Source organism: Amphiura filiformis, chromosome 3 (assembly GCF_039555335.1).
Source record: "Amphiura filiformis chromosome 3, Afil_fr2py, whole genome shotgun sequence".
Taxonomy (NCBI): Eukaryota; Metazoa; Echinodermata; class Ophiuroidea; order Amphilepidida; family Amphiuridae; genus Amphiura; species Amphiura filiformis.
Window position 1 is genome coordinate 76,571,957 of NC_092630.1, and position 132,984 is coordinate 76,704,940.

The 132,984-nt window shown below is 35.8% G+C and overlaps 3 protein-coding genes across 7 annotated transcripts in view; all 3 read left to right on the top strand.

Moving 5' to 3' along the window:
• The first annotated feature begins 24,784 nt into the window (after positions 1-24,784).
• On the top strand, positions 24,785-66,391 carry LOC140149160 (serine protease inhibitor dipetalogastin-like). 2 transcript variants are annotated; one of them, XM_072171352.1, is made up of 10 exons: positions 24,785-24,897; positions 34,201-34,316; positions 36,473-36,673; positions 42,902-43,114; positions 47,749-48,078; positions 54,112-54,360; positions 56,626-56,799; positions 62,299-62,457; positions 64,602-64,797; positions 65,775-66,391. In XM_072171352.1, coding segments are annotated over exons 2-10 (1,614 nt in total). In that variant the 5' UTR covers positions 24,785-24,897; positions 34,201-34,225; the 3' UTR covers positions 65,776-66,391. The 2 variants fall into 2 exon arrangements, with proteins under 2 accessions (XP_072027453.1, XP_072027454.1); XM_072171353.1 differs by lacking the exon at positions 24,785-24,897 and having other exon boundaries at positions 33,808-34,316; positions 64,632-64,797.
• A 24,832-nt stretch (positions 66,392-91,223) lies between these two features.
• Positions 91,224-113,545, top strand: LOC140149161 (serine protease inhibitor dipetalogastin-like). 4 transcript variants are annotated; one of them, XM_072171355.1, is made up of 10 exons: positions 91,224-91,495; positions 94,145-94,252; positions 99,065-99,271; positions 100,591-100,809; positions 102,945-103,049; positions 105,958-106,179; positions 107,469-107,663; positions 110,702-110,851; positions 112,412-112,561; positions 112,867-113,545. In XM_072171355.1, the coding sequence occupies exons 2-10, from the start codon at positions 94,147-94,149 to the stop codon at positions 113,028-113,030; spliced, it is 1,518 nt and encodes a 505-aa protein (XP_072027456.1). In that variant the 5' UTR covers positions 91,224-91,495; positions 94,145-94,146; the 3' UTR covers positions 113,031-113,545. The 4 variants fall into 4 exon arrangements, with proteins under 4 accessions (XP_072027456.1, XP_072027455.1, XP_072027458.1 ...); XM_072171354.1 differs by lacking the exon at positions 91,224-91,495 and adding an exon at positions 92,354-92,714; XM_072171356.1 differs by lacking the exon at positions 91,224-91,495 and adding an exon at positions 93,245-93,264.
• Positions 113,546-130,155: 16,610 nt separating this feature from the next.
• LOC140149162 (uncharacterized) overlaps positions 130,156-132,984 on the top strand; it is a 17,861-nt gene continuing 15,032 nt past the window's right edge. Inside the window, exons 1-3 of the mRNA XM_072171358.1 lie at positions 130,156-130,463; positions 130,849-130,919; positions 131,174-131,367. Of these exons, the coding sequence (XP_072027459.1) occupies positions 131,292-131,367 (76 nt within the window). The 5' untranslated portion in view covers positions 130,156-130,463; positions 130,849-130,919; positions 131,174-131,291. The remainder of the gene's footprint in view (positions 130,464-130,848; positions 130,920-131,173; positions 131,368-132,984) is intronic.

A 132,984-nucleotide genomic window follows, 5' to 3' on the forward strand; every position in this document is an offset into this window, starting at 1 on the left:
CGTCATCCAAATTGATCGCTCCGACAGGAAGCAGACATGAAATTTTATAAATGATATCTACTGACAATCCTGATGAACTTGTTTACGGATGTAAGAGAAGGTGTTTATATTAGGGTTCTATAATTCTATAACCTTAATGACGTTACCTTCATTAACTTTTACGCAGATATGGTTGTAATTATATTAGCTTCAACGATACCAATTGCCAGTCCCCAGTCCCATAGACATGATAGAGATGTGTTAACTCGCCTCAGGAAAACGTTATTTATTCTTCACAGGAGCGACTCAAGTCTTAGTGGCAGTTAAACTGGACCTCGAAGTCAATGATGTCCAGGATTCGCATTCTGTCTACATAAAACTGTGATAGAGTTTCTGGACAAACAAAAGAAAAGGTGTAATGAAAATCATTGAAAATTAATTGATCTATCACATCCTTAAAATGCAATTTGGTGCCACTGCTTCATCACTTTCTTGGAAAACAACTGGACCTCGAAGTCTAAATGTGATAGTGTTTCTGGACACAAACCAAACAAAAAATGTGATTAAAATCATAATTAAAAATTAACTCATCTATCACATCCTTAAAATGTAATTGAGTGCTATTACTTCATCATTTTCTTGGAGGTTTTGAAAGCTCAAATGAGATAAATTACAACTGAATTACTTTTAATGTAACGTTGAGGCTAAACATTTAACTGTTGAAGACCTGTGGTGGTATTTTCAAGGTTATGATAAACGGGAAACGCAATTTGGGAATTACATGTGGTTTGAGGACTCGGATATCGTCTCCTGCTGACACCCTGTAACACATATATATAGTAACATATATAGGAACAGAAAAACCAGAAAACATTCAATCTTGCGCTTCCAATAGTTCGGATAGTTGTTAATTAACAAGAATAAAGATTAATATTGGGCAATACTATAAAACAAACATATGAATCAACATTATTTCCTCTAACTTCATCTTTGTTTTCTTATTGCTTCGATTAAAGGGTTGTGCCCGGGGCACAGCCCCATCCTATTTTGTAAAGCGTGAAATGTTGACCAAAATATTATGATGCAACAAAAATTTCATCTCATATTTTCTTACCACACTCCTTTTAGCAATAATCTCATACGTTTATGCGTTACTTTCAGTGATTTAGATTTGCAATCATTATTTTGATAAAGATTAATATAAAGTCCATCTTGTTTGTTATAGACGAATCCAAATTCACGCATTCCTATACCTCAATGGCAGTCATAGCAGGGTCCCCATCGGCTCCATCTCACCTAAAATGTGAAATGATGCGGCCTTGGAGGGCATTTCAAACTGCATTCTATCACCCGTGTTACACGTAGACAAAAGAATGATGGCAGTTTACAACACAAAAGAATCTAACATCGAATTATAAGCGGCTTTAATCCACCCAATTGGGCAGTCACAACACCAGTTTGGTGATGCGGGAACCCAGTAATGGCCGACCAAATCCTGACCATGACTTGGCTCGTTGGATTCGTCTATATGTGCAAAATGAAAAATGAAACAAAATTGGAACAAAAACCATGTGATTTTATAAGTTTCCTTGTTTGTTCACTGATTATTTCTCTTCCTTTTTGTTCTTGACACAGATATCATTTTTTTTTTTTTAAATCGAAACAAAAATCACATGATTTTTCAAGTTTCATTTTCTGCCCAGCAAACACAAAAACGTTTTAAAAACGTTTTAAATAAGTTATATTTTGGCTTTTGGTTTAGATAAAAACGTTTTAATAACATTAAAATGTCGGGTTATATAAAGGTCATGATAACGTTTTAGAAACGTTTTGTATGAAAACACACAACAACAATATTATTAGATGTTTTCAAAAAATGTTATTGTAAACTATTTTTGCAAACATTTTTGCCAAATATTGTGTCAATACTTAAATAACATTATGTTAAAATATTTGAACCCAGCAAACACAGAAATGTTCTTAAAATGTTTTTTTCAAAACCTTTTAATAACATTTAAATGTCGGGTTATATAAAGGTCATGAAAATGTTTTTAAAACGTTATTGAAAATATTTTGGGCAAACATTTTTCGCAAAATATTTTTTCAACCCGAAAAAAACATTCTGTTTAAAATGTTTTGTATCAAGTTTTCAAGAATGTTTTTGGAATGTTATTAAAACGTTTTTATACCCTTTAAAAACGTGGCACTGTGTCTCCTGCCTCCAGGTAAAATGCAATTTTGTCTTGATGAACAGAGTGATTGAAATAACACCTACCTCCGAAGTAAAAAGAAAAAGGTATCTTCTTTAGAAGCCAAATTTTTTAATAAATTAATGGTCAAGTACTAACTGAATGAGGACGATATGGCGAAGGACAAAGTGACAAGTCCCCGTATCATTCTGTGGGGCGGCATGTGGGACGTATTTATGCTAATGCCATTATCATTTATACCATGATAACAGATTACAAATTAATTACCATAATGGTGGTCAAAATGCCACACGCCAATCGGGCTAGTACTAGTTTTAGAATATTACGGGTCCGACATCGAAAGAACACCCCAGCAAACACAAAAACGTTTTAAAAACGTTTTAAATAAGTTATATTTTGGCTTTTGGTTTACGTAAAAACGTTTTAATAACATTAAAATGTCGGGTTATATAAAGGTTATGATAACGTTTTAAAACGTTTTGTATGAAAACACACTACAACAATATTTTTAAATGTTTTCAAAAAATGTTATTGTCAACTATTTTTGCAAACATTTTTGCCAAATATTGTGTCAATACTTAAATAACATTATGTTAAAATATTTGAACCCAGCAAACACAGAAATGTTCTTAAAATGTTTTTTCAAAACCTTTTAATAACATTTAAATGTCGGGTTATATAAAGGTCATGAAAATGTTTTTAAAACGTTATTGAAAATATTTTGGGCAAACATTTTTCGCAAAATATTTTTTCAACCCGAAAAAACATTCTGTTTAAAATGTTTTGTATCAAGTTTTCAAGAATGATTTTGGAATGTTATTAAAACGTTTTTATACCCTTTAAAAACGTGGCACTGTTCTCCCTGCCTCCAGGTAAAATGCAATTTTGTCTTGATGAACAGAGTGATTGAAATAACACCTACCTCCGAAGTAAAAAGAAAAAGGTATCTTCTTTAGAAGCCAAAATTTTTAATAAATTAATGGTCAAGTACTAACTGAATGAGGACGATATGGCGAAGGACAAAGTGACAAGTCCCCGTATCATTCTGTGGGGCGGCATGTGGGACGTATTTATGCTAATGCCATTATCATTTATACCATGATAACAGATAACAAATTAATTACCATAATGGTGGTCAAAATGCCACACGCCAATCGGGCTAGTACTAGTTTTAGAATATTACGGGTCCGACATCGAAAGAACACGCCCAGCAAACACAAAAACGTTTTAAAAACGTTTTAAATAAGTTATATTTTGGCTTTTGGTTTAAGTAAAAACGTTTTAATAACATTAAAATGTCGGGTTATATAAAGGTTATGATAACGTTTTAAAACGTTTTGTATGAAAACACACTACAACAATATTTTTAAATGTTTTCAAAAAATGTTATTGTCAACTATTTTTGCAAACATTTTTGCCAAATATTGTGTCAATACTTAAATAACATTATGTTAAAATATTTGAACCCAGCAAACACAGAAATGTTCTTAAAATGTTTTTTTCAAAACCTTTTAATAACATTTAAATGTCGGGTTATATAAAGGTCATGAAAACGCTTTTAAAACGTTATTGAAAATATTTTGGGCAAACATTTTTCGCAAAATATTTTTCAACCCCAAAATAACATTCTGTTTAGAATGTTTTGTATCAAGTTTTCAAGAATGTTTTTGGAATGTTATTAAAACGTTTTATACCCTTTATATAACCCGACATTTAAACGTTTTCTGTAAAACATTTTTGTTTGCTGAGCAGTAGATTATCAAAAATGTTTTTAAACTTATGAAAACCTTTTATACTCTTAATATACCCTTTATATAACCCGACATTTAAACGTTTTCTGACAACCTTTTATAACCTTTTGCGAATGATGTCGGAAACGTTTTGTGTTTGCTGGGACGCCATTGGCATGCGGGCGTGTGTAAAAGTCCAGCCCTTGGACATAATACTTATGGCGATTGATACCATCAGTGTTGTAGTCAAGACATCTATGTCCGAGACCGAGACCGAGACCAAGACCTGCCCGTCCGAGATAGAGACCGAGACCAAACCTTCCGAGACCAAGACCACCCCTTCCGAGACCGAGACCTCTAAGTTCCGAGACCAAGACCGAGACCGAGACCTTGGTTTAATCCCGGGGGATACTCAAATTTGGTTTGGGTAGGGGTGTGCAGCTGGGAATTTGAAAGGAGACCCATCAATGTATCAATTTTTCAAGAAAATGGACCCAAATTTAACAAAATGTGTCTTAATTTTTTCAACTTTTCCTCCAAATGTTGTGAAAATTTCAAAAATGTTGGCTATAGTGGAGGCAAAATTGAGCTATTTTCCGCGAAAATTTGAAAAAAAAAGGGCCCATCCAAATACCAAATTTGGTCTAGAAAAAAGGAGGTCATTGATATACCGAAAGGCGGAAATTGCTACCCATGTTTGCAGCACGTCCCCCATATGGCCATTTGTACTGAGTACCCCACCCCAGCTTAATCAGAGTGGCGGCGGAAGTATTAGCATTTTTGATTATGAAATATGATTATGAAATAAAATTTGAAGCTCACATCCGAACATGCTCACATATTGTTAATTCCCTAACCTCATACATGTCAGTATCATAAAAATGATTTCTGCATCTTTATTCTTAACAATTTCTTCAACATTCATTGAAATTTAGGGTAAGGAAAAAGTAATGATCAACAACAGAAAGTCAAATCTTTTTCTTCAGGTCTCGACAGGTCTCGAACTAAAAACGTCCGAGACCGAGACTTTTGAGGTCCGAGACCGAGACTTTTGAGGTCCGAGACCGAGACCTTGACATCCGAGACCCGAGACCTGCAAAACCAGGTCTCGAGATGGTCTTGAGACTTACAACACTGGATACCATACCGAATTGCTATTTGATAAGATAAAGTGAGTTAAGTACAAGAAGAATATAAAAGTCGAAAATAAATATCCCGGTATAAACATACAGTTGTCAGCATAAAGGGTTGAATAAAAGCGTCGTTTGCTCAGTGTTCTACGTCTTCTTCTTTTCATTTTTTTTCTGCCAACTTCTTCTTCCCGTATTAGTATTCCCGTTTCTACGTTTCCGTGTTCTGTTCCCATTATTTTAAAATCTGTCCTTTCTGACAGCCCTTTTCAGCTTTCTTTCTTTCTTCTAAATATTTTGTTACCATTTTTTTTATAGCTTGTGATTTTCCGTTTCGTTGTAATTTATTTATCTAATCCAATTTGTGTTATACATAAATTGGCAACATAAACGATAATTTTCCCGTTTTCTAGTATTGTACAGTTGATTACAAATGTTAGGATTAACATGTGATTAGAATGAAACAAGATTTTTAAACAACTTTTTGCAGTATGTAATATTGTTGAAATAGTATGTTGAATTTTAGAAATATAAAATAGGATTTGAATTAAAAGACATTTAAATAGATGCTTTAACAAGTGTGATGAAACCCATGCAGTGTTGCAATGTCAAATGGTAATGTTTATAACAAAATATAATAAAATATGGGAATTCTCTGTATTTTGGTTCTATATAACTGAAGTGCAAACATGATTTCGGGGTGGTTTTTATTTGAAGAGATATTGTGCAGTAATGTAATTACTGCTATGTGCCTTCAAAGAAAGGCACATCTGAGCATTCATGTTACATAGCCAATAATGTGCTATTAATCCAGCAATATATACAATGATACAACGAGGGAGATTCGACTACACGAAAGTGCACATTATTCCCCAAAATGGAATATACTCTTCCTTCTGTCGAATTGCTGGTCTGGTTTATGAAAAGTCAGAAAGTCAGTGAATGTTGAAAGCAGTACCGTTCAAGATATTATCACCTGTGCAAGATTTTGTACGCAAAGGATATATATTACGCAAGATAAGATTGAATCAGGATATACATACATTAGTTGTCCAGGACATTGAGTGCAACAGGACCTTATAATCAACAACAACAACAAGACTGCCGGATAAGTACACAATGTAAATTGTTGTATAAACATTTATTGATTTTATGCATTTTATATTTATATTCAAGAGCGTTGTCCAATCATAATATGCTTTTCATTGAAGATTATAATTCAAACTTATACAAACAGTGTGTTTTGTTATGCATTCTGAAATAAATTTGGGTAAAGGGTGTTTTTGACCTTGGGACATTAACACAAGTAATATACTCTTATTTACGATTATGATTTTACCGGGACGAAAAAGAAATGTAGAAGTAAATAAATCAGAGTAAAACTATTGTGTGAGCATCATTTTGCATTTGAAAAGTTACTCCAGGTTTTGCAATGATATGGAGTAATAATCCAATAGGCAATATCATAAACTGTTCCAGGAAAATTGGTTTGAAATGCTCAAATGAGATATATATTAAAACTCAATTACCAAACCCAGAACCTTTTTTATTTAATAATCACACAGAGGTAAGGGCCAACATACTTTGTTGCAAACTCTCTGCAGTTGCATCAGCAGATAAGCGAGGTCTGCTTTTCTCTATTGACAAAGGGCAGCCTTCAGTGAACGGCTATTTTCAGAACCACCAAAAACGTTCACACTAGCAGATATGCGAGGTCTGCTTGGTCTATGTTGACAAGGGCAGTCTTCGTTGTAAAGCTCTTTTCAGAGCCATCAGTAGGCAAGGAGCGATCTACATGTCTCATTCTTAGGTAGTTTGTCTTGAAGAAGTCAGGAGACATCGTAGAGACCAACCAACCAACCAAAAGAAATGCAATACACCCGAGACTCTGGACTTCATCTCTACAATAGCCTGTCGTACATCTGATGGCACAACCTACCGAAATCCAATCCTACCACAAACACAGATCCAACTAACATCACGAAAATAGTGTTCCCTCATTACTAAGACAGCTATACAGAGACTAGATATTATTATCTTCTCTACAAAAATAAAAACTATTATCATCACAGAGTTGACAGTCACTATGGAGGCGAATCTAACAAATGCATAGGCTAGGAAGAAGTTTAAATACAAGATCTACTAGGGCTGAATGCGAGAGCAAAGGATCTACGTACTACTTTCCAATAGATGTAGGAAACATGAGCTTCTGAGACACATCATGTCTTCATCATCCCGAAAGGAAAGAAGAAGACTATAATAGCTGAAACAACAGCCAATATCGCATCCTGGGCGAGCTACGCACAGCGTCATCATCCCTATATCTTCGTGTCAAAAATTGCCGTGATAGTACGGCGAATCCTCTCGTTTTTCAAAAGCTACGCATGGCGATTTTGTTCGAGTTAGGCCGAGCGACTCAGGCTAAGCATACCATTTACATGATATGAGATACCACAGAGCCTGCCGCAGAGTTTGTATTCTACGATTTGCGCATGATCAGTACCACATATGGTGTTGCCATTATAGAAAATTCGATTTGTTGTCAGGTAAAACTCAGGTTTTGTTTCCAATACACTAACTCGAAAAGCAATACACTAATTAGCGGGGCCTTGCTGTTTGCTGTGGATATATTTTACTGCATTTTATAAGTAAAGATTTTGAAATCAAAAGTCAAAATTGTGATATATTCAACTGTTTGAGAAATGAATTATATAAAGGAACCCGTGTAAGATCCAGGTGCTGTATCTATAATACAATGTACATTATCGACTTTCTTTATCTGCGTCAATAATAGAATATCGATTTCAATCGAATTGAATACATGTCTCCACCATGTCTTAATCCATGTACTACACCACTGAGCGATCAAGCGATCGATTTCTAGCCAATCAGATTATTAATCGGAGTATTAAGTTTATATCTATAACACTGGGTGTCGACACTGTGCTACGTCATCTGGTTTGTGTAGAAGCTCAAAGACAGATCGAGTTACAAACAACACTGGATGGACAGCAATATCTGCTGAAGGAAGTAGGATAGTTTCTAATAAACCTACGTTATTAAGAATTACTAGCTGCTCAATAAAATGTTCATGTGCCTTATATAATGTCTGGAACCTTACATGTATATAATGCCAATATGATAACCATAAATGAAACCAACAATAAAAGTGTTTACAAAACACAGATAATAATACCACGGTGACCTAGTCAAAGATCACAATGGTCGGAATATGCTAAATAGTATGACGAAACACAGCTTGTCATTTCAATAACTACAGTCTTAGCCACCAGAGTCTGGCCCCAAATCCAGATACCTCAGAGCACACTATATTAATTACATTAGGTGAATTTTTCCTACTAAGTCACATTCACAAAGTGACCAGGGGTGATTATTTTATAGCGGATAAAAATAAGCCCCGAAGATGACAACGCTGGTGTTCTACCAATGAACTATTCCTCTCTGGAAAAGATAGCAAGTTGAAAACTCAACTTGTTGCAATGATGTTGCTCTCAAATAGGGGTATAAAGGCAAGAAATATTTTGGCATACTGAAAGGGGAGTTTAAAGGGGAAATTAAAGTAAGTTACTTTATGTGTTTACATTAAACATTAAATTACCTGCAACAGATAGCAAAAATGATAAGCAAATTAAATAAGCCTGCTGGTAGAAAGAACATAATTTGTAATTCTGATTTTAATATCATATCGCCAGATTTATTTAATTGACAATGACAAACAACATGTCATAATTACCTAATTTATTATTTGTAGGTCATGGTCTCGCTATTAACAGTTAATATGATAGATATTGCTTCTTATGCCATCGATGTCCCTGGAAATCTAATCAATTGTACTGAGCACAATAATGAATATTTGCATAATTTAGTGCCATGTATATTTGCATGTTTATTTATTAAAATCAAAAACACTATGTAAATGTTCAGGATACGATAGAAAGAGCCATCGGCACCTTAAGTGAGATATAAATGCAGGAATTATATTGATATGGCACCGATAGTGCTATAGAATCAAACTTACTCGTGCTGTCTAACCTTAAGATGACGTTTTTACTGACCATCTGCCTTACTGTCAGCTCATGGTCAGCTTTTGGACAATTTAAGATAAGGCGGGTCGGGCCTGAGCTAGCGGTTTTTGCTCGGATATTGAGAAAGATAAAGCCCGCATTTGTAAAGACCAGTGGCTTCCTGGAATAATTTTCTAGAAGATCAACTGCAAAATAAACTCTATCATTGCAAAATAACCGAAACTCGAAAAATATGACCTGAAGGCTCCGACTTGCCTTAATGTTCAAACAGAGGTCCAATTAAAACTTGCCAAGATTATGTAGAGCCTTTACTCATAAGTTTTCCTCATAAGGATTAAAAAGTAGGCATATACTAGTAGTTAAATATATTACCCAACTGAAGATGCATCATTCTAGAGTTATAAAAGAAAGTTTCAAGGTCACCTTTTGGACTCCACAGGGCACATCGTCATCATCCCTATATCTTCGTGTCAAAAATTGCCGTGATAGTACAGCGAATCCTCTCGTTTTTCAAAAGCTACGCATGGCGATTTTGTTCGAGATAGGCCGAGCGACTCAGGCTAAGCATACCATGACTATCATATGAGATACACCACAGAGTTTCTATATTCTACACATTATTACGATTTGTGCATGGTCTAGTACCCCATATGATGTTTCTATTACAAGCAAATCGATTTGTTTTCAGGTAAAACCAGGGTTTTGTTTCCAATACACTAACTCGAAAAGCAATACACTAATTAGCGGGGCCTTGCAGCTTGCTGTCGATATCTTTTACTGCATTTTATAAGTAAATATTTTGAAATCCAAAGTAAAAATTGTGATATATTTAATTTTGAGAATTACAATTATACTTTATAGGTATAAAGGAACACGTTTAGCCCATTCAGTTAAGTTCCAGGTGCAAGTCCTATAACACAATGCATATGTAAACTTTCTTTATCTGGGTCAATAATAGAATATTGATTTCAACGGAGTATTGAGCTGTATGGAAAAAATATTTATAATACAGGGTGTTGACACTGTGCAGGGGTCAACACCTGAAAATGTTCATGTTAAAATTTCTAACATAATCATTATAGGATCAACTTTTTCAACATGCAATAATCATTCAAATAAACAAAAGGTTATACAACCTCTATGATCTTTTATAATAAACGTCATAATATATCCTATGGAACACATTGCAGTTTTCCAGTTCAGTGATTTAGCGAACGTAGTCAAATGACCATTCACAATCAGCTACACCTAACACATTATGCAAAATTAGAAAGAGTGCACATAATCACTAAAGTACCGGAAACCTCGGGATCGGGAATCAGCTATAGACGAATCCAACTAGCCAAGTCATGGTCAGAATTCATTCGGCCATTACTGGGTCCCCGCGGCACCGAACTTGAGTTGTGACTGCCCAATTGGGTGGATTAAAGCCACTTAAAAATCGATGTTATAATGTATTGTGTTGTAAACTTTCATCATTCTATTGTCTACGTATAACATGGGTGATGGAATGCAGTTTAAAATCCCCGCCAAGGCCGCATCATTTTACATTTTAGGTGGAATGGACTCGAAAGGGATCCAGCTATAGCTGCCATTGAGGTGTAGGAATGCGTGAAATTGGATTCGTCTATAGAGGATTTAATGGGCATTGACCCTTTTCACGCATTACCAAGTAACAAAACAAGGGATTTTGGCTCCTGTTGAATCCCATTAGTGAAACCTTCGAAGTTCGACCTACAACGGGTGTTTTCTAAAGCATTGTGAGCAGAGAAGCAATAGGTATTTTCTAATAACATTCGAGAAACACCCAATATCGTGAATCAATTATACAGGATTCAATGGGCATTGACCTTTTTCTCGCATGTTACCAGGTAACAAAACGGGGTTTTGACTCATGTTGAACCCCAATAATGACTTTCGACCTTAATAATTGTAAAGTTCCTATAACGGCACGTCACAGATACGTAAAACTGTTTTGTTTTAAGCATGAGCAGAGGACTAATAAGTCTTAATATAACATTCCAGCTATTTTGAGTTGCCCAATGCTAATAGAGGGCAGGTACAATTATCTTTCAAACTGGTTGTCGTCAGAAGCAGAATCCATTAAACACCAAATTTTGATCATGTGTAAAATAAAACTATGTAGGCTTCCAATCATATTTAATCCATCAATATTCTATATGAAGAACGTTAGATATAAATTAAGACTAAAAAATTAGAACGATATCTGTGGACGACCTTGAATTATTTGAATAAATAATTACCTGAAGAGTAAACGAAGACTAATGCTAGGCAAATGTCACATAAGCTTCTCGATTTTCTTATGTGCCTTATATTATTATCTACTCATGATCACGAAAATGATTAAGTTTGGTCAAATATTAAATCACATACGGTATTTAATATGCAAATGTGAAGCTTACCATAAACTTGAATCTTGTCATGACATTGAACTAGGGCCTTACAAGTTATATTATACTGACGCAAGCAGTGATAAAATTAACCCACCCGGTCATCTTGTTAATTATGAAATTGTCCCTTTAAAGTTAAAACCATTACATTCCTATTTTTAGCATTTCCGGTCTTGAATGCCAATCGTTTAATCACATGACATCAAAAAGCAACATTTGTCTGCTTTTTGTGGTGATTAACTATATACGAATTTCTAAAAATATCCCACTTACTTTTTTGTACACAAAGTCGCTAAATCGTCCCTATTTCCTCTATAGGCTGGCTAGTTAAAAATAGCAAACGCTTCAAACTGAAAATGGCGTAGGTGGGTACTAGCTGGAATGTATCTAAGAACAATTTTGGTAAGTATACTTTATTGAAACATTTTATTTTTATAGTTTTACCATAGTGTACCACTTGTTATAATTTATTTTAGAGCGATGACGATGTTATTTTGAATAAGGCTAATTTCACGGTCTAGAAATTATCTGAGAATAGATTTAAAAAAATGTTGATAGCGAAATATACAAATGTATGTTGTCATCATGACTGTGTGCTATTGACGTGGTTTGCTAAAGTTAATCTCAACCTATTCAACGTAAATGTTTTAATACATTGTATTATTTTACACAAGATAATAGTAATAATATGTAGAACTGATATGAAGGAAATGTTGTACAACCTGCAGGTGATTTATCAGATTACTCCTATCCTTTACGCGATCATGTCAGCTTATCTGTGATCGTATTAAAAAAGATCATTAGTTAATAATGGGTGCTTCACCTGCGCAAACCCACACAAACATAGCCTTTGAGAGACAGAAATAGATTAATGACATGAACTTGACTCACACTGTTAGGGTGTCTAGGAAAAGACAGGCCCCTTTCTACATGATACCTGACATGTCTTATATGGAAGTATAACTTTGTAGTTATCCCACGTGTAACAGTCAAAGCAGAAATTAAGCCTTCTTAATTTTTCTTTTCTTTTCTCTTTTCAAGCATCTAACATTGTTGAATCTTATCAATGTACAATGATGTAGGGAAATGTTGCCTTCCTCTTCATAAACGACTTTTTATCTAAGTTTATGTGAAGGATAAATAATGTTTTTAAGATTTTGCCTCGACCAATGTCACTTGTCCCACGACATGTTCTAGAGATACTGATACCTTCATAGCTGCTACAAGCCGTAATCAAATAAGTCCATAGAAGAAGGTACAAAAACACACCAATCCACGCCATACATAAATTCGCCTAGCCACATTTCCCTAAAATGAAATTTTCAAAAAGGAAACACTATTCTGCGCCAAAAATTTACACTTATTGGTCGAAGCAGCAAAAACAAAATCGATTTTCATTGTCTAAATCAATATATTATTGTTAATGAGTTATGTACGTTTTAAAAAAGTGGTGTTGTTTCAGACTTTACAACATAACTCAAGAACCACAGGACCTACAAAAGCATATCTGTGATATTTGAATTCTTCTACACACTCGTTATGAAATGATCAATGCAATTTTCGCCAAAGCTCACTACCATTCGCAAGATGCTGTGAACTACCAAATCGCAAATTCGCAAATCGTCTGCCTTTCATATTGTATTATGTCTTGGAAAAGACAGGCCGCTTTCTACATGATACCTGACATGTCTTATATGGAAGTCAGACTTTGTATTTATCCCACGTGTAACAGTCAAAGCAGAAATTATGCCTTCTTAATTTTTCTTTTCTTTCATCTAACATTGCTGAATCTTATCAATATAGGAAAATGTTACCTTCTTCTTCATACACACCTGTTCATATTAAATGACCATTCTACCTAAGTTTATGTGAAGTATAGATAATGTTTTTAAGATTTTGCCTCGACTAATGTCATTTGTCCCACGAGATGTTCTAGAGATACTGATAAATTCATAGCTGCTACAAGCCTAATCAAATAAGTCCATAGAAGAAGGCACAAAAACACACCAATCAACGCCATACATAAATTTGCCTAGCCACATTTCCCTCAAATGACATTTTCAAAATGGAAACTAGTTGGTAGAAAAGGGACTCGAACCCATACCGCTATATAACTATTCTGCGCCAAAATTTTACACTTATTGGTCGAAGCAGCAAAAAACAAAATCGATTTTCATTGTCTAAATCAATATATTATTGAAAAATAACACTTCCATGTTTTGAAAAGTTCATTCTACAAATCATATGCTTTGAAAACTTGCTTGATTTATTGTTGTTAATGAGTTATGTACGTTTTACAAAAGTGTTTTTGTTTCAGACCTCTTTACAACATAACTCAAGAACCACAGGACCTACAAAAGCATATTTGTGGTATTTTAATTCTTCAACACACTCGCTATGACATGATCAATGCAATTTTTGTCAAAGCTCACCACCATTCGCAAGATGCTGTGAACTACCGAATCGCAACTGTTTAGAAGAGTTGCTAACCTTAATCGTCTGCCTTTCATATCACGGAAACTTGTCCATTTTGGGGCCACAATGATGAATATTAAATATTAGCCTGCTCTGATAGCAAGTTAAGGAAACGCAATCTCAAAAAGAGTTCAACATTACCTCCCTTTGGGTTAACAAAGTAAATAGAAGTGTTAGACCAAGAAGAGTTCATCGTTGATAATCTTGTAAGTTCCAATAAGGAATAGGCTTATTACTCAAGACCATATGAAATAATTGTACCTGGTATACTCATTTCGACTTATGGCGAGCCTTCTTTTTGCTGCAAGAAACAAATTTGAAAATATAGGGTGTAAAAAACTATGATCACCATTATAAGTAAAGGGTATTAAGAAGTATTAATGAGCAAGGAGTATTAAAATAAGGTGCTAAGTGTTTCCTGTTTCCGTATTCAAAATGGTTTCATTTGACGTCAACGACACATTATCTAATACATTAACTATTCTATTAACATGATGACCCTACCGAGGAGATTATGTTTCATATATAACTCGTAGAATAGAACTAATTATTTGATGCTAATATGACACTTTTTTTTAGATATTCATTAATATTATGGAACAAACAAATGAGACCAATTATTATATCTGTAATAACGCATTTTGAAACATGAAATGCAAATAACGTTCTGACACATGTATGTATTCGGCAAAAGTGGCAGACATTAATTTCACTAATTGCTAGAGGATAAAAGCAGTGTAACATGTAGACAAGATTTAAATGTTTTATAGGTCTGTCACACTACGACGGACTGGATCAACGTACATCACCGAATACAAAAATATTTTATTCGGTGGAAAAATCACCAGTCCGGCAGAAGATTCGGTGGGATTTTGGGTCCGATTCCCGTTCGTCTCTCTATGCGTTGTGGCCGCTAATAATCCTGCAGGCGTCTTATATCCGATCGTTCAACGTCCGACAAATGACCGGATTTGGGGTCCGATTCCCGTTCGTTTCTCTATGCGTTGTGGCCGCTAATAATCCTGCAGGCGTCTTATATTCGATCGTTCAACGTCCGACAAATGACCGGATTTGGGGTCAACGTCCTACAAATGTCCGGATTTGGGGTCCGATTCCCGTTCGTCTCTCTATGCGTTGTGGCCGCTAATAATCCTGCAGGCGTTTTATATTCAATCGTTCAACGTCCGACAAATGACCGGCGAATCCGTGGCATGTGGCACCAACAGGGACGTCCACCCTATCAGAAAAGTGGGGGAGGAGAGGGTGTTTGAGAGGGTTTTGACCCTTAGAGGCAGTGACGTAGCAAGCACTTTTTCAGAGGGTGAACAAAGTGGGGAAAGACAACTTTTAAGGGGGAAAACTTTGACGAAAATGGTCAAATATTGGCTAATAAGTACAAAAGGGCTACAAATCTAATATATCAGGGCAACCAGCGTCCAGGGGCAATAGACGTGAGAAACCTTTGGACAATGAAGGCCCAATTGAAGCCATTTGTCATTTTTTGGATCAATTTTAGCACTATTATTGGGTACTATTTTAGTTTGAAACAGCCGCAAATTGGTGAAACGAAAGCCTAATTGAAGCCATTGAAAAGTTTTCACCATTATGATTATTGTATAATATAAACAATTATTTTAAAAATAACACGTGGATGTCCATAGCAGAAGCAAAAAGGAAGACTTGTCCATTTTTGAAAACGAAGGTCCAATTGAAGCCATTTGCATGGGGACTGTAGGGCCTGTTTACATTATTAGGCCTAGGCCTATTGTGTAGAAATTTAGTTTTAAAAATGGAAAATTTGGAAAATTGTTTTTGGTGCATCATTTTTACACTATTATTGCCTTAAACAAAAAACAAAGAAGGCCCGAACTGAATTTGCAAAATTTAAAATGTTACACTGATCCACTGACATCACTTAGATAAGACTTCAGACTCGTAATTTCAGGTAATACATGCATGGATTGATATATTAAAGTCAGTTATAGACCTAAGTCCGTCTTAATACTGATTTTTGTGACAAAATGTCACGGGCCCTACATTTTGACGGGCCGGCAGTATTTTTTCACAGGCTTTTGGACCAAGGAACCACATTTAAGCACTGCCTATAATAATCACAGGCCTATACTTAGGCTTACTATATACTATCCTGGGCCTACTCAATAACGTACAATTTAACCTTTTCCATGTTTTCTCTTCTTTTTTCTTTCTTGTCAATCACTAAAACTGGTAGGAATTTGATATTGCGTCCTCTACCCTTCAGAAAGTGCCCCTCCCTCAATACTACTTACATGCATGGTCCTACTAAATTACGTGCAATTTAACTTTTCTCTTCTCTTCTCTCTTCAATTTTTCTCACTTTCTTTTCTTTTTCTCTCCTTTCCCCTTTTTCTTCTTGTCAGTCACTAAAGTACTGGGGCAATATGATACTGCGTCACACACCCTTCAGAAAGTCCCCCCCCCATGATCGATGCACATGTTCGCCATAGGCCTACATCCGGCACAAGCGCCTGCGAAACCTTGCAAACACCTGCGGTATATAAACGAAAGAATAACGAACAAACCCAGGGTATTATACAGAACAGTACGAACACACATCGGACAACTTCCGAACATGTGTATTCGGCACACTCCGTTTCAAGTTTTGTGCATGCACAAAACTTGAAACGTATTGTCGACGGACTAAACAAACATCACCTAACACGAAACGCATTTGGCGGATAATAGCAGGACATATGAAGAACATAAAACGAACATTGACGAACACTAACGGATTTGCTAAAATACCATCCGTTTTTATACGGAAGACCGATCCGGTGTAGTGTGACACTAACACGGTCTGGGTCAACGTACATCACCGAATGCAAAAATATGCTATCCGGTGGTGAAGGCCTCACAGGAACGTATTTGCAACGAACACGGGCCGAGTGCAACGAACAAAGAACAAACATGAACGAAAGGAGAACGAACAAACTCCGGCAATATGCAGCACCATACGTACACACATCGGATAAATACCGAACATGTGTATTCGGTACACTCCGTTTCAAGTTTTGTGCATGCACAAAACTTACCGACGGACTTAACGAACATCACCTAACACGAAACGCATTTGGCGGATGATAGCAGGACATAAAAAGAACATAAAACGATCATTGACGAACAACAACGGATTTACTAAAATACCATCCGTTTCTTGTACGGAAGACCTATTCGGTGTAGTGTGACAGAAGCATTAGTATGCGTATTATACGATATTTAATTGTGTAATGTATATTCATGACAAATAATATGAAGTAATGAGTGGTTTATTATTTGTATAGAGGCCTTGTATGTGACGTATCATCCCGTAAATATGGCGGACTACTCAAATGCATTCAACAAAAGCATGATTGCAATCTACCGTGACAGTTCGTCTCACACATATAACCCTGCACTACGATCAAATAGGTTGATGACAACATTTGATTGAATGGACTGCACTCCGCCATAACTACGGTGAAGGATACCGGCTCAAATCCTTTGTTTGGAGCCAATCGATAATTTCATGCAGGGCCTCTATTGAAAGTTGTGCTAAACACCTTCCTCGTAATGAGTGATTTTATCTCAATATTTCGTCAGCCTCAATGCAGTCGCTTTTTTAAAATGACGTTTGAGAAACGAGTATAGGGTATCTTTAAAAATTGTCGAAGGACAGCTATTCCACAAATGTCAGTGATAATGTGTAAAATTAATATTTTACATTTTTACAAAAGGTTCAAGCAAGCAGCCATTTTGGCCATAGCTATTGATGTCATAATGAACTCATCTCTACCGGCAAATACCTTAGTCATCTAGTGTCATGAATGTGTACTTATAGGGTATTATAATGTTCTATTATTTGGGGTACTGTCATTTAACGAGTTGAGGCCTGAGGTATATAGTACGACTAGTCGAGGAAAATATATGAATGAGGTGTAAAATACATGTATACTGTTTAACTTCCAGAACTTTGCTCTTCTATAAATAGTTCTCTTTGCGTCATTTACCGAATACGAATCTTTCATATTCATCAATTAATTCTTCAAATGCTCTTGAAAGTTATATGATGACATATTTATTAAAACGTAGAAGGGTTTTATTAAAATGAAGAAACTTTTAAGAATTACTAAATATTTGTAAAATCTTTTTATTTGATTGAACTGAGTGGTTGATTAATACAAAACCAGCTTTAGAATGTTTATGCAAATCCATTGCCAATACATGCTTAGAATAAAAAGGTCTCAGGTTCGACATACAGAATAGAGAGAAGGGTTCTAGAAATAAAGAGAGAGAGAGAGAGAGAAAAATAGTATAATTTCAGAATCCTTAAAAAAGGAAGTGATATTGAACGAGAAACTGGTATTTGGCATTAAAAAATGCCTGTTTTACCTACAAAATACAACCAAAACGTAATGTGTTAAATGAACTTTTTCTAATTGACGTCATTGATCAAATTGAAAAATATTTAGGAGGTCATTAAAGTGTCATCGAATAAGTCCAATCGAAATTTGCAGTGATGAAAATTGCGAGCTTTAATCACTGATTAAGTTAATTAATAACTTCTCTGTTTTTGACATTTCCTTCGCAACATTATTCCATTAATCAATATGTTCATAATATGCAAACATGTTTTCAATGAGTCAATACAAGACCAAACAAGCCGTTTCTTAGTGCCACGACAGAAGAATTCATTAATATTGATGAACATATATTTTTTATAGCATCAAAGCTAAATGAATCTGATAAATTTTCGATATTTGTGAAGTGTATCAAGCAGACTCAACTTATGTCGCGTAAACTACGCCAGTCGTACAGCTCAACTTACCGTACTTTGCCTAACCAGACAGTCCATGCCAAAATTTTTACTACACCTTTACATTTCATCGAATCTCTTTTTGATGTCTGTCATTTTGAACATCACACTTGAAAGATGTATGCTATGTAGAAACTTTATTTTGCAATTTCATAATTTGCATATTATTAGCATATTTGCAAGAAAAACATGAAAATCAATAAATACCTATATTTTTCACAATTTCAATATTTTATTAGAAATTAAGCATGTAGGCCGTTTGTTATGACTTGATGAATGAAGCTGTTAAAACAGATTTTGATATTTTTGCTTATTTTTCCTTTTTTGCCCCAAAATGCGTAAAAATCAACATTTTTTTGATGACCTATATTTTCTTTGAATATTTATCAAATTTCTTAATTTAGGTATAATACAGTGCAGAAAAAGATGTCAAAAAAATCTGTTAAAACAGATTTCAATAAATTGTTCCATTTTCCATTTTGGGTTAAATACTCAATTTTCATGCGCGGGATATTTGAAACATAAAATGAAAACATGTCCATTGCACTTTTTCCTCGAGATGTACTATAATATCAAGGTTACGGATATATTATAATCCCTTCTTATCTTCACTGATCCATCAGATACCTATTGTTATGAATGATCAATGAAAAGGTTCAGAACTGGGCTACCAATGGCCTGTCAAGTATCTGATCCTGTGCCATATACTGGGGTACCCAAAAGGATGGCTTTGTTACATTTTGATGTGCAGTTTGGATTTCAAAACACTGTCTCTTGAGTATTCCTTCACTTAGAAGATTCAATTAGGTCTTAAATTGAGGCTAATTTATTCTATATTACTCATGTTTTTATCCAGTTTTAAAATATTTTTCAATTATTTTCTTATGACGTTTGGCATGAAATGTGCCAAGGGTGGCTGAGGATTACGGGGAGGAGGATTAGGGCGAGGGATTCATATTGTAAATTTGATTTAAAACCCCTTTAAAAATTTGAATCTAGTAAAAAAATGTCTAAATGAACTCCCAGACATCTAAACCAAGTAAATAAATACAGAACTTCATTTAAAAGGCCAACACTTGCTCAGAATGATTGTAAATGTGGAAAAAAGAGGTGGGGTTACATCCTCCCTACTTTGTGATTGTTTTTGCCCGCACTCTCTCATTTTTTAACCGATTTCCATAAAAAAGGTGTCAAAATGCTCAGAAGGATGAACCACTTCAAATGAGATGTGTAGGTAAAATGTTTGAACCATTTCATTTTTTTTTACTATGTAACACAAAGGTACCCCAGGTTGCGACACAGGACCATCTATAGTTATTTTCATGACTGTGTCAACTCAAAAATCATGCAAGGTCGAATGTAGGAAAAGTATGATCAGTTGAGCTGTACAGTTGTGCGTTACTCACGACCATTAGGGTAGTTCTACTGGAGACGTAAAATTAGTTACGTCCCCTTTTACCGCACCGGATAATATAATAGGATCACCCAATTGGGCAGTCACAACACCAGTTTGGTGCGGAGGGGACCCAGTAATGGCCGAATATATTCTGACCATCACTTCATCCGTTGGATTCATTTATAGACGAATCCCACGAGCCAAGTGATGGTCAGAATTTAGTCGACCATGACTGGGTACCCGGCGCACCAATCTGGTGTTGTGACTGCCCAATTGGGTGGATTAAAGGCCCATTCAGTGATTTGTTCATCCGGACGATCGTAAAAATCATCAAAATTCAGATTTTGGTACCTTTGTCATTGTCATAGATGTGCTAACGTAGCCTGTGAGTGGTTCAGCCAAAAGCCATGTATTTAAGACAAAATAAGACATTTCTAAATTAGCTACATGTATTTGAATGGGGCTTCAACTTCGTCAGTACTGCTGCTTTCGTCGTTTTTTGGCATATATTTGTCATTTCAAAAATACCAAATGACAATTTGAATGACTTATCCGTCACTTCTAAGCAATTTATAAACAATTTTATTTTTTTAACACTTGCACTGGGATCACTGAATGGGTCTGTAAAGCCTCTTAAAAATCGATGTTATTTTGAATTGTGTTGTAAACTTTCATCATTCTATTGTCTACGTGTAACACGGGTGATGATCAGAGGATGATTTAAGGAAGCCCCATCATGCACTGCAAACGTGTTATCACCAGAGTTTCAACTGCCACTTTACTTTTCAAATCCCATTGAATTCTGTGCAAAAGACGTTGTTTAAGAATTGTGCGTGTGTCATTATTAGTTGGTCGATTTCAGATCTAAAGTGATGTATGCATGAAGGATAATTCACACCTTCTGTAGGTAACATAAAATGTGAAATCGACCAGCATTGTGAATGCGTTTTTATTGTAAATATATCAGTCCAAATTCAAATTTAACCATGGCCGTCAATGCAATGTGAGAGCAGTCGTGTCATGTTCACTCACACAGCTGTGCTAACCGCAAGTCAACACAGTGGCGTGGTGGGAAGTGCTTAAATCATCCTCTGGGTGATGATGCAGTTTTGCATTTTAAATTCCCGCCAAGGACGCATTATTTCAGATTTCAAGTGGGATATACACTACGGGGACCCATCTATGGCTGCCATTGAGGTGTAGGAATCGTGCAATGAGATTCGTCTATAGATGAGTTGACTACTGACGTCATTGCCTGGCAGTATGCGCGCGCATCATCACAATTTCCATTGTTTTTTGCCTGGCAGTATGCACGGGCATCATATTTGTTCAGGGCCCGTGGTTTTAAAGCTCCCGCCACATCACAATAAGGCTATTGAACAGGATAGTAGTTGTGTACAGTTTGCTCAAGCATATCGATATACCAGTCCCTTACCTTTGTTAGCCATTGCTATTCGCTGTCGAAGTGAAGTAATAATCGGATTAACTACCATAGCAATGACTACAATTTTGAAATAGATTGCCTTGCACTACAAGCAGTTTGCACTCATCACCTGTGTATGTCTGCAATCATAGATTGAATACAACACCATTCTTTTCAAAGATACTAATCTTACAGGTGCGAGTGATCAGCATTTCTTTGACAACTATGGTTCAATGCATAGGTACTGCGTAAGCGTTGTAGTGCAGGGCGATCTATTCAAAAATTATATTTATCTATTGCTATGTGAATTAATCCCATTATTACGACACTTCGACTGCGAATAGTGATTAATCTACATCACTACTTCTATGGCGAATAGAAGTACACAAAGTACCAACAATTAGTCGCATTAGTGGTCATTTATTGTACACATCATTATCATAATTAAAATGTATTGTGCGTCCCATCAATTGGACATGTGCCCCAACAGTCCAGAGTGTTAACGGTGACCTCGAAACTTAAAAAAGCTGTTCGGATGCAATAGGTGATTTTAATCTTTTGTCCAGACATCATAATAGGTACTACTCTAAAAGTAGAAAGCATGTTGTTTTAGTGTAAACTACTTTACAGTCTAGTCAATCTAAACAAATTAGTGGTGTTCACTAATTTGAACAGAATATTTTTCGCTGTTATGATGTTCAGAGATGTTCCCCGAATATCATACCAAAGTATGCTAAAATATACTTGGTGGAAATGTAGTTTTTGCTGGGGTCAAATCTCAAAATTGCTTCAATCTGTTTACAAACCAATATACCAGCATCCCACAGATGGGGGGGAGAAAGGGGTGGCAAGACTTTTCACAGGTGGGAGTGTAGCTGCCCCCTTTGCCCCCTCCCCTAGCTACGCCACTGTGTCTATAGTCTGTCTCATCCAAAGTCGATTTCGCTATGGCAGATTCGAAACAGTGCGCTAACGCGGTTACGTCGTTTGGACAAATCAACTTCCTACGCGTGTATACGCGATTCGAATCTGCAACAGCAAATCCAGTGGCGTTACTCTCAACTTGACGCTGAGACAAGACAGATAATATACTTATTCTTTTAAATATTATGTTCTATATTGTCTACATTAGTGGATTAGAGTACCAGATTGCAAACCCTTCTTTAATGCCAAAATACGTTTATAATTGATTTGTATTGTTAAAATAACCTCGTTATTTGCTTGTTGTATCTCATCACTCCCTCATACTGTTGATGATTGTGGATAAAGACTCGTACTTGTACTTCCATGGTCCATCTAACTTTGCAGCAAACATTTACATTTGGTCTCAAGAGCAATCACCTCCACTCTGTGATAATTTGTTCTTTGAACTCTAAGTGAAGAGTCCGTATAATGATAATAAACATGTCAGAAAAGTTGTCTACATGTCTGTCTCTTTGTCTGTTTTCAATCTGTTAAATGTTTAGAGAACCTTTGGATTTAATATTTAAAAACCTACTTATCATCACAGATGATTTCGACCCAAGCAACCTACGCATTGATAGTTCATTAGGAGTTTCGCAATATATTCCAAAGAAGTTTTAGTCCTATCTCCGACGGAAGTTTGATTTTGGAATACGGGATTGTTCAGATATCATAAGTACTTTTATTCCATGCTTTTATTACATTTACACACGCTTGTCAGTATTTTACCCACATCGCTCTGTCTTTATACCACTGTTTACCATTTTAAACAATACTGCATTTTTAGTTGCCCACTCACTACCCTCGGGTAATGTCGATTGGGTTCCCTAAATTTACCACACTTCAAATGGGGTTTATATATTTGCGGGACTGAGGTTAACTAAAGGTAAAGATGTACATTCTACCGCATTATTATTTCATCTGTGGTTTCTGTGCAAATTTTGTGGGTATTTTATTGTCTGTATATTTTAGCATGTTTAGATAAAGAACAAATCATAAAAGAGAAATAGACTAATTTGTTCGATTAAAGTAATACCCCTCCGGTATTTGCCCGGGTATTTGACACCTGAATTTATTGTGTCATTTTAATCCTCCAGCGTATACTATATAACAAGAATAAGGTTTCAGCATGCAATTTGTAATAGTTTCTTCTGTAAGCATTCAGCAAACTTATAATGCTACTTCAAGTTCAACATATCCCTCCCTCACACTCACTATAATCTCTTTCTCTCTCACAGTCCCTCAGTCTCTGTCTCTTTATGTCTCTGGGTGATACAAACAACAATGGAGTAACAAACTAGATTTACCGGAAGTAAATGGGGGTGTAACTGAACCACCTTACCCAAAACACTCTTATTGCTATTTATAGCATGTATAGAGAACAAAGTGTTACTGTTGTATAAACAATGGACTTAATATACACACTTTGTTTGGTCATATTTTGAGGTTTTGTTCCAAACTTCCATATTTAATACCATGACTATGTGGTTATTGTTGTTACTCCTTTTTAGTAACCATGACGATGAAGTGAACATATCACAGGTATACTTTTCGTTAAGTAAGGACGTAGGAAGTTAAGCCGATTGTGTAAAACAAATATATAGTCTATTGAGCTGTTTCAACTGTAGAAAATAATTGCACGCATAAGTGTGTAATATTCACTATTTGGGTGATGGAGTAAGCAATTGTTAAAGGGGCACTCGGAGATAAGAGCGGTATTGTGAATAGGATGAATGATTTATTTGGGCTGATTCATCAAGAGGATTGAATTATTTTGATCAAATTGACATTTTGTCAGGCATTTTGCACAGAATATCTCTTTGAGGCCCTTTAAAATGTCGTTGATGTCAGACAAATAGCAAAAACTCTACAAATTATAATTTTATATCTTTTATTAGCTGATGAACATAATAATATAGATATTATTTGTCATATGTTTATTTCTTCATTCATAATAATCTTGATGACTCCCATGTCAAATCGCTAGATATCAATAACAATGATGTAGGCGTTAATACTACTATAGATGGTTTCAATTACTACCCTGTGACCGCATCTAAAATACAATGATCATAACATTCCATACCCACATATAGGATCAAAAAGTTTGAGAATGAGATAAATTGGTGAATAAATGCTTTATGATTATTTGGCAAATACAGTTTCATTGTTGATAGTTACGGAGGAGGTGTTGTCCCCAAAGTAACCTTAACTTTGCATGGGATTTAGCTCACAATATATATATATTATAATTGAAAATTGTGCTGTTAGTGTAGACAGTTCTTGTGAAAGCAGCTGAAAAGGTAAGCTTGTAAATGTATTTAACTTAAGATTTAATGATGTAACATGCACCTTTAAACAATGTTGTAAGACAGTAAGAGAAATTATGTTGTAAATAATGTCTTCATTAGAGAGCATTGGTCACGTGTCAGTGATGCACATGTCAACACACTAAAATTCAATTACACCTATTTGTATTAGCATGATTAGCAAAGACATTTCGCATTACCCAATTTGGCGCAGTTTTAATCATGAATGAAGTGGGTTCCGATTGGCTAATTGAATGTCGTCATCCTTACATCAGCACCTCGTTCGCCGGTCAATCTGCGTACTAGTGCGTAGCATCGCGTGACGCAGGCATGATTTGTGAATTTACACAGGCGTAAGTTGGGACTTTATTGTCGCGAGCACTAACATAAACCGAATAATTCACTAAAGTTAATTTTTTATTACTTCCGTGGTCCGGGTACGCGCTGGTGAATTGCGATCGCGTAGAAGTGACAAGGTCGCCTACTACGCGCCGCGCCGAAGACCAATGGGTCAACCGGCTTGTTGTCAAGTGCGTTGATCAGCCAATCAGCGTGATTGTTTATTTCTTCTGTGTGCACGCTCGTCTACGCTAGACGCACAGCTCGGACCACGGAAGTTTAAAAAAATTAACTTTATTAAGAGCTGATCATAGTATAGGGAATGTTCTAAATTTTATATAGTTAATAGTTGCTAGGCCTGTCCTGTACATGCTGTATGTAGGTCTCTGTATAGACTTACCATTATATACATATTTGTACGTCCACGCATGCACGGCTTTAACTACAGAGCTACTGAAGATGCCCAAGTTACTGCTTGTTATCTCAAAAAAGACCAATTAAGATTGGGAGCAAATTAAGCTTCGGAAAGTGCGATTGACCATCAGCTGCAATAACTAATTGCGACGATCAATTGTTTTAAGCTGTTATACGGTGATTTTACGGTCCACCTGACAGCTTGTGTCAATTTATCTTCCTCTTTTGCTTTGTTTGTGCCACATTTTCTCCTAACTTGCTTAATTGAATATATGTAACTATTGAACTAACTATAGTTAATTGAAGCAAGCCTTTTTAAAAGCTATGCTCAAATCGCGTCTGTCCGGAGCAAATACTTAGTATATTATAGGCAAAATTCTGTGAATTGGTCATAACACTTACAAAGGAAACAGCAAGCCTGTGAAATGGCACACTTTCAACTTTCTAATGTAGAACAAGAAGTAGGAGTTCCGTAGTGCTACGTTAATAGCAAATTGGTAGCGAATTGGATTTAGGATAGGATCTGTGCCAGGTTTTGTTATTTCCGGGCAGAATACCTGGGAATGCATTTATCGAATTTAATGCTTGATTTAATTATCATTATTGTTGTTTTTAAATTCATGTTACATTGGAGACAGAGCTTATACCATATAGAAATCCTTTGCATATCCTATTCATAATAATTGTCAATTTAAATCATCCAATAAACAGGTTATAATTTATATATATTACAAAATCTTCTCTTTTGATTTGAGTGTACCTTTAACATGCTGCTTAAAATAAGTACGTGACGACTCCACTGCCAAAACATTGTGTTGTTGATTTGCATTAAAGTTCATTCACCTTAATATAAAAAGGCTACATTGTAAATTTGAACCAGATTATGTAAGTTACATACATACCGTATACACAATTTAATGTGTTTCAAAACTCAAAATCTGTGGACAGATATTGAACAGTTAAAATAATGAAAGGGTGTTAATGTCCACTATGGTTTTTTTTCTCTACGAAGGAATTGTTTGTTTTATATTTTCTGTATTGCTTTTTTGTGCGAAATTTATCTGCAAAACAAGTTTAATGTATTGTTGTTTTTGGTATATTATTTTCAAGTAGTCGATGTGTATATCCTTGAACGTTTGTGTTCCATTCATTAAATTGAATATCGCATAATATTAATTATATATTATTCTGTAATTGAAGAATGTTCACTCTGATCAAACTTCCTAAGTGTAAGTGAAGCGCAACTAATTATTTACCAACCTACACAGTACTTTGAAATATAGATTAATCTCGACTGTGTAAGTACGTTAGAAATGCGTGGCGTGAAATGCGCTCACCTTTACAGCTACCTTTATACGCTTCATGGGCTAATCAGATCCGGAACAGCTTCAGGTCCTCTTTAAAATGTTTAATGGACTCATTATGAATCGTCACAGATCCGCATTAATCATCTCTGTATTTATTAATCGATACTGATCATGCTGATCGGGATTGAAAGTATAAGTAGCGGTGTAGAAAGCTTCAATGACTCATTCCAGGGAGGTAAGAGCGAAAGGTTAATGTTACATGCTATGGTTACGTCATGATGCTCGTGACTTTGATCTGTGGTTTGATTGGTTGATTCAAAGAGGATATCCATCTCTATATAATCACGTGCTACACAGATGGATACGATAAATAATCATCCGAAGCTCACGACAAACACTTCCACCAATAAAATATCATCATGTCTTTTCTTATGAAGACAAAAAGCTACAAAACAGTAGAACTGACTGATTTTTCTGCATTACGCGAATTATTTTGACAAATATAATATATAAATTTATCATTTCATTCATTAATTTGTTATTACAATTGGAATGTTTACCAATCACGAAAATAATTTATTGTGCTGTAGGAAATTTGAAATCATTTTAAGACTTCGTTCATAATTATAAATAAATTTTCAGTATAACCGATTCCAGCAATTAAATTCACGAATTTTTAATTTGTCAAATTAGACCGCCTTTATGACTAATTTACAGTTACAGTGAATATCAATCTGCCAACTATGCTGCAAACATATATTCAGTTCAAGGATATATTGTCTTAGAATATATCTCCTTAAGGGATGTGAAGAGAGCGAACCGTAGTTTGGATTCCAGAGGGAGGGTGTTTGTAAGAGACACAGTCATAAGAAAAGGACTAACTGAGATCGCGCGCAAAATAAACTTACCGCAGTAATTTTTCTAGTCTTTAAAAATATTCCGCATGGGAATAGTATACGAATAAGAGTACTGATGGTAGAACTATTTTTGGTCATGTGATCCACTTTTAACCAATCAATGAACAAGAATATATTAATGAAGTATATAATACCCGGTATAATTGAAGACCGAATTGAAAAGACTAGTTTGCGTATGACGTCCTGTCAACCAGGCCAAAAATGCCGTACTGCGCAGGTCAGTAACCAATCACGTCGCGCCTTTGCCCTGACGTCAGACGCAAACTAGTCTTTTTGATTCGGTCTTCAATTATAGTACCTCGCGGTTGTGAAGCACGCTTTACAGTACGACGGCAACTTCGTGACCTCTTTTGTTCGATAGAAATTTTTTACGGGTTGGTGAACACGGGTTACGTAACTAAATGTTGAAAATTTGGCCGGCAAACATGTTTTAGCGAAATAGCTCCAGAAATGGGAGACACGGGTCGTTTTTTGCTTAAATTGTGTACCATGATCACGGATAAGATACCAAACATTTGTGCAAAGAACAAAAAACGAGTAAAAGTTGAATAATATTGAAAATAAAGAAGCTTGAACATGTCCAAAGTGGCCAGGAAAATGAGAAAAATTGCATGTCACGATCACCAAAATGGTTATATCTACAACTATGAGCAAACGCCGGTCTTATGCTTTTCTGTAATGATAGATATTAACTAACTTGAGCTTGTATGAAATTTTCATCGAAAATGATTGGTGGAACAATCGAGTCGTAGGTTGTAAAGTTACTCTCAAAACGGCCCGTGTCTCAATCGTGCGTGTCCCGTTAGTGACAAGTGTCACTAGCAAAATAGCAGTCATTATATCGAATAATAATCGTCAGAATCGTCCAGTTGACTCCAGTGACATTTCTTTATTCAAGTAAAATACTGCATTGACTTACAAAATATTGAAGTCAATATAAAAAGTAATATCACCTCATTTGACTGAACTTAAAAGCAGTTTTAAAAATATTATTGTTGATCGAGTCCCTGAATGAGAAATAAGGTTGCAAAAGATACGAGTATGTTACAGCAGGTTGTGATGGTCTAGTGGTTGACGCCGTGGTTTGAAGTGCGAGAGGTTGAAGGTTCGAATCCTACAGCATTTCGATTTTTTTTTCTTTCTTGTTCTGTTAGGCCTATGGTGTAGGCCCGTCAGTATTATGATCAATTGAAAATATTACTATGCAACACGTTTGCAATGTTTTTCTTTATGCGTAGGCCTACATATTAAAAAATAAGATAGCGTCAGCCATAATTTACGAATTTCAAACCTGATATTTTGGCATAATATTATTTGTAATTTTTATACCGTTCTTACACCATACCCAGACATACACATAATTGGAATCAGCGTTTCGTTGTCTAGAGTAACTTTAATTATCTTCAATAGAACACCACAAGCGGTCCAGATTAAAAAAATGCTTTCTTTCATTTTACCTCATTATTTCTGCTTCAAATGATCAGAAACCCTTCCTGAAAGTTGTTTACTAATATCATAAATATTTTCAAAAAAAAAAAACCCACTATGGTAGGGTTCGAACTTCCAACCTCAGGCACTTCAGGCACGGACTTAGCCACTAGACCATCACAACCTGCTAACTTATTCTCGTACCTTTTGCAATGTTATTTCTAATTCAGTGTCTCGTTCAACAATAATCTTTTATAAACTGTTTGTAAGTTCAGTCAAATGGCTTGAAATTACGTTTTATATTGACTTCGATATTTTGTATGACAGGGCAGTATTTTGTATGAATAAATAAATATCACTGTAGTCAACTGGACGATCCTGACAATTATTAATCGATTATATGGACAAGGCCGGCTGTTAATTTTCCTGCTGACACTGGTCACTTATGGTCACGCACGATTGCGAGGTGAAGCCGTTTTGAAAGCAACTTTCCAACCTACGACTCGATTGTTCCACCAATCATTTTCGCTGAAAATTTAATACAAGCTCAAGTTAGCTAATGTCTATCATTACAGAAAAGCATACGACCGGCGTTGGCGCATAGTTGCAGATATAACCATTTTGGTGATCGTGACATGCATTTTTTCTCATTTTTTAGGCTACTTCGCGCACAATAAACATTCATTTTCTCCACAATAATTGGACTTTTACACGTTACTGTTTGCCTCATACTCATGTTTCATATCTTATATATGGGCTCAATATGGAAATGAAGGGAGAAACCACTCATGTATTCCATTTTTTTGATGTTTTCTGAAAAACTGTATTTGCCATCTGATTTGCAACATTACGTTACGTAACAGCAAAGGTCACGCCGGTAAAAATTACCGGAAGTGAGCTAAGTTGCTGTCGTACTGTTTACGGAACAAATCAATAACTACAACTAATGTAGCAATCAATCAATCATCATTCTTAGTCAGTGGGAGTGGTCTAGTTCGTAGACACATTTCTGATTGGACAATCGCATGATTTCGGGTGCCGTTTATCAGGCCGTAGACGACCCCACGTCATCATGCGTCTCGATAATGTGTAACACGCGTGTAGAGGTGCGCGTATGTATCGCGCTGGATGCGTAGACTAGTGCGGAATACGCAAACGCGCTAGCAATACGCACAACAGAATACGTGAAGTTGTAAACAAGTTTCGTTCATTTTATAATGAGGGGAGTTTTTATGACGGTAACTTAGTTTTTGCTTAAAAAATTTGTTTACAGTTATTAAAATAATATTTAGCTGACTAAGAATGAGAATAAACGATAGGAATTTTTATTTTGCCTATCCTCTACCTATGATAGACGACAGGCAGGTCCAATATTTTTATCGTAGTGGATAACGGCTGCGCCGGCATCCACTACTCAAAATATTGGACCTGCCTGTCGTCTATCATACGGTAGAGGATAGGCAAAATAAAAATTCCTATCGTTTATTCTCTAACTCAACTACAAAGAAAATTGATACGGGAACTAAATAATAATAAATAAACCAAAGTAAAAAGGTACGACATGAACATGAAAATGCGTGGCACACAATGAGTGACGGTCGATAAACAAGCAGCAAAAAAATGTACATGTCGGACCAGTGAAACACAGAAATTAAATTTTATTTATTTTACTTTAATTATTTATTTAATTTCTGTGTTTCACTGGTCCGACATGTACATTTTTTTTTTGCTTGTTTATCGACCGTCACTCATTGTGTGCCACGCATTTTCATGTTCATGTCGTACCTTTTTACTTTGGTTTATTTATTATTATTTAGTTCCTGTATCAATTTTCTTTGTAGTTGAGTGCCTGATGAAGACATAGTCGAAAGCTAGCAATTATCAATATCAATAAAGTTACTGCTACGTCCGTCATATCACATTTCTCCCGTGCAATAAATAAATAAATAAATAAATAAATAAATAAATAAATAAATAAATAAATAAATAAATAAATAAATAAATAAATAAATAAATAAATACATACATAAATACATAAATACATACATAAATACATAAATAAATACATTTAAAATAGACTTGGTGATTTATTAAAGCATTATTTACAATATTGTTTCATGCAAGTCAGCCGAAGCCGACCTACACTCGTCAGAATATGCTTATCACTGGAAACTGATTTCTATTTCTAGCGTGGAATGCTCACGCCGCGAAGTGGCGACGGCGAGCGCGAAGCGAGATCACCGAGCGTAAAACGCGCGGAGCTAGTGCTAGATCTTTAGACAGTTTAATTGGCATACATAAATAAATAAATAAATAAATAAATAAATAAATAAATAAATAAATAAATAAATAAATAAATAAATAAATAAATAATACAACAAGAAATATAAATCAGTTTCTATACGCTGGAACAATAAAGCAGCATAAGAAAAAAAATGACATAATAATAAGGTTTTGAACCAGTGACGATCAGAGTATCAAAAACGAATCAATTACACCGCCTTAGACCACTCGGACACCCAACCAATACATCCTACTCGTGGTCAAAGAAATATATTCATCTCTGGCGTTACGTAATATTAGCACATGCCTGTGGGTAAAGTTCCTACGTAATGGAAAAGCACGGAAGATGCATAAAGGGTCTATACCTGAAGCCATACTTACCAAATAAAATAATATAGAGTTCATATTATGCATCCAATCACTGTACAATCAACGTATAAAAAGAAGTATAGTATTAGGCACAGCCGTAATCATTAATACGGGAAGTATAAAGCGTTGTCGCCACTCGACTCGTGTACTTTTTTTGATATATTAATACAGCACCGAAGACTACAGCTTTTCCGAAAGCAGCCTTGAACCCTGAATTCAGAGGTAAATTTTGGGTTGTTACATGGAATTCAAAGTAATTATATCACCGAGAGGAATACGATACTTATTAAGAGCCAATCTACATTTTGTTATTTGCAATAGCCGACGATCAGATAGAAATTCTGAAAGGAGCATGACAAGATATCAGCGTTAATTCCACGGCAAGCTTAAAATGCATTGAAAACGCCAAAATGCAGTCAAAAAATTTATAATGTTACTAAATCACTAAAACGAATTGTAATGTTGGTATAATGTTACTAAATCACTAAAACGAATTGTAATGTTGGTATACAGAAAAGAGTTGTATTAACAATAACAAAGTATATGCCCAAAGATTTTGTCATTTTCTTGAAATATCACAAAAGTATCAAATTTTAGAAAAAACGCACCAAAACTTAAAACAAACACGAACCTTCCAAAATAAATGCACATTCGCACTCGGTGGTCCGGTCACTACCTGGCGCTGTGATTTGGAATTCCTCGTCGCTTCCTCTCTCCAGTTACTTGTACGTTTCCCCTACGGCGGAGCACGATGATGGTAAAAACTATCACACGGAGAGGCTGATGGTAAAAATGATAAATGGCAATCAACCAATGAACTGTCTAGAATTTATGTATGAGTGATATAATATTTGCTAACATCTGGTTAGATTTCATCTGTACGCAATATCATTATCATCCAAAGATTCTCTTATATCAAGGTGTTTTTTTATTATTATCTCTTAGCTATCAGCCGCTTATGTAAAAAGCTGCAAGGTATTTCGCACAAAGCAGATTCACAAGATGACATTACCCATTCCAATTGTGAGTGCACCCCGGGGGAGTGCGCCCACCCCACCACCATAATTAGCGCCAATCCCGCTTGAAATGTGTGTGTGTGTGTGGGGGGGGGGGGAGTGGTCGGCCTGAATTGTCAAAAACTGGCTGAAAACAACAAAAAATGGATTGACACCATGCCCATAAGGCGACGAAAAAAAGAAATCCTGTTCGACGGAGTCGGTCAGTCGGCTTTTTTTTTAATTACCCAAAAAAATCACCAAAATCTGTAAATAATTTGCAATTTGAGAAAATACAAAAAAAATTGTTCCTGAAATTTCCGACATTTGGGTCGGCAATCATTTGTACAGAAATTTCTTTTTCCCAATTTGTTCAAAATCTGGGTCGGTCGGGCCCGTAGAACAGGGTTTTCTTTTTTCGTCGCCTAACCGCCACAAAATGTAATGAATACACTACAGTTTCTGATGAATTCTTTTACTGACGCTTTACTTGGTGCAACAAATTTCGAGACACGGTGAAAAAGTGAATATTCATGCAAATATAACCATGAAAGAACATTATTTGCAACATTCTTGTTAAAAACACTAATGAAGCAATTAGTCATGAATAACATTCATTCACAATGACGTAGATGAGGTTTTCTATTCTTATATTTCCCCTCACTGGAGGAGTTGGAGAACAACATCATGCTTTTAAGAGAAAGAAATTTAGCTTCCGTGCTGATGATTAACAACGAGCATGCGTGAGTGGTTCAGGTTCGCCAACCGAACTCCAACGCGCATGAGCAATTTCTTATTTGAGTAAAACTAACTTTCTGATATGTGCATTCAGCATTATTAAGTGTTCATTATTCTTATCATATAAATATATGTGTATTTGAATACCAGCTTTATTGTGGTGGATTATCTTCAGGAGATGCAATTTTACGTCGGCCAGATATTGTCTTCATACAGACTGGTTTCAAGATAGTGTCTCTCAATTATTGCAACTTTGATTTGACGCTACTTCTCGACTAGTCACCACATAATGTACAAGTGTGACGCACGACGTATGATAAAAAAGTGATTCAACTTCTTAACTTGGCCGGCCGGCTTGTCATGTCATACACTCTGTATGTACGCCTATAGACTCATTCACCTGATCTGTCAAGAGTATACAGCAATCCACCAAAGTAGCTCATTGGAACATATATATTTATACTTTGCTCGGCAAACAAATATTTGATTTTGTAAACTTTTTGATAGAAAGTGAGATTTGGCGGCAATCACCATGAAGCTCAGCAACTTTACAGCAGTACTAGTATACATTGCAGCACTTTATTTTCACATTGGACTGACTGATGAGAGTGAAAGTGGTGAAGGTAAGGACAATATGAACAGTATATAAATCATATAAAATACCTAGATAGATGAATATTGTATGTGCTTTTGTAAAAACCTAGCTGTTATTTTCACCTACATTTGTAGTAACGTGAACTTTTTCTTACTGTTTGCTACTGTTCCACTTTATATAGCTAATTAACTGTTTATGTGTAATGCACATGTTACCATGCACATAGTACACATTGCACCTTTAACATGTCTAAAGCCATAAAATATGCGATCTTTTTCAACAACAAAAATTCGTCATTTGTTTTCTATCCTGATTTTTTACACATTTGTAATATTAACACGTGTTCCAACTTACACCTAATTAGAAACAGTCAAATTCAGTTTCAAAGAGCAATTTTAAATTATTGTCGGAATACGATAATAAGTATTCCATAGAGCTACTGTTTAATAAACAGTCAAGATTTTTCTTACTGTTTACTGTTCCACTTTATATAGCTAATTAACTGTTCATGTGTAATGCACATGTTACCATGCACACAGTACACATTGCACCTTTAACATGTCTAAAGCCATAATAATATGCGATCTTTTTCAACAACACGGAATACAATAATAAACATTCCATAGAGCTACTGGTTAAAGCAGAGTCAAGATAAAAATAGGGTTTTTTATCTCATTAAAAATACTTAAGGCATAGTATTTTATCATTTATTGGCTTTGTAATTCTTTTCGAATTTTTGCTGAAATAAGCTCGTACACCATACTCTACATCTTATTTAATTTTTGTGAAAGAATAAGAAAATAAAAATTTGACAGATATCGTATATTATGGCTTTAATATTCTCTGTTGATGTTGTTGCTCGTAGTCGTTGCTTATAATGAAGTAGGCTAGTGTACTAACTTCCAAAGGCTCTCCTAGTGTACTAACAATAGCATCTTTGAGCTTCTTGACATATTTCAGGAAATTGAAACTTCCTCATGGATATCATAGATTTCGCGGATGTGAGAGCTTTTATGAATTTGTTACTGATCAGAAGGTTAGATATCTTTAAACCTGTTATGTTTTACACGATTTACATTTAGGAAATCAGACGAACTTGCAAATAAAATAAGGATATTAGTTTGTGAGAGCAGACAAACATATCTTTAAAAGGAAAATCAGCAAATTTTGCAAATCTTAAGAGGAGACGATTTGAACATTTTTCGATCTCGTCTATCCATCAAAATTTGTAACAAATCCATGAATATTTATCAATTTGTCTCACTATCTTCAACTTGCATCGTGTTTTTGCCTTCTTGACCATGTTGATATGATCGTTTCTTTCTTCGTTACTGAGTCACCATCATCACCAAAGTGTAACATCTCGACCTCATCATACAACGATGATGGATAATTTCGCGTTAGTTCTTTTTACAGCTATAGGCTATAGCAGTCACCTGTAACCAAGTATAGATCTTGACTAACATATTTATATACCTAACACATAAACTAACACACTGACTAATGTGTAATATTATATAACGTTCCAGTTGATGTGTATGTCTTTTGCTGTGCTGTGTTGTTATTTATTGGTCGTGAATGACTTATTTTCAAGTTCTGCATTGATTCCTCTTGTGATCGCAATCTCCCAAGTTACCCATTTAAACTAAGTACAATATTTTGAAGCTGCCATAGATACGTGATTCATACGATATGAAATTCATATAAGCTGGAAGAAATATATTAACTGCAATCCTGACCAAATATAGATAGAAACCTTCAGGCGTCTGCTAAATTTTTAGTGTCTGCATTTGAAGCTTTGAATTTATGTACTTGTACGTCAATAATATAGAATGGCTGATGATATTTTAATTTTTTATTTTATTTGAAATATTACTTTCTATTTTGCATCAATATTGAAAGTTAAATTGTCATTTGCTCGAAGCAATAATTAGTATTTTTAAAACCATTTTATAGTCACCAATTTAAAACAACAAAGTTTGGCAAAAACGAGATGTAAATAGTATGAAGGATATGCCTGACATACAGCCTCTAAGCTATGTTTAGCTCATATAATGTACCAGCTGATTCAAAGTTTCAGAATATTTTGGCAAATTTCCTAACTGTTAAGAGCCCCATGATGCAATACCAGAAGTATTTCTAGGTTTATTAGCAATAGTAATATAATGTTTTTATACACTGAAGGTGGCAGACAACGAGCATCGTACTGTAGAAAAATCAGACGAAACTGCGGAAATTTACCAGCTGGTAGAGTTTGTGGAAGTGATGGAAAAACGTATAAAGATATTTGCAAATTGCAAAGAGCTAACTGTAAATCGCCATCGAAGACGATAACGAAAGTAGCTGACGGCCCATGCAAGAAACGACCGACGAAACCAGCGACTGGTAAGGAAGACTATACTGCAACGTAGACTAGAGGACCTTCTACTTTTTTCCTTCTCACCTACTAACCTTCGATTTTTGCTCTGTACTAACACTAATTATCCTTCATTTTATGCATAAATGACAGGCTTTGAACTTCTCCAAGTTCACATCAAGGACTTTGCGAGTGACTCGATTAACTTTATCACTTGATTTAACAACAAACCAAAAACACTATTTGCAAGTTTGAATCAAATTATGATTTTTGGCCGCTGTCGTGCATATAACGGGCGACATCATAATTTTAAGCCGAACAATGAGGCGAAGCCGAGTTGTTTTACACAATAAATGTCAATAATGATGTCGCGTGTTATATGAGACGATAGATGCACCACAGCGGCTAAAAATATTACCTTTACTCTCATTCTTAAACACTTCAATTCAAATAAATATATTAATCATAAGTATACTAGATTATAATCAAATTAAATCCTACATTTTAAAAGGAATTACCCACGGCTTACAATCGATCAGTCCCGTTGTTGCTATGCATCTCCGATTGGTTCAAATAGCGCGTACGAGTATCGCGTCGACACGCACGCGCTAAAGTATGTGATATCGTGTCATATCAAACAACTAAGAACTAATAAGATTGCAGGAACGTTCTTAAATAAAACGCTATATGCCTAATTATGCACTTCTTACTCTGGTGCAACCAAAAGGCTTGCAGGCGGTCTAATTTCAATTATTACAAAGTACAAATTCGAGAAATTGTTTTACTATTTGTTTAATTGATATACTTTTACCTGATATACTTTTAACCATGCAATGATAAAAAAAAATGAACAAAATGGTATGTCGCGTCTCAACAAAACGTCAAGAGCCCTTTTTGAACGGAGGGCACTACCATGACTGACTACATTTCGTAGTGACATTGTGTTTTCTTCGAATAGCTTTCCGTTGTTTGCTTTACATGACTTTGTAGTAGTTGGAAGTCAGGAACTTCTATATCCCCTTACTTCTGGTCCTCATTTCCTAAGTCATAATGTTTTAACGAACCTCATAACCATCAACTTACTTGAACTTTGAAGATAAATGTTTAGTTGATGATGATGTAATGTAGTGTTGAGTAAACCTTAGTGGTTTTGTGGCATGAAGTGATGCGATAAGATTATGATACCTATATAATTGCGCATTATTTATGGTATGATTTAAAAAAATAAATAAATACAGAATTGTGACGCATATAGGTGTATTGTATTTTTTAAAATATTAATATGCTGGACAAATGAGAAAAATAACTGATTAAGGGTATTGTTGTGGAAAGATTGAGGTTTCGGTCAAGAATTTATTTATTATTTCAAAGGAATTTAATGTTTTAGAAGAAACTCCCACTTTACTAATATTAGTAAACCGAAGTACAATAATCATGATAATAGTACAGACAATGACAGAGGGGAAGGTCAACATTTTAATTGTAAGATACCCAAATCAATAAGTGTGAAACTGGATAGAGGAATTGTTTTGAAATTAAAAATTATATCTTTATTTCATGAAGTTTTCTAATTTAAGGGTATTGTACCAAACAATACAATCAAAAGTGTCAAAATATTTGCTATATCATAATTAGTCCGTACAGTGGTGCGTTATCAGCCCTGGTCTTTATGATGTATAACATACACACATTTTGTATTTTGTACTTAGGAATTTTGCGCTAACAGATTTCGTGTTAACGAATTCCCACTGTATCGATATATGTCACTTCAACTAAAGTAGCAGTGCACGTTTAACTTTGAAATGAATAGTCAAATGCGTAACTTGATAAGCATATTATATAAAAGGTGATCTTGACAACTCAAATGAGATTATCCCTTACTACATACCGGTAGTAAGGTAATAGTCACCATGTTGGCACCCACCCCCTGACCCAAACGGTAACCCCCATCACGCGGCTGTTGCTATAATGCCCCCGTATTCACCAGAATTATAGGCCTACATAGTGCACTTTACGTGTTTTTTGCCATCGACCTGTGAGTCAGGTTGCGATATTCTAAATAATACACAGGAAAGTATAAATTAGGATTTCTATATTTACTTGTCCCAAAGTTATGCGTTCAGATTTTTCTTGGGCTTGTTTTAAGGTAAATGAGCTGTACAAAACGTATCCCCACGAAGACACCACGATCTATACCTACAGGGTATAGGCTTATATACGACTGCAAATTAATTGGTACATTTATTTCTCTTCGTAGCAACGCATGTTGTAATGTAATGCCATGTCGGTTGAAAAGATTACCCATAATGATCATTTTATATGTCAGATAAACATCATTGCACGTGTATGTTTTATTTATACGCATAGAGATGGGTGCCTTGTTTTTCTTGATGGATTATAACATGTATAATGTTCTAATTTGTTATCTTCTATCTGGTCTTCCTTTATGTCTGGGAACTAAACATATATTTCTTTTCTAAACACATATCTTTTTGCACGCATTCCTCTTCTATGGGAAATAATCAGTCGGTAGAGTAGTAGGTAGGACTGCCCAGGATTTGCTCCTAGGTAAGTTACACTACAAATGAGTTCCTCTACATGTCGTCGTGTTCCTCGTCCCCTAACATATGACGGACGAGCAACTTCGTATCGTATGAAATGAAAATGAAAACTAACGCCTGTACCTGCCAATAAATGACGCCCATGGCGCTTTGTTAAAACAACAACAAAACAAAACAAAACAAAACAAAACAAAACAAAACAAAACAAAACAAAACAAAACAAAACAAACAAACAAACAAAAAAGGCGCAGTCATTCATAGTGCACAAGCACAGGCACAACGTCTAGACGTTGATCCACAAGCGTCAGCACACTTTACAAGTTGTCGCTGACCACTACGGCCCCACATCATTTCATAGGCCTATGAACCATTTGACAACACAGGGACTTTGCAGCTTCAAGAGCGCACACCTACAAAAATAGAGCGCACATTCAACAAGACCAACGCAACAAGGATCGACTCCCCTAGTTTCGTACGGGTTACAACGAGACAATTCATGAATTCATGATTTTTCCACGAGAGCGAACTAAACCACAGCCTGGGTTCGAACACGCAAAATAGTCGAACGCCTAATCGATTGAGCTAACTTGACTGCTTAAGGTGGTAACTACACCCCTGATAAATTTGTCACAAAATTTATCGGGGATATAGTACCACCTTAAACAACCAAAAACACAAAACATTAAATATGACGCTTAGCCTACCGTTGTTCATTAAGCATGGATTTATTATGGATGTAAGTTGCAAATTGTCAGATGAAAGAGCTTATCAATTAAAATTACGGACATTAAGATCTACAATAGGTTTCAAGCGGAAACGCTTTTCAGAAACATATCACCATTTTGTCACCAATCACTGAAACCTAAATATGCAATTCCAGGCGATTTGTAAAAAAACTCAATTGACAAAACTCAATTGACATTTAATTTTCTTTATAAGCTAAAATTAAATCTTTTGATACACATTTTACGACCCATTCAATTCCTAATGATATACACTTTAATGGACATTATGCCCAGTATTGTCATCTTATTTTTTGAATGATGAGCTTGTGACATTTAACAATATATTTCTATGAAGTCAATTGACCGATTAAATTGGGATAGAAAGACGATATTAATCGCTATGGCGAAGGACACCCGTCTATATGAAATGACAGTGTTAATTGGCATTAATCCTTTAAATGATGAATGCCGGAATATTTTAAAGATAAATCACTTTAACATTAAAATTATATTGAAGATGTGTCAGGGTCATTTACGTATGTTTAAAACAACAAAAATTCTTGCCCTGTAAAATAACAGGATGTTTCTTTTTCATAACATTTCGCCTAAAGCAAAATTATGAAGTTCAAAAGCGTGATTCAGTAAATGTCCATAGCCAAATTCGATTTTGGATTATAATATCTGTAGGCCTATTGCTTTCCTTTAAAACACAGGTCCAAGGTCTGACAATATATTGAGACCCTGGTTAAGTATGTTCGGGTACTGAGGCTGAATCACTACGTATGACTAATAATCAAAACCCATCAAACATTCACATCATTTTATGGATACTCAAAATAAAATATCATTATCATGTTGAATTTAAACAAAGCTAATGTGCTTGACAAAAAGTGTTATGATAAATACACACCCATACTTAGCATTCCCCACCCCACCTGATATTGTGTATTGCTAAAAAAACACCAAAAATTTCTCAAGAATAATGCTACTGTTTTAGGTTTAACCATGGTTTAACTGGGGACAGTCGTGCCATTCTTTCCAGATTTGTGAGATTCATGTAACCATAGATCGACAGTAACTGTGTGTAAGCGATGAAGAAAGCGTTGTACTGTTAGTATGATTGACGGGCTGTCAAAGCTTGGCACGCTTTACCACGCCTAGCTGTTAAAACTTTGTATTCTACTAGGGTCTGTGCTACAAGCATGACAGGAGATTTTTTTTTGTTTACGTGGATTGCATTTCAGAATGAATAATAAGAAATGTATTTTTATGACTCCTTTCTAACCTCCTCAAGCACATTCATGTACAACGCAAAATCTTTCATCGCAACATCAGTCATGTTCATATCATGTTATAATGGTTTTCAACAAACGTTTTTAGTTGTGTTTGCCTGTTGGCAACCAAAACATTTCAATATTTAAACTGGCAGTTTGAAGAGCTTTGAAAACATGAAAATGCAAATCGTCCTTGATTATTTTGTTTTAAACTGGAAGAATTAGCCATAAGAATTGCATTTGTTAATCACATTCTGACATGAATTCATGCAATCTAAGACTTGCAATTTTTACAGTTTGGACTTTTTAGGGACCATAAAGTTGACATAATCAAGATTTAAAAAATCGAAACACACCGTCATTTATGATATACGAGGTGAGATATCCCAGTTCAGCAATGGTAAAACACGTTAACTGTACTTTATTTTGCTAATCTGAATATGACAAACAGGTTCTTATGGTCAAAACTGTTTCCCACATTTACGTAAGTGTTTTATCATATAATATATCAGTGATGTTGTTAATTATATCCCCCGATATTGGGTACTTGGTCACGCAATTTTGATATGTATGTGATATACTAAAATTGTGGTAATTAACAGAATTTGAGAGTTGCCGTCAGATGTTAAACAATTAGCTTGAGGTTAACAAGCCCTTTTTTACCAATGCCGCAAAGAGCTTGACGAGTGCATTATAAAGGGCGTATTTCCATAGACAGGAATGGCTTTCCACACCCTAGTTCATGTGTAAATATCCGTATCAAGTAGGCAATAACAACATATATCATTTAAGCTTTGTCTATCTATAAAATTCTTAAACATGTCTATGAAAACCTAACTTGCGTCATACAACAGCAGTGTGGTAAACCAATCCCTATCAATGATATCATAATTTGCCTATTATTTGCAACAAAATATTCTTACATCAAAGATCCTATATTGATCTTTAGATTATTAACACAATCACCTGTCGAATACCAAATCAAGGTGCATTAATGTCCCGGAAATCAGCGATTAATGACATTACTGATGAGATTAAGATCACTCCTCCCTGTCATAGGAACTATAGGAGTAGATTAACGGAAAAACAGGTTATCATGGTTATCTTGACACCATGTGTCTTTAAGAGCACGATTGTTGTGGTAATTCAGGAAATCAGAAATATGTGTATGAACTTTAATATCAATTATTTTAGTAACTCAAATGATTTACTTTTACTTGTAAATAGGTGAATAAAACCCACAACAATTGACGAAGATTTGGGAAGATTTTCAACAGGGGTGGCTGACAAACATTTTTGGGGGTGCCCGAGTCAGAAAATTTTGCAAAAAAATCGTCAAGAACACATATTTTCCTGGTTTCTGATGACCTTTTTTCACTTCACCTGGAATTATTGGGGGGGGACTGAATGGCATTCGAGTCCATGTACTAAAATTAGTTCCCCAGCCCCAGTTCATAAGCCTATGAAGTATTGTATTCATTTTACAGCCACCAAAATTTGCCTGTATCCTCATTCATCCTTCAAGTTCTTTTGGGTACTTATTTTTCTTCCTCTTATTAAAGAAATATTCACAGCATTTACATATCTTGGAAGTAAAAGTATTTCTCTTGATAAAGTACAAACAGTTCAACATGAACAATGGTTTATATTTTCCGTAAAAAGTCATCATTAATCATTATTTTGATTTATTCCTTCAGGTGGAACCAGTGGAATGAGTCAGCAATGCCAAAGAGTAATCAGAAGATGCCCCAAACAATTCAAGCAAGGAGAGTGCTGTGGTACAGATGACATCACCTATCCCAATGAATGTGAACTGCATAGATATAGATGTCGACAGGGCATGAATTTAAGGCAATTAAGAGTTGCCCATCCAGGACCATGCGAAGTTCAGGCACCACCACAAGTACCGAGTGAGTACCATTCGTTTAGAAATAAGTTTCATCCTTTTCTATTTAATTTCGAATAATCTTTATTCTAAGACTTTTAAAACAAAAAGAGAACAAGTTGAAATATGAAGTTGAAATATTCGAGGAAGCGTCAACATGGTCAAATAGATCGGCATCATTGACTTGGAATATAAGAGCAAAAATCTTTATGTTTTCAGCACATCATAATATTGGGATTAACCCAGGAATAGATCTTTATCAAAGTGTTGGGCGTAGCTACCTTTACTCTGGAGTGGTTTTAAATTATGCACAAGAGCTTACATCAATATTGCAATGGTCCCTCATTTGTTGAAAATTACTAACATGATTATGTATGTGTCAGTTAGAGAGAACTAAGAATTTCCATTTACTTTAGCATAAGTATAATTTGTTATTATTTTGTACTCCAGGTCCCGAACGTGCGCATGATTTAGATTTAACTAACTTAATAGGTCAGTTTCATGTTCGTATTCATTATTACAATCATTATTGATGCTGGTTTTATTGTTGTGATTGTATGTGTTCGTTAAATGTGGTCATGTGGTCATTTGGTAGCAGTAGACATGGTTGATGAAGCGTCTAGATTTCGCTGTCGAAGTGACGTAATAATCGGATTAATTACCATAGCAATACAACTTTTGAATAGATCGCCCTGCACTACAAGCAGGTTGCACTCATCACCTGTACATGTCTGCAATCATAGATTGAATACAATACCGCTCTTTTCAAAGATACTAATCTTACAGGTACGAGTAATCAGCATTTCTTTGACATCTATGGTTCAATACATAGGTACCACGTGAATGTTGTAGTGCATGGCGATCTATTCAAAAATTGTGTTAATCTATTGCTATGGTAGTTAATCCGGTTATTACGTCACTTCGGCAGCGAATTGGTGTGTAAGTAATTATACATTACCTTTACAAACATGTATGCACACCCACATACAGGGTGTATCATAATAAAGTATACATTGGAATATGCAACTAGATTGAAAAGTATGAGGTTTTTGGTCAACGTACTTCAGTTGATAGCTGAATCAACATTGTGTCCTCCCACAACTATAAAATTACTGGCGTGTGACCATTAATAAGAACTCACTGGCTATTTTTGTGAGTCGTGTAAAAAAGCAGTTGTATTATTAAAATAACATGAACATCCCAGTTTCACCACTTTCTTACAGTAATTGAATTGCTTTAAAGCACCAAGTGGCATGGCAATTGGCCACTAAGATCTTCTGATCTCACACCTCTGGATTTCTTCTTGTGGGGTTATCTGAAATCAAAGGTTTCACAAGTCCTCCTGCAGACCTTGATGAACTCCAGAGACACATAATTGCACAACGGTTGATATCCCCAGGCAGGACAGACCTCTCATGAGACGTGGTGTGAATGCCATGTTGAGGAGAGCTGATATATCTGCATAGAGGAATGGTGGTCATGCCCTGGTGGCCATTTAAATGCTGTAAAATATCTTCTGCCAAACATTGAACATTAACATTTGTGAGCCCTTTATACATATTAAAAAACGTTACGATAAAAACTAAAAAGTTCTTGTAGTTGCTGGATTGAAGTCATGGTAGTAATTATTGTTTTTGTCGTTTTCTGTAAAAATTTCCATACACACGTCTCATTAAACAATCTTAATGCAATTTTATAAATGTGCCTGTCAGATAGATGGACATTTCCGCCAGAAAAATCCAACCACAAACTTACCTTACAAACCTCAAACTTACAATATCTTATGTTTCAAATAAGAAGCCTCATTCTTTTCGTTTGGTTGTTAATGTCCACTATTGTATAAGAAGGAAATAAGAGGTTTTAAAAGGAATCTGATGTAAAACCATACGTCTCTCAAATACCATGAATACGGATTTATTCGACGACATAAAAGCACTTGAATCACTACAACAATAGTCTAACCATAGTAACTAGATGTAATGCCTTAGGCTTCATTTAATTCAAATTAAGTCGACCTTCTAGAATCTGTGGTCGAACTTCGGGTTTGGTTAGACACATCGTCAATTGGTCAAAACGTATGTGTGTTTTGTGGATAGTTTGTTTGTGTAGTGGAATCTGAGGTTGTCATTGCATGCCTGTGATTAGACATATTGTTATGTGTTTCGCATAGATGAGTTGACTTCTGACGACACGTCGTTGCCTATGGCAGTATACGCGCGAACAGTATGCAGTTCGCTCAAGCATATCGATATACCAGTACGTGCATTGCCTTTGTTGATAAACATTGAGGTCAACTCATCTATAGAAAAGACATGTGACTTTATATGCTTATATCCTATCAAAACCCATGTCTTCGTTTTTTTACATCACTATGGAGTAATTTTCGTCTCTTATGAAATTATCATATAAAGAAATAGTGCTATATTATTATCTAATGTTGTTTTGAAAGCTTTCATGTCATTATTACTATTTTAGCAGCAAAATACAGTAATTATTTAAGCAAAAACAATAATAACACCCAACCTTACACACTTATTGGTTTTGTTTATCGTAGAATTTGAAGCGAATGATTCAGATAGAACGTGAAAGTTAGTTTGATGTTAATGTTATACAATGTCTAACAACATACACAAAGCAGCTTTAATGTCACAGGAGTATCCTTGACAATATACTCTTATCATGCTCATTAATTAAAATTTCCTGGACAAATTGACAAGAAGAGTTGTATTCAAATCATTTAGTTTTTTTTAGGAAATAAAGTTACAGGGGTACCACCCACCCTTCAACAAAAATATGATCTTTATTGACGTACATGAATGCTTTAAAATCAAGATTCTATGTAGGTGACAATGAGGGGTTTATCACCTTATTCATTTACTGGCAAATTCATACTGCATGCACTGTAACATTGTGTTTCTTTGCAATAACGGTGTCTTTCACTAGACACTATGTTCAGCTATGTTTTATCATCTACACCTGTGAATATGGTGAGCCAGTTTTCAAACTTCTGTCGATTATGTCATGTCCAAGGTCAGAGAAAATACGAATGTCTCCGTGCAATGCAGTTCCAGTACGAGACTTGTCAATTGAGTACAGTTGAAGATACTTGGTTGATTTTGTGTCTGTGAGACATGACTTAATGTTGGACACACGTGGCGGACAATTTTAGTGAGCACGTGTATTACAGATTGTGTCTTCAAAAACGATTCAGGTCAGGACGGAAAAGTAAGTCGAAAGATGAAGGGGAAAGAGAAGAAGAGGTGAAGAAAAAGTAGACACGGAGATTACTGACATGACAAACAGGATATATTGAAATTACAAATTTTTCAACTAATTCTGTCTAGCATGAAACCATACTTCTTATGACACAAAACCATTTAAATCTCGACAACAACACATATTCTAACCATAGTAAATAGATGTAATGCTTTAGGCTTCATTTCAATCCAAATTAAGTCGAACTTCAGTTTTGGTGAGACACAACGTCAGTTGGTCAAAACGTATGTGTGTTTTGTGGATAGTCTGTTTGTGTAGTGGAATCTGAGGTTGCCATTGCATGCTTGTGATTAGACATATTGGTGGGGGTGTTTCCATTAGATAAAGACATGTGACTTTGTGCTCATGTAGTTATTCAATCAAAATATCACATGTCTTAACGACGAGACAGTCACGCCAATATACTCAAATAAAACACAGAATGGCATAAACTTGAGTAATTTTTTTTTTCTTTTTTCTTTGATTAACATTATCATATTTACCAGCAAATAGTAATTATCCAAGCAAATACATAAAAGCCCACTGCAGCCGCTCAATGATTTTGTTTCTCATTTTGTAGATTTACATGGCAATAGTTCAGATATGACAAGAAAGTCTGTCGACTACTAGCCAATGGATGTGTCTTATATATGAGCATATAAAGAAAATTAATTGCCATTACAGTATCCTTGAGAATATTATACTATCATTAATGAAAATATCCTGTACAAATTAACAAGAACGGTGGTTGAATTAAAATCCTTTTAATCTAGAAAATACAGGTACAGGGTACTGGCCCCATTTAAAGAAAAGAATAAAAGATAACCCCTGACATGACATATATAAATGCTTTTTAAACTGAGGTATGTACATGTATCTTTTTATTTTGGCCACTTTTACAACCTTGGCCACTCTTTTCGAATACGTCACGTGCACAGGTAGAGAAGATCATGTCACATGCAAGACACTTCCAGTATCTAAAACGTGTCAATGGATTCACGTTGAAAGACCCTGGTTGTATTTTAAGGTTGTAAGACATAACTTGTTGGAGGACACAGAGACAGTCTCTTATTATATATTGAGCAAGTGCTTTACAGGAAGACATAAGTCATATTTCTATTTTCATTACGTTTTCTATTGACGTAGATATTTTAAACTATTTTGCTCTAATGCTAATGCACTGAAGAATTCAAATATTGCACTCTCAGTTCCACATATTGTTTTGTGGGGTGCAAATTTGAAAAAGTATGACAAAGGATAAATACCTGAAAAAATTTGTTGGCTTTGATACATATGCAATACTTCATTATGTTTATTATCATTTGATAAGAAAACACAATAATATGCTTAGATTTTTAAATCATGACAATAATAATATTAAAATATTCGTTTCATCTTTAATAGCCATTTCTAATTCTCCACCTGAGACAACAACGCCTGATCCGTGTCATCGCCATTGTGGTACCAGTGCAAGATCAAGCTTCGTTTGCGGCTCAGATGGTGTAAGCTATCTCTCAGCCTGTCATCTAGAAAAGATAGCTTGCAGTACTGGCAAAAATGTCGTTGTAGTTCATGCAGGACTATGTAGAGTAACAGCTAAACCAGAAGAACCACCAATTAAACCTCATGCACCTGCTGGACCAAAACAAGAAAAGACTACAATTATTCCAACTTCTGCTCCACCTGCAAACGTACCAACAACGACTAGACCACCAACAAATCCTCAAGTAACAGGTGAGAGAAAACTGTATGTTAACCTAAAAATGCATGGGACTCGTTTTTTTGTTTTTGTTATGAGTCCCAGCACAGAATCACTCGTGATAACCCATATGAATACCGGTGCGAGAAAAACGACGGGACAGGTAAGCGTGCGTCAGAGTGTTCATGACAATGCCTGGAAGAAGCAAAAAACTATAACCCTGTCAAAGCAATCTGTTCAACATTTAAAGGGATATCATATTTATTGCAAATTCCGGTCAGGGGCCCAAAGTTAACGTGGTCCACCTTAAAAAAACATCACTAGTGTGATTTACTGGGACTTGGTAATGTTGTAATATAATAGTACTGATATAAATGTGATGTTTTATAAATTTTGAAAGTGGACCACATTGACTTCGGGGCCCGTGAAAATAGCATCAGTAACTACAATTGACAAGGAATGTGAATTTAGGGGGCTTAACTTGCCAGTTTACTAAACATTATTTTTGGCATATTTAATGATCCCGTGACACAACGTGCAATTACAGGCATGTTTCTTTCTTTGTAAGGAAGGTACAGATACAGGCTCCTAAAGATCCAAATTTAGATCCCCCTACTCCAACTTTAAATGGCTGCCACAGAAAATCCGTAAGAGCTACAGACCTCAAACTTGCAGGTTTTTAATATTAAAATAAGGTACAACATATGAGTAAAATATAAAGCAAATCTGAGGGGGTCAGGTGGGAGCCATCCTTGATATGGTATGGATTGACCCATTAAGATACAGGTAGATATCACCCCATATCACCAAGCCAAGCAACTTAACTGTCTACATACAACCTCAGTCTATCATTTTGACCATCGGTCAAATGCTTCACAGAGATATTTGGCAAGGATGTATATATGTGCCTAGATATAGATTACAGAGTGTTTTCTTCTCAGTTCGATCATGTCTTATTTGACGAAGGCCATACAATGGATCATTTTAAGTTTTTCGTTTTGCATAACAACACTTTCCGTTTATGTTTTTTAATTTTCAATTGTCACTCAGTCCCAATATCCATTATCTTTCAACTTTCAATCCTTATTTTTAAGCTCTAGGATACAATAATGCTAAACATAGTCAAAAGGAAAGTGTTGCTTAAAATAGACACATTTCACTGTCACATTCGGTGGCTACCATAACTAAAAGGAACATTTCTCTTGTAACCGCGGGATTAAGAAACAAAACTAGGTTTGATTTTTTTTGCAGTGAAGCTGAGCTGATACTGTATTTGCAATCGTTACAGCGCATCACCCCTGCTTCAGGCGTACAAGGTTAATTATACCCCAAATGCTTAATGTTTTCATTTTACACCGCCTATAGCCTAAAGCTTTTAAGATCTAATATGACCTGGTGAAATATTTACTTATCATGTAACCACACCCTGCATATCATTATTTTCTGTAACGCCATGCGAAATTGCACTAGATCTATACTGTCAAACTTATATCGGTTATAAAATTAAATCAATTCAAACTGATATTCAGAATTAGGTCAGTCTGCATCGAGTTAATATAACAAGCCTTTCTGAGATAGCCCAGGAGATAGCCCCAAGTTGTTCTTCCACCGGTGCTCGAGGCATGCTCCTTGACGTCACTATGCACTTTTTAGATTGTCACATAGATTAATTAATCAGCTAGCTCGTTGCTGATGTCTTATTAAATTGTTTTAGGGAAACTAGCTCGTGAATAACACAGAAAGTCAGACATGATGCAGATTGATATAACAAAGTTAAGCGTCCGAACGGTCACAAGAAATCAGAATGCGTTTACACCTTCATAATGTATAGTGGTAATTATTAGTTAAAGATCTTTTAACGTAATACATTATTTGCTCTCTGTGTAATTATTGTAATTCCCGGTAATTATGACTTCAATCATAATTTAAATTAATTATGTAAATATGATGATAAGCAAAATTGAGTTCTATATAAAATGATGAAAATTGGGTCAGATTTACTGATCAGTATTTGAGTAAATTACGTTTTCCATGAAAGATTGTGGGCCGAGTGCAAGACCATTCTAGGTACACATTGCATGGTTTTGCAGGAGCAGCATGTTTCTGTTTTTACGAAGCCGTTTATTTACCAAAGAAGATTTTATGGTTTTATTGGAATATTAAGAAAGTGATTTCTATTATTGTAATTACGGCAAAAATAAAGTTCGAGTTACGAGTTATATTTATATATCGTAAGTGCATTTAAGATTTGATTTTAAATATCGAGTGCAAGACCATCGTAAGTGGCACTTGACCAACACCAAGAGGTAACTGATGGTCTTCCACTCAACGACAGCAGATGAGTGTATAGTGCAAGACCATAGCAAGTGGCACTTACACTCGACAACAATGAAAACAAATCTAACATCTAAGTGAAAGACCATCTTAAGTGCCTTTTACGAGTGACTGCACTCAACAAAAATTAAACAAAATGTAACCTTCACTAACGATTTTATTTTATTGATTTAAAGATATTTATTCAATATGAGCACATGATTTCAGCTTTAATTAGAAGTTTTCAAAATATATTTGCAAAATTCATCAACTTTCAAATATCACCAAACTTGCGACGGATTTGCACTCGAAATATTTAATTTTGTCCGATATGAATGCTATTGCCCCTGTATGACCACTGGTATGTAATTGGCATATAAGTATGTTATGTACTCATATATTTATGGGAAAAGGGATTTCTGTGAGTAGGCTTTCGATCAGGATCTTGTTTATGCGCCCTTGAACTCTTCATTTCATTTCAACTCATCAACGATCAATCGACCCCTTAAGATGGTGAAGGTGATTGTAACATTGTCAATCATCAAACTGGCTCGAAATTCAATGTTTATAACTCAAATTTCAATCATGGAAGGTATAAATGTAACTTTACCAAATACATACAAAAATTAAAAGCAAATGAGCAATAGACGGTTTCCTTTTTGTCCAAATACTCATCATGCAGTGCTGGCGTGATTTCCTCTTGGTTCGCTTGAACTAAAGAGGAGTCATTGAATGTGCATCCTTAAGGTATTACAATGATATAATATCTCATAATCATGATAACATTGCAGTTCAGGGAGACAGCACAGCCTCTGCCCAATTAAAAATACCAGGTACGGAACAGTTGTAACATGGATCATCTGTCCGTTTGTTGATGAATATAATTATTCCAGCTCTGTTAAATAGATAAATGCTTTAAGTTACAGGGATACGTAAAACTCTGTTACCAATTCTGTTATGAATTTACTAATTGCAGTTCATGTTACGTAAGACATGACTCTGTTCAAGGTTCTCAAGCAATCCGAGTCCGTAAAAGAGACTTGTCAATCATATTGAGAATTTAACAGAAGGAATTAAGCCTACATTCCACAGGAGATCAAAAAACAGAAACGTGATCTTATGCAATATATACGAAACACTTAAAAAGGCCCGTTGTATGGCCGAAAAAATGCTCCTAAATCTAGGCACATACATCCTTACTTAATATCTCTGTGAAGCATTGTGATCGATGGTCAAATTGATGGAGTGAGGTTGCGATAGTCGAGTTGTTTGGCCCAAGTATCCAACTGTGTTTGTATGTATTGAACGGGCTCATACGGCTCGTATTGGTTTTGACTTTGTACAATGCAGTAAAACTAAACATGGACAGAATTCATGAAATTTGATCAGCATGATCAGACAGTTATAAAAAGTACCGGGGTAAATACTTGTAGACGGGCGATTGCATTAAAAATAATTTTGGCATTTCCTGACCATGCTGACAGCCGAAGACTGTGACATAATAGCCGTTGCGCGTTGTTATCAAAATTCTGGATCATTTTCATTCTTGAAAGTGTGAAAGTGTGAAACTTGTAGGCTTCAAAAGGATGAAAGAGCCGCTTTAAACATCCCATGGGAGTAGATTGCGTCAACGCGATGTAGTTATGGGATGCGACATCGATTTATCTAAACATCAATGATACACACAACCTGCATAAGGTACATGCAAGCTGGTGACGTATCTTTAACCCGGGATCTTTAACACGGGCAAATTGATCAATTCAAACAACAACTTCTTTATCTTCGTCTCGATTTTTACCGTTTTGATGCACATAGTACATTGAAACGAAGTAAAGCAGGTTTAAAAAAGACAAAAAACAAAATCCCCAGGTATATGTAAAATTGTACAAGCATCGAAGTAATCTAAAGAACCACAAAGTGACAGGATAATTATGATATAAAAATGAATCACAATTACTGTTACGATTTTGAATGACGTCAAAGTGACTGAGAAATGAACTTATCATCCAGGTCTATCAGCTTCTATCATTGTTTCAAGTAATTTTCCACTTAGCATGCTTAGAGGAAGTTTTGACCAGTCTTTGGTTTGTCCAGGGTCCGTGTCTTAAGTACTAAATTCCTTTGTCCCAATCTATGTGTTGCATTTGTTTCCGTCAAAAAGATGGATGGAGATTATTGTTTCAGTCAATAAACAGGTTCCACAGTATAGTTTAATTTACTTTTTCAACTCATAATTTCGATACAAATCATATAGGCTATCAGAATATCGAAGTTGGATGAGTATAGAGCATTATGCAACTTTTAACCAACAAACTGCTCAAACCTTGACCTGATTATAGTAATTTTTAATTATCGTATCTAATTACTTTGTTTGGGTTTGCAATTATGGTAAATGAAGCTAAAGGTTATCATACAAGGTGTACTACGAAGACAGCCCTGAAGACGGGTAATGAATCAGAGGTTCGTGTTTCACGTGTTGCACGTTGCCCATTTAGATGAGCAACTTTGTCATGATTGTTATGTGTATGATTATGGCAAATAAATCCAGGGTTAAGATCGTAGTTTTACCAAGAATTCAGATAGCTGTTATCCTGGGCATATTGGATTTCCCGGATAGCTTTGACTTTAAGTTGACAGACACCGTTTATTAATCATGTATTTTTATGACCATGAAATAATTTTATGATTCGCATCGAATATTAAAATTGCAATGTAACAGCTAGGGAAGGTGGAAATGCAATATTCATCAATTCGTCACCATAATCATGATAATTATATTTCGAGACACCTTTCGGAAGGTATTGTTTTGTGTCTGTTGATAATTATTATATGGACTAAGCAACTTGAAAAATTAAGGAGTGCGTACGGTTTACCAAAATGTCACGTTGGGCTTCATGTTGAGACAAGAAAGTTGTGTTACATTTGGAAGAGTAACATCTCGTCTTTCGGGCTTTGTAATTTGAGAGACAAAATTGAAGGTTCAATAAAAAACATTGGGAATAAAAATTAATTTGAACACAGTTGGATTGTCCCATGTTGAGCAAAAAAATACAAGTGAAACATTTTCAAGTTTCCACCGTTTTCATTGGTACCCAATTTTGACGGCAGAAAAGTGGGGATGACAGTAAAAATGGGACTATTATAACCCAATATCGAGGGCTTGGCGTTTGATTCTTTCGGAAAAGCTCCTTGATGTGCTCTTTAAACATAGGGCATAGGCAAATAATGCCCTACACCAACACGACCTTGCATTTCCTTCCATAATTTGCGACTTCGTGATAAAACAATATGAGAGAAAATAGAAACATTGCCAACAACAGCTGAAGTTATTTCACTAACAGTTCTAGAGGTCATAACTCTTTCGTATAGTCTTGCTCTAGACGCTCTCTTACACTACGGCCAACCGATCTCCCGGCCGTCGGTGCGGTGCAAACCGATAATCCGCTACCCTGGGCCGCTACCATGTTCTACCACTTGTTGTACCATAGGTACCAGAGAAGATAAGCAACTTCTCTTATTCTATACCGCTCAAATTGCGGTGATTTCAACTATGATACTATACGAACCACTGTCAGTTTACGAACCTACGCCCGCGTGCAAGAGTATTACGCAACCAACAATGTGATTTGTTCCGTTTCAACGTATCCAGTATCTGGTTTGAACCTTGGCCAAATTGGTAGGTCTAATGTATATATATTTCAGATAGAATTTGCGTTAATCATTTTATTTTTTGTTGTTTATTTATTTTGCTATAGAGAAACCTAAGTGCTTGATAGACGGTATAAGTACTCGAGTCCAATGCGATGATGGAGGAGCACTACCAGAGGGACCACAATGCCCTACAAACTGTGACGTCACCATCGATACGAAACCGGTTTGCGGATCTGATGGAAAGACATATAAGACAAAATGTCATCTACATATGGAAGCATGTATTGCTGATTTACCGAGCCTAACGGTGGAATATGTTGGTGAATGCGTGGAGTCAGCAGGGCAGGGAACAGGTATGACAACATACCAGTGCCTAAAACACTTGATTAAAATACACTGTACACTGGACTACACCAGGCACAAAAAGAAACTCGTCAGTTATATTCATTCTTGCTGTTCAATAACTTGACAAGTTTGGATTATTCTGAAATATACATTTTGTTAATTGGACTTTGGTTTCTCATTTGACACCCTGTTCGTGAAAAACGAACAAGAATTGACCAAGATATGCGCCTCCAAAGCCTCAAACCCCAAAATCAAAAGTTGCATTTTCAACGATTTTCAATGGGAACGCATCGTTGTATTGCACACAAGCACCACGGGCCAATCAATAAAGCACACAGTGTAACAGGCACAATTGAATCGTTAAATCGTTTTCATTTTGGGGTTTGAGAGTTTGGAGGCGCAATAGGGGCTCCATGCAGACATTATTACATTGTCATTAAGAAAAAGCCGAGGCCTCGGTCCTCTTAAGGGATAGGGTGTGAACGTTTGGACAGTATTTTTTGTGGGACATTAGAGCACATCAGACATATCGAATTGCATTCTGAATACGAAGAATGGCCTTCTGATATCAAATAATTTTGATTTTTTGAAATTCGCAATGTAATACACATTTTATTGCAAATCATTAAACTTTATAAATCTGATGATTTATACTTAAGTGTATGTAGTTGGGATGAAAAGCCGACGATCAATTGAAAATTTTGACCTTTCGATTGAAGATATGGATTTTTTTCCCAAAACACAAAACACAAAAAATTAGGTCTTTTTGGGAACAAAATCCATATCTTCAATATGAAAGATCAAAATTTTCAAATGATCGTCGGCTTTTCCTCCCAACTACATACACTTAAAGAATATATCATTAGATTTATAAAATTTACTTCGAGGACTGTTATATATCAAAAATATATCAAAAATATCAAATTTTAATAATTTGTCATAAAATTTGTATTATATCGTGAATTTCAGAAAATAAAAATTATTTGATATCAGAAAGACATTCTTCGTATTCAGAATGCAATTCGATATGTCTGATGTGTTCTCATGTCCCACAAAAAATACTGTCGAAACGCTTAAAACGCTCATTCCAGATCCCTTAAGGAGAGAATATTTACAACTGGCCTACTTTCCCGAGATTAAACTTTTTGCACCTTATTGGTCATAGGTTAAAAACTTCAACAATGTACATCTGTGATTATTTGTTGAAAAATGCGCTCATGCAAAATCAGTCGGAACTCGGAAATATTGATTTTGAGACAATTGAATACATGCATACAAAAGCCACCCAAGTCCATGGAAAGTGATTTTGAGAGAAAAACCTGTGTATCATTTTAATTCCTTCAGTTAGATTTACCTAGTCAATATTGTAAGTTTTACGTGCAAATGAGTGGATTTACCTGTATTATGTATGACGATTAGCATTTCAGGGACTTCGTGGGGTTCATTTTAAATTTTGGACTTGGGTGGTTTTTTGAATCATATACAACGACAACAATGTTATAATGAGATTACCACTAGTAAGATAATACAAAATAAAGCACACAGGTATGTATAATGTTGATAAGCATTCTGCCATGTAATATAACCACACACTTTCCTTTATTAAACCCATTTTTTTTTCAAAAGTCACTCTCTAGCAATGAATGTGTTACAAGTGGACTTTTATACATACTGGATTTCAATCAATGTGTTACAAGACTCAAATCATGGAATTGGGTGATTCTTTCATACATGCTATTTTCACATGCTCAATAGACACAGAGGATGAATTTGAGTTGTTCTTTCATACATATGACAGGCCTATGTATAGCAACAATTTCCCATGCTTAACTCAATTTGGCCAAAGTATGGACTTAGGTGGCTTTTGTATTCATATATTCAATTGAACTATTTCCTTTTGTTTCCTCTGGTTTTGGAAACTCTTTAATTGCTCATATCTTTGGAACTGGTTGTTCAATTTTAATGAGGTTTTCTGCAAAATCTAGCTTTGTAAATGTTTTTACTATTTTATAAAAAAAAACTTAGTTCCGACTGATTTTGCGTGATCGCAATCACAAATATGCAAACCGCTCCATTATTCAAAGAAACCATTAAATCCTCATTCATTTGCACCGAAGTCGTCATTACTGACCTTGAAAGGGGCAATCAAGAAAGGAAAATACATTACTACTACCATGCCTGGTTGTAAAACGGTCAAGTATGTTTGCACAGTTTTTACACCTCTTACGCATACACTTGACTTTTTTTCCTATATTATTTTCTTTCCTTCGCAGATTGTGATTTTTGTCCTGGTACAATGTATTCTCCTGTGTGTGGGACAGATGGAATATCTTACTATAATGAATGCGAATTACGAAAGTACGCTTGTTATATCAACGATCCAATGCTTCAAGTTATTCATGAAGGCGTATGTAGAGATGTCCCGCCCCCACCACCTGAAAATCCTGGTAGGTTCTCCAAACTGTAAGAGTAATTTTTAAGTGACTTCTGATTAAAATATTATCATAAAATGCAATATCAAAAAATGTACTAAATGAAAATGTACTATATATCTACTTGTCTTGTCCTGGAAATGCTGAGTTTATTTTGAGCACATTAGAGTTCCCTTAGGTGAATAGAACGTCTTCACTACCCAACGTTAAAACATGGTTCATGAGCGACTAACCTCAAATATGATTGCCAAATACCTGAAGGGCCTGTAAGATGTGTACTTGCCCATGATGACCATGTACGCTCTATTTTGGAACCTTTCCAAGGCAATCAATTATCGACAGTACGAACAGTGTGCAAGTTCATCAAGAGACAGATTGGATGCATAACAGGAATCTGTGAACGCGATCTTGGTTCAAGAATATGGATGGCAGATACCTTCTTAAGACGCCTAAGATAATACGCCCAACCTTACACGTCGACGTCTAAGATGCAATCTTCTTAAACGTCTAAGTGCATGTGTATGTTTGTGATTTTAATGAGGCCAAAAACGAAACGGGCAGAAAGATGGACAAGATCTTTTCCATTTGCAGGGTGAATTCTATCATGACTTCATATGAATGTAGTCAATACCAAATTCCCCATTACTTCAGACTTCGAAAACACGCCACATATGGAAAGCATGTTGTTATAAAAATCGTGTGCGATTAGAAAATGTCAACAACTAATATTGATGGTGTGCCACAAGGCACCATATTGGCTCACTTGGATTAGTGGAAGTTGTAAATGATATAGCCATTGACACCCTTTGTTATCTTAAAGTATGCGTGAACTGCCTATTCACGATCAACTTCGATTGGAAAGGTTTATCCGCATTTAAAGCAACCATTTTCATTTTAAAGCAACCATTTTCATTATGTTATACGGCCGGTATTATGAGTCACTTGAGTTGGTCAAAAACAGCGTTGCAGACATTAGCATTACTCAGAGTTGAAATGCCTTTGATATCAACGGACAATCTTTGATTTCTAACGGCACCTTCCTCAAGGGTAGTCCTATCTAAAATTCAGCAACCTAACTATCTTTATTAAATGCCCAGAATTGCACTTTTTCCAGCTTTATTTAAATTGAAATCAACATTGTCCCATACATCTTTTAAATAATTGTAATATTTGCCGATCTAAACAATTTACAGTGTAAATGTATGACATGTTATTAGGAGAAATATATAAAACATTTCACCGTCAACGTCTTCTTCTGTAACATCTCAAATTTCATTCAAACATGCTATTACGTCACTGCGTTATTTGTCCTTTCCTACTATAGCCTGTCATACCTTCCTCGAGTCAGTAATTTTGATATTATGTTTTATTGTATCTCTAAATAATGCTAAATGTAATGGAGATAAGTATATGAAAGTATACATTTTCAGAAAGGGAATGATGCAAAGAATCCAAAATTAACAGTTTAGAGAAAATCTCAAAATTTAATTTTACTCTACTGACTTGAGATATACGGACTATATGATCACTTAACAGGGTCCTATTGGATATAGAAGATATGAATTATGTAATGGAATGAAACTATATGACTATGATCAAAATGGTCGCTGAACACCTCACAGGCGCCTCCAACATGACCTGAGCTGGCAAACATAAGGATCATCATATGTCAAAACACCTTGGTTAAGTTTGATTGACATTGGAAGGTGCATAGGGTTGTTTTACAAGACTCTGTCAAATGTGAATAAAAGTATCATCTGGTATCATCTAGATTAAATCTTAAAAGAATTAATCATAAAGCAACCATGGTTACAAACGCGTCATTGCTAAAATGACCTGGAAGAGAATGAGTCGAAAACTAGGTGAAACTCCTGTGGGTTTGCTTATCGCGTTCATCCTTATTACACATAATATCATGTAAATTGAGTATGACTATATTATAGAGTGCAATTCCAGCGCATTCATCAGGTCAAGTATAAAATAATACGTGATAAAAATGTCAAATCATTGAGTCTGATGATTTACTCATGAAGTTACAATATCACATTCGTGTTATGATAGGGCTGTCCAGCTCAGGAACCCTCTTAATTAAACCATATAAACCAGCTTGAAGTGGAAATACTCCATTTTCATGCTTGTCGTGCTTGTAGGGAACGGAGTAAACGCCAGTGGTTTTGAGAAACTGCATGATCTGGAAGGAAAGTATGGCAATAGAAGTTGGGAGCAGGAATATTCCTATCCTGCTGAGGGGAAAGGTCCCATAAATTGGATAGCCTTTTGATAGCATTTAACTGCCAGATGCCATGCATGATACACATCACACTAGTTAGTGACTACATGCAACATAATCTCGGGAAGTATGTATGATCACTTCTATATTCTATTATATAGGTAAAGCGAAGCATCATTCCAAACTGTGTTTCAGAACCTTCAGAATGCTTATCCTGCATGGAATCACATGTGGTAGCTATCTAAACATGCGCGCTCTATCACGACTATCCAAATTTACCGTAAATTTCTGAAAGTTAGTACCTGTGAGTATGTGTTAAAAGACGTGGGTTCACTCCATTTCTAAGCTTTGAATTTTCAGATTCAAAGACAGCAATGTTACTAAATATCTAACCAAAATAATAGAATGATCACGATTTATTCGAATCGCAGATGATCTATTTTACTTAGAGCTTATGGTCCCGATTATACCATAAAACCAAAAACTAAAGAGATACAGACCACTCACCTACAGGCTAAGTCCCAGTGCTATGTATGCTGATCATTATCGCATATTCATGAGGGCCAATCGTCCTTGTGTAACAAATACACCCCTGTTGCTTGCCTTCACGTGTAGAGCGTTGTGTGTCTGCGCGTTTCATCTCTCACACTTCATGGAACGATTGACCCTCATTAACGTGTGATGCCGGGACTTACCATGTTACTGATTGGTCTGTGTCTCTCACAGAATTAGAGAAAGAGAACCAGGACTCGACCACCATCTTGATACAGGCAAAAATTGGGATATTCGGTTTCCCTCGGAATGCGTTCGAGGCAAACGTTGTCATGCAAGCGCGACATGGATGGAGACGCACTTGATGCAACTGCACACGATACCAAGACATTTCAGATGAGACGCAAAATTCTTTTCTGTAAGGACCCGAATACCCGCCAATTTTCTCCCCATAGCTGACGCACACCCACATCTTTGGATAACGGGGTAGAAAATGATGAATATCTCCCGTAATTTAATTAATCTGAAGAAGCCAGATTTGGTTCCTTGCACTTGAATATGTGTATTGAACGGATATGATAGTCGTTAGCTTGCGTCTTGACAAAGAAGCTTGCGTCTTGAACTCAAAAACTTATAAAATTCTGATTTTATATGTGCCGAACTATAGCACATCGTATAGGCTAGCTCCTCTCACTCGTGCAAGCAGTCTAAAAGCATATGACCATTGACCTCAGACATGGCGTATACAAACTCACTCACACACAGAGAGGTCAATTACCAGGCTATTTGTCAGTAGCCTTAGTCGGATGTCGTTCGGCTCATTATGCGTCTCAAAGGTCGGAACAAAACGGCCATGCGTGGCTGTGGACTCAACCTACCATGGCGATATCTGCCATGAAGATATCGGGGCGATGACACTGTGTGACGGCGCTATTGTACATGGCGGCATATGGAGTCCGGTTTCTCCTTCTCTAAATCTGTGGTATCTCTTTAGTTTAGTGTAAAACTCATAAAATAGATGGCGCTATGCAGTATACCGACTTATGAACAGTACAACTTCTATGTTCATGGTTAATTGAGGTCACCTAAACTATTAGTTAGTTGAAAGGAAAGCTGAGAGAAGCTGTCGGATATCCTGATCCATAACATTGAAAGAACAACCGTCACTTGCTGCTTGTGCCTTGACTGTCAATTTTGACAGCTCTTAATATCTGACATGCAACCACTATAAACATTATTTCAGGCTGTATCATTGTTCACCGATTGTTTCCAATTTTCGTGAATTTGTTTTGCTGGCAATATATTTTAATAAGAATTTTTGACTTATGAGAATAGCAAATAAGCCTGGGCAAATAAGCCTCCTTTGGTTCACCAAGTTCGCACCTGCGTTAACTAAAGTTTGTTTGGTGAAAAGTATTCGGTTTTTGTTACTGCGCGGGTAGACAAAAGTCCCAATTTACGTTTCCGTCATTCACATAAGCTCGCCCCAGTCACGTATTACGCAAAACTAGCGTTAATAAGTGCTGCTATGCGCCCAAGTGCGATGGGACAACGTACAAGTGCGTGCAAGCCAGTATATCAATATACGATGTTATGAGCCTCATTGTTTCGTCAAACTTTACCGAACTTGAGGTGAACCACAGTATAATCTAAATCTGTTAAGAAATTGAATATTTTTTAAGATAACAGTTCGCTTTTCACAATTAGCACAAAAATGGCATGGGGCGTATCCCAACTACTCCCAACTCCAGAAAAATACAGAACTAAATATTTAGGATTAAAAAAAATATCATGTTTTGCAAAATGAAACATAGCTGATCCTAAAATAAAAAATTATTGGCAATAACAGTCAAATTGTAATATTTGTCCAAATTTTGAAAATAATGTACAGAAATTACCGTTTTACAGCTTGTCCACTCTGAAGTACAAAGTGATAACGCGCGCGTATACAGCGCGCTAACAGTGCGTAGTGCTGCGTCTCTGCTGCAAGTATGCGTGCCTTCAAAGTCGGTACATTGTGTGCGTCCGCGTCGGTACTTTGTACTTCAGAGTGGACAAACAAACAAAGTATAGTGTGAATTTCGCAATATTACCTTACTTCAAAAGTCAACATGATCAACATCTCCGAAATGCAACGTCAAATTCCAACAATACTATTGGAATATAATTTACATTCCAAATTAAATATATTTTATATTATCTTGAAATTATTCGATCATTGTGCTGCAGTGACGATTGCTCCACTCATTAATTCATGTCAACAACGTTTTTCATAAATTTTCCACTAAAATATCAATAATCAATATTTAGGCTCAAAGACATGCCGGCAAACTTACAAAAGTACAGTCACAACACATATATACTGTTATTGTTTTAAGCTTCCGATCTAGCTGGCGAAGTTTAAAGGTAAACTATCGTGTCCAAACAAAATGTTGGTTTATGAAAAATTGAAGTAAACACATTATCTTCTATACAAGACTTAATAGATGGCGCTAGAGTTGTTTTGATTCAGATCTGAATGTATACACAGTAAATGACGCTGCAACCTTTCGAATCGCACCAAATTCATTTAAACCTTAACAGCCAGTCTCTTTCAACTTTACATGTTTAGTTATACGCAAACTCCTCCCCTCCTCCGTTGCCATCTATGCCATGGAGGTGTAAATTTCTACTTCTTCCACCCCCTTACAAAAACAGTTCACAATAACAAAAATTGGGAGATTATCAGTACATCGCATTGTGTTATGTCACACGCTAACCTCAAATTTGGTATACTTTTATTTATTTTTCAGATTGTCCTAATAGATGTCCACTATTGATAGATCCTGTGTGTGGTACTAATGGCAAAACTTACAAATCTCTCTGTCTTCTAAAAAGTGCTGCCTGCGAATTACACGACCCAACACTAACAGTAGCATATATAGGAGAGTGCCTTGTCCCCACAACACCAGGTTAGTATTCATACGTCAACACGATTAATGTAAAGTTTTGATTATAGTAGGGGACTTGAAGACGGAACGTACTCTTTTACAACGAACTTTAGCTATGGTGCGAATGTTGCTCCGTAACTAAAGGTACTAGTGTTATTCTCGTGGTATCAATGCCCATCTTACTACGGCTTTGTGATTATGGTGATCACCTTGATGAGCCTGTTTATACGCCAAGTTCTTGAATATTTGATGCCAAAACGTTTTTGTGAAATCAATAGTATTCAAAAGCACATAAAAGAAAAGTTTAAAAAGCGTACATTTTTGATGTTCTCTTTCAAAATAAGCAACACAATCAGTAAACGTAGTTCACTAATACAAGGTCACGATTATTATTCGACTTCAACTTGGCTATGCTTCCAAAAATTTAACCTCTGTTGAGTAATTATTTACAATTGCGTAATTGAGTACTTTTGAAGATGGATATCTTGAGGATTACATTGGTGTGTACGTTTCATTCTTCCAGCCCTCTAATGATCATTGCATGGTATGGCATCAATGACAACAATTCTTTGTTCCTATAATTTACTATATCTATTTTCTCATGCAATTTGTAAGAATGTTCGTTTGTGTTTACTACACGAAATAATCAATTGAAGAAAGAAGATCAGAAACAATATTTTATTTAGAATCACATTTCACAACTTTCAAATGAATCGAGTAAATCAATTCTTGTGGACACAGTTGTTTGATGGCATGTAAAACTGAGTCATTTTAAAGAAAAGATGAACAATGATGGCGCTATTTACCTTAAATCTTGTTTGCATCTTTACCAGGGGTAGACACTTGAATAATGGTATTAGAACATCAGATAAAAGATGTACAGGTGGCAAGGAAATGTTCAAAAAAATTTATTTCATGAAATGTAAGGAATAAGGCATATTATTTGGCTAATTTAAATTAAAAATATATGTAAATACCGCCCTCAATTTGCACCGAAATGTACAGTTTATATAATAAAAATTACCACAAAAAAGCATAAAAAGATAAATAGTTTAATATAGAAACGAAAATCTATATTACAAATAGCTGTTGGTATTGTCCAGGCCTAGAATTGAATATTATATAATGTTTTTGTTAGAAAACTTAATAAATATTCACATCCGTGTGAACATGCCAACAACGATTTCAGATACACTTTGCTCCATTTACAACTTTTAACACGACCTTTTACACTGTTATCACTATGAGAATAGATTATCAACGAATTGCAACTTTGTCTATGTTGATGAATCTAGTAATTTGATTTACGTTGTTGAAAAAAATCTTAGTGTATAGGTGTAGTTCTTGAGGCCGATTTCGCATGGTTTTGGTCTTGGAGTCAGTTTCGGTCTCGAACCTGCTGGTCTTAGACCGAACCTGCTGGTCTTATATGGTCTCGTTCTTAGCCCTCCAGATCCAAAATTCCCGGACTAAGACCAGCTCCAGATCAGCAATATTGCATCTTTCTTATCATATTGGCAGCTCAACATTTCACCGTTTTATTCTGTTCAGTAAGGATTAAGGAATTAATGAAAAGATGAACATATATCCACTTGCAAATTCATCGATTCATGATTACATTATTTATTTAGCTCAATTAAATTGATTTTAAATTATTTATGACCTATAACTTCTAGCATGGTTACGGTCTTGGTTTAGCATAGCCTGGTCTTGTTCTTGGTCATGGTCTTGGATAGTTTAATTTCGACTTCAATTATGAATGATTTGAAGCTAGAATATGATAAACCGATTTTCAATTAATGGGGGTTTTAGCTTTCGTCAATCGAACTTATTTTGGGTGAAAAAGATAATATTGCATTATTCTGCACGCTAGAATATTTGCCTGCAGCTTGCAGCCTGGCATGTGATACGCCATTTTCTAATCTTCCCATCATGCGCTTTTCCATGCATGCAAAAACAAAAAAAAACAAAAACAAAACAGTGCCGAATTGCGATATTATTTTGCAGTCATTGCAAGCGACGAACTCACTTTTAGCATGTTTGCATGTATTATATAGTAATTCCTCCTGAAAAAAGTGCACTATGGGAAGATAGGATATGGTTTTTATTTCGCAGAAGGCAGATAAGAAAATGTGACATTATCTTTTGCTATATTTTTGCTCTAGATCGTGAAGTTTTATTTCTCACTTCTCCAGATCCTTGCATACTTGATTGTCCTACACGTTATGATCCAGTATGTGGCTCAGATTGGACGACGTATCTTAATGAATGTTTCTTCAGTATAGCATCATGTAGAGACGTCAATCTTCAGATAATACACCCAGGTACTTGCAGAATGACAATCAGAAGCCAGCTTCATTGGTAAGTAACTTACTTCGTATTAGCAACACATATAAGGAGTGGAGTAAAACGAGTTTGGGACTCTGGACGGGTCAATTATACTCAGTGCACACATGTACTAAATTTCCAAATTGAACTGTCATGAGTAGGAATGCTTTTCATTACTCAATCACTATCTTGAACTATCATTGCAGCTTGCCTTTCATATACTCGTAAAGTTATTATTGCGTACCGATCTATACTGGTGCTGGCAATTACCGTCAACCGTCCAAACAAATTCCGTCACCCATCATTACAATAACAATTTTCTGATTAGGCTACCGTCAAACCGTTTAAACTCTGATATCAAATGATTTGCTTACAATATTTTTTTCAGTATCTGCAACATCAATCATCATATTTTATCTGAAAATATTATGCCATCTTATTGATGAGATTCATCAGAAATACAATAATCAGATTTCAAAGTTTTCATAGTATAATTCCAAGAAAAAACTCGCGTTTTCCATACAGTTTCTGCAATCCAGTCTGTTGCCTTTCTCAATGGTGTATGCCAATCGATCCTTTGTTGGATGGAATGACGCCATCTGGATCAATAGTTCATAAACGTGACTCAGTTGGAAAGCCCCTTCGTCACCGTTAATTACTACGGCTCTCTTCCGATCCAATACCAATACCATCCAACAAAGGATCGAGTGGCAAACACCATTGAGAAAGGCAACATACTGGATTGCTGAAACTTAGAATTATACTATGAAAACCTTTTACGGAAACATAGATTCCATTACATGTTTCATTTTGGTTGTCTTTGTCATCAAAAAAAGCAGTTTTATTCCAATGCCTAGTTCTAACATGAGGCCTCCTTGTGGCAATTCACATGATAATACCGATAATACAATAAAGTAAAACCGGTTGTTGAATCGAACTAGAGATCTGTCCATCAACATGATTGCCATTTCAATTAATATTTACCTTTATATTTTGTATCCTATTTTCAGAATACAACGAGATCGGGAGTCATGATCTTCATGAGTTCACAGTGGAGCCATTGACGAAGTTGTATACTAACTGCCCATGTGTGGAATGTGTTGGTTGTGCAGTGTGAGATTCTGTATGTGGTGTTTTGGACACTTTCATAGAGACAAAGATGCTACCCTTTATATAGCCTATGCTAGGCTTACTGGGCTTCGACTTGCGCATATTATTAACCTAACTGTTTTGAAGACCAAACCAAATAGTAAACAAAATAAATGTAATACGAAATGAAAGAAACATTTGAGCGAATGCAAATTTCATCGGGAATAGAGATGAGGTCATTCCAAATTGAATTCCTTCCGGCTACTTAAAAACATACAAAATGAAAAGAAGGGTGTGCTATTGATGGTCATCAAGACAAAGCATTAGCATGATTAGACGCAACCATAGACCATTAGATGGTCTATGATACAACCAGTATGGATTGGACCAATCAAAGCACGACGTTGCCCTACTTGTCCAAAGTAATAAAGTTGTCATCTATTCTCTCTGAATCTGTCGACATTGTCATTTGTATGGACGAACTGAATTCAAATACTTTACAGGGTTGTCGCGAGATGTACTGAATCATCATGATATTACGACCCCGGGGGGGGGGTACTCAAGTTTGGTTTTGGTAGGGACGTGCCGCTGAGATTTTGGAAGTAGACCCATAAATATACCAATTTTTCAAGAAATTTGGACCCATTGATATACCAAAAGTCAAAATTTTCGGCCGAATTTACCCAAAATTGTCTTAGTTTTTACAAATTTTCCCAAAATGTTGGGAAAATTTTGAATATTTTGGCTAGATTAAGGAGAAATTGGGCTGTTTTCCGAAAAAAAATTGAGAAAATTTTGAAAAAGGACCCATTCATATACCAAAATAGGCTTTGAAAAAGGGGTCATTGATATACCAGAAGGCTGAAAATGCTACCCATGTTTGCGGCACGTCCCCGTATGGTCATTTGTACTGAGTACCCCCGGGATTACGACTACCCGTATATTTTAAACAGAAGAGGATGGCGTGTAAACATGATGTAGAGTTGCTTATTCAAGCACATAGGCTGATAGGCATCCCGTGTCTGAATAAGCGCAAGCCAGCAACAGCTAAATATGATCCCTGTCGCGTGTTACTATTTACTTACATGTACCCTGCTACGTCTTCAACATTGGCCAGTTTCAAACTTCTTGATTTAAACTGTAATGTTTAGAACTCTTTTACTCCAAAATAGTTTGACTATTAACAAATTCTGATACACAATAATTGTCACTTAATACACAATCACTTTTAAACCAAAGAGTCCATGTATTCAGAACTGGGAAGGCTTTAAACTGGACAACCTACCATGCCATTATGGTATAGGAGGTATAAACAAATGCCCCTGGAAAAAGATAATATATTGATTATTGATAGTATAACCCTCAATAATGTAAGAATACTATTACGAATACTGTTGACTTTAGTATGTCACATTTAGATGTTAAACGTTGTTTGATTGTTCAAGATAATGTTTGTGTTATTATTACAATATTAATTATGTATACTTGCGTATTGTTTGCATAAAAAGTGACCCTTGTGTCATAATGAGACCAATATACTTTTTGGTTGATTTGTAAGATTAAGTTTGGCTTAAAATTGTTTAAAATATCGTATGTCTATGTGGCAACTTACATAGATATCGATGTAGTTATTATTGTTGCATGTATTGTAACAACAATGTTGCTACAAAGACAGGCGAGTGCCTTTTCTGAAATGCTCTTTAACAAGTAATTGTGTTATTTCGTGGAGAGATAAAGCATCACAAATATTATCATTCGCTTTCCTTACTAGTAACATAGATCATTGACTATGACTTACGAGTACAATGCTGTACTAATTGTCTTCACAACTGCATCTTCCACCAAGTACACTTGATTCCAGAAAAATACAGTATTAAGTTATTTTTCGGAACCAACAACAATATCCTGTTTTGCCAAGTAAATAGACTTTGCCCACAAAATAATTATGATATTAATCATAACAAACACATTCAGTTACACTCCACATTATCATATTATTTTTATCACAAGTTAAGTATTAAAAGTAGTAAAAAGGTTTATAAAATAAGTCGCAATAAAAGTACAGTGCAAATATCACTTGTGGAGCTAGCAAACAAAGATCGGGTGTGGATCTATCAATTATTGTACACAAAGTAATTATATAAATCGGGGTTCATGTATAGACGAACTAGCCAAGTGATGGTCAGAAATTCATTCGGCCATTACTGTGGTTCCCTCTGCACCAAACTGGTGTTGTGATTACCCAATTGGGTGGATTAAAAGCGCTTAAAATCGATGTTATATTGTATTGTTTTGTAAACTTTTATCATTCTTTTGTCTACGTGTAACACGGGTGATGGAATGCAGTTTAAATTTCTCAGCAAAGCCGCATCATTTCACATTTCAGGTGGGATGTACTCGACGGGCACAGTGCTCGACGTAAAATTGGATTCGTCTATACATTAACAAGTGGACTACGGAGAAGTCTACCAAGTAAAACATAGCTCAATTGCAATCTTTTATTTGGAACTAATTGGCATCTATTTTAATACTTTTAATCATTTTAATATTTGGCAAAACGTTTTGAAATAATCATGATAATGGTCAAAAACATGCATTTTAATGGTGATTGTTATATGATGTGACAATCAAGCCTTAAGACTTTATACGAAGTATAATATCACTTTTCTATTTATTTTATAACCAATTATTAAAAATAACATGCATTTGTAGGCCTGCGTTTTAAGAGCACAATCTAACCTATGCCCAAGATTCTTAATGCTTTAGCTTGTGGCAAGTCGTTGAATTTTGTGACTGCTATAATGGCCTATACCAGAAAATAAATGCACACCCCTATAGAGGAGTTCGGATTTCCAAAAATCACGACTAGACAAAAAGTCCTGAAATCCGAACTCATCTATAGGGGGTGTGCATTTATAAAAATATCCAGTAGAAAAGTAGCTCAAAATCAGAAATCCACAATTTGAGAGCTCATTTTGGACATTTCCGTTACTTTTCCTTCATTTAATTGGATTTCCAGGCTTTTTCAAGTGAAATTGGCATCTAAAATTCCTGAAAGCAGAAAGTGGTCTTGGAAATCCCAACATTACTATGATTGAAAAGTTATTCCTCTATAGGGGGTGTGCACTTATTTTCTGGAATAGCCTAATATGTAACATAACAAGCAAGATTCCATGTTTTGCCCCCTTTTCCAAAAATATCCCCAAAAATAAAAACGTGACTTTTATTGTCAGTTACAGCTAACATGACTAAGTAAAAACATTGGGCTACGTTTCATTTAGCAAACAGGATAATATTATATAAATCAACATAATTCCCTCTGTATTTATCTGGGATCAGGAGTAGGCATAATTATTCTCTAAGTGATCTAGAGCTCAATAAACAGCTTCATAAAACGGTTCGACAAAGAATGATTTGAGCAACAACGTTAAAAAGTTACTTTGTGTACGATCATATCAGCCAAAGTATGTGTTGTTTGCAGCTTAAATGCAGACAGTGATTTTTTTGTATAAAATGCTAAGATAGTAATATATTATATTAATCAGCATTTCATATTCATCATAGTGATATTTTTGTATAAAATTGTAAATGGTGTATAATATTATAGACAGTAATTTAAAATATACAAGTTCATTATATTTGAATTGTTTGTAGAAAATATGTAATGTCAAATTCTTATCGTTTTATTTTAGCAAACAATAGCCGTTTTGGACGGAAATAGCAACCGGTTTAACATGAAACTGTCTATCACCACATTATACGATTAAGCGCTGGTGAAAATTGCTGATCAGCAATCTCATCCCTCAGATGTTAACCATAACTTCCGTTCTGGTTTTGCCTGAGAGGAAGGAAAGAATGAGGAAAGAATGAGGAAAGAATATGAAGAGAATAGTTGTTTTCACCAGTGCGGTTTTGAACCACCGACCCTTTGGGTTGGGTGAGGAGGACAAGACCGGGCATAGCAAGCCATGAGTGTTAACGCTGTTCGGTCAGCGATTTCATGTGTATATGTACGTTAGTATGATTGCGCAATGATCACGTGGGGTGTTTGGGCTTGCTTTGTGCTCTATGGTTTTGTATGGTCTCGTAACGTTAGTGTTAATTGATGATCATTAATTTGAGTACTTGTTTACCTGACAATTTGAGTTGACTTACAAACCACACTGCATTATTTGTTTTACATTTAAGTTTTAGATACGTGCAAAACCATCGATCGAACAATCCATCAAGGTAGTTCACTGATACGATAATAATTTGCCAAAACTAAGACAAAAGGCAATCAACATCAGGGTTATTCTTGGGGTGTCAAGATAAAGATGTAATATTAAGTACCTTAAAGTCACATTTTTGTCAATCTTTTAGTTTAGAGGGATCTATGTTACATTATTTGTGACAGCCAGGAAAATGACCCATAGGAGAAACAAACAATAATAAAGATGTGTGTATAAATAAACTTTCCCTCCCTTTTATTTAATTAACCTAAATGACAACAAACTGGTATCATTTTATTTCAACCATTGCAAAACACACCATTGTATATGAGTCATGTTTCTTCAAATTCACAACATGGTTTTCAATGTTGCCTTGGTAGCATACCTGACATCTCAAGAATGGCACAAGTGCATTTATTTCCTTGTAATTTCAATAATGGGCATGGTTTTACTAAATTTTCATATTATTTTGAAACTTGAATGACAAAATATTAAAGCAGAAAATGTTCAAAGCTGTATAATAATTTTAAGATATAGGCTATGTCGTGGGTGTAGATACGTGTGAAAAAGGTTTAGAATTTATGTGATGTAATAAATGTTTGAAGCTGTCAATATCATAAGTTTGTCTCGACTTTCGTTTCCTATTGGCGTCCTATAACTTCGAGGGCTCATGTCACTTTGTATTGTTTTACCCCCACAACATCAATACTGGGATGATTGCCGGAGCATCGGACTATAAGGGACCGATCAACATTTTGTGCTAGGGGACAGGGATTTTCTTTCCTTTTTCAGGAAAAAAAGGAGGAACATGAAACTTCATACTTAAAGGCGGGTAGAAGCGTAACATGACCTAACGGTGTTTACATTCAAACATTGAGACAAATAAAGCTGACACAGAAGAGGAAATTCCTCTTCTGTGTCAGCTTTAAGGCTTGGCCATTTCCACCCCATGTGCATGATGTGTCTCGGGAGGGTTCACAAGTTCCTCTTCAAAACAGTTTAACAAAAACCGAAAAGGTATTGTTACTAATATTAACAATAGATAAAACATATTGGTAGAATATTTGTTTTACACACCTGGTCTAATTTACAATATCAGACGTCGTTGGCTCAATGGCTCATTATGTAAGAGCACTTTGGTACATTAAGGGTAGACAAGGTACTGTTGGTCGAAGCAGCTACAAATATCGATTTTATTATGTAAATCAATATATTATTGAAAAATAACAATTTGATGTTTTGCAAAAGTTCATTCTACAAACCATATACTTTTAAACCTTTCTTGATTTATCGTTGTTAATGAGTTATGTACGTTTATATAAGTGTTGCAGGTGTTTCAGCCCTCCTACAACATAACTCAAGAACCACAGTACCTACAAAAGTAAATCTGTGATATTTGAATTCTGCTACACACTCGCTATGAAATGAGATTTTTGCCAAAGCTGAGTACCATTCGCAAGATGCTGTGAACTACCAAAGCGCAACACTTTAAAATAGTGTCAAACCTTTAAGGGCTGGGGTATGAACGTTTGGACAGTATTTATTTTGGGACATTAGAGCACATCATGGATTTTTTTTCCCAAAACACCAAAAAAAAATTAGGTCGTTTTGGGGAAAAATCTATATCTTCAATATGAAAGGTCAAAAGTTTCAATTGATCGTCGGCTTTTCATCCCACCTACATACACTTTAAGTATAAATCATCAGATTTATAAAGTTTACTTCAAGTACTGTTAAATATCAAAAATACCAATTTTTAATGATTTGCCATAAAATGTGTGTTAAATTGCGAATTTCAAAAAATCAAAATTATTTGATATCAGAATGGCATTCTTCGTATTCAGAATGCAATTCGATATGTCTGATGTGCTCTAATGTCCCAAAATAAATACTGTCCAAACGTTCATACCCCAGCCCTTAAAACATCACACACAAATTATGCAGAATGTAATCAATGTAATCTACAGGTTAGAATACAAAACTGCATGTTTTCTTACATAATGAGCCACTGTGACTGAACGCAACTATGTGTGACATTGTAAATTGGACCAGGTGTGTGAAAATAACTGTTAGAATAATTGTTAAATTTCAATAACAGCTTCTTATTTAATTTTAAAAATTTCAGGAAGGAACTTAGAACTCTTTAGTTAAGAGAGGTGGTCAGGGCTGGTCTTTCTCTCGTCGTATTTTGACCTGTATGTCCAAAATTTCGATTGGACCTATAGTTTAAACCAGACCCTCTCATGGCAGTATATATGGTCAATTCCAGCCAAAGCGGGCCAAAATTCTCTCTGGGGGCCATTTTGAAAATGTTTTCCTTTTCAATTCTAGACTTATCAAATGAGACGATCATGTCTAGTGAATCATCAGGTGGAAGTGCCATCGGATTGAAAAATAACTTTTCTTGCTAGACCAAATAAAGTGTTAAATGCGCATATGCATGTTACCCACGAATTCAAGCATTTTTCACCTGTTGTACGCCATAAAATTTCACTTTTTTTAATATCTTTCAATATTTTATGTGTGACTCATATACACTAGAAATCGGTGAAGACTTTGAACGTAAAATAGAATTTTATTACATATATCTACAAAGAAATATTTTGGTTATTACAAATTTTAAGAAAGAACCAGGTGTACAGTTAAGATTGTGTCAATTCTTCGAACTCTTCCCAAAGTGGCTGTCATTTAACATTACTGTATTATTTCGAAAGATTAGTATAAATGCTTCATATAAATATAAAGTTAGATTTTGTATCTCGTCGCAGGATGAGGATCTCGGATGGATTCGTGGGTAACAGCGTCTGGAAAATAGCAATTCCTATTAATTTTTTTTTAATAAAAATAAAAAATACTTTTCCGTATGTCAATAATTCAGGCTGCAATGGCACTAAAATGAATTTTAATCAAAATACAGACTACATGGAATATTTAGAATGGATCATTATGGCATTTTGGGTATAACAATTTTGAGAATAATGAAGTTGCCAAATTCAAATAGACAGAGCAAACAGTTTTATATTATTATTTTAGTAAAATCATTCCATATTTTCATGCAGCAATATTCTATTAACTCGTGTTTGACAGATCCTATGAACTAAAACACTATCAATACATTGTTAACTATAATTTAAGTAGGGATTCGTGGGTAACCAAAATGTTCGTGGGTAACACATATTTGAAGGTATGGATTGGTAAGCGACAAAATAGAAAATATTACAGAAGGTTGGAAACCACCATGCGGTTATTCCTTCATTGTGTTTCAATGATTCCCGTTTCTCTAACCAATTGCATTTAACCAAAAATGGTTATTTAGGATAATCAATCAAAACGTCATGATGCAGCTTCAGTATACCTTCAAGAGGACGCTATTAAACAGGACTGTTTTGGAACCTATTTCGCATGTTTTCAAAATGTTAAGATGCATAAGAAACATATAATTTACAAGTAAATCCTTGGATTCGTGGGTAACGCCGAATTCGTGGGTAAAGCTATAAGTACTATAGTACCGTTTGGGGTTTGCGTTTCTTAGGTGTATAAACTGTAAGTACTGTCAAAATTATAGCATACCCATGGCTTGAATATGTGCTGATTTAAACTTAAAATAAACAATCTCCTTATTTTTCAAGGTTAGCATCTATTCGGGATTCGTGGGTAACAAAAGTTTAAACCGTCGTAGATTCTTTTTTAAAGCGGTGAACGTATTTTTACGATTTACAATTTTAAGCGCTTGTCAGTGTCCAAAGTCATTAAATGTTAATTTAAGTTATGGCAATTATATTTGATGGACTCGTGGGTAACAGTTGATACGTGGGTAACGTCAAATTTGATTTTATGGAATTTTATGGGTAAAACGTATTTGCATAAAATAATCACTTGGACCTCAGAATTATAGAACAAAACTTCGTTTCATGATATAGTCATTTATGGCATATTCACTTAACATTTTTCAGAACGATCATTTTATTTTTGATACGCGGGTAACAAAATTATTAGCCAAATTGACTTAATGGCCTCTAGAGTCCACACACTTTGGTGGAATTCAATCGTTTTACATATGATGAGAGATCATGCAAACGTCTTTCTAACGGTAATAATTTCATTTTGATTGAAGGACATTCAATGACATATATGGTGCTTTATCTTTGAATTCGTGGGTAACGCCAATTCATTTAAGCTATCATAACTTGTCCCCTGGTATGACTTGCTAGTAAAGGCCTATATGCACAAAGAGAGCACATTGGACGTGACATGATATGCTCCATCAATAACGTGATTTCCTTTATTAATGACATTTTAAAGTGGAAAGTTAACATAGAGAGAATTTTGTCCCGCTTTCGCTGGAATTGACCATATATGTATACTACCACCGTCACACTCTTGGTCTGGAATCATCGTATCCCGTTTTGATTTCGGACAGCTAGGTCTTGGTCTTAGTCCTGGTCCTCGAAAGTCTCAGCGGTTTCGACGTGAATTCCGGATGATCTGAATGAAAACCAGGAAAGTCAATGTCTCGATATAACCGGTTTAAAACGTTTTGTGTTTGCTGTTGTTACGAGTCGTACTGACTCAAGGCCAAAATCACCTTTTTTACCTAAATTCACACGAATGCACAACACAAATACACTGTTTGATTAAGCCAACAAAATCTAAGTCTTTAATTGAAAGTAGTATATGGTTGGTACATTATATGACAACAAATGCACATATAAAATAATCACACAATCACAATTATTAATTTCACCGTAGTACTTAGCCTAGCCAGCATTCTTCTTCTTGACGATAACAGAGTTCTTGCAATGTTCTGGACGGCTGCTGTAAATATCCTTAATCACTTGTCCTGCGAAAATCAGCGAAGTTCTTTGTGCACTTGCATTGATAAATATCCTTGCGAATAAAATCCTCACACAAAAATGGCGTTGCTTTCTCCAAACTCTTATCTCCTTGCGCCGTTCTCCATACGCCTAAATCCTTGCGCTGCTTTCTCCAAAATTAACTACTTGCGCTGCTTTCTCCAAAATTTCCACCTTTCACACAATATCTTCAGGAAGCAGGACTAAGATGCAGTTGTCCCCACTTATTTTGACAGTTGTGTTGGATCAAAAACCATTCATCATATTTAGATAATCTATGCATAAACCAGACTTCAGCAAGTCGACAGAAGAATATATAGTACGCTCTTTGACGTATTGTTGAAGGAATTGGACTGTAAGCTTATTAGCTAGCTAGCCCAGATCAACACTGTAAACTGTGAAGAATTATGTTTACATTTTCTTATATACCAACCAGTGGAAAAACCCCCATTCTATTATGGGCCATTTACTACCTTCACACTATGCTCAATCTGGGGAATTCCCAAGTACAAGTCTTAATTATAACATTAACCTTTCACATAACATCACTTCCTGAGGGGAATCCCGTGACATCTTTACTTTACAATCTCAGGGGAATTCCCATATGATCCAAAATTGGAAATGATTCAATTTGTTTTTGATCAAGTTGATGCAAGAAAGGGGAATCCCTAAAATGTCTCATGAAATAGATTGTAATTGTAAACAAATTTAAATCATCAAATTAAATTACTCAGAGCACATCACACTGTGTCGCAGAAACTAAAAATTTATTTTTGCAGTATAGCATCATGTAGAGACGTCAATCTGCAGATAATACATCCAGATACTTGCAGAATGACAATAAGAAGCCAGGTTCGCTAGTGAGTAACAGATCGCACATAGTCGTATACCTGGCTCAGCTGGCTGAGGGTTCCGATTTTTTGTATTATCATCCTCATCGTCTACACGAAAGTAAAACATGTTGAACTTAAAAATGCAGTATTTTAAGTCTGCCAGACATGCACATGTCAAATAAAGTAAGATTTACCTAGAATTTGTCTTTGGTGGAAATTATGTGTTTAGTGTGAGTGTTTTACATACAAACAAGTAATTCACATAATACTTTTGGTACGTGATAAAAAAATCACAAAGAAGAAAAAAAAAAGAAAAGAAAATAGTAGCTGTCAAATCATTTATCATGGTTTACCTAATAACATTGTGTCGCCATCTCTTTACAGACACACAATCTACACTTTACATGTTTCATTTCTGTCGTCTTCGTCACTCAAAAAAAGTCACAGTTCTAGGGCAATGTCGGGGTTATGCCGCCCTCTATTTATATTATATGATTAAGTCTGATTCAACCATAATCAAAATTTTTGCACATTTCATAGATTTCTTATTCATATTGTAGATATTTAACATTATTTTTATATCCAATTTTCAGACTCACGAACTGCTTTCAAGAGCTCACAGTGGAGCCATTGACAAGGGTATATACTAAACTGCCCATGTGTGGAAAGCGTTGGTTGTGCAATTTCAGATTCTGTATGTGGTGTTTTGGATACTTTCAGTGGGACAAAGATTCTACTCTTTATATAGCCTATGCTAGGCTTACTTGGCTTAAGGGGTCGAGCTGTATTGTCTCAAATATCTCCAAAATGGGAGAAAACTGCCATGTTTGCTGTGAAATTTTGCCTAGCAATATCTATCTCAGGTGCAAAATTTATGGTGCACATTTAAGATTGAAGTCTTTAGATTAATATTTTAGCAATCTTAATATTATTAGTTGATAGGAAATTCTTCAAATATGCCTGTACATATAACGACGCATAACAGCCCACGCAGTTTTTTATAGGTGAACTCTTTTCGAGCAGTCCGTACGGACGATGACCCTATCTTTTTGCTGAGGTATTTACAGGACCTTGAAATAAGAATTATGATAGATATTTGCGACTTCGGAATGCAACGAAGGCATGTTCGAAGCTCGTCAATACACAAAATACTACCTGATTTTACACTCTCGTCGACCACTGTCTGGCGCATGTTATTTTGTTACTTTAAATTCAACAAAATTCCAATTTTTTAGGCAAAAGACTTCTAGAGATACCATCCTGCATGTCCATGTTCGATTTATGGTAATACAATTAACCAATTTTTAAATATCAATTTGTTTAGATTCACGGAAGCCATATTTTGTGCATTTTCGACAGTAACGAGTTAACGCCAATTTTGGTACAAATTTGTCAGTTTTGCCAAAGTTATTTATCCGGTTAACTAACGAATACCAAGGTTCATAGGCGAGCTAATAGCGCTATGTTATTTAATTACTTTTACTTACGATTTTATCATGATTCCGTTTGAGAACAAATATAATTCCTTATGGGTCTCCAACTTTGTCTTCAAGCTTCTTCACACGACAAGCCATGTGTTGCCAGGCAAGTCAAAAGCAAATTGGGACAAATCGGCACTAAATATGGCCCGTAACTACATCAATATATCACCCAAATGTCCATGTTATTTAGGGTACAATGTTAATGTAAATAAATTGTAATATACAATTTTAAAACAATGTTTAAAATGTTGTAACGTGCGTATGCGCGATTCTTTCTCCCGTTTGAGTTTTAATGTATATACCTGTAATGTATTGACAATCAATTCATAAGAAGCCCAAAGTTAATACCAACACTGCAGCGCTGGAAACACGGTCAATTCTGTGAAAGGATTTCTCATGAAATCGTTCTGCTTGATTTATCAGGTCTATTAATGTGACAAAGGAACAGGTCTCTAGTTTGATTCCACAACCATTCAAACCGAGCTCGTGTTTTATTGTATCATCGTGTATTAAAATCAGGAAGGCTATGTCGTAAATGGACCGGAACAATATAACAATTATACTGTCACCTGTGTTGAAGGACGGTTCTAAGATACAGGATGTTCCAGAATGATATGTGACCCGGTAGCACAAACGAGCCGTAAATTCCCTAAATTGTATTCCGAGTTATGGTGTAAAATGTGTACGAAGGTCGTATTCATCGGTCACTAAAGCTGGCGGCGACATCTGTCTTATTTTGATAGTCACAACACCAATCAATAATCCTATTATTGAAGTGGATAATAAGCTTCTAACTTATTATTCAAGTGGTGGGTTATTTGTATAGGTATGCATAACCAACAATTAACAATGAGACAACCTTCTTTATAGGTCTGTCACACTACGACGGACTGGATCAACGTACATCACCGAATACAAAAATATTTTATTCGGTGGAAAAATCACCAGTCCGGCAGAAGATTCGGTGGGATTTTGGGTCCGATTCCCGTTCGTCGCTCTATGCGTTGTGGCCGCTAATAATCCTGCAGGCGTCTTATATCCGATCGTTCAACGTCCGACAAATGACCGGATTTGGGGTCCGATTCCCGTTCGTTTCTCTATGCGTTGTGGCCGCTAATAATCCTGCAGGCGTCTTATTTTCGATCGTTCAACGTCCGACAAATGACCGGATTTGGGGTCAACGTCCGACAAATGTCCGGATTTGGGGTCCGATTCCCGTTCGTCTCTCTATGCGTTGTGGCCGCTAATAATCCTGCAGGCGTTTTATATTCAATCGTTCAACGTCCGACAAATGACCGGCGAATCCGTCGCATGTGGCACCAACAGGGACGTCCACCCTATCAGAAAAGTGGGGGAGGAGAGGGTGTTTGAGAGGGGTTTTGACCCCTTAGTGACGTAGCAAGCACTTTTTCAGAGGGTGAACAAAGTGGGGAAAGACAACTCAAGGGGGTAAATTTTGACGAAAATGGTCAAATATTGGCTAATAAGTACAAAAGGGCTACAAATCTGATATATCAGGGCAACCAGTGTCCGGGGGCAATAGAGGTGAGAAACCTTTGGACAATGAAGGTCCAATTGAAGCCATTTGTCATTTCAACACTATTATTGGGTACTATTTTTTAGTTTGAAACAGCCGCAAATTGGTGAAACGAAAGCCTAATTGAAGCCATTAAAAGTTTTCACCATTATTGTATAATATAAACAATTGTTTTAAAAATAACACGTGGATGTCCATAGCAGAAGCAAAAAGGAAGACTTGTCCATTTTTGAAAATAAAGGTCCAATTGAAGCCATTTGCACGGGGACTGTAGGGCCTATTTACATTATTAGGCCTAGGCCTATTGTGTATAAATTTAGTTTTGAAAATGGAAAATTTGGAAAATTGTTTTTAGTGCATCATTTTTACACTATTATTGCCTTAAACAAAAAAACAAAGAAGGCCCGATTTGAATTTGCAAAATTTAAAATGTTACACTGATCCACTGACACTTAGATATAAGACTTCAGACTCGTAATTTCAGGTAAAGCATGCGTGGATTGATATGTTAAAGTCAGGAATAGACCTATAAGTCCGTCTTAAATACTGACTTTGGTGACAAAATATCACGGGCCCTGCATATGGACTGGCCGGCAGTAATTTTCACAGGCTTTTGGGCCAAGGAACCACATTTAAGCACTGTCTATAATAATCACAGGCCTATACTTAGGCTTACTAGTACTACTATCCTGGGCCTACTCAATAACGTATACAATTTAACCTTTTCCATGTTTTCTCTTCTTTTTTCTTTCTTGTCAATCACTAAAACTGGTAGGAATTTGATATTGCGTCCTCTACCCTTCAGAACTTACATGCATAGGCCTACTACTAAATTACGTGCAATTTAACTTTTTCTCTTCTCTTCTCTCTTCAATTTTTCTCACTTTCTTTTCTTTTTTTCTCCTTTCCCCTTTTTTCTACTTGTCAGTCACTAAAGTACTGGGAGAAATATGATATTGCGTCACACACCCTTCAGAAAGTCCCCCCCCATGATCGATGCACATGTTCGCCATAGGCCTACATCCGGCACAAGCGCCTGCGAAACCTTGCAAACACCCGCGGTATATAAACGAAAGAATAACGAACAAACCCAGGGTATATATACAGAACAGTACGAACACACATCGGACAACTTCCGAACATGTGTTGTGCATGCACAAAACTTGAAACGTATTGTCGACGGACTAAACAAACATCACCTAACACGAAACGCATTTGGCGGATAATAACAGGACATATGAAGAACATAAAACGAACATTGACGAACACTAACGAATTTGCTAAAATACCATCCGTTTCTTATACGGAAGACCGATCCGGTGTAGTGTGACACTAAGACGGTTTGGGTCAACGTACATCACCGAATGCAACAATATGCTATCCAGTGGTGAAGGCCTCACAGGAACGTATTTGCAACGAACACGGGCCGAGTGCAACGAACAAAGAACGAACATGAACGAAAGGAGAGCGAACAAACTCCGGCAAGATGCAGCACCATACGAACACACATCGGATAAATACCGAACATGTGTATTCGGTACACTCCGTTTCAAGTTTTGTGCATGCACAAACTTGCCGACGACTTAACGAACATCACCTAACACGAAACGCATTTGGCGGATGATAGCAGGACATAAAAAGAACATAAAACGATAATTGACGAACAACAACGGATTTACTAAAATGCCATCCGTTTCTTGTACGGAAGACCTATTCGGTGTAGTGTGACAGTAACATAAACCTCGTTGACTTGGGGATGATTTGAAATGACCGCCAATTATGACTGTTTGATATTTATTGCCAGCAATGTGGAAAAAGAGACACACATAGAAACGAAAAAGCTATAATTTTGTTGAAGGAGCAAAGTTTAACTAACCATAACTCCGCTTCTGGATATCGTTTGAAGTCAAATGATATACCATTTTTAAGTTTATGATGTTTATTTTTCAAACACGAAATAAAACAAAATTGACCGGGGGAGGAATTTACGGCTCATTCGCCGTGGACGGTCACATATACCGTAAATGGACCGGAACAATATAACAATTATACTGTCACCTGTGATATTGATATTCTTAAAACTGGATGTTTTGCACCGTTGCACGTGTAAAAATTGCATGTGTGTAACTTACAGCGCAAAGGCTTCATAAGGGACCGTTCATAAATACTTTGGTGGGGGGGACTGGGCAAAGTGTGGGGGGGACACAAAAAGTTTTGAGTTGCACAAAGGGGGGACCAAAAAGTTTTGGTTACTAAAGGAGGGGGGTCAAAAAGTTTTAAACAAGAAAATACCAAAAGAGCAAGAGCATACAAAATTTTTCCGCGCTACGCGCGCATATGTAGGCTACCATCAATAAAGCCCTTGTTTACCTTGATTATGGCCAAAAATAGTGTAAAATACATTTTTTGGCGCGCTACGCGCGCTCATGTTACCGGTAACCCATTAAAGCCTTTTTGGAATCTCAAAGACTTCACATGTATTCTACATTCGCTTTAAGAAAAGGGTATATGTGACCGTACAGCACGAATGAGCCGTAAATGTCCTCAATTGTATTCTGAGTTACAGTGTAAAATGGGCATGAAGGTCATATTCATAGGTATTTCAATTTGGTGCTACGTGTATCTCATTAAATGAGATAACGTAGAATACAATTGAGGACATTTACGGCTCATTCGTGCTGTACGGTCACATATATGTATGTCATTGTATGTATCCCACTGATAATACCGGGTTTTTATATTTTGCCCCCTGACCAAGAAAGCTGGCTACGCCCCTGATTAACATGTCTTAAGTATTCAAAATCTTGAGTATGTGCCCAGATGTTGCTCTCAATTTCCAGTAGCATAGCGACGGGGGGCAGGTGGGGGCATGTGCCCTGGGCGCCACTCTTAGGGGGCGCCGAATTGGCCAATTCAGCTTCGATTCTGCGCCCCTCTAAGCGATGAAAGTCAAAATTTTCACACGCTTCGCGCACATTTCAGGACAAAGTCAATTGAAAGATCAATTTAAGACCGATATTCAACTTCATTATAACCAAAATTAATCAGTGATACTGATAGGCCCTATTTGTATTCGCGCACAATAATTATTTCAAGAATCGGGAGTGACACCCATCCTTAGCCCGGAGTGTCACAAGCCCTAGCTACGCCACTGTCAATTTCCCGTTTTTTGTGTTACTTTTATTTATTCAATTATTGGTTATAAGAATGAAACATATGTATTTTCAAAAAATTAGAATGCATTTATTGAAATTAAACTTCATACAAGTCACAGCATGTGAAAAACACCTTCAACTTTCATGTTTTTAGGAAACAGGCCTATTATAAATAAATTTATGAACAAACATGTAGGCCTATAATTGCCGGGTATAATTGTGACTGAGTTGCACAAATGGAGTAGCCCCCCTCCCCAGAGTGTTTTTTAACCTCTTGGAAAGGGGGGGGGGGGGTCAAAAAAGTTTTGTATGTCTAAAGAGGGGGGGTGGTCAAAAAAGTTTTAGGTTCTCTGTAGGGGGGTCAAAAGTTTTGACCCCAAAAATTTCCCTTGCCCCGCCCCCCACCAAAGTATTTATGAACGGTCCCTAAGCACAAGACATTGCTGCTTTATCACTATCGCATAGGCCTACTTTGCAATTATGTGTAGACATCATACAGTTGTCATAGGAGATACACCAAATTTGGCACAGATGTAGAGCTTGAAACACTGAATAATTCTTGATATTGGATTAAGTGACCTTTTCATGTGTTTTCAATATTACGAGGGCTCAGAGCAAGAACTAGCTATGTCCACAATTACATGTTGCTCATTTCGGCAACAAATGGATGGTTAATTCTGCACTCCATAATAAATGCAAGTGACACCCTGTAGCTTAAGATGACAGCGAGACAGGTTTCAAGATCGATTTCACGACCAGCCATACCTATTACCTGTTTTATTGTTACCTTATGGAGGCCAGACTTTTATTTGAATGATAATGGCTCTGTCACGCCGTATTGAATACCCTCTGTACGGAATGTTACATCACAATTCAGTATACTTATTCAAGGTTGGTACGCGTGTCTGTCATCGACTTGACAACAGGCATACCCGGTACAAACATTTTGTAAATCGTGGAAAGTCGTATTTATGCAAAATGATCAAAAATGATACTTTTAGGTGTTATTCTGTTAGTTTCTGTTTGGCAAATCATAAATGCGTACGTGTTTTGGTCAAAATGGCAATAATCTTACTTTTACCCCTACCCACCTGATATAGCTTTACACAACCCTTAATGCGCATAATTATTAACCCAATTGTGTTGCGAACTCATATTGAGCGAACAAAGACATGTTAATATATGACATCGGAAATAGAGCTGAGGCTGCTAACAACCATAAAACGTTTTCAAAACATTCTTAACAGGTGATATTTTGGATTTGTGATTTTAGTAAAAAGCGTTTCAATAGCATTAAATGTCGGTTATATAAAGGTCATGAAAACCTTTTTTAAAAAACGTTTTGTTTGAAAACACACTACAAAATATTTTTAAAATGTTTTCAAAATGTTATTGTAAAATATTTTTGCCAAAACACTTAAATTAAATAATACATGTATTATGTTAGAATATTTTCAGCAAGTTTTTGAATGTTATTAAAATGTTTTATATTATTTATATACCCTTTATATAACCCGACATTTAAACGTTGTCTGGCAACCTTTTCTAACCTTTTGCGAATGATGTCGAAAATGTTTTGTGTTTCCTGGGGCTATGGCTGCTATGTTAACATGAATTCCTTCTGACAACTTAATAAAAAGATACAAAATAAATAAACGGAGAAGTAGGTGGTCATCAAGCCAGACTATTCGACGCAACCAGGATGGAGTGGACTGATGAAAGGACGACACTGCCCATACTTTTCCAAAGTGATTGAGATGTTATCTATTCTCTCTGAAACTGTCGACATTATATTTGTACGGAAGAACTGAATTCAAATATTGAGGGTGTCGTCGGTTGTCCGGAATAATCAGGAAAAGGGAAAAGTATGACATAAGTAAAGGAGGGATGGCATAAAACATGATCCGATGTTGTCTGAACAAGATGAATATAAATCCTGTCACGTGTTTAAATTTACCTACTCACTCCGCTACGTTTTCGACGTTTTCTAATTTCAAACTTGTTGATTTAAATTACATTTTGCCTATGAACAAATTCTTTACACAATGTAACTTACTACAAATTCAATTTAAAACCAAAAAAGTCAATGTAGGTTCTTCAGAACTGGGAAGCTTTTCAAATGGACAATCTACCATGCCATATTATGGTATTGAAGGTAAAACAAATGCCCATGGAAAACTCATTATCATTCGCCTTCTCAGTATTTTTACATACTTATTGATTGCGACATTCGAGTAAATTGCTGCGTTAATAATTTTGAAATAACTAAATGAATTTCTTCCATCAGTTAAGTATTATTTTGCTCTAAGTGACGCAATTAGAGTACTCAAACTTTAAACTTTATTTTCCCCGTTTCTTCTTTTTAATGTACCAGTGTTCAAATTGTTGTAACTTTGTAACCAAAGACCGTATTGACATGTGGTAATCACTAATGTGGAGCTGTAAATACGCTAATGTAAGAAACTCAAAATTGACGATATAAAGATACTTGTACAAATATTCACTGTTATTAATTATTTATTACAAATGTTATGTAGTAACGTAACCTAAATGCTAACAAACCTGTATCAAGCCTACAACACACTTTTGTAGGATGAGTCATGTTTCGTCAAGTTTACGACAGGGTTCAATGTTTATTTTGTGACATCTGACAAGCTGATAAATTAGCAGGTTGACTCGACTTCTGTTTCCTATTGGCGCAGCGTTATGTCATATAACTTTGCGGGTTCATGTCACTTTAAATTGTTTTCCCGTCATAACATCAATAGTAGGTTGATTAGTCTTTGATTACTGGAGCATCGGACTAAAGGACCGGTCAACACTTAGTGCCAAGGGTAACCCTTCTGTCCTTTTTCAGGAAATTTAGGGGGAATGTGGAATTTGATATTTAAAAAGGGGACACATTTTTGTTTGTGGTGCAAACTAGTTAAGGTGATGCAACAATGTGTTTGATCTTTGATGCAACCTTTGTCATCCGTTTTTTTTTCATCCGCTGGTGTAGATATTTATCGGTCCCGAGTTCAAACCTTTGGTAGTTAGAGGAACCAGTCATTCAAATCCACCTAGATATGCTGTTATCAATGTCTCCCGAGACTCTAATAGTCATAACGGAGGACTATACAAGAACCAACTTAAACTATGTCAATTGACAAATCTTAATTTTCCTGATATTATAATATTTCAATTATGATATATTCCCAATGTGCATATGGTCAATTCCAGCCAAAGCGGGACAAAATTCTCTCTGGGGGCCATTTTGAAAATGTTTTCCTTTTCAATTCTAGACTTATCAAATGAGACGATCATATCTAGTGAATCATCAGGTGGAAGTGCCATCGGATTGAAAAATAACTTTTCTTGCTAGACCAAATAAAGTGTTAAATGCGCATATGCATGTTACCCACGAATTCAAGCCTTTTTCACCTGTTGTACGCCATAAGATTTCATTTTCTTTAATATCTTTCAATATTTTATGTGTGACTCATATACACTAGAAATCGGTGAAGACTTTGAACGTAAAATAGAATTTGATTACATATATCTACAAAGAAATATTTTGGTTATTACAAATTTAAAGAAAGAACCAGGTGTACAGTTAAGATTGTGTCAATTCTTCGAACTCTTTCCAAAGTGGCTGTCATTTAACATTACTGTATTATTTCGAAAGATTAGAATAAATGCTTCATATAAATATAAAGTTAGATTTTGTATCTCGTCGCAGGATGAGGATCTCGGATGGATTCGTGGGTAACAGCGTCTGAAAATAGCATTTCCTAGTATTTTTTTTAAATAAAAATAAAAAATACGTTTCCGCATGTCAATAATTCAGGCTGCAATGGCACTAAAATGAATTTTAATCAAAATACAAACTACATGGAATATTTAGAATGGATCATTATGGCATTTTGGGTATAAAAATTTTGAGAATAATGAAGTTGCCAAATTCAAATAGACAGAGCAAACAGTTTTATATTATTATTTTAGTAAAATCTTTCCATATTTTCATGCAGCAATATTCTATTAACTCGTGTTTGACAGTTCCTATGAACTAAAACACTATCAATACATTGTTAACTATAATTTAAGTAGGGATTCGTGGGTAACCAAAATGTTCGTGGGTAACACATATTTGAAGGTATGTATTGGTAGGCGGCAAAATAAAAAATATTACAGAAGGTTGGAAACCATCATGCGGTTAGTCCTCCATTGTGTTTCAATGATCCCCGTTTCTCTAACCAATTGCATTTACCCAAAAAATGGTAATTTAGGATAATCAATCAAAACCTCATGATACAGCTTCAGTATACCTTCAAGAGGACGCTATTAAACAGGACTGTTTTGGAACCTATTTCGCATGTTTTCAAAATGTTAAGATGCATAAGAAACATATAATTTACGAGTAAATCCTTGGATTCGTGGGTAACGCCGAATTCGTGGGTAAAGCTATAAGTACTATAGTACCGTTTGGGGTTTGCGTTTCTTAGGTGCATAAACTGTAAGTACTGTAAAAATTATAGCATACCCATGGCTTGAATATGTGCTGATTTAAACTTAAAATAAACAATAACCTTGTTTTTCAAGGTTAGCATCTATTCGGGATTCGTGGGTAACAAAAGTTTAAATCGTCGTAGATTCTTTTTTAAAGCGGTGAACGTGTTTTTACGATTTACAATTTTAAGCGCTTGTCAAACTAAATTCAGTGTCCAAAGTCATTAAATGTTAATATAAGTTATGGCAATTATATTTGCTGGACTCGTGGGTAACAGTTGATACGTGGGTAACGTCAAATTTGATTTTATGGAATTTTATGGGTAAAACGTATTTGCATAAAATAATCACTTGGACCTCAGAATTATAGAACGAAACTTCGTTTCATGATATAGTCATTTATGGCATATTCACTTAACATTTTTCAGAACGATCATTTTATTTTTGATACGCGGATAACAAAATTATTAGCCAAATTGACTTAATGGCCTCTAGAGTCCACAAACTTTGATGGAATTCAATCGTTTTACATATGATGAGAGATCACGCAAACGTCTTTCTAACGGTAATAATTTCATTTTGATTGAAGGACATTCAATGACATATATGGTGCTTTATCTTTGAATTCGTGGGTAACGCCAATTCATTTAAGCCATCATAACTTGTCCCCTGGTATGACTTGCTAGTAAAGGCCTATATGCACAAAGAGAGCACATTGGACCATGATGCAGTCATGGTCCATGGCAAAGGCGATTCGACCTTTGTGGCATTAAACCCAGTTAACAGGAAATTAATCCAGTAAATCGATTCAGTAAAGCAAATAAGCTCATGCATTCGATCACTAACGGCAACAAGCTTCGGTCGATTACCTCAGCTGCAGCGTGTGTAAACTCTAATTTGCATAGAGGCTGTACGTGAAATTATTGATTGGCTCCAAACAAAGGATTTGAACCGGTGCACGTAATCATGGCGCAGTGCAGTCCATTCAATCAAATGTTGTCATCAACCTATTTGATCGCAGTGCATTGTTATGTGTGTGAGACGAACTGTCGCGGTTGATTGCAATCAAACAAACAATGTCTTATGTATTACTTTGTTCCGTGATGAAAATCGTGATGTTTTATTCAATCACTCTTGAAAAATGTATTTCCTTTGTAGGCCTATTACTTTGTTTTGTGATGAAAATCGTGATGTTTTATTTCATCACGCTCTAAACAATAATTATAGTTACATGCATTTCAAGAAAAAAATCTTATTAAAACGGTAGGCCCTATGTTGTTTAGAAAAATGTAGAAAGTGATGATGATGATGATGTCGATGATGATGATGATGATGATGATGATGATGATGATGATGATGATGTCTCCAAAAGTATCCCGGTTTGTTTTTCTTGCCCTAAATCGTGCGTATCTATTAATAAGGCACTTCAATAATCAATAATCAGTCACGTGACGGCCTCCACTAACTAGCTACTAACTTGGGTTTATGGGCGCTGATATTTCATGTTCACTGTCACTTATTTATCAGAAAAGTGCGACCATTTGTCAATCACCTACAGTACCCAATTTCGGCATACTATATCAGAAACTCATCATGATGATTGCCAGAGAATAGTTAAAATGTAGCTTGTACCGTTTTTTGTGGCATCCTTCAGAAGTGAGCGGTCCGATACCAATATTTTCGGTCAAATCTCCATTCAATTAACACGGGGAGTTGGCTAGCTATGCCTTGCCCTCACTCATATTTTACAAAAGTGCGACTATTTCTGAACATCTAACCTAGCTGTAATTTTAGGTCATGTTAGAGAAATATATTTGCTAGAAGTTTGGAGAATACCTAACATATTGACTGGTTATTTTTCACACAGTGATGTTAACTAGCCAAGTGCCCATTCTTCCAACGTAGATCATTTGTAGGGGTCACGCGTCAATGGTGAGAGCACTGTGTATTGTGTATAGGAAAACGGACAGTAACTGCAGTATGCGTGACATGATATGCTCCATCAATAACGTGATTTCCTTTATTAATGACATTTTAAAGTGGAAAGTTAACATAGAGAGAATTTTGTCCCGCTTTCGCTGGAATTGACCATATATGTCTAGATTTACGTACATTGTTAACCGATTAAGCATCAGTTATGATCTTCTGTACTTGTGTACTTGCGCAATATTTGTTTGTGTGTAATGTATACCACGACTGCTTACATTACAACCAGTTTTAACCACCGTTTATCATTGGGAGCTTGCTTGTAGCCTAAGGGTAAGGGCGTCTGTTTAGAGATACGAAGGTCGTGGGTTCGAATCCCATGCCGACACATTTCCTTGCTTTTTAAAAGTTGGGTTGTGCCGGTCGCGATTTGTGTTATTTGTTGTCTTGTTTGATTGTAACAGGGTTGGTAAACTGTTCTTTCTTTCTTCTGCATCTTTACTGTTTATCATTTTGTAAAAAAATAAGGTGTCAAATTTCCTTGATGAATTTGACAGTTTCATGGACTCCATCAACTTGGTGCGGTGCCAGGAAACGCTATTATAACTTATGACTTTAATATTCATAATGATCTTCCTTGTAAATCTGATGTCATATCCTCAATCTGATTATAACACGGCATAGTGAAATACTTAGTCCATGTCAATAGTTTTGAAGTTGACAGCAATTGAATAAAGATCAATGTTGCATGATCAACTGCACCATAAGTTTACCATTAACTACTCGTATAACTAGGACTGTACGAAACTATGATACCAATGTGAACACATTGCATGCCGACTATCAGAAATCCTGCTTAGACGTTCTTAACTCGCATGCTCCGTCATCGACATAGACCCTCAGAATAAAATATCAACCTGGGTTGTATATAACGACTCGGTAAATGAAGCCATCAGTGAATGTCGTCGCTCGAAAGAAATGAGTAGACTTATAAATGTTTCTTGCATCAAATATATAACGACTCGGTAAATGAAGCCATCAGTGAATGTCGTCGCTCGAAAGAAAATGAGTAGACTTATAAATGTTTCTTGCATCAAATATATAACGACTCGGTAAATGAAGCCATCAGTGAATGTCGTCGCTCGAAAGAAAATGAGTAGACTTATAAATGTTTCTTGCATCAAATATATGTACCAAAATTGTTGGGGAACTTCTCAATAAAGATGCTTCCCCATTTAGGACATTGGATGTCCGTCTAACTGGTCAATGAATTTGGTACCATTTTTACATATATTTATATAGGTATGATATACTAAGTATCTAAGCCTGCATACATGTGTGTGCTTCTTTGAATCACTTTGATAATGTCGCTGAAAATGAATTATTGCACGAGATCAATAAGTGTCCTAATATGTCTCTCAGTTCAGGTATTTTTTTCACAAGATCTCCGTAGAGCTGTTATATCAGAGTGACACATTTAGTGCATCACAAGATGGTGGAATTGAAGAGCCCTATGGGTTTTATGGTACGGCGCGCGCTCTCGTGGTTCCGCTCTTATCTAGATGGTCGGACTGAATCTGAAAAGGACTGGGCCGTTGCAAACAAACTGCAGTTCAATGATGCAAAAACAGAAGTGTTGTACTTAACTTACCTCGCAATGAATGCTCACACCAGCAGTGTTTTTTGTTTGTTTGTTTGTTTGTTTTATTTCTTCTTTAACCTGGGACACTCAATCAGTTGAAAATACAATTAATCATCTGTTCTTCCTTGAGGCCCAGGGTTCTTTGCAAAGGCTGGGCTTGCATCTATAAAATTGGATAGATCCAGCGGTTTCTTGATAGATTCTCGACTGAAAATCCTGTGCATGTGCATAACATCGCACCTAGACGTAACAGCTTACTCTTTGGGTTACCAGTGTCACAAATTCAGCGCCTTCAAAGCGCTGCAGCGAGACTCTTGAACTGCTCCAAACGTCGTCATCATATCACGCCAGTTATCTTTGAGCTTCTGGAGCTTCGTTGACTGTCGGTATGTCAGAGCATCCAGAATAAGTTGTTGTTTTTGATCTTCAAGTGCATGTATGATCTTGCTCATGACACAACTGATTAATCTGTATGAGCCCGGCCTCTCTCTTTGATCCTCAGCACAGAATCTGCTTAGGTTGTGTGGGTTTTTCTAAAGTTGCTGATTTCTTTACGGTGTCAACGTTTTTAGTGGAATTTGATTTCAGCCGGCCTCAATTTCCCCACCACCATGTCCCAATCATGCCCCCTCCCTCACACAATGACTCAAGAGCGATTTCAAGCTTCATAGGTTCGTGGTCTTGTGCATGTGGATTGATATAATATAAGTATAACGCTTCATTATTTTGCACGGCTGTTTCTGTTATTAACTTTTGTCCCTCTGGAATCAAGCGCATGAAAATCCATGTAATAACCTGAATGTAACACAGCAAACACAAAAATGTTTTAAAAACGTAATATTTTGGGTTTTGGATTAGGTAAAAACGTTTTATAGATGTCGGGTTGTATAAAGGTCCCGAAATGTTTTAAAATGTTATTGTAAACTATTTTTGCAAACATTTTTTGCCAAATATTTTGTCAACACTAAAATAACATTATGTTAAAATGTCTGAAGAGTATAGTTATCAAAAAATGTGTTTTAATGTTATGAAAACGTTTTATACCCTTTATATTCCCTTTATATAACCCGACATTTAAACGTTTTCTGACAACCTTTTATAACCTTTACGAATGATGCCGAAAACGTTTTGTGTTTGCTTGGGAAGGTACTCTTATGATTAACATGAACATGTCCAAATCATCTAACAAAGTAAGGTTTGCAGTGGTACACATAATAATTTCCACTTGCACCGGAAGTTAATGCTAAAGATAAGGGTCTCATGTTCGGTAGTGGTACTGCATGAATAAAGTCGACGAAATGTTGTAACATCACATACCTACTTTGCCTTAAAAATAGAATTGATAACCTGTGTGAACTTCGAAGAAAATATATAGAGTATGGAACTGTTACTCAGTGATCAACATCGGGACGGATTTGCATTGCATCCTCAAGATGTCATTTACGATGTTGCGCAGTGAAATGTTTAGCACACCATTTTCTCAAGGTCATTCTGGTTTGAGTGCCTTTTCGTAATGGTAAGTCCTAGAAAATTTATTGTGGATGATGATACCAGTTTCTGATGGAATTAAGGAGCAAAATGAGGAATATGCAATATTCAATAATTATGTTCTTCACTTCCATGACTACGGGACATCTATTTTGAGATTAAGTTATGGAATGTGTTTGCTATTTCCTCAAACTCGGACCGATGTGAGCAAACACGACACTCTGACCTGTACTCTGTAAGGATATCAGGGTCAGACGCAATTTTTCCCGTGATGTGCTTTCTCCAGGAGGACAAGCGAAAGGACTTTCGAAGATGGGGATGGTCCCACCTCGATCCTGCAAACATAATAAAGGGTACTCTACCACCAATAAGTACGATTAACAACATAGCCTAGTACCAGTTTTCTTTGCATTTATCATAGTCGCTGAAACTGATTTTCTTCTTGACAAATCTATTTTTAAGGCAAAGTATTTGCAATATGTATGCGATGTCACACAATTTCGTCGACAAGCGGTGCCCCTATCGGACAGGTGACTCGCATCTGTATCACATGACATTAGTATTCCAGTCCTATAATTATTATTTTAATACGTTCGCTGGGATTTGCTGATAAATTAGAGTACTACCAGATGGCATAATTAGTCACTTTCGACTATCTGCTATGCTACGGCAAACATATGTTTACTTGAACATCCTGGCGCAAATCCACGTGATTAGATTGTCCCTTTACTTCAGCCCCGTCCCGTCTATAAACTTGTATGCTATATTGCTATATTTAGTTCGTAACGCATCCCCGGTTAAAATGACCCCAGGATTTTATACCGATGCAGTAAGGACTGAGTAGATTTGTTTTTTCTGTTTCGTCTTCGTTTGGGCCGGGCGTTTGGGTAGAGAAGTGTAACTCATTACAGTAAAATGAAACGGTGTAGGAAATTTTAACGAAGAAATATACGCAATATAATTGGCAGGGATTGCCGAAATTGGATGAGTTTTGTGTTACGAACATGGAGTCATTGGCGTTTGTACATTGTGTTCCTCGCTATTACAAGGCTACAGAATAAAGTGTACTCAGTATGTCTGTTCTTCGACTGGCTTCAGGAACTAAATGCACAAATCACCGTTTCCTTTATTGAGTTATCGTCTGAATTTCCAGCGTTTAAACTTAGTAACACCGAACACGTATTGACGTGGATTACATGTAAGAATTCTCTGTATTTCACGACATTACGACATACCAAAGATAAAAGGTACGTATATCGTTTTATTCGTTTTAAGCGTGATATGATTGTTAACTATTATTGGAACAATGCCAGGTAATTTATTTACACTAATGTAGGACCGAGTCCAATATGTTATATAAGGCTACACGTTTAGCATGTTCAGTAGGGGCAAACGTCGATATAGTCGGCCGGGATTTATGATGTTTTGGTTTACGGTTGTGACTTTTGATCGTTACCGGTTCGATAGTAATCAGAAAACCCGATAGTAGGGCTGCGCGTACTGTAATATGAATTTTAAAAGTTAAAAAGGTTTTTGACAAAGTCTTACTTCTTTATATCTCAGATAGGCCTATACGAGTACCTTCGCAGTTTCAAGTCAAAAACATCATGAAATAATAATGTTAAAAATAAATATCACTAAGGTCAAAGCCGAAGTATTTACCAATCTTCTTTTCCTAAGACATCTACCAAAATCTAAATATATCGATCTAAATTGCATAGTATTAAAATATGAAGTGAAAGAGGACCGGTTTCTCCGGGGAGAAAAATGTCCACTAACACACTGCCAAAGCAACAGGTGAGAGGTAATAATCATTGAGAATTTACACAATGCTATGATAAAACACCTTGCTATCTATCAGTACAATTATCATGATTATTTTGCCTTTCACATATAGATTATTATTATTATTATTATTATTATTATTATTATTATTATTATTATTAGTATTAGTATTAGTGTTAGTGTTATTATTATTATTATTATTATTATTATTATTATTATTATTATTATTATTATTATTATTATTATTATTATTATTATTATTATTATTATTATTATTATTATTATTATTATTATTATTATTATTATTATTATTATCATCATCATCTTTATCATCATCATCATTATTATTATCATTATTATTATCATTATTATTATCATTATTATTTAATTTAATGGATGCCTTTCATCTAAACATGTTAAAATCATGAGCAAAAAATTGAAGGCATGAAAATAGGACACTATTGTAAATCAAAACAAACAACGTCCGTTGCTTTGGTAATATATGGATATTAATTGACCTTGATTCATGTCAATCTGCTAGATTCTCGTCACCAGTTCCGGGATTGGGTTCTCTCCACCCGATTTTGACTCACTTACGCTTCAGTTTCAGGACAATTGAATTGATTTGCCAAAGAGAGATGTTCATATCATTATCGGTGAACGTTTGTTATCAACAGTATACCTAACCTAATTTATTTGAATGTCATAACGTGTCGGTGAACTTTTGTCATTAAATTGGGTCACGTTTTCAATCTTTTACAGGTACGCATATTTTGTCCATTTTGTCCATTCATCTACACTCACTTTCTTGAAAATGTAGATTTTATGGTTTCCTGCAAAGTGCAAACACTTTCTATTACTGACTGTGTCAAATTCTACGTTTCTTTTGCAGTAATGCTTGTTCACACCATTATGTGGAGTAGACTCTTTCAACTACTTCTTCTGTTCACTGCACCACTCGTCAACAGTTTCCCTGGCGGGTCAACGTCGTCGTCGGAAGGTGAGTCAGATATGAGTCTTGAATCGTAGCCTTTGGATTTACTTAGAAATTCGCATGAGTCTGTCAACTTAGTTTTGTAACTCAGCCATAAAACACTTTTGACATGACTCTCATATCTGCCCCTTTTGGACAGGTGGTACCTCCCATCGATCAAAGTTTTGGGCCGCCATATTGTGACATGACTAGCCTATAGCACGACCATGATTATAGTTTAAACAGATTCTTTAAAGCTGTCAAATGTATATGTGACGTGTCATGTCAAAAGGAGACACTTTTGGGCAGGATCATAAATGGAGAAATAGCCAAAAATCTTCCGGTGGGTGATTTTTTCACAATTTGGGTTTGTTGCGAATTTGTGATGTTATTAATGCTAAGAATATTGTCTGATAGTTTCAGACCGGAATATAACTGGCATCTTGTAGTTTTTGAGACACTTTTCAAGTTAATTCCTACTCTCAACATTGTCAATAATATTTTTAAAGGCCGATATCTCAATTTCCAATTTTATAATACCATAACTTTTGAACTCAATATCTTCGATTAGGAATGTCCGATTTCATTGGGGAAAACGGTGTTGTAGAGCAAAATATCTCTATATTTAATATATGTAAAAACTCAATTTTCATAACCTGCCCAAAAGTGTCTCCTTTTGACATGACACGTCACATATATTTAATCGCACCATCCTTGTGGGTACGATTTCATTCTGTGATTCACCACACTCCCCTGACTGCAATGCCCGACGACTGAATCAATGAACACATTTATGTTTAATGACCTTGATCGCATTGTCCAATGACTGAATCAATGACCATTTATGATGATTTAAATATCCGTAAACAAATATCCATTTGTTGTAATCCTGGGGACTTCGGAATTGTGTATAACCAGGAAAATATATAACAAGCAGAACTTTAGTCACAACTTCTTTTGTTATGCATAGTCGCGCTAAAAGTCGATCGATACATGTTGAAATCAGCACAATTCAGAGATACACCTATTTGTTATGAAATTAATTTGCTCGGTAAATATGAAGCAATATTTTTTTTTCCTTCAGAAATGTCAGTTAACATTTCAAAAATAAATCTGGTGTTAAAATTAGACATGAAATTGTGTCTTTTAATGTCTTTTAAGATATTTTTTATTTTTAAAGGCCTTCAGTTTGCCCGTGAGCTCTTTTCGGAATTCATTGTTTAGCATTTCAAACTAATATAGTTTGCTAAAGAAAGATATTTCCCACCTCTGTAAGGCACATCGAGTGGGTTTGTCAGAATATCCGTTTTGATTTCACCTTTTTTCACTTGCGACTGCCAAAATGTCCAACTCAGTACTTCATTTCCAATAAAACCAGCAGAATTAATCAATATTTCTAATGTGGCTTGCAAAATCATCCATCCATGGGTATATTCGCGAGTTGATTCTGGTAGTCGGAATTGAAAGATGGTGCAATTAAAACCGAAATACTGACAAAACTATGATAGCTCACGGTGATGTGCGTTAGAAAATTGGGGAAAATCCTTCATTAGCGAACTTTATTACTTTGAAAAGCTAAAAGGGTTGATCGTAGCCTTTGGATTTACTTAGAAATTCGCATGAGTCTGTCAACTTAGTTTTGTAACTCAGCCATAAAACACTTTTGACATGACTCTCATATCTGCCCCTTTTGGACAGGTGGTACCTCCCATCGATCAAAGTTTTGGGCCGCCATATTGTGACATGACTAGCCTATAGCACGACCATGATTATAGTTTAAACAGATTCTTTAAAGCTGTCAAATGTATATGTGACGTGTCATGTCAAAAGGAGACACTTTTGGGCAGGATCATAAATGGAGAAATAGCCAAAAATCTTCCGGTGGGTGATTTTTTCACAATTTGGGTTTGTTGCGAATTTGTGATGTTATTAATGCTAAGAATATTGTCTGATAGTTTCAGACCGGAATATAACTGGCATCTTGTAGTTTTTGAGACACTTTTCAAGTTAATTCCTACTCTCAACATTGTCAATAATATTTTTAAAGGCCGATATCTCAATTTCCAACTCAGTACTTCATTTCCAATAAAACCAGCAGAATTAATCAATATTTCTAATGTGGCTTGCAAAATCATCCATCCATGGGTATATTCGCGAGTTGATTCTGGTAGTCGGAATTGAAAGATGGTGCAATTAAAACCGAAATACTGACAAAACTATGATAGCTCACGGTGATGTGCGTTAGAAAATTGGGGAAAATCCTTCATTAGCGAACTTTATTACTTTGAAAAGCTAAAAGGGTTGATCAAAAAAAAGGTCGCGTGCCAAGTTGAAGCCTATCAAAATTGAAAATCTTACACTAAATGACTGAATTTCACGCCTAAGATTTGGAAAAATTATAGTATCAATCATTATAGTTTTTCATGACATTTACTGAAAAAACGAAACTTATTGCTTTTTATTTGGCCGAGAAAATTAATTTTACATTGAAAAGGTGCAATCATTAAATGATTGAGTGAGCCTTGCACAACAATATAAATCTATTGGCTTCAGTTCTGCCTGATCATGGTCAGTATTATGTTTTAACGCAGAATCACATTCGTTCAGAGAGTAGACTATGATTGAAGGGCAGAATTAGGGGATGAGATACTTTCGTCCACACCCGAATTTGGGATTGCAGTCGCAATGCCACTCGTTTTTTTTAATTTAGTTTTTGCACACTAAAAGCAGACATTTTGGATTAATTGGTGCAGAAATATGCATATTAAGACCACGCACCAGATACAGTGAAAGTCTCACCGTTTTAAAATGGACGTTTTGTGCAATTTTTTAAAAACTTAAACGTCCATTTCTCAGAGTTCAATTTTGACAATTCTGCAAAATTTTTGTGACAAGATAACTCGAAACTATGCAAGCAACAGGTTAACTTTTTGCACATATCAAAGTCCCTAAGGGAGGTTTTCTCATTTCATGATTGTTTTAAACAAAAATATGCACCATTTTTACTGAATAAAGCGACAAAACTGTTTATTTGAGTTGTTTTTGTTTTCAATATTTCGAAAAATGAGGTGAATTTCTTTATTCAAAGCTTACTGACAAAATTCTTATCAAAATTGATTTTTTTATGTTGTCACAAAATATTTGGGGGTAAAAGTACATTTTGTGATTTTTTTTCCAAAAACTGAACATTTTTGTTTAAATCTGACCTTACCATAGCATTCCTCGACTCATTTCCTTTCCAAAATGTATAGTTTTATATACTCCGCGGCTTTAGACATGATAGTCGGAAAAGGTCCATCTTCTCTGCCATCACTTTGTCCTTAAAGGTTTTTGTGTATGTTATACTGCTACACCAAGTTTTTTTTCCTTCCCCGGGATGGAGTGGAGGAGTAAAATTGGAAAATTTGTCTAAAAATTATACTCCCGCCCACGCCCCATGGCAGAATTACAGTATTGCAGTAGATTTCATCAGATTTACCACATTCGCCTTGCTATAAACATTGAATTGCGTTATATGTTGACCTAATGAGAAAACGTGTTGTTAGAGGGAAGTGTTAGCTTTTATTCGATATAAAAAAATTCTGATGGATGAAGGGAACGCTTGAGTTTTTGACAAAACCAATCACAGATTTCTATTTTCAACTAGATCTCACACATCTCTTATGATGCTATGCACTCAACCGTGTAGTAAAACACAGTCCGTGTAGAGTCTAAACTCGCTGTGCTTGGAAATTTCTGTGTGCTCGGGTGTACCGAGGTGGAAATTGTACGTAATTACATTTATAAGAGAATCGTTTTTGTTGTTAAACCTTTTCATATGCTGCGCGGTCCAAAAGCAGGGGTCTTTACCCGGTCATTTGTGCTGAGTGCCCCCCACCCCGGGGTTTTAGTACCTCGATGGCGGAACTTAATTAATACAGCCTGCTGTTACTTGATCCTATTATATTGGCAATTTTTCCGGTTTGGGAATTAATCACCTTATATCATTTGTTGCATATTGGCGTTTAAAGCCTATTAAAAACTAGCTGACATAACGATTGCCTACTACAATTCTGTTTGAACTTTTCTGCTTCCGATTCAATGATATGATAATAAAAGATTGGTTTCAAATTGGCTAGATCAATTCTTTTGCTTCCGATGATATTCGAGAAATTGAGAGGTCAAACAATAATTCAAAACACTGGATTTTAAATACTGTATGCACAAAGAGCTTGAAATCTGGCATCAAACTTAAAATTAATATACATATAATGAAAAATGCCATTTCATCCCTGTCTACAAATGGTCTGTGAACTTTACATGTTGAATTTGTTGAACCGTCAAGCAGTCTGTAGGCATTTCCGCTTTTAACTCACTGTATGGGCTTATGTATTTCTTTAATTCCTGAGATATCTAAAATTAGCGAATAAAATGCATAATCTTCTCTAGCCTAAGGCATACAGCCGAATTAAGAGGGATTAATACATGAAAACGCTACACTGAAAAGTAGCATGAAAACACGACCTTCAATAAGCATCGTCGATGTCAATATTTTTAACAATCGATACATTGGCCACCGAATATCGATAAATATCGATTGATCGAGTTTCCAAGGAATAGATTAGGAGATATTTTTGTTTTCCTGTTGTTGTTGATGTTGTTCTTGTCGTCGTCATCATCGTTGTTCTTAATTGTTGTTGTTAGTGGTGGGGTGGCTGTGATTGAATTTGATAATGCGGCTAGAAAAAAGGTACACGGAAACTAAGAAATATAATAAAACTTACCACCGCTTTGACCTGATATTGTTTTTAAAGTAAGTTAAATTGTTTAATGTAGCTCAAAATATTATTATTTTAATAGAAAGCGACGAAGAACACCACGATTGTGGCCCAATGTACAGGCGCTGTCTTAGATCCCTTCCTACGAAGCAACCTGTCTGTGGTTCTGATGGTAATACCTATGAAACCATATGTAAATTGTATTACACCAACTGCTGGATCTATGATATTAATATTCGTCTTAACAAAGCTTACGATGGACCTTGTATGACAACACCAGTAACACAGGGTAAGACAGTTATTAAAATGCAATATAATCATTATTTTGGGCACCATCAAAAACTTTTAACAGCTTTCGGACGCTACGATTTCGGGCTGTACTTTTTTCCGTAATCACATTGTATTTAAAAAGTTGCTTATGATTCAGTATTACATTGCATTTCATCATTTGTAGTGTAGTGATTTCGTTTCACAGATGCTATGTACATGTATATACATAAGTTGAACATATTTTATAAGGATACAAAATGACGTGTATCCGCATAACCATAGGTATCGAGCTAATGAATATTCTATAAATAACATTACAATTATACGATATGTTAGCTATTTCAGCAATACAGAAGGCAGAATGAGCTTTGTAGTTAAAACTAAGTTGACCAGATGAATGAAGAGACCATAGGAATGAGAACGTTAAATGTTAAAGTTCATTGCAACAAAATAATGATACCAATCTCGCATCTTAAAATAGTTTATACATTAATAAGACAGAAAGGTGTTAAGGATACGGAAACGAAACGTCGGCCTACAGTACCAAACGTATCCTCACAAAACATGGTTTTTCTGAAAGCATCGCGGCATAAAGAAACTTTACAAGAACATTGGGTGAAGGCAACACGCCAAACTATGATACATCCATGACGTCAACATATATACACTGTGATTATGTGAAAGCTTTAGTTAAGTTAAATGCTCGAGATTTGCGTAAGGCGTGCTGTATCAGCTGTAAAATCACCATGATCATGATTCATGAAAGTTCAATTTGACAAATATAACGCTATCATATTATTATGGCCAAGCATGTGGCACAAAACAATTTTATGTTTACGTACACTCATCTTATCTGTTGCAAACATTCGAATGCATTTTGTTTTTTTATGGTCACTGTTTATTGTCTTTGATGCTTCGTCTAAGCCGGAAAATCTCTTCATTTGAACTCGTCTTTTTGTTCCTTCATCAACAAACTATCGCTTTCTTATCATGCTTATTTACCGCCTTCTCTTTATGCAATGCTCTTGATAAACACTAGCGGCCATGGCGACTGACTTTGTTGCTGATATTTTATTTGTCAATGTTGTGTCTTAATGTTTGCTTGCAAAACTATGTGGTCTATTGCATGTTGAAGTGTAGCCTGTTCTGGGTAGTCTTTATGTAGTTTTATGTGTGTTACTAGTACGTTTGCTAGCCTGTGATTTGTTTGCATGTCGGCTGCTTGTTCTTCTGTCTCACAACTTGCTCGCATCTTTGTTGCTTGGTTACAATATTTTCTCAAAACATTCCACCAAAATGACTCAACATCCATTGGAACCGACCAATATACACATGCAGGTCCTCCGGAAATTCCACCAGGCGCAGGCCCGACGACTGATCCGTATTTTGAACCAAACCAACCGCGATGCAATTTTATCTGTCCGGATTCACGGAGTAATGTTTTGGTGTGTGGCTCCGATGGAGTCACGTATTTGTCAGAGTGTTATTTGAAATGGCTGAATTGCAGAAAGAATACAACTGTCTCTATGGCCTATCCGGGTCCCTGCTTAGATTTTGGTACGTCCCTTCATCATTTTTGTTCAAATAATCGAATCATGTCACTAATACGATCTCCTAGAGTGTTGCTTTACGATCTCCTAAAGTGTTGCTTTACGATCTCCTAACATGCCTACGGTATTGCTTCATGATCGCCTGAGGTATTGTTTCTGATTTGCTTTGGACGTGGTACATACAGACAAAATATGTATAAGTTTAAAACAAACATGAAAACTTATCAATTTATCTGTTTGTTTTACTTCTTAATTATGTCAATTATCATGCTTATAATAGGTATGCTATCCAGAGATGTTCTTCCTTTTCTAATGTATACAAATGCCAAAGGAAAGTTTCAGATAGGAGCATTGCATTTATGAGCCACACAATTGATGTACTCGCATGTTGTGATTGTAACCATATGCAGAAGGCACCATTTCTAATTATAAACATAAACAATAATCAAAACTCATCCTATAGAGAGTAAACCCATTTCCAATGACAGATTGTACTACTTCCAGAAAAATATAGCACTATTTTTTTTTTATAAAAAAATATCTTGTTTGCCAAATGAGACTAGCAATAAAATCACATTTTTGAAAATTGTGGAATTTGAAGAAAAATGGGCCAAAAACAAGCAATTTTGCATGTTTTCGTACAATTATAGTCACAAGACTTGGCACAAGTGTAAACATTCAAAATCTTGAGTACAGACGAATCCAACGAGCCAAGTGATGGTCAGAATTCCGTCGGCCATTGCTGGGTCCCGTCTGCACCAAACTGGTGTTGTTACTGCCCAATTGGGTGGATTAAATGCGCTTAAAAATCGATGTTGAATTGTATTGTGTTGTAAACTTTCATCATCTTTTGTCTACGTGTAACACGGGTGATGGAATGCAGTTTAATTTAGATTCGTTTATAGGCTAAGAGCTATCTCATAATTTGATATTTTATATTATCTTCGATAATTGGTTTATGAAGATGATTAGAAAATGTGTTTTCTACAAATTAAATGCATAACCTAAGCTGAAATTAGTCTTAGTGCAGTACAGGTCTTTCGGCTTACGCCAGTTAGAACTATACTTAAAGATTATGATTTAGCTATGTTTCATTTGTAAACCGGATAATATTTTTCAATCCATAAAATATATTGCTAGTATTTTTCTGGAGTAGGGAGTACGTTAACTTTATATAAAGCAGCGTAGATCATGATACATTTATATGTATTGTCATATCTCAATCTGGTAATCAGAATACAATTGTTTTAAGATGCATGTGTCATATAATGCATAATGTCTGTGTTAATGCAACATTTCGTCGGGTGCATCACATACTGGTCTATCTTGAATTTTTTACTTTTTTGAGAAAATTGGTATATAGTTCTTTTTTACGGAGCTCTTCAAATACAACAAATTACAGACCTCAATTTTTCCTAGATAATTAGTTATAAAATGTTTAATTTAAACTATCTATGATTTTTTCAAAATACGTATTTTCACATACTGATCTATCTCGAAAAAAAAACACGCATTTATAGAAAATCGCAATTGAAAATCTTCGTATTAAGTTTACCTTTCTATAATTTAATTAGACTACGGATTTTCATGAAAGTGGTTTTAAATTAAAGCATACACTTAGCAGATTTATTTAAGTGGAATCTGTCATTATATTTACGTATGTAATATTGCTTAAAACTACACTTAAGTTGTAGTTCTGTATGTGAAATCGTTAATTTCCCGATATCGTATTGAAAGTGCATTACATACTGGTCTATCTCGAGATAGACCAGTATGTGATGCGTCTAAAGTCACATCATTGGTCGCGAAATCGAGATAGCCCCCAAGATAGACCAGTATGAAACGAATTTTAAATACGATATCGGGAAATTAACTATTTCACATACAGAACTACAACTTTAGTGTAGTTTTAAGCAATACTGCATACATAAATATAATTCAAAATTCCACTTAAATAAATTTTTTAAGTATATGCTTTAATTTAAAACCACTTTCATTAAAATCCATAGTATAATTAAATTATAGAAAGGTTAACTTAATACGAAGATTTTCAATTGCGATTTTCTCGAAATGCGTGTTTTTCGAGATAGACCAGTATGTGATGCGTCCGACGATTTATTTGCCATTATACCATGTATACAGGAACACTTCCACCGCCGACTGTTGAACCAACAATACGGCCTCCGGTGGTAGATGGAGGAAGGGGTGGAATAGGGCCCGGTGGATCGGTTGGAGGCGGGGCTGGAGGTAACTACGACATAATTAGCTGGTTCTTTTTATATTTTCTATTATCATAATTATTGGATGACTTTTCGAGATAGTAAACAATGAAAACACGTCATACAGTATAACCATGAGTAAAATAGAAAGCATGACAACATAATGTTTTAAGGTTTCAAAGGAAAGCGTTTTAAGCCCATGCGGACTTGCAGAACCTCATATCCTATTCACTCCTCCCTATATGCCATAATTAGCTTCGGCTGGCCTAATTTTCCTAGTCCAACTTGCTGGATAGCAACTCGTGGGGGTTTCTAGATGGACTAGAGTTTGTCCTATGAACAAAGGAACAATATACACAGCTAGGAATACATTATCTCAAGTGGCGACACCCCAAAGCACCTGTTTGGTCACACGCAACAAAAGGATCGTAATTATTGAGTTGAAACGAATTGGCTAGTCTCCTTCACAACCAGTTTCTGTCTGTCCTAACACTAGTCGTTCCTAATATGCAGTTTGCTATACTACGGATTGGATTGCAATGAGAAAGTCTAATAAGGCCCTAAAGTTTATTTCAGACATTAAGGGGGTACTACACCCATGTGGTAAGTTTGTGACTATTTTTGCATTTTTCTCAAAAAATAATAACACACTAGTAACAAAAGTTATGTATATTATTGGGGCAAGGAATCCAATTACTACACTGAAATTTCAATGACTCAAGACAAGCGGTTCAGTATTATATGATAGGAAATAAGGTACATTCTAGCGGTACCTCTTTTCTTATCATAAATAACGTACCGCTTGTCTTGGGTCACTGAAATTCCAGTGTAGTAATTGGATTCCTTGCCCCTATAATATACATAACTTTTGTTACTACCGTGTTATTATTTTTTGAGAAAAATGCAAAAATATACACAAATTTATCGAGGGGTGTAGTACCCCCTTAACAGTCTAGATTCCCATAATAATTTTTAGTGGGGACCTATGTAATTTTTATATAGATATTCAACACTCTTTTCAGTCCTCATTTTCACTAAATTCAAAAAACATTTCGGCGTATGTAAAATTAAAATAAATACTCCTTCTAAACCAGATCTATTGTAACACGATTGGGTATCACGAATCGTTATATATATATAGGGTCCACAACTGAAAAGTTTCCCCTAAATACCTTTTAAAATAAATCGAAAAATATTTGACAAAATGCAAACGAGTAATAATGTATGGGTAGCCTTATTTGTTTTACAGATATGAATCACATTATAGCGTCACACGTCATTGCGTTTAGACACAATGGTTCATTATCATGATTATGTAAAAAAAGAGACCGTTTTAAACAGTGCTAAAAGTTGCATCTGAGTCCATAAACTCTCAAATAATACAGTAGTAGGTCTATTCACGTGTTTGTTAAAGAAAACCTGACATACTGCAGTTACTGTCCGTTTTCCTATACACAATACACAGTGCTCTCACCATTGACGCGTGACCCCTACAAATGATGTATGTTGGGAGAATGGACACTTGCCTAGTTAACATCACTGTGTGAAAAATAACCAGCCAATATTTTATTTATTCTCCAAAACTTCTAGCAAATATATTTCTCTAACATGACCTAAAATTACAGCTAGGTTAGATGTTCAGAAATGGTCGGACTTTTGTAAAATATGAGTGAGGGCAAGGCATAGCTAGCCAACTCCCCGTGTTATTTGAACGGAGATTTGACCGAAAATATTGGTATCGGACCGCTCACTTCTGAAGGATGCCACAAAAAACCGGTAAAAGCTACATTTAAATTATTCTAAATAGGTTCTAGAAAATAAAGTTTTGTAACATGTCCTAAATTTTTAGCTAATTTAGGTGTTTGGAGAGGGTCGTACTTTTGTGTTTTAGGAAGGACATGTAAACGACAGATAACACCAAAAATATGAAGAAATTATTTCTAAACCGTGTTAAGTCAAAAATCATTATGTTGCTCATTTTCAAGAATGCTGGTTTACAAAAAGCACGACATTGTCTGATTTCGTGAACAAAGCCACACATAACATTGTTTCCTTTCGTTTCCTTTATAATCGGTTACCCAACTGAAGCTATGAATACCAGCTCTATTGCGATATCGCACATGAAAACAGTCACTTGTGCACAACCAGAAAAGATCCGATTTAATCAGTTGAGCTGTTTCAATGAGTGTTATCTTGGTTTAATAGCTTTTAATGGGGTTAAGTCCTGCAAAGGTCGAGATGAATTCTACTGTAGACATGACTGCATCATGACTGCTATGGTGCAACTTTTAAAACGGCCTCTTTTCTTACACAATTAACCATTGTGACTGAACATGCTGAACGCAATGATGTGTGACGCTATAAATTGGTTTACATGGGTAAAACAAATAGGGTCATACATATCTTATTACATTTTTACATTTCATATAATTTTATGTTTCGACTTTTTTTAAAACGTATCAGGAGAACTTATAACAATTGGACCCTATATAAGAGTTAATATTCATATTATTTACATCAAATGCTACAGTTTCTTTACTATTGACTGAAATCCCTCTCACTCGGCTATTTTTAGACCGTAGCTTCCCTAACATTAGCAATAAATTTAGTGTTATTCTATTTTATTCTAAAAACACTTTTGGAAACATTTCAGTATGGCGAATTACGGTATTATATCCTATCATATTAACTGGCTTTTACGACACTGGCTATGCCTACTAAATTCTTAACCGCACAGTGGATGAAATCACCTTTTGAAGCTACATATTAGGTACATGTCAAAGCAATCCAGTGATGGTTCGAAATCGTTACTTTCAATATAATTACACTCAAATCGATCTTTCTGAAGACAAAAAAAAAATAGAACTCGCCCCATACTGCAAAAAGAGTGCGTCTGCAACATTCCTATATTCTATTCCCATTTTATATTTTTGCAGGTAGTCTTCCTCGAGCCGCACCTACACTAGGACCGACAACTGAAGCACCACCGCCACGTTGTTCGCAATATTGCCCACTTGTCTCTGACCCAGTCTGTGGTACTGATGGCAATACCTATATATCGTTGTGTCTTCTTGAGGTACAAGCATGTCTCACTAAAGACTCCGGATTGAAAGTTGCAAAGAGAGGCGTATGTGAGTCAACTGCAGCAAGTACAAGTAGTAGGTATTTACAATTGACACTGCGACTGGGTTACTAAATGTTTTTATTTCTGATTTGCAATCTATACAATGGTCACCTGTGGGAGTGTCGGAGTTCGTCTTGTCTTCCACCCAGTCTAATTCATGTACAGTTTCCCCTGATTCCCCCTGTCTAATTTCGCCATGTATAAATTTAGTTCTTCCCCACCACATTAGATCTTATCCGTTTTATGTATATAGATGGTTGGTTGTCAGGTAAGCACATTGACATGGCAGGCTTGGTTCTGGAGTTTAGATAATATTACAGCGTCTAGGTTAATCATGTTGAACCGATGTTTATTATACAACTTCATATACAGTTACTCTAATAAAACGAATTAATGTCATTGATTTTACTTGATGTAACTACAGCCTGTCTCAAATAAAATTGTGCAAGTGAAAAGCGCCCTCTTTGGCAATTAGAAAATACCGTTGTGATATGATGCTTACATCAACGTCACGGGCGCAGTCGTAGCTCTCAAATGCCGTTTGTTCTGTTCAATTTGCTTGTTCCAATTTCGAGATATGTTTATTTAACAACGAAAGGGTAAAATCACAATTGTGCCACTTTTAATAGGTAAGAGAGCTGTACATGTAAATCAATGATATGTGATGTTAATGCGTCTAATGCACTCCCCCTTTCAGAGCGCATGCATTAGACGCATCAACATCAGCGCGCGTGCATTATTTTGTCTAATATCTCTCCCAACAAATAATACGCGTTCATTAACCTATAACATGTATAAGTGCGTTTGTTTGTCTTTTAACATGTCTTAAGAGACTTAGAGAACAGTATTTACCATGATAAAATCATTGAACATGCACATGTATATAATTTTTACAGCAGAATGTGAAATATTTATTTATCTTTTAATCTCTTTTTAGTGGAAAAAGAGAATCATCATTTCTGCATCATGATAAAACAGTAAAAACAGTAAAAGAAAATTGCATTGTGTAATTGATGCATTCTTTTGATTTCACGAAGGAACTCTTGATACATTTGATGCTATCACTGTTACATGTGAAGCCCTCTTCCCTAGTAAAAGTGGCACAATTGTGATTTTACCCTTTCGTCTTTTACTAAACATATCTCGAGAATAAAACAAGCAAATTGGACAGAACAAACAGCATTTGAGAGCTAAGACTACCCCCTTGACGGTGATGTAAGCATCATGTCTCAACTGTATTTTCTAATTGCCAGAGAGGGCGCTTTTTGCTTGCACAATTTTTTTTGAGACAGGCTGTATGTTGATTTGGTTCTTTTTTTTCAGCAAACACTACAAACCAATCCTGTCCTCGGATAGAAACTTGTCCATTATTATATTTGCCAGTCTGTGGGTCAGATGGGTTGACATACCAATCTGAGTGTCATCTTTTGGTCAAAGCCTGTTCCAGCGTGAACATTGTTGACAGAAATCTCAGAGTAGTCTCTGTCGGAGAATGTCCAGACTTGGGTATTCCAAAAGGTAAATCCAGAGAGCTGCTGATATACGAGGTTTGGTCAGTATGTAATGAAAGTTGACCTTTTGACTGGGGATTTGCCATTTGGTCTAATACCATTTCATCTAACATCCGTTTCGTCTAAACCCATCAGGTCTATATCCACAACGTCCAATAATCATTTGGTCCTATAACCATTTGGTCCGGTAACCATTTGGTCCGATAATCATTTTGCAGTAAAGTCTAAAACCATTCAGTCTAATAACCATTTAGTGTAATACCCATTTGGTCTATAATCAATCAGTCTAACAAGCATTTAGTCTGCGAACCAATTGGTCTACTACCCGATTGGTCTAATAACTGTATGAAAATTGCGAAATTTCATGTAAACAGGACTTAAAATATTACACAATGCTAGGTAAATAGAAATCTAACAATATACAATGATATATGTGATGTTTTATGGATAATCTCAACCTCAAATGAACGGATAAAATTTAAATATAAATTTTCATTCAAACAATTTTTAATTTTGGGGATTAGTCAACAGAACTGGTAAAATAACTTTTGAAAAGCCTTATTTTGTCAAAAATAACACATATTTAAATAACGCGCTAAAACCTCTCCAGCTCGACAAAGTAGATTTTATGAGCTAGACGTTTGTGTTCTACTAATGTTCCAAATGGCAGCACTATCTATACTTTAATTCCCGAGAAAATCAAAAAATTATAACAATACCTCATTTCGGCCTCTTTATTTCCCTATCGCCTCATTTTCACTCAGTGACTATAGACCACTGAACTATGTTAATGCTGTTATGTAATCAAATGTGTGGTATCATTATACAGTTGTTTGAAGGACAAAATACAATGCTTGTGTGATCATAAATAAATGACATGAAAATAATCCATACATGGGGTCACAACTTTTATTACATATTAAAGATCCTAGCTCGTATGATCTCAATTTGTGATGTTTTTTATTATTCCACAAGCGTGAACCAATTAATTGTGGCCTTTATCAAAGGGGCACTTCGTGATCCACATCCCCGTGATCCCCTATTACTTCAAAGAAGTTGAGATTTTTATACCATGAGAAATCTGCACTCCAAAAACTTTGTTTACACATATTTAGAAGCTAAAAGTATAAATGTATGAGATGCCTAAACTCAACATGATCAACATTTTGCTAGGCAAATCCAATGAAAAAGTAACTCACTACTTTAGCTTTCGCCATCGGGTCTGTCGACGGCTTGATAACAAGTGATTTGGTCCACTGCTTTTCCCGCAAAACAGCTTGTTGACATATCCCGGAAGTGATGATGTTTTTCTTTTGAGCAGTGGATCGAATAGAAAATAGAAAAGAATGAACTTCTGAACAGCACAAATTACTGACTATATCGCTCAAGAAAATCATGCCATCGAATGGGGAATTGGGAAGGGGCAAAAATTCTTGACAGAGATTCAAACGCAATCACCAAAAGAATAAGAGAGAAGTAATCCAAATTCGCAAAAAGGGGGCCAAAGCAATCAACCGTGACGAGGGTATCGTCTCTCTCGACCACGTATACAATCCACTGCTCAAAACAAAAATATCATTACTTCCGGGATATGTCAACAAGCTGTTTCGTGGGAAAAGCAGTGGATGGACCAAGTCACTTGTGATCAAGCCGTCAGACCCGATGGCGAAAGCTAAAGTACGGCGAGTTACTTTTACATTGCATTTGCCTATTGCAAATGTTTGAATTATGAATTATCAACATGATCACTATTCAATGGCTAAAACATTGTCCATTACAAAGTTAGTAAAAGCAAGAATGTGTTTGGGGGCTCGGTAAGTCGGGGAAAATGCACCCAGTCGCGGAAAAATTGGGCATTTACCTGTTTCGGCAAGCGAAGCAAGCAGAAAATATTTGCAAAGTCGGGAGCATCGAGAACTGTGCGCTACACCCGGTACCCGCCCCCTCACTTTGAAAATCTGCGGACGACACGATAAGCTTTCTTGCCGATTCAGTCGTTAGTTGTTTGACAAAGGTATCGTCCAATTTGTATTTTGGGGCTGTCAACTTCCCAAAATTACAACACGGTAGTCTGGCTCGCTAGAATTCATGTAATTATGTGTAATCGCCAATTCAATGTCCAAAACAACTGAAATTTTGTCCGAATCAACAGAAGCTTTTCTGGTGGATATCTATTGAACTAGGGCCCAAGCGGATGCTAAAATCACGAAATATCCCTTAACATAATTTTGGCATCTCCTTCGATACATGTCCTATACATGTATACCTTTGATCATTCATGAACGCATATTTACTTTGTAGCGCACTATAATTCTAAGACCTGACAACCACACTAACAAACAAGGCTCAATTCAGTATCGAAGTTACGTAATGTTACTATGTCAACGGGATCACGCGCTTGAGTTATGAACCACGATCGAAACAATCACCACACAAAGTATATGGCACTTGAAGGCATATCAAAATAGCGTGATCCGGTAACCAAGAGAATTACGTAACCACTTCGATGCTGAATTCACCGTAGAAGTAGTGATGTGACAGGATTAGTTTAATTACCATAGCGACCAACAATATACGCTGTCGAAGTGAGGTGATAATCGGATTAACTATTATAGGAATAGGTAAAAACAATTTTTTAATATACCACGCGCTGCATTGGTACGTTCACGCGGTACCTCTGCATTGAACCATATCATGCTGATCACTCGCACCTGTAAGATTAGTATCTTTGTAAAGAGCGGTAGTTAATTCAATTATTCAATCTATTATTGCGCACATACACAGGTGTTTATTAATAATGCAGGGCAATACATTAAAAAAGTGTGGATTCATCAAAGTCAATGTCACTTAATATACATTATTACTGCGCATTGCCGAGATATGGACAACTTTATGAATCCCACCCCACACAGCTCGGATCAGTCCAGCGCACTGCTAAACCATTTTAAACAAATGGCTTTTAGTATTTATACTTCTTGCTTAAACATAATATATCCTTTTATGCTTAAAGATATTGCAGCTATTTTTATTATCTTTCTGTAACAGATTGTGGAGTCTGCCCACAAATTTGGGATCCAGTTTGTGGATTCGACAATGTAACATATTACAGCGAGTGTCATCTTCGTCAGTACACTTGTGAAAATAATTTATATCTCAGGGTGGCATACAGAAGTATATGCAAAGCTGGTCTAATAGGTGAGTAATTATTGTCCTAAAAAATTACCACCAATTACTGGCTAATTGAACAACATCATATTAGATTACCACCAATTACTGAATGGAATAATATCATAAGAGCACATATGTGACCGTCCACGGCGAATGAGCCGTAAATTCCTTCCCCGGTCAATTTTGTTTTATTTCGTGTTTAAAAATAAACATCATAAACTTAAAAATGGTATATCATTTGACTTCAAACGATATCCAGAAGCGGGGTTATGGTTTGTTAAACTTTGCTCCTTCAACAAAAGTATAGCTTTTTACGTTTTTACATGTGTCTCTTTTTCCACATTGTTGGCAATAAAGATCAAACAGGCATAATTGGCGGTCATTTCAAATCATCCCCAAGTCAACGAGGTTTAAGAAAGTTCTCTCATTGTTAATTGTTGGTTATGCATACCTGTACAAAATACAATGCCTGGTAACCCACCACTTGAACAGGATTTAGCAATATAAGCAAACAAAGACCAGGGCTATTAAAAGTTTTATAGCCATCTAAGGTAGAAGCTTATTATCCACTTCAACAATAGGATTCTTGATTAGTTTTTGACTATCGAAATGAGACGGATGTCGGGTCAGCTTAAGTTACCGATGAATATGACTTTCGTACACATTTTACACCGTAACTCAGAATACAATTTAGGGAATTTACGGCTCATTTGTGCTGCCGGGTCACATATGAGACGTGCAATGTAACACAGACAGTTGAATAGCAATACCACCTGGACCTGGTCACATGTATCTGCCAATCATAGCAACATTTCTTCATTTGCAAACTATTATGCATATAGCCATATTGCTAAGGTGAACCCCCTCAATATTTTTCAAATTTCTGTTTTTTACACGATTGTTTTGTACTTTAGTAAACTAACATAGGTATTTTTTATACTTGTGTTACCTACAACGAAAAACGATCATAGTGGGTTTTTTTTTTCGTTTTTCTTGGTTGAAATGAAAACGATAAACGATCATGGTGGGCCTTTCTTGGTTGAAAATGAATAGCAACACACGATTAGCCTGTCATATGGACGGACCTTGAAGGTCCTGTTATGTTCATGTTGTCACAATCGATTTGCCATTCTTTTTGGTTGTAACATTTCAGTTAGTGATTCTGTGTGTTCCACACATCCTATTATGTGACACGATCTGGTCCAAAGGAGGCATTTTTGAAAGTTGAGTTACAATACTTGGTTCTAAAGTTATAAAGTTTTATGATTTTTATTTTCTTATGTATTTTATTGTTTTTTACTCTATATTTTTGCCTTTATCTCAATTTCAAATTTGCCGCCTTTGACCTCCATGGACCAGCTCGTGTCACATATCTTCTCCATTAAACCCTTCTGAATGGAATGGTCAATATAGTGATTTGTGCGACAATACCCATTCCGTGATTGCCACTAGAGTTCGGCAGTGTCATGGGTCCGAAGCATGACGGGTCACTGGTGTTTTCTACTTTGGAACCACATTGTAACCGCAGGTTAATTGGGTCTGAAAACAGTTTAATCCGTTTTAATTTTGATCTTTTGGCACTTACAGAATGTCCAGACTACTGTCCAGTTGGTGTAAATAGTCCCGTATGTGGGACAGACGGCAACACGTACCCATCCTTGTGTTTCCTATCATTCGCAGCGTGTGTAAATAATGACAAAACATTAACACAAAAACACAGAGGCGAATGCTCGTTAGGTAAGCCGACAAGAAATTTCTTTTTACACGTATATATAAAATTAAAGATTCATTGATATATAAACAAATATCATTGTATGTTATCACGATTCCTGATGAAGCTGTTAAGGTTAACTAATTACAGTGGTTGCAGTGCTTGAAGAAAAATAGGAACTGTTTTCTAGCATGGCATTTGAAAAAGGTACTTCAAGACTCTTTGAATAGACAAAGAATATTTAAAAGTTTATATATTGACGTTGTCGCCTTTTCCGTTTTTTGAATATTGTATACCTTGACACGTTTTTATTTTGAATTCCGTCTTTTAGATCCTTGTGAAAGAAGATGTCCATCAGATGTTTATCAGCCAGTTTGTTGCTCGAACGGTGACACATACCAGAATGACTGTTTCTTATGGGTTGCAATGTGTCGGGATAGTACGCTGACACGAGCTGGTCCCGACGATGAGCTGTGCAATCTTGCCATTCCTTAGCTAGACCAATAGCTAATACATTTTACAGAAATAATATCAGTACCTGTGTAAATTAATTAATACATTGAAAGAGAAGCAGAAAAGGGTGTGTTCTATAAGCAAGCACATGTTTAAATCGGCAGACTGGATGGAGCAATACTTGGTACTTAAATGTACCAACTTTATGCGTTGAAATAATTTTTGCAAGCTACTTTACCTGTTCCTTGTTGGCTTGCTCTATGTTAGAATAAGGGAACAAACTGATATTGCCCTAAACAAAGATATTTCTTGTTTAGGGCAATATCAGTTTGCAATATCAATATTGCCCTAAACAAAGATATTTCTTGTTGTGAGAACAGTCATAAATTCATCAATAAAGATATTTCTTGTGCATCAGAAGACTGGATATTAGGAACGGGGTCGTTGAGCATCGGCATGTTTCGGCCTGATTGGTCATAGTGCACTGCATTGGCAGAAATGTGGGTTCGTTTCAAACTCGTGAAGAATCTATAATCCGGATATACTTTTCCATAGAGTCCCTTTCATCTGGCTACTGCAATAAATGCAAATAATACAGTCAATTACCGTGAATCTGGGAGGAGTTGAAACTATGGACCGAGCCCAGACGTAATACTATTTTTATTCGACTGAGACAGCTCTTACTCCAAATTTCAAATGTATATGGGATTGTCCCTGTGCCTTTCCCTAGTAAACCAGACGCCCGGAAAACTCTGGGCATTATGTTTTTGTCTGTACAGAGGACGTTCGAGAGTAAGTGGATGATTGTGGTGATCTTGGGTAATTTAAGCAGGGTAGGATTTACCAGAGGGCCAGATAGACCTAGACCATGAGTCCAAGATTATTGGGACCAAATATTTGAGATGATAAAACAAACAACATTTTTAAAAAGAAAGAAAATAAAAAATGAAAAAAAGTGGGAGTGAAACTCTTTTAGAATGAGAAATATGTTACAGAAATATGGTAGGTGGGATGTAACCCTGGATCTGGAAACACAAAAGCCCTAAATTTGAGCCTAGCCCATGGCCCTAAAAAGGTAAATCCCGCCCTGAATATGCTGAATATAAGTGGGTATGTTGGTCTTCGTGTGAGTGATTGTAACTATGTATCAGCAGCTGATCAGTATACTTTGAAATAGCATTTACTTTAAAGCAATGTTGTAACATTTCCATAAAAAATAGATTTCCACAAAACTTTACTTTTCACTATCATATACTCTTTTTATTTTGAGCCATACAAATAAAGTAAAACGAAAGAAACTTGCTACCGTAAAAACTCGATAGTTAGTATATGTGCTTACTATCGAACGCTTTTAAAACATGCAAACATGAAGAGCTCCATCCACAAAAGTGTAAAGGGTCTTTAGCAAATACATATTATACACACGGTTACATACGAACAGGTAAACCTGTTATATACATTAATGTTTTCAAAAGCGCTCGATAGTAAGCACATACCGTAAAACCTCGTCTACAAGCATAATGAGTGTCTTTGATGAAAGCTAAATTAATACGAAACAGCCGTAAATATGGCAATACAGTAGATTGGTATTACAATAATACTTGTTTGTATATGATTGTATCGGTAATTTATTTGCTCAAACTCTATAATGTTATAATATTGTCGATGGATGGCGCCTAGATTAATTTCGCTTTCATCAAAAGCACTGTATATGCTTGTTGACGCGGTTTTACGGTATGCTAACTATCGAGATTTACGGTATTATTGCAGCGCCTACACGGACGTCAGTCAATTGATCATTGATCATCATGTTCAGATGTTTGTAACGTACGTGTTATGAGCATCCCGTAGATTCAGACGCACATTTTACATGTTTTAGCCATAAGCAAGTTCGACTAGCCTACTAATTCAATCGTATGGTCCGGTTTTAATACAAATGACAAATTTTGTCACAAATACAGCACCTAACACATTGCTTTTTGCTGAGAATGTTAGTGCACTACAATTTACAATCGTATAAAAATCAGAAAATAATTGAGGGCGTCCTCAGCAAATGGTATACCTCCTTTGGCATGTTCGAAGGCGAGGGAGCATTACGATTTCAATGACAAATGTTGCAATATTGCTTTAATCATGTGTTAATGGTAAATGTGTAAGCTAATACGGGTGTTTATAAATTTTAAGATTTTTCCCTCGTTTTGATACGTGGAATGTTTCTATATATATTATAAAGAAATAACGCTAAGCCAACGCAGCACACGCGAAACGTCCAAGCTAGTGTCGCTGACAAGAGGTAGATATATAGACTATAATTATCAGAATAAAGCTCTAATTGTAAATATATTTGTGTTGATATGAAATCAGATTAAACTATTCAAAACCACCATTGACACCGTAGTCACTATTGTGTGATTTTCTTTACTTATAAAATCAGTAATTCATGCCGGGAGCCAAATACCATTATATCTGATTAATAAAGATTGGTATTTTTTACAGGACAGTGAGGATGACATGATTACGAGCAAACAAACAAATACGGCACCATGATGCAAGGTCACGTGAGGTATCAGATGATTTTATATTTTATATACCTGTCGTGCATTTCTTTTGTATGTTTGATAGTAGTTGACCCATCTCCGCCCGGTCTGACAGCGATTGAGGGCATTTTTACTCTTTTCAACAAGTTTGATTCACTAAACTTCCGACATCTTTATGTGATGACCTCAATCACATGGGCCGAGTAAGAGATGATGTGAATTATTCATAACTGATCGGTACCTTGCCTTACTTTGTTAAGAGCAAGCCAACAGATTTCGTCATAGTTTGCGTTGCTAATACAAAAACCGTACCAGGTACTGTAAAATACTACTTGATATATGCACTGCGTGTGGCTAAGTGTAGACGGCCTATTGCTTGGCATGCGAGGGGTCTCTGGTTCGAATCCCACCCAGAGCAAACAGCTTCTTTCTTTGATGAAGTAAAATTAAACTATTGCTCAAAGCGGAAAATTAGCTCACCTGAGAGCTTTCGGAATGTAACACTGTTCCTTGTTCACTCGGTAGATGGACTGGTGAATGATGCTTGTTACTGGTCAGAGACCGTCGAACCGTGACGTGAGTCACGTGACATGCTCTGACGCAGTAAAGAGTTGTAAGCTCCGGAGAGTCTGTGCCGGGCCTGGTCTTTTCTTTGTTTGTTTTCTCTTTTCCTTCCAATCGCCAAAAAGCCCTGAGGCATTTATTCTTACCTCATCGTGACATCATCCAAGCAGCAAAATTCATTTCCAATTGACAAAGCGTTATCCGACGGATCTGCAGTCGACCATTCTGGTTGTTTGACAATGGAGTGATAGCCATTTCACATATTTCTAGTTTCTATGCAGTCAACAACCTGGACAACCGATTCTTTTGTTCTGCTTAGTCGCGCTAAAAGTCGATCGATACATGTTAAAATCAGCACAATTCAGAGATACACCTTTTGCTATGAAATTAATTTTCTCGGTCAAATATAAAGCAATAATTTTTTTTTTTCTTCAGTAATGTCAGTGAAAAACTTGGTGCTTGGATATACATTTTTTTAAATCCTGGTGTTAAAATTAAGCATCAAATTGTGTCTTTTAGTGTGATATTTTTGATTTTTATAGGCCTTGAGTTTGCTCGCGAGCTTTTTACGGAATTCATTTTTTAGCGTCTCAAACTAATATAGTTTGCTAAAGAAAGATATTTCCCACCTCTGTAAAGCACATCGTGTGGGTCTATATATTACAGTTTTGTCAGAATTTACGTTTTTATTTTACCCTTTTTCCCTTCATGCTCCGAAAATGTCAAACTCAGTACTTTTATCTCGAGAGCAACCAACAGAAATAGTCGATATTTCCATTGTTGTCATCCAGCGTCAATTTTCCATTGAAAGAAAAGATTGCCCGACCAGCGATTTGGTAGCCCCAATCCCCAATTGGTTGTCCTAGTAAATGAGGTGAATTTTAAAATTTGCTCCCGTGATAGCCTGCAATTTCAATTTATATGGATTCCATGATTATGAAAACCATTTTGTCTGTCTGTTTGTTTGTTTACCTAGGTTAGTCCGTATTAAGAGACGCACGCTTGAGGTCCATGGGAAAATCTACGGTCCAAACCTAGAAAAATTTTAATCTTCTGTCCCTCCTATCTCCAGGTGAATTTTGTATGCCCCCCCCCATCGCGTGTTGGCATTTTCATTACACCCTTCAGACTTGTGTTCGGGTTTGTTTTTAATTTGACATGTATAGGCCTATAAACTATTTGTCATAATTTAGCGCTATACCTAAATGTATAGCTATAGTCGTGCTATATAAATATTATTATGTACCAGTATGTAATATCATGTATAGGCCTATGGGGTGGGGTGGGTGCAGAGGTGTGTGAGGTGGGTAGTCGGGGTGTATGTAGGGAAACGTTGGGGTGGTACTCAACACACTTTAACCATGACTTTCAATGCAAGGCTCATTTTTGCCACAAATGTTTTTTTCCTTTAGGTTATAGGTTTTTATAAACTTCATGTTTAACCTGGTATTGTTTTGGCTGCTTCATTAGGGCCTATGACTTTCGGTGGGTTTCAAAAGCAGTTTCAAACAAACAAAAGGCACCATACCCAGTCACCTTCATGACAATTGAAACAATACGTCAAGTATTAACATCCAAGTTATTCTGTTTTTAGGCAAGCAATTTTAAATAATTGCTTGAACAGGTTTTTGTTTAAAAACAAAAACCTGTTTAAGTTAAAGGCTTAATGTACGATTTCCTTCAAATTTTAAATTTGTCATTATGTACTCAAAATGCTAAAAATAAAACTAGTAATAATGATCGGGAATGGTTTTTTTTTTTTTTGAGCTGAAATAACGAGGTAACGTGAAAGAGAAACACTGCTTGTTATTTTGGCCGTTTAACACGCAGTTCTATGGGCGGACATAAAGTCATAATTTCTTGAATTATGACTTTATGTCGAACTTTGCTCTGTTTACCTACAAACACAATAAATTTGGCTGATTCCATTTAGGTGCAAGTTGTGAGATGTGTAAACATTACAAATATGCAAAAAATCAGGTTTGAAAAAAAAATAACCAAATTCATATTATAAGATCGTACATTATGACTTTAACAATGATAATGAATGGTTCTTATAAATGCACAATCTCTTCCGATGAGGAACTCAAAGCGCGTAAAGCACGAAATTTACCATCAAACATAAAAACAAGCTTGGTTTTAAGCTGGCGTTTAAATAACGAAAGTCTGGGGGCGTTACGAAGGTTATTTGGAAGTGTGTTCCAAACAGTTTGTTTGATCATAAAACATACAGCGTAATATTTATGTTTTGTAAATGAAAGCTTTGTTTAAAATATTGCCCAATTGCATGTAAGATTGTTGGGCACAGTTGTTTTGAGGAGAAGCAAATTTCAACACATTGGTCCGATGATCACGGTGATGATGAAATCAAATAATTAATCACTCACGTGATGAAAGATCCTCAACGTGCTTAACATGATCAGTAGGAGCGCTAGGCCTGGGAATTTCTTTGCTATATTGAAGTTCTGGCAACACTGTAGCCATGCCGGTCTACATATTAAACCCAGGGATATCGATCCACAATGCTATTATTAGCCTTAGATTTCACGCGTTGATTTTGAAATAATTTCCAGCCGGCAGTAAAAATGGTGAAATCAAAACGGAAATTCTGACAAAACTATGATATATCGCTCACGGTGATGTGCGTTAGAAAGTTGGGAAAAATCCTTCATTAGTGAACTATATTAATTTGAAAAGCTAAAAGGTTGATCCAAAAAAAGGCTCGCGGGCAGAGTTTAAGCCTATCATAATCGAAAATCTTACACTAAATGACTGAATTTCACGCCTAAGTTTAACACTAGGATTTGGAAAAAAATACAGTATCAAGCACTACAGTTTTTTCTGACATTTACTGAAAAAATGATAATGATTGCTTTTCATTTGGCCGAGAAAATAAATTTTACATTGAAAAGGTGTAACTCAAAATTTTGCTCATTTCAACACCAAATTCGATCGTTTGTATTGCCTCATTAAATGACTGAGGGAGCCTTGCATAACAAAAAAAGAATCGGTTGTCCAGGTTGCTAACTGTATGGAACGTCTATTTGAATAGCATCGTACATTAGATATCAGTATTGATTTATATATTCTATATTATTTATTCTATTCAGCAATATCAAGGATTACTATCAAACTTCTCACAGCTAATATTTTATTGTCCAACCGTCAATAAAATAAAAGTAAATTAGATCTCTTCAATAATACTAAAGAAAAATATTATTTTGTATCCAATCCGGCATCTAGGGTCCCGATATTGTCAATCAAATTGACCGTGTATGGGCCGCATAACTTATTTGGCGCGCGATCTGAGCTGGTCTTTTCTGATGGCTGTGTCTCTTGCAGGACACCCCCTCTGGAATCCAAATCAGGTTTCCGCCCTCTATACATCCCTTAACATTACTACATTTACAAAATAGTATACTAGGACCAAGTAACTAACAACTTCTTAAGGGTACACGACGTATTGTTGGTCGAAGCAGCCAAACAAAATCGATTTTCATTATTTAAAACAATATATTATTAAAAATAACACTTTGATGTTTTGCAAAAGGTTCATTCTACAAATCGTATACTTTATCGATTTTGGTATGTCGTGGGTTGGTTTTCAGTGGAGACCAATGGGCCCAATTGGGTGCATTTGGGCAAACGTGTCTAAGTATAGTGAATTAGGGTAAATTTTGTTGCTTTGAGGGTGTTTTTCGGTGAAAAAATGGTGTACTGATGGGTAGCTAAAACAGCAAAATGTGATATAGAGAAAGTCACCATCCGAAAGTCTGCGTAGCACATCCCCGTACAAACCTTTTAGAAGAGCCCCCCCGGCAGTTCACTCTGGCGCTCTTTATTGTATTAGCCGTTTATTCCCATATATGGAAATATACAACAACGTCAAAAAATATAATTACAATAAAGTACAAAAGAAACACACACAAAATAAAATAATTTCTACCGCACAAAAATTCAGCATTTGCGCCCTCAAATGGAAATCAGATAAGTTGAGATATCTCCTTAAGGGACCGTTCAATATGCCGGGGATGGGGAAAATTGAAAGTTCGAAAAGACATTTTGCACCCCCCGTTCGTTTAAGTGTTCCCCTTTGTCTTCCCAATTTTCTCCATTTAAAACTTAGCATTCCCATTTCGTAGTCCAAGTATTTTAGATTCCCATCTCAAAATGTTCAGATTCCCCCTAAAATATCCCATTCTCCCGCGGCGCAATTCTATATTAAAGGCCCGTAGTGTGATTCCAGCGAAAGTGTAAAAAAATTATAATTATTGCTTCAAAGTGCAAGGATAAGTCTTTAACATTGTAATCATGGTAATGAGGTATTTTAAAATGAAATATTGGGAAACGGTATCGAAGCCCCTTTAAATACGTCAGGTAACAGCATGAACAGTGGCTGTGCAATACTTATTAGCCCCCCCCCGGCCCCCCGTAAAATGTCCTCCTCGACCTCCCAAATACTGCTAATTTCAAATGGGTCTAGATATATGACATGTATGATGCGAGCGTATATCGAGCAGGAAATATGTCATATTTGAACGTTTCTGCAATGTTTTCCTAAACATTTTTAGAATGTGTTATTTAAAATGGCCCCGTAAATATGTGCCGAATATCCCCCTTCGATCTGCAAAACAAATCCCCCCCATCTTTGGCTTGCCAAATATTTTATTAAGTAGAGATATTGCCATTTCATGTAAAATGTCTTATCTTGTCTTTAATACACGGTTTTCTGATAACAAGCTATGTTAGCACATTTACAATAATGGCTACTACTGATCCCATTTTGATGGTTTTTACTATTTACCGAAAATGCAACTCAATGAAAATGCCTTTAATTAAAGCAACTGATTTCATGACCTCTGTGTATTGCTCATCCTTGAGTCATCACTATTTTGTTTATTACTATGGTTACAGCGTGAAAGTTACCGCAAGTTGATAAAACTTACGACTGGCCATGCACATTAAAGCTCATTAACCTGTTTATATGTGTAAACTATACAGCAAACTACAGCAGCTGTTAATGTTCAGACGTCTCCTCAATTAAATGGCATACAAACAAAACAGATCTTCATATAAATTAAACATGTTAAAGGCTTATTCAGCGATCCCAGCGAAAGTGTGACAAATTAAAATTGTGTATAATTGCCTAAAAGTGAAGGATAAGTCATTACATTCATGTAAAATTTATTTTGTCTTTAATACACGGCTTTCGGCTTAACAACTAGCAGGCTATGTTAGCAGATCTCTGACACTAACAAAGGTGCCAAAATGTGAATTTTAATGATTTTGACGATCCTCCGGATGAGCAATTCATTGAATCCGTTAGTGTTTTGGGTGTTTATACTGAGATGAAGCGCGTTTAAACATAAAGGGGATTCTCGTGTTTTTTGGTGTGTTTTTTTTGTAATCTGCATTCGCAAGTTTATTAATGTTAGTGACGGTGCGCTCCAGAACTTCGGATATGTTGCATTTAGCGGCTAAATTTTAGCCTACAAATACAAACCGATATTTTACGCAACATTATTGACTTGTTTATTATTATTGACAAGCTGATAATATTTTGAAAATATTCGGATCACCTTCAATTTAAAAATGAACCATCGAAAATTAATATATTAGGTAGATATTAAATGTTTGCATATTCATGATATTCAAAACATCTCCAATAATTTGCGATAAAAACATGAATAAATATTGCAAAAACTCTAAAGATTTCAATTGCCAATTAAGTGTGGTTTAGCTCAAATATTGACCCACAAGGGGGTTTCGAAGGTGGGAGAGTTTATCTCGAGAGATCGTGTGCGAGCTTTTAAAACTATAGCATTTGTGGCGCATTACCCATTTCTTTTTTTAGTCGCCAGAGCAAAAACAAACAAAAAAGTTGCCCAAAATCCCGGGCCAAAATCAGATGAATTTTTTTTTTAAAATCGCGAATTTCGCATTGCCATTTTTATTTATTTACGCTCGTATATATTAATCTTTTGATTTAAAAATCGCTTTATATCGCATAAGGTGGTATTCCTTTTCGCCTATTGACAAAAGTTTAAAATGGTTGCTATTTATAACTGTTGTTGTGAACTTATTACTGGTTGTATTCCTGAACATGTACATGATGTGTTACCCATTATTAGGTCACCCCGGATATGATTAGTGAGCAAACAAGTTCTTCAGTTTTCCAGGGGTTCGCAAAGTACACGGAGGAAGTAATAGGAAATTGATGTACAGGGTGTCTCAATAAAATACGCCCGTTAGAGTGGGGAATTTGATTTAAATATCGGCAGTAAGAATTTTAAAAAACATAAAGTGTCTTCTTTAAAATGGTGCAAAAATCATCAAAATCCGTTCACGCGTCACTTGGATAATTATTTGGATTATACAAATAGACTCATTTTGGACCTTTCCATTAACAATAATGTGCTGCATTGCAGTTTTTCATTGACTTGCCACTGACGTGAAAATATTGTCCTTGTTATTTAACAATTTAATTTCATGTGTCATCTGTCAATCAAACTCGAGCACGGTTTGTTTACAAGTGTCGTGATGTTGGCTTGCTGAACGCGGCGGTATAACCGGTCGCCTTATTGTTAATTTAGCACCTTCAAACATGCAAACCATCTCAAAAGTTAGTTCTTTATAGTATGAAACTTTCTTTCGCGAAGGCACCATGTCAACAGTGCCTAGAAAAGCTGCTTTTGCCTTAAAGTACGTAATTATTCGCCATTTGCTGTTATTCCTTTTCTCCGATCAGCACCAGATAGATCGGTCTTCCTTTTACGCGCTATTAACCTTTGTTAACCAATCAAGGATCGTAATTGACAGTGACATCAGACGCGATAAATTCTTTTATAGATGAAACATATTGAAGTTTTAAAATAAATGTGTTCATCTCCCAAAGAATGTTTTCCACATCTTTCTCTTTGGCATGTTCGGGTAATAACAATAATTGTATTTTTCTTCTAAATTATTGTTCACACTCTTCTCAATTAACAGCAAGGCGGTCCTTTAAATTGAAATTGGTTCCATCAAAACCGTCCAAAATTGGTTCCATCAAAATGATTTGATCCAAGTGATAGTTTTTACAGTTTTGATATTTTGTGATAATAGGCCCTAATATAATGTGTATGTATGTATATATTAATTTAGTTTGTATAAGCACTCAAGAGTGCTATTTCCCTTGTGGATCTATAAAGTATTACCTATCCTAATTATCTCAGCTCAGTGGCGCGTGAACAGATATTGATGGTTCTTACACCATTTTAAGAAGACACTTCTTGGTTTTGAATCTTCAGGAAAGTTCTACCGATATAGTTAAATTCCCCAATTCACAGGGCCTATTTTATTGAGACACCCTGTACATGCTATATTGTGCAAGCATGCATGCCATCATAGGCCTACCCTTCCAAACCGTCAATACTGTACTAATTTTTATTTAACATTGCTGTGCACTCTCAGAATGCATTAATTAAAAGTGCTGTAACTTCTTAATTATTCATTTGTAAAATACAGACTAGACATAACGTATGGAATTTTTTTCTTCACGAAGTGCCAAGACTAATCTGAAAGAGGTATGCATAATCGCACGGGATAAATATTTATTGGGGTGTGTCGGGAGATGGTGTCAAATAATTTTTGATAGAAAATGTGCTTTCAATGAGTTTACATTAAGGGATGGGGTATGAACGTTTGGACAGTATTTATTGTGGGACATTAGAGCACATCAGACATATCGAATTGCATTCTGAATGGTTCTGAATTCTGAAAAGGTCAACGTTTCCAAAGAAGAATAGTCATAGATGTAGACACAAGCTTTCGTGCGGGAAACATAAACACATAGTCGTCAGTCGTGTGGTTTTTATGAGATTTGATACGGCGCTGAAGTCTATGGCTGTCCCAAAATCAGTTCCAGGCCCGGTTTCCAGATGGCAATGTGTGTTTTGTTACAAGGAATGCAAACTCATTTTATCAATGAGTGAACCACATAGAGGAATACGACATCTATCGTGACCCAATCTGCATTCTGTTGCCTGCAAAAGCCGACGATCAGGTAAAAATTCTAAAAGCAGCGTGACTAGATATTTGCGTTAATTTCATGATACGTGTAAAACGCATTGAAAACGCCAAATTGCAGTCATAAAATATATAATATTAGTAAATCACCCAATCGAATGTTAACGTAGGTATGTGGAAAAGAACTGCAATAACAATAACAAACTATATGCCCAAAGAGTTGTCTTTGGCATGTCGCTTTTTTGAAATATCACAAAAAATATCAAATTTTGGAAAAACGCCCCAAAATTTTAAACAAACACGAACCTTCCAAAATAAATATATATTAGCACTCGGCGGCCCAGCCACTACTTGCCGCTGTGATTTGGGGTAACTCATTGCTTCCCCTCTCCACATACCTGTACTTCAAGTTCGCCCATACTCCACGCCTTAAGGTGCTCATAATATAGTGAATTAGCCTAAAATGGCGGATTTAAGGAGTTTTGTGGGGGAGGGAAATTTCTTAACATTGTTCTGATATTATCAAATTGATCGAAGTTTGAGGTGATATGTACTGAACCTAAATACCATAAAGTGTTGATCAGAACTGAAATGGACTTATAATGTACCAGTTTTGAATGTGGGATGAGCTTTTGAAAAAATGACTCTTGCTTGAAGTGTTACGTACTCAGAAAGTTTAAATGGACCCCTCAGGCCAAGTGTTATAAACTTACTGTACACATATGTGATGCGATCAAGCACATTGTCATCATCCCTATATCTTCGTGTCAAAAATTGCCGTGATAGTACAGCGAATCCTCTCGTTTGTCAACAGCTACGCATGGCGACTTTATAGGTATAAAGAAACACGTTTAGCCCATTCAGTTAAGATCCAGGTGCTTGTATAGAATATTCAATCACAAGTCCTATAACACAATGCATAATGTAAACTTTCTTCATCTGTGTCAATAATAGAATATTGATTTCAATAGCTCACCAACGGAGTATGGAGCTGTATGGAAAAAATATTTATAATACAGGGTGTTGACACTGTGTCAACCTAAATCAGTCGGAACTCGAAAATATTGATTTTGAGATATAGCCACACAAAGCAGACAAAGGAAATATTTTCTTTTGTGTCCTTTTGTTTTGGAAACTCTTTAATTGTTCATATCTTTGGAACTGGTTGTTCAATTTCATTGGGGTGTTCTGCAAAATGCAGCTTTGTAAATGTTTTTACTATCCTATAAGAAACTGAAAATTTAATATTTCTGAGTTCCGACTGATTTTGCTTGATCGCATCACATATATATATAAACTGCATGAGTTCATTGGACAACCAGGAATCCGCGCAGTTGTTTTTGTACCGTAAGTTTATAACATTTGAACCCTGTGTGGGACATTCAAGCTTTTGAGTTCGTATCACTTTTAAGAGCCATATTTTAAGCCCCTCTCATTAAAAAAATACCAATTGCTGACGAAGTTTAGGAAATATCACCTCAGACCCCAATAAATTTGATAATAACAGAATAATGTTGCATAAAGCCAAAAATTGTGTCTCCCCCACCCCCCACAAAGCTCAAATCCAGCCTCCTTAAATCCGCCATTTTAGGCAATTGCACTGCAAATGCACTTCATGAGCCCCACAATGTAAACTCATTGAAAGCACATTTTCTATCAAACAATTATTTCTCCCGACACACCCCAAAATTAATATTTAGCCCGTGCGGTTTATGCAGACCCATTCCAGACTAAGTTGGCACTTCGTCAAGAAATATTACATACTTAATGTCAAGTCTGTATATAAAAACTCAAAACTTTGTGAATATATAGAGTTTCATTCATAGATTTTGAAAGTTTATATAACTCATTTTGCCCAAAAATCGTCATGCCTCAGTATGCCAAAACAGCGATGAATTTAAAGGTTTGTCTTTAAAATGTTAACAAAATCATAGGTAAATATGACATTTAGTTGATTTACGCTCACTTCAAGATTTGAACCAGGCGCCTACATAGTTGGGCATCTTATATTAAAGACTACTTATATTAAAGACTACTTAACATAAGTTGTACCCGCATTATGCATTCTTCATGTCCTTGATTGATATGTCCTTGAACAACAGACAACCTCTAGTAATTCAACAATCTGTCTTACCCATCTTTCCCTATCACCCCTAGATCGACAAATCCATTAAGTTCATATTATGGTCAAAAGGTTCATTGATTAGGTAAGGATATTTAATGTTGATTTAACCGTGATTCAATCTTACAATATCCCGATTTAATTATAGATGGAGTTCAATGACTTTCTGACGTCAAGGAACCCGATCTTCACCTAATTCATGATATTGTGTTTCCAAGTAAATCAAGTCAAGTTATCGAACTCATTGCGTTTCACTAGGTCTTCCAAATGTGCCCGATTGGCACCCAAATTTGCCCAATTGGGTGTTTTTAAAGGCACTTTTGTCCAAATGCTACCCAGACTTGCACACCACTCCACGCCATACAGAAATTCTCCCAGTCACATTGCCCCAATATGAAATTTTTAAAAAGTAAAATTTTAATTTTAATTCTTTTAAAGTTCGGCAGAGCCGGGGTTCGAACTCACGGCTCACCGCTTCGGCTAGTATCACGTATACCATACGTCCAGCGCCTTAGACCGCTCGACCACGAAGAACTTCATAGTGTCATCGTGAAAATGTATACATATAATATTAATAAATCGCAACTTCATTACTGCATCATATTTTGGAATTTTATCTGCTTAAAACATTAATGTGTATTATAATAAAGCTACCATTATTTATATTGTTGAATTCTCAAGCGCATAGAGACAATTAATACGAGGGTCCTATGAATAGGCCTACATACACAATACAGAAAATCGATTTTGATATCGGCCATGTGCTCTGCTGTGCATGTGGTTTCCCGCAGTGGCGGAAGTTGTATTACGAAGTGCATCCGAACTCCATTTTGAAGCAAATGATTTTGACAAGGCATTGGATTGTTCCAGTTTGCAACCTAAATCCACATTAGACCCCTAATTTTATTTACAAAATCAAAAGATTAAATTATCATAACAACAAAACGGTAATCTTTTGTCGGGTCTAATGTGAAAATTACATAAAAAAAATACAGTTTTTACAGAATTAATTTTCACTCAATTCCAAAAAAAAATGGCGTATATAAGATTGAAATAAATTATCTACCTTCTATACTAGATCAATTGTGACGCAAGTTGTTATCAAAAATTGTTGTGATAGATGTACAGTTAATATTCATATATTCCATTACCTATCTGATGGTACAGTTTTTACACAGAAAATATTTATTTGAAAAACCTGCCACTCGGCTTTTTCCGGAAAGGTCACAGGGTCGCCGTGACCTGTGCAATAATTACAATTAAAATATTTCTTATTCTAACAGCAAGCGTTTCTAGAATATATTATGGCGAAATGTGGTGTACCAGACTTGCAGAGGATACCTACTTTTTGTTTTTCACTGTGCAACCCATCAGTATACCAAAAGCACTCAAATTTGCCTAAATTGGGCGCTGTGAAGGGCTCTTTTGTCTAAATGAGCCCAATTTGGATTGTTCTCCACCAATGTCCACTGAAATGGGGGGACCATGTTAAATCAGTCACTTCAAGAACCTCGCGTCTTTTGGGATTTATTAGGCGGCTGGTCCGCTGCAATGATCCAGATATCTTGGTCAAATTATATACCTCCCTCTGCCGTCCAATTCTTGAATATGGTATCCCAGCCTGGCTTCCACATCAGAGTGGACACTTAAAATCCTTGGAAAAAATACAGGGACGTCTGGCACGTGCCTGTATTCCAGAACCCAGGGGAGAGCTTGAGTATGGTGTACGCCTTGAAAAACTAGGTCTGATGTCTGTGTGCAATAGATACAATTATCTTGCTATTTCTTTTATTGCCAAGTGTTTTACTGCAAGCATGATATTGATCCTTTGGAGTATATTTCCATCAATACTCGTCATAGTAATTCTCTTAAGTTCTCCCATTCTTATGCTAGAACCGATAGTTTTAAATACACTGTCTTCAATCGTTTTCCAGTTTATTTTGATCAACTTCCTCCATCTCTCAAAGACCAATTCTTGTTTAGTATATTTAATTTCCTGGACAATCTCAAAAAACATTTCAAAACAATTAGCTGGAATTCAAAATAGTTTTTAGTTGGGCTTAGGCTTATTTTTTATCTAAAGGTTGTGCTTACATTGTATTATCATGCCTCATCTTATGTTGGAGAATGTAGGTAGATTCATCCTTTGCCCTGTTCCCCTGTGCTGATTGTATGTGTTCTTGTGGGAATCAATTAGGTTTAGCCACTTTGAAAGTGACTTTGTCACTATCTGGCTATCCCTGCCAGGGGTTCTCTTGTCCTTTGTTTAAATTGTTCCTGGTTAAGGCATGCCATCTCTCTATTTTTTCCAACATGGGTCAATTCAATTTCAATTTCTTGCTTTATGACCTTCCATGGCTTACATTTTTATATCTTTGCATGTGTAATTTATATATTTATGTGTAATTTTGATATTGTGCAATATTTTATATGTATATGTGTCTTTTTGCTGGCAAATAAAATGATATGATATGATATGATATGATATGATGAAAACCCACCCATTCCATGTACTAAAATCAGACAAAGGTACCTCAACATCCCCGTATACCTTCAATTAAGGAGACACCCTGGGGGGCGATGCCCCGATAACTTTTTTTTCTCAGTAGGCAGAGCGCTCATCAGGGATGTTGTGTTTTATGGAAGGGCATAAGTGGGTGAATGGTTAATATCAAAGAGACTGCATAAAGCTGAACGACTGAACTGAATACTGTACTTATGTAATACGCTCATACGCGATTTATACGCCATTGGTATTGTCAGTTTCACAAATTGATTACACAAGGTGAAGGCGTTTTAGATCATCATCTTATACTGTTATATAATTGCTTGGTCAATGTACTTTACTCGCTTTATAACAAAATAATGGCACATGGCCTAAAAAGGATTGCTGCAGAACATTCTGCAGCTGCTGTTCAAAGTTTTCATTTTCATTTAACAGGGTGGAAATTGAAACTTGTCAAGAATGGAAATAATTAAGGCCATGTAAAAATAAAAACATGTTTCTCGTCAAGGGTTTTCGCTTTGGTCATGTTGGTAAAGTCCCGGGGGTAAAGTGTGACTGAAGTGTGAACACAGGACCCTAGTCAGCTAGTGGTCTATATTTTAAATGTGAACGTGGAAAAATGGTCCAGATTTAAGTAAAATTAAAATGATGCACTCTCCTTCGTCCGCCACATTATTTAATCGAAAAACGATTGAGAAACCCGTGTTTATTTACAGATAAACCTGCTTTTTGATTAAATGCGCATTTGGCTTACCGTATAGCGAGTCTATGCTGGGGGCGTGACCCAAATGTATATAGTCCTCAAAACAAACAAGCAAAATGATTTGTAACGTCTCCTTTGAAAAGTTGCACAAGTTAAAAAACAAAAAACAAACAAGGAAAAACAAACAGTTTTACAACTGCATGGAGGGCCAAGGGCTCAAATGGTCCAATTTCGTAAAGGGTATTATAGTCGCTCCCTGCCCAGCCCACACCGGCAACTACGCCACTAATTTAAATCTCAAATACTCAAAAAAAAGGAGGAGGGCTTATTATTTTTTATCAAAAAATAGGTGTAAATACCCATATTTTGCGCTATATTTAGCTTATACAATAGCACCTGAAAAAGAAGGATGCCTTTATTTCTTGTGTTTTAGCAAGACTGGGCCTAGATAGAAAGCATCTCAACTTCCTGGACATCTTTTTGCAAAAGTTATAACTGAATTTATAAAAAATAAAAAATAAAATTGAAACGGCCTTCAAAAAAGGGAGAGGACGAGAAACACGTTTTATTTTTTACTCGGCCTAATAAAGATGACAATTTTCCAAGCCTGCTTAAAAATTGACAAGTACTAAAAATAAAAGACAATACGCATAAAAGATAATACATGTAATTTAAAATTCATCCATAAGCTTACGACATCGGCTCACATTTGGCTACATTTGGCTTCGTAAACGGGAAATAAGCAATAATTAGGCATGAACTGGTAATTACGACAACAATAGGCCAAAACAAGTTATCATCGACATAGGAAGTCATTTGGTTACAGATTTGAAGCTATGAATATGACTGCCATTGGTTGGTCTGGTTTACCTTGCTGACCATATAAAACTTTGCCGTGGAAGTCACAAAGGTTAAAAGTTGAAACGTCAGTACAAGCGGATATATGCTGTCTGTTCGGAATCTGTTCCGGAAAGACTTCTCGCCCTGTTTTATTGTATTCGACTTACACGTGGATGCCAGATATCATCTCAATAAGGTAAGATTTGTCAAAATACATTCTTATTTAATTGATATTTTAAGTTTCGTGCAAAAATTAGGCATTTTTATCAATAATATTGTGTGATCTGCACTTGAAAGCATAATAGGCCTGCAGGTATCAGGAGAACACCTGGGAAATTGAATTAGACTTTTGGAAAAAGATGTGCAAGATAAAGATGCATGCATGTGAGGCGTTTTTACATTGGGCAAGCAAGACCACTATCATGACTATATCGTATATCATAAGACAATGTTGCTGTGAAAAATTTAAGCAAATTCGACTGGAGCCTCCAGTTAAATGCCCTAGCACAATTAGAGAATTGAGGATATATGATAACAGACCTCAGCTTATTGTTGATCTCATTTCATATATTGCTTTATAGGATGGAGTCCTGGCTATTTATCTTATTACTTGCATTAACTGTCAATGCACAGACCGATAGTAGCGAAGAAGGTAAGTCGAATCAAAATCAATGTTATTCCTATCAGATAATTATATATTTCTGAAAATGTATGAAACATAATAGACAATTTGTTATATACTAAGTCATATATATTTTGTACCGTTCATTGACTCTTGAACATGTTGAAAGAAAATTAAGGTGTTTTATACGTCAAGTGAAATTGACGAAAAGTAATTTCAAAATGTTTTAAAATAATATTCTTGTGAAGAGTATAACCATTTGTCTTCGATTATTTTTCTTTCAGCCCAGGCACCAGAAGGCCTAAATGAACAAAACCTGTGTGAATACCTGGAGGAATCATGTCCAGTTAATATGTTAAATGGAGAGGTGTGTTCAACGAATGCTATCACATATGAAAGTGAATGCGAATTATGGCGGGAAATTGCAAGAGGAGAGCCAATCAGTATCTAGCAGTATACCAAAGTGGGCCGTGTCCAGGTGAGAACGTGTAAAATAAGTCGATATCATCTCCAACACTTTGATTGAAACAAAGATTTTGATTGTTTGATTTGATTTGCCAAAACGTCCCATCATACCAAATTTCATTCATTTCTTTAGCTTGTGTTTTGCTAAATGGTTGGCAATGTCTTCAGACTAATCCTTGAGTAATCAACTATCTGAATAAAGAGAACAAGCATACAAGTAATCAATCAAGACCAAACTAAACAAAACCATTTCAAACAAACGAACAAAAACTTGATTATCTTGAAAATAAACTTAAAATACATTCAAGATTTCAGTAAATGCAAGTATTATCTATTTTATCAAGATAGGAAATTGTTGAGGAATTTTCCGCGATATAGGAACAAGATTCATTTCAATAAACTACTTCCGATTTCCCATTGTTTTGATTCTGGCATGTCAGCCACTTAAAGGCCCATTCAGAGATTTGCTCATCTGGACGATCGTAGAAATCACCAAAATTCAGATTTTGTTTACCTTTTGTCATTGTCATAGATGTGCTAACATAACCTGCTAGTGGTTCCGCCGAAACCCGTGTATCATAGACAAAATAAGGCATTTTACATGAATATGTAATTTATACTTCAACTTCGTTAATACTGCTGTTTTCTTCATTTTTTTGCCATATTTGTCATTTCAAAAACACCAAATGACAATTTGAATGACTTATCCTTCACTTTTAAGCAATTTATAAACATTTTTTTTTCACGTGCTGGGATCACTGAATGGGTCTTTAATTTGAGTGTTTTCTATTTCACGTATAATAGTTTTTAACAGGATAGCAAACAGCCTGGCAACAGCCTTTTTTAAAACTACAATGAAATGATTCCGAATTATTATTATTATTGTTATTATTATTATTATTATTATTATTATTATTATTATTATTATTATTATTATTATTATTATTATTATTATAATTATCATCATCATTATTATTATTACTATCATTGTTGCTGTTGTTGTTCTTCTTGTTGTTCTTGTAGTTATTCTTGTTCGTGTCACCAGAAAAGTAATACTATTTAATCAATAGGTACCTTTTGCATTCTGCAAATTGTACTGTATCTATAAATTATAAATGCGATTATATTGGCTTTCTTGAGTCATTTCATAAAATATGAATGTATTGATATTAACATTTTCACTGTAGGTTTAAATGTCTAAAACTGGAAAAGAACAGCTCCTACCATCCCACTCGTCTTATGAAGCCTAAATATTTACTTACCCATACAGCTGTCAGTACATGCAGCCAAAAATGCTCTGTTTAAAGGCCCCTTCAGTAATTTGCTCATCGGGAGGATCGTAAAAGCATCAAATTTCAGGTTTTGACATCTTCGTTAGTGCGACAGAAGTGCTAACATATAGTCTGCTAGTGTTTATGCTGAAAGCTGCGTATTAAGTGGTCATTTTGAAGAAATATGTGGAAAAATGCAAGGAATCTGCCATGTTTACTATGTTTTTGCCTAGAAATATTTAACATAGGTGAACAAATTATGGTGGAAACTAAAGAGGGAAGTCTTTAGATTAATATTTTAGCATGCTTATTAAGTCCATTTGAAACATCTGTCCAATGACGCGGAGTCGCGGACATTC

Bases quoted from the DNA above. Each gene is read 5' to 3' on its own strand.
- LOC140149160 (XM_072171352.1), top strand. From the start codon at position 34,226: ATGAAGCTCAGCAACTTTACAGCAGTACTAGTATACATTGCAGCACTT. The intron at 34,317-36,472 runs GTAAGGACAATA...TATACACTGAAG, and splicing joins TGAGAGTGAAAGTGGTGAAG to GTGGCAGACAACGAGCATCG. The intron at 62,458-64,601 runs GTTAGTATTCAT...TTTTTGCTCTAG, and splicing joins CCTTGTCCCCACAACACCAG to ATCGTGAAGTTTTATTTCTC.
- LOC140149161 (XM_072171355.1), top strand. From the start codon at position 94,147: ATGCTTGTTCACACCATTATGTGGAGTAGACTCTTTCAACTACTTCTT. The intron at 100,810-102,944 runs GTACGTCCCTTC...CCATGTATACAG, and splicing joins GGGTCCCTGCTTAGATTTTG to GAACACTTCCACCGCCGACT. The intron at 110,852-112,411 runs GTGAGTAATTAT...TGGCACTTACAG, and splicing joins ATGCAAAGCTGGTCTAATAG to AATGTCCAGACTACTGTCCA.